The sequence below is a fragment of the Oncorhynchus mykiss genome, chromosome 17 (assembly GCF_057628025.1).
Source record: "Oncorhynchus mykiss isolate SJ-2025 chromosome 17, ASM5762802v1, whole genome shotgun sequence".
Taxonomy (NCBI): Eukaryota; Metazoa; Chordata; class Actinopteri; order Salmoniformes; family Salmonidae; genus Oncorhynchus; species Oncorhynchus mykiss.
Window position 1 is genome coordinate 13,768,594 of NC_143038.1, and position 118,699 is coordinate 13,887,292.

Sequence of the window (118,699 nt, forward strand, 5' to 3'; positions counted from 1 at the left end):
CTGAATACTTTCCGAATGCACTGTACTATTAGTTCAAGAAAAAATCATTTGGACGCTGCACATATCAAGTTTTAAAACCTGTTGGGGCAAGGCGTTCCCCTCAGGGAACTCCATCCCCCCGTTCAGCTGAAAAGGTGGCGCAGGGAATTCAAAAATATTCTTTAGAAATATTTAACTTTCACACATTAACAAGTCCAATACCTCAAATGAAAGATAAACATCTTGTTCATCTACCCATCATGTCAGATTTTTAAAATGTTTTACAGCGAAAACACAACATATATTTGTTAGACCACCACCAAACCAAAGAAAAAACGCAGCCATTTTTTCCAGCCAAAGATAAAATCACAAAAGCAGGATTAGAAATAAAATGAATCCCTAACCTCTTGAAAATCTTCATCAGATGACAGTCATATGACATGTTACACAGTACATTTATGTTTTGTTGGATAATATGCATTTTTATATCCACAAATCTCAGTTTACATTGATGCCATGTTCAGAAATTCCTCCAAAATATCCGGAGGAATTATAGAAAGCTACGCCAGATAACAGAAATACTCATCATAAACTTTGACTAAAGATACATGTTCTACATATAATTAAAGATACACTGGTTCTTAATGCAACCGCTGTGTCAGATTTTTTTTTAAACGTTACGGAAAAAGCCTAACATTGCAATAATCTGAGACGGCGCTCAGACGTAACCGCCATGTTGGAGTCAACAGAAATACGAAATTACAACATAAATATTCCCTTACCTTTGATGATCTTTCATCAGAATGTAGTGCAAGGAGTCCTAGTACCACAATAAATCGTTGTTTTGTTCCATAATGTCCAATACTAGTGTCCAAGTAGCTGCATTTGCTATCACTTTCAGCTCACGTGCCCAAAAACTGACTGCTGGTCCAAGATAAATCGCACGAAAACTTCCAAAATATATATTCCAGGTCGAATAAACTGGTCAAACTAAGTTCGAGAATCAATCTTCAGGATGTTATTATCATATATATCCAATAACGTTCCAACCGGATCATACGTTTTCATCTGGGGCCGACTGGAACAGCCGTAGCACCCACAGAGAAATGCGCCACAGCAAAATGGCATTCAGTCGGGACACTGACTATTTTCCCTCCCATTAGGTCAAAGTGCACAGCAAATGCTCCATTACACTTTCTACTGAATGAGGACATCTAGTGGAAGGCGTAGGAAGTGCTTCCAGATCCATATCTTGTTGGGAAAGGAGGGGGCGATGACGTCAAAGTTGCCCCAACTTTCAGAATTTCAAAACTTGTTTGGAAGATTGCCTGCCCTATGAGTTCTGTTATACTCACAGACATAATTCAAACAGTTTCAGAAACGTCAGAGTGTTTTCTATCCAATAGTAATAATAATATGCATATATTAGCAATCTAGGACAGAGTTTGATGCAGTTCACTATGGGCACGCAATTCATCCAAAGTGAAAATACTGCCCCCTATCCTCAACAAGTTTTAAGAAATAACACAACATTTTTACAATTCGGCACACAACATTGACAGACCGACAAGTAGTTAACTTCTGTGTAACCTCTGGTTGTTTTTTTTCTTCATATATTCCAACAGAAACAAGGGATTATTAATTGATACAACTGACAATCTTGAAATTGAACAAGATAATTTAAAAAATGAACACGATGGTAATGACCTTGCTGTAGAGCCCTAAATTCACGTGGTCAAACTCATGGCCTCATCTCGATGTCTTCAATAGTAGTTTCACCAATGGCTGCGGCTCTCCTTTTTGACCAATATATCAGAAAGAAGATAATCGTTGTCATTCACAAGAACTCCAAAACCATTGACTAAAGCAACACACACTATCCAATGGGCTATGCGAGGTTGTTGGTCTTCTATTTTCTACATGTATTTGTTCTGCTTTGTACATTTATATTGGTTCCACTCTGTGGTGGGGTAGGTTGGGACCTCTTTTGCAGATTTTTATATAACTCTTGGATCTGCCATTGGTTGCCAATTGCAGTAGTATGTGTACCAGTCTGGGGTTTTCACTCTAACTATAACCAATGCCTTTGTCTGTTGTTGAACCATGTTTGCCTGGATCAGAAATGTATTTGACGTAGACTTCATCTTGGTCGACATTCTCCTTGTTCATCTATTTCTTTGCTCCCCACCGGGTGATTCCAGCTCAGGGTAGCTGCATTCATCTCAGGCACTGTCTGCTTGATTATCTTTGTCATAAGGAACATGAATTAACAATGACTCCTAGATCTGAGGATACAACAATAGATGGTGGACAATTGTGTCGTTTACTCCAAATACTGAGCTCGTGATAACACCGCAGCTTAATACTTTCACGCACCACAAAGGTCAAAGAAAGACATTGCTTTTGAGCACATCAAAATGTACTTACCAGTATAGGCACTGCAGAAATACCCAAAGACGAGAAAGTGTATACAAATTAACATCTCTGCTCAGTAAATTGGCTGTGTAATGTCTGACTGACATGTTTCGGGGAGTAGCCGATTACAAGTAATCCGATTACAAAAAACGTGTTAACGGCTAAAATATTGATTACGGATACTTATGAAGAAATAAAACGAGATTGTTACTTCTTGGATTACTTTGAAATTCACAAAGGATGTTGTCGGAAAAATATATATTGACACCTTTCGGTTTTCTCAATGACATTCAATTCAGAGTTGAAAAAAGGTGCAAGTTTGTTTGTTCCACCTGAGTGAGTCTGGCCACAAGTCAGAGACCACCATGATGACACCATTTGAGTTTGAAAGATCCTTTGTCTTCTAATGCTTCAACAATCTAAAAAAGATTGGGGTCAAAATTATTGGCACCCATTTTCAGTACTCCAGCACCCTACTATTGCGAGGATAATGACACTGAGCCTTTTTCTAAAATGTTTAATGAGATTGGAGAACACATTGGGAGGGATCTTAGACCATTCCTCCATACAGAATCTTTCCAGATCCTTGATATCATTTCTCTGAGCTTAAACACTGCCCTCTTCAATTTAAACCACAGGTTTTCAATTGAGACTGAGATGGCCATTGTAAATGTTATTTGTGGATTTCGATGTGTGATTGGGGTTACTGTCTTGCTGGAAGATCCACTTGCGGCCAAGTGTCAGCCTCCTGGCAGAGGCAACCAGGTTTAGGGTAAAATGTCCTGGTACTTTGTATAGGTAATGAAGCCGTACACCTTAAACAAGGGCCTCAGGACCAGTGGAAGCATAATAGCACCATAACATCAGAGATGCACCACCATATTTGACCATTTTCAATGCCAAACCCACAACTCGTGTGCGTGGCCAAAGAGCTATATTTTCATGCCATCTGACCATAGCACCGGTTGCCATCAAATCAAATCTTATTTGTCACATGCGCTGAATAGCATGAAATGCTTACTTACAAGCCTTTAACCAACAATGCAGTTCAGAAAATACAGCTAAGAAAATATTTACTAAAGTAAAAAATGTAATAAAAAGTAACACAGAATAACAATAACGAGGCTATATACATACAGGGGGTACCGAGTCAATATGCAGGGGCACAGGTTAGTTGAGGTCATTTGTACATGTAGGCAGGGGGGGGGGGGTAAATGTAAATAGTCCGTGTGGCCATTTGATTAATTGTTCAGCAGTCTTATGGCTTGGGGGTAGAAGCTGTTAAGGAGCCTTTTGGACCTAGACTTGGCATTCCGGTACCATTTGCCCTGCGGTAGCAGAGAGAACAGTCTGACTTGGGTGACTGGAGTCTTTGACTATTTTTTGGGCCTTCCTCTGATACCGCCTAGTATATAGGTACTGGATGGCAGGAAGCTTGGTCCCAGTGATGTACTGGGCTGTCGCACTACCCTCTGTAGCACCTTACGGTAGGATGCCGAGCAGTTGCCATACCAGGTGGTGATGCAACCAGTGAGGATGCTCTTGATGGTCCAAATACCAATGCCGTTTATCAAACTACAGGCGGTGCTTATGGTCAGATGACATGAAAATAGAGCTCTTTCACCACATTTGGCATTTGAGTACAAATTTTTCCACTTCTGACATACAGTATTACCTTCAGATGTACACACTGTATAAACAGTACACATTACAATCCATCATCTGGCATAAAGTGGAGATTAAATATCATAGCATTTATTTTAAGAACATGAAGCATGGTAAGACAGGAACACAAGACACCAAATGATAAATGTAATGTAGAAATGTATGCATTTGCTATTAATTGGTGAGAAACAAATGATCTGTCATGCAGCATGTATATCAGTCACTGTTACAACACAGTGTTGTAGCCTTTCTCAATCACTGTCTGGCTTACACTGAATTTCTGTTGATAGTATTAGTAAAGTGATACACTGTAACTAAACGGTGACATCTGACTGATGTCACTGAGTGGACATCTCTTGGGAGACAGTCACCTATCTACTTTGGAACTTACCCTGCACTTTAATTTCATTGCTGTTTCATTTCCTTTATGCAACGGCTGCAGATGTTTCGTCTACGACTTGTCTTTAGTTGATGGCTGGCTGGACCTTCGAGGGGTCCCCAAAAGACACGTTCGCAGAGCCTCTTTTAGCTGGTTTCGCCTGCCAAAAACAAAAGAGCATTAAACATTGTATCTTTACCATTGACATATTTCCGCAAATATAATTTGTAAACATATGAGCGAAGATCACACACATGTGAGTCATGAGGCTTCCAACCAATCATGTAGAGGATCTCAAATGTTGCAGGAACAGACCCATTCTCACATCCCATACATCTCTGAGGGAAATCAATCAAATACAGTATCAGCATCTAAAACAACTGGTACCTGTAGAGCTGCTGGTTGTGCATGATTTTGTTCCAAGCCTGCGCAAACACACCCGATTCATCTGCTCATTAAGATTTGTTGAATCAGGTGTGTTTGTGCTGGGCTGGAACAAAACACTGCACACCCAGCAGCTCTCCAGGACCAAAGTTGGTGATTACTTCTCTAAAGCAGAAGTTTGAAATAAGAGTTACTTCTGCTTAGGGATTGATCAAAATGTACAGAATGGGTACCTAGAGGAAAATGGGGGGGGGGGTCATGCTTTTTCAATTTCAGTTAAAGGGATTTATTTATTATTATTTTTTAAATTACATGCACTACCGTTCAAAAGTTTGGGGTCACTTAGAAATGTCCTTGTTTTTGAAAGAAAAGCACATTTTTTTGTCCATTAAAATAACATCAAATTGATCAGAAATACAGTGTAGACATTGTTAATGTTGCAAAGGACTATTGTAGCTGGAAATTGAAGATTTTTTATGGAATATCTACATAGGCGTACAGAGGCCCATTATCAGAAACCATCACTCCTGTGTTCCAATGGCACGTTGTGTTAGCTAATCCAAGTTTATCATTTTAAAAGGCTAATTGATCATTAGAAAACCCTTTTGCAATTATGTTAGCACAGCTGAAAACTGTTGTTCTGATTAAAGAAGCAAAAATTGCTTTCTTTAGACTAGGGTATCTGGAGCATCAGCATTTGTGGGTTCGAATACAGGCTCAAAATGGCAGAACCAAATAACTTTCTTCTGAAACTTGTCAGTCTATTCTTGTTCTGTGAAATTAAGGCTATTCTATGCGAGAAATTGCAGAGAAATTGCCAAGAAACTGAAGATCTCATACTACGCTGTGTACTACTCCCTTCACAGAACAGTGCAAACTGGTCTAACCAGAATAGAAAGAGGAGTGGGAGGCCCCGGTGCACAACTGAGCAAGAGGACAAGTACATTAGTGTCTAGTTTGATAAACAGATGCCTCACAAGTCCTCAACTGGCAGCTTTATTAAATAGTACCCGCAAAACACCAGTCTCAACGTCAACAGTGAAGAGGCGACTCCGGGGTGCTGGCCTTGGACATGATTTGGAAAACAAAGCTGAAAGAATTGTCCATAGAGCTCCGAGACATGATTGTGTCGAGGCACAGATCTGGAGAAGGGTACCAAAACATTTCTGCAGCATTGAAGGTTCCCAAGAACACATTGGCCTCCATCATTCTTAAATGGGAGAAGTTTGGAACCACCAAGACTCTTCCTAGAGCTGGCTGGCCAGCTAAACTGAGAAATCTGGGGAGAAGGGCCTTGGTCATGGAGGAGACCAAGAACCCGATGGTCACTCTGACAGAGCTCCAGAGTTCCTCTGTGGAGATGGGAGAACCTTCCAGAAGGACAACCATCTCTGCAGCACCCCACCAATCAAGCCTTTATGGTAGAGTGGCCAGACAGAAGCCACTCCTCAGTAAAAGGCACATGGCAGCCCGCTTGGAGTTTGCCAAACCAAGATTGAACTCTTTGGCCTGAATACCAAGCATCACTTCTGGAGGAAACCTGGCACCATCCCTACGGTGAAGCATGGTAGTGGCAATCATCATGTGGGGATGTTTTCAGTGGCAGGGACTGGGAGACGAGTCCGGATCAAGGAAAAGATGAACAGAGCCCTCCCGAGTGGCGCAGCGGTCTAAGGCACAGCATTGCAGTGCTTGAAGCGTCCCTACAGACCCGGGTTCGATCCCAGGCTGTGTTACAACCGGCCATGATCGGGAGTCCCATAGGGCGGCACACAATTGGACCAGCGTTGTCTGGGTTAGGGGAGGGTTTGGCCGGGGGAGCTTTACTTGGCTTGTTGTGCTCTAGCGACTCCTTGCTGGGTGTCTGCAGGCTGACTTCGGTCGTCAGTTGAACAGTGGGCTGGCTTCCCGGGTTAAGCGGGCGGGTGTTAAGAAGCGTGGTTTGGTGGGTCATGTTTCAGAGGACGCATGACTCTGCGGAGCCCATTGGGGAGTTGCATCAATGAGAAAATATTGCAATTGGATATCACGAAAAAGGGGGTAAAAAAAATGTTTCTTTAATTAAGATGAACAAATTACAAAAAGAGCCAAAGTACATGCTCTAAGATGTACTTTGTTCATCTTAATCTTTTTTTTACCGTCAGTTAAGAACAAATTCTTATTTACAATGACGGCCTAGGAACAGTGGGTTAACTGCCTTATTCAGGGGCAGAGCGACAGATTTCTACCTTGTCAGCTCGGAGATTCGATCTAGCAAGCTTTCAGTTACTAGCCCAACGCTCTAACCACAAGGCTACCTGCCGCACTCAGAACCTCAGACGTGGGCAAAGGTTCACCTTCCAACAGGCCAATAACCCTAAGCACACAGCCAAGACAAAGCAGGAGTGGCTTTGGGACAAGTCTCTGAATGTCCTTGAGTGGCCCAGCCAGAGCACAGACTTGATTCCGATCAAACATCTCTGGAGACCTGAAATAGCTGTGCAGTGACGCTCCCCATCCAACCTTACAGAGCTTGAGAGGATCTGCAGAAAATAATGGGAGAATCCCCCCAAATACAGGTGTGCCAAGCTTGTAGTGTCATACCCAAGAAGGCTCAAGGCTGTAATCGCTGCCAAAGTACTGAGTAAAGGGTCTGAATACTTATGTAAATGTGATTTTTACTTTTTATATTGTAATAAATGTGCAAACACTTCTAAAGACCTGTTTTTGCTTTGTCATTATGGGGTATTGTGTGTGGATTGATGAGGGGGAAAAAAATATTTTATCAATTTTAGAATAAGGCTGTATGTAATGTAACAAAATGTGGAAAAAGTCAAGGGGTCTGAATACTTTCCGAATGCACTGTGTGGATGATAATAATAATAGTATAAGACGGTTTCATTTCAAGTACGTCTTTCTCCACTATGTAGCTCACCTTGGTAGATTGAAGCTGCAGCTAAAATGGTGTCTCTGTTCAACATGGACTTCTTGTTCCAAGTGCAGTTGCTCTCCCTAGAGAGTTGAAACAACGATGAAAACTCAGCATTTGGGCACTAAACATGATTTAATGGCCAAGGCACCAGGGAGATCATTGATCCAGTGTAGGCTAAACAGGAGAAACATACAGTCCTAGATAATTGCGTGCTGCAAGTAAGCCATACAAGCCATACAAAACCCTGGGAAATATGACATGGAGGGCTCAAATCGAATATTATGTCAGAAACATGTACAGGGCCAAATCACCTCTGAGATGATGAATAGAACAAAAATAGAATAGAAACAATTAAACTATAAAAACTCAGTATGAACAAAAAGCACAGATCTACAACAGTATAACTGTGGTATACAGTAAACCTACCTTGCAGGTCACTCATGACCTCAAGTATCCCAGGATAGTGCACTTGAATTTCATCAATGTCCTACAGAAAAATAAAATGCAATATGATCGCTTGCCACAAACATTATCATTTTGCGCTAATCGCTAGTATCACAGCTAGGACCACAGGATAAAATAGAACACTCATATTAGCCTATATTGTATATCTATGGCAAGGAAACCCAAGGCCTCACCACTGTCAACATACTGAAGCCTGCCTGCCTGCCTGGCCCAGCAGGATGCCCAGGTCTGTGACGGCCATGTAGGAGAACCCCCCTTCCCGCTCGAGCTCAGCCAGCTGCAGAGAGCAGCGCAGCTTGTACAGGGTCTCCGCGCCCACCATGGCCCCCATGAACACCACATCTGGCTTCAGGACCTGGTTGATCTTTGGTAAAGGAAAGGGATTAGAATGAGAGCACAGCGATACAGACTGAAAAACCTGGATTGTTGTAATCCTGAATCCTATGTGTAATTATGTTGTTATAAGAAGGAAACGTATTTGAAAAAACAGCCGGCAATAGACAATAAAGTACTGATGTAAAAAATCATATGAGGCTGTCAGTTATCTGTCCCAAGGCACCAGGGAGATCATTGATCCAGTGTAGGCTAAACAGGAGAAACACACAGTCCTAGATAAATGCATGCTGCAAGTAAGCCACACAAAACCCTGGGAAATAGGACATGGAGGGCTCAAATGGAATATTATGTCAGAAACATCTACAGGGCCAAATCACCTCAAGCTGCTGACCACCAGATGAAGCTGCTGACCACCAGATCAAATGTGTTTTCTTTAAAGGGCAGAAACTCTTCATCGGCCATGACACAGTGGGTAGGGATCTCACTTTCTCTTGTGTTTCTCTGAGGAGCGAGAAGAGCGTTAGATCATCCCCAAAAAAACAGAAGTCCCTCCATAACATGCCTCTGATTTTACAGACCATTCTATCAATCTATTGATCTATAATTAGTGGTCTCTGCTCAAAAACCCAATCATTCCACCTAGGCTATGGATGTTCTAACAGAAATACATATTAGAATTCCTATTAGTAATTTAAAGGGATATAAGGAGAAGATTTAACTCACCAAAGACTTTTCTGAGATGCCAATTAAGAAGAGCTGCTCAACTACTTCCTGAAAAGAAAAGCACAATTCAATATTCAGCCATACATAGTGAGTTAACATTTTCCCTAACAGGGGCGATTTGCAGTTGCTACATCCATTTTTGGACTTATAAATTAATATGTACCCATTGATTCTTGACAAATACAGCTAATAAATGCCTCATAAGCTTAGTTCAACTGTTGTACCCCATCAGAACCCAAAACATGTATAAGCTTATTTTACTCCAATGTTTGTCAACAAAGTAAAAGTAAACAAACACAATATAGCCTCAAAACATTGTTAAAACTATAATTGGAATATCATGGATATGTTGCAGCCATAGCTCTGTCTATGCACTTGAGAGTGGTTACATTTCTCCAGCCTCATCCCTCAACTTTCTACCGAAACAGGGGCGGGGAATGCTTTGTTATTGTTTAAAAAGCTGCCTGCCTGTTTATGAGCAACCATTGAAGGCTACTTTGTACAAATGCTCAGCAATGTGACTTTTCCCACAGCCAATGTCCAATGCCAAAGGAAATGTCCTGTGAAAATAACTCCAAAATGTCAGCAAAATACACACCCTCACAAGCACAGATATACACTTCAATTTCAACAACAGTGCCATGAATGTGACAATTTTCATAGACTATGTCCATGCATCACAACTTCTGTTGCCTTAACTTGCAATGTCATAGGCCCTGTTTGCAACTCTGCTTCCAACCTGCAAATGAATATGAACAGTACCAGAACACATATATTTTCTTGGATAAAAGAGAGCTAGGACGGGACAAACTATCCCATACAAATACAGCTACTGTATACCTCATCTCTTCAGATAGTCATATTTGTCACTGTCTTGTATTGATGCAGCCCATTTCTTCTGACTCCTCTTCATAGTCGTGTCAAATACATTAATTGTACCTCCAGCCCTGCCTGACAACTGCATCTGAATTCCAGTCCATTGAAAACGCCGAATTTTGGAAGAAGTCAACTCTTTCACCGGTGGAAACCTTGAATGAGCTGTCATGACATTTATTTGTGAATGAGCTGCATCATATTGCTGAAGGACCAGACATCTAAAGCCGCATATTTTCAAGACTCTCCGGCAGACACAACTACCATTGAGAAAACGACTACCTATTGCATTGTTCATTTTTACTAATTGTTTACAGACTAACGAACCATTTACAGTAATACGTAGCAAACCATTGCACAACAAATATATTTTTTGGAGCGTGTTCTTCCAGTCGTCCCCATTGACTGACCTCGTCACAGTGTTATTGTGTTATTGGCTTGTTTGTTTACTCCATGTGTAACTCTGTGTTGTTGTTTGTGTCACACTGCTTTTCTTTATCTTGGCCAGGTCGCAGTTGCAAATGAGAACTTGTTCTCAACTAGCCTACCTGGTTAAATAAAGGTGAAATAAATAAATAAATAAAAGTGGACAAACAGAAAATATGGAACTGTTTTTTAATTCATTTGATAGAAAATGTGGAACTGGATTTAAGTCTGTTCACTAGTTCTACCCCCTCTTCTTGTTGTAAAGGCTAATGCATATGGTGCTGATTTCATTTTAAATCTCGAACGATACATTTATATTGCTAAATGTATGTATTGAATTTGAATACATTATGTATTGAATATGGACTGAACTGTGGTTTTGTACTTCCTGGCTTGCCGTATTGCGAAAAGGGGTGGGACAAGAAAAAGGTCACGGAAGTGGTGCATGCTGGGAGAACACGTGGATATTGGTTCGATTTCACTGGAGAAGTTGTTTTGGTAAGTCTCTATTCACCAAAATACTTTTGCACTCTTTATCTCTGCCAAATATTTCTCAGTTTACACTTTGAATTGTGTTCCTTATGCTAACTGCAGGTCTTGGAATGGCCCTTATCAAGTGTTGTTTACATATCTGACTCGTGTGTCTGACTTATGTATCAAAAGTGTTAGCTTGCTTGTAAGCTATGCAATAAAACACTCACTCGTTAGAATAGTATTATGCACCCAGGGTATTGCATTGTGGTACAGTGTACCTATTAGGACTAATAGAGAGTGGGAATTAGCTTATGTCATTCTGAGCTTACCTAGCTAACTAACTAACTACCTAGCTCGGGTGCCCATAGAGAATGATAGAGGCCTCGAGTGGCCAAAAGGTCATTTTAGCATGGGAAGCGCTATTGAGGGCGTCCACCATTTTAATGTAGTCAACTGGATGGGACTTCCAACTTCATTGGCTGATCCCTCCTGATTATCCAGTTTGAGTCATGTCCAACCTGGTCATTAGAAGGGATCAGCCAACCGTGAAGAAGAAAATGGACTACTTTAAAGTTGAGATGGCCTCTGGCTCTGTCACATATGCTATAATGTAGTGTTCACTTGCTGCTGTACAATGTATAGAAAATGAGGCAATTCAAGAGAGTGCTATGAAATTAATGTCAAAATGTGGTTTTCTTTTGCCTTGGGTATTTTTTTTAGGTATTTTCTTAAAATGTAAGGTCTACTACACCTGTTGCATTCGGCACGTGACAAATATATCATTTGATGTAATAACTTCCATTGACAAACTGTCTGTCCTCTTTATAGATATTGCTCCGACGACTTAGCCATCATGGCTTCCAAAAAGGACCAAAGCGCCGATGTCCGCTTCCAAAAAGTGAAAAAGGACCCCCGCTTCTGGGAAATGCCAGAGAAAGAGCACAAAATCAAGATTGACAAGCGCTTCCAGTCCATGTTCCACGACGATCGCTTCAAGCTCAAGTACACGGTCGACAAGCGCGGCCGACCCGTCAACCACACCTCCTCTGAGGACCTGAAACGTTTCTACAATCTCTCTGACTCTGAGGGGGAAAGGGAGGATGGAAAGGATAAAGAGGAGGAGGAGAAGAAGAAAAAGAAGACCCAAGCGAAGTTGGGCTCTGTGGAGGGAGAGGATAAGGTAGTGGATGAGCCTAAAAAGCCTCTGAAGAAAGGAAAAGCTTCACAGTCCATAAAGAGTGGACCTAAAGGAGACCAGCCTATCAAAGGAGTCAGACTGTGTGAGGAGGGTAAGTAGAAGAGGGGACCTTATTGTATGACCTTCTGACTAGTGGTCGACCGATTTATGATTTTTCAACGCCGATACCGCTGATACTTATAACAATTATTTTTTATGTAATAATGACAATTACAACAATACTGAACACTTATTTTAACTTAATATAATACATCAATAAAATCAATTTAGCCTCAAGTAAATAATGAAACATGTTCAACTTGGTTTAAATAATGCAAAAACAAAGTGTTGGAGAAGAAAGTAAAAGTGCAAAATGTGCTATGTAAGAAAGCTAACGTTTCAGTTACTTGCTCAGAACATGAGAACATATGAAAGCTGGTAGTTCCTTTTAACATGAGTCTTCAATATTCCCAGGTAAGAAGTTTTAGGTTGTAGTTATTATAGGGATTATAGGACTATTTCCCTCTATACCATTTGTATTTCATTAACCTTTAACTATTGGATGTTCTTATAGGCACTTTAGTATTGCCAGTGTAACAGTATAGCTTCCGTCCCTGTAGTTAGCGCGCGCTAACTAGCTAGCCATTTTACTTTGGTTACACCAGCCTCATCTCGGGAGTTGATAGGCTTGAAGTCATAAACAGCGCAATGCTTGACGCACAACGAAGAGCTGCTGGCAAAACGCACGAAAGTGCTGTTTGAATGAATGTTTACACGCCTGCTTCTGCCTACCACCGCTCAGTCAGATGCTTGTATGCTCAGTCAGATTATATGCAACGTAGGACACGCTAGATAATATCTAGTAATATCATCAACCATGTGTAGTTAACTAGTGATTATGATTGAATGTTTTTTATAAGATAAGTTTAATGCTAGCTAGCCGCTTACCTTGGCTTACTGCATTCGCGTAACAGGCAGTCTAGAGATGATGACGGTTTTACTTTGACCTGCTTGCTCAGTCCTAGCAGAGCTGCTACTGCAGCCAAGTGGAGACTTTATACAGTGCAGTCGGAAAGTATTCACACCCCTTCCCTTTTTCCACATTTTGTTACATGGCAGCCTTATTCTAAAATGGATTGAATCAAACATTTTAAAATCCTCATCAATCTCCACACAATACCCCATAATAACAAAGTGGAAACAGGTTTTCAGAAATTGTTTCAGATATATACAGTTGATGTCGGAAGTTTACATACACTTAGGTTGGAGTCATTAAAACTTGTTTTTTAACCACTCCACACATTTCTTGTTAACAAGCTATAGTTTTGGCAAATTTTTCCAACAATTGTTTACAGACAGATTATTTCACTTATAATTCGTTGTATCACAATTTCTAGTGGGTCAGAAGTTTACATACACTAAGTTGACTGTGCCTTTAAACAACTTTAAACAACAAAATGATGTCATGGCTTTAGAAGCTTCTGATAGGCTAATTGACATAATTTGAGTCAGTTGGACGTGTACCTGTGGATGTATTTCAAGGCCTACCTTCAAACTCAGTGCCTCTTTGCTTGACATCATGGGGAAGAAAAAGAAAAACAGCCAAGACCCCAGAAAAACCATTGGAAACCTCCACAAGTATAGTACATCTTTGGGAGCAATTTCCAAACGCCTGAAAGTACCACGTTCATCTGTACAAACAATAGTACACAAGTATAAACACCATGGGACCACCCATCTATCATACTGCTCAGGAAGGAGACGCGTTCTGTCTCCTAGAGATTAACGTACTTTGGTGCGGAAAGTGCAAATCAATCCCAGAACAACAGCAAAAGACCTTGTGAAGATGCTGGAGGACACAGGTACAAAAGTTAAATCTTGGTCACAAATAGGTCTTCCAAATGGACAATGACCCCAAGCATTCTTTCAAGGTTGTGGCAAAATGGCTTAAGGACAACAAAGTCAAGGTATTGGAGTGGCCATCACAAAGCCCTGACCCCAATCCCATAGAAAATTTGTGTGCAGAACTGAAAAAGCATGCGCAAGCAAGGAGGCCTACAAACCTGACTTAGTTACAGCAGCTCTGTCAGGAGGAATGGGCCATAATTCACCCAACTTATTGTGGGAAGCTTGTGGAAGGCTACCCAACACGTTTGACCCAAATTAAACAATTTAAAGGCAATGGTACCAAATACTAATTGAGTGTATGTAAACTTCTGATCCACTGGGAATGTGATGAAAGAAATAAAAGCTGAAATAAATAGTTCTCTCTACTATTATTCTGACATTTCACATTCTTAAAATAAAGTGGTGATCCTAACTGACCTAAGACATGGATTTTTACTAGGATTACATTTTTACTGGGATTAAACTGAGTTTAAATGTATTTGGCTAAGGTATATGTAAACTTCCGACTTCAAGTGTGTGTGTGTGTGTGTGTGTGTGTGTGTATATATATATGTATATATATGTATACGTATATATATATGTGTATGTATATATATGTATGTGTGTATATATATATATATACTCATTGTTTTGAATCAATACATGCTGTTTTTACAGGTGAGGAAGATGACAAGGTGCCTCACGTTGAGGGGGACGATGTGGACCAGGCGGCCAGCATCTCAGACGGCAGTGAGGATGAGGAAGACGATGACGAGGATGAAGCAGATGTGGAGAGTGACGTGGAGAGCGGCTCCGAGGACGAGTCCGGTTCAGAGTCAGATGAGGACAGTAACAGCAGCGGGCCTGATCTGGCCAGGGGGAAAGGCAATGTGGAGACCAGCTCGGATGAGGACGACGATGACGATGATGATGTGGAAGCCATCTTGAAACGTGAGGAGGAGGAGATCCAGCACGACTGGGGCGAGCTGTGCAAGGACGCGCCGCGGAGTGAGGAGGTGAGGAGGTCTAAGGCTGTGTCTCAATTGTCCAGAGGGACTTCCTCTTCTCATTTCCTTTCGTCATCTTAAATGACATAAGAAATGGCATGTTCCAATGTTGTTTTTTACCACAACAGGTAACACAAAGGCTGGCCGTGTGTAACATGGATTGGGACCGGATGAAAGCCAAGGACCTGCTGGCTCTGTTTAACTCCTTCAAGCCTAAAGGAGGGGTTGTGCTCTCTGTGAAGGTAAGGCTAGATTAATTTGCCTGCTGGCTGTCACTCAAATATGATGGAAGTGACACTGCTTCACCAGACCAAGTCACAAATGTTGTGTATGTTTAACACTGTGTTTGTTTAGATCTACCCCTCAGAGTTTGGGAAGGAGCGGGTTCAGCAGGAACAGACCCAGGGTCCCCTGGAGCTGATGGCCCTGTCGGAGGATCCGGACAAAGACACAGAGGAGGAGATGTATGATCTAGCTACCCCATTCACACATCCCTATCCTCCCTGTATTGTTCAACCAGAAATTAACCAGAGATAAAATGTAGTGGTCCTAACAGATCAAAGGTAGGCAGTGAAATAGTTTCTATGAAAAGTGAATTGGTATTCATTTATGTGTTTGTGTATTGCAGGATTTACAGAGAGAAGATGCGGGACTACCAATTCAAGCGGCTAAAGTACTACTATGCGGTGGTGGAGTGCGACTCGCTTGACACAGCTGCTAAAATCTACCAGGAGTGTGACGGCTTTGAGTACGAGAGCAGCTGCTCCATCCTGGACCTGCGGTGAGGGAATAGACAGACACTCATTTATACTGAAGTGTACACTGGAGGAGAATGTGTTAAATAAAAGTGTAATAGAATGTTCTGTATAACTTGATAACGTAAAGCATGGTAAGGAAGCTGTCCTCAAAAGAGAGGTGGTACACAACATCTTATCAATACATAGAATAACATAATGGCACACATAGTGAGGAATCTTATCCTTGCTTAATATATTACCAGTATATCATCGTACATCAAGGTATTGCGTTTGTACATGCTAACTACTTATTAGCATGATACCATTATCGGTGCTGCTGGTTCATTCTAAACATTAGGATGTCGCTATTCTCCCATGCTAACTGTTGTGGTGGTCCCTCTTTTCTGTGGGAACAGGTTTATCCCTGATGATGTGACGTTTGACGAGGAGCCAAAGGACTTAGCCGCAGACGTGGACCTGTCTGCCTACACCCCCAAGCTCTTCACCTCCACAGCAGCAGCCACGTCAAAGGTTAGACACACTCTGTCTAATAATCTCTTATGGTCATAGCAATATTTCCTCCATGGTCGGTCCCAGGCTTACCACCTGTGGAGCGATGGTCCTGCAGTACACTGAACAAAAATATAAAAACAACATGCAACAATTTCAAAGATTTTACGGTGTTACACTTCATATAAGGAAATCAGTCAATTTAAATAAATTAGGCCCTCATCTATGGATTTCACATGACTGGGAATACAGATATGCATCTGTTGGTGACAGATACCTTACAAAATAAAAGTAGTAGCGTGGATCAGAAAACCAGTCAGTATCTGGTTTGACTGCCATTTGCCTCATGGAGCGTGACACATCTACTTCACATAGAGTTGATCAGGCTGTTGACTGTGGCCTGTGGAATGTTGTCCCACTCCTCTTCAATGGCTGTGCAAAGTTACTGGATATTGGCGGGAACTGGAACACACTGTCGTACACATTGATCCAGAGCATCCCAAACATGCTCAATAGGTGACATGTCTGGTGAGTATGCAGGCCATGGAAGAACTGGGAGATTTTCAGCTTCCAGGATTTGTGTACAGATCCTTGCGACATGGGGCTGTGCATTATCATGCTAAACATGAGGTCATGGAGGCGGATGAATGGCATGACAATGGGCCTCAGGATCTCATCATGATATCTCTGTGTATTCATATTACCTTCTATAAAATGCAATTGTGTTCATTGTCCGCAGCTTATGCCTGCCCATACCATAGCCCCACTGCCACCATGGGACACTCTGTTCACAACGTTGACATCCGTAAACTGTTCGCCCACACGACGCCATATACGCTGTCGGTCATCAGCCCGGTACAGTTGAAACCGGGATTAATCCGTGAACACACCCATAGTCTCATCAGCTGTGTCGAGTTGCTGGTCTTAGACAGTCCTGCAGGTGAAGAAGCCGGATGTCAGTTATCTGGCAACAGCTCTACAAGAAGACCAAGGCCACCCAATTGCACACTCCCTCAAAACTTGAGACCAAACTTGTCTGACAATTTTTTTTTTTGTGGCCTTTTATTGTCCCCAGCACAAGGCGCACCTGTGTAATGGTCATGCTGTTTATTCAGCTTCTTGATATGTCACACCTGTTAGGTGGATGGATTATCTTGGCAAAGTAGAAATGCTCACTAACAAGGATATAAACAAATTTGTGCCTAAAATTTTTGTGAATTTAGTTTTTTGTGCGTATGGAACATTTTGGGGAAATCTTTCATTTTAGCTCATGAAACGTGGGACACTTTACATGTTGCGTTTTTTAAAATGTTTTTAAAAACATTTTAAATGTTTTAAAATGAATAAATATTCATTGTTCAGGGTGACATTTTTTGCTGAATATTTGCATCTCGTACATTTTCCTCTAGTCCTATCATCTTCTTTAGTTGAGAAAGGACTCTGTAGTTATATTTCAGGTTGTTTACATTTATGACCTATTGTGTGTTTTCCACCCCAGGTGGAGTTGACCTGGGACGAGACAGACCATGAGCGTGTCACTGCCATGAACAGGAAGTTCAACAAGGACGAGCTGCTACAGATGGATTTCAACGCCTACCTGGCCTCCTCCAGCGATGATGAGGATGGAGTGGAGATGGAGAAGGAAGAGGAGCTTCCAGAGGGTAAGAAGAAAACAACACTTGAAGTGATTTTGATTAGCTTTTATAAAATACCTTTCAAACCTGTATACTCGAAGGACAACCTCACTTTAAGGGTATTATTCTTTGTGCTGGTAGATTATTGCCAACGGGGACAAATCACTATTACTGTAATTTAAAGGAGAGATGTTATTTTATGTATATTGCTTATGTTTGTTGCGTTGACTTTTATTTCCCCTTTTGGTCACCTAGTTAAACAGCCAGAAGAGGCCAGCAAGGAGGTGGAGAAGAAGGTCAGGAAAGGGAAGCAGAGCAGCGGTAAGCAGATAGAGAAATACAGAGAGATGCTGAAGAGCATCCAGGAGAAAGACCAGAAGAAGGAGGACAAGGGCATGGAGATGGAGATCACATGGGTGCCAGGTAGGGACAAATAAAAAATTCCCCTGTGTCAGACAGACTTTTTCATTGTCAGTAGTGCAACTTTTCATTATGTCAGTGCGACCTTTCCCCATATGTCAGACAGTGCAACTTTTTGTTGTCAGACTGTGACTTTGACTCGTCAATACAAATTGCATTTAGTTGGCACAACCAACCACTAAGCAGCCTCAATTACACTCCCATCTTCCTCACCTCAGGACTGAAGGAGACAACTGAACAGTTGGTGAAGGAGAAGCTAGAAGGAAAGGACAAGCTGACACCCTGGGAAGAGTTCATTGAGAAGAAGAAGGACAAGAAAAAGCAGAAAAAGACCAAAGGAAAGCAGGTGAGATCACTAGATTAAAGAAGGTTGTTAAATGTCTCACACACATTGTATTGGAGGGTGACAGACTTTTTTTTCTCCTTTCCTTCAGGAATCTGATGATTCAGACCTCAGTGGCGATGAGCTTCCTGCAGACGTGGACTTTGATGACCCGTTCTTTGCTGAAGAGCTTGGTTCTATGGGTGAGTCGCGTCGTGAATCATACTCAATCAGTTGCCACATTTACTCGAGTGCACTGGTAAAACGAATCACAATATGCTTTTATGCATGATTTGACCATTACTTGTTTTCTTCCTAAACTCCCAGATCTGAAAAAGAAAGCAAAGAGCAAGAAAAACAAAAAGGTGGAGGAGAGGACAGCTGAAGAGGAGGAGGAGTTGGAGAAACAAAAGGTAGGTGTCAGTGACGTGGAGTTGAAAGCACTCGTATACACTAATGCAATGGACTTAATACTGTTACTGGTATTCAGGACGTTGCACATTACGTTTTGTGAGCAGATGTCTTGACACGGTTCGTGAGTAAGCTAAACAAAAGTAACCTATTTTATTTCTCCATAAAACCACAGGCTGAGATGGCCCTGCTCATGGACGACGACGACAAGCACAAACACTTCAACTACGACAAGATCGTAGAGGAGCAGAACCTGAGCAAAAAGAAGAGGAAGAAGCTTCTGAAGAAGGACAACACCAGCCTGGAGGAGGACGACTTCCAGGTCGGAGCAGCCTTTTGGTTTCTTTTCATGGCAAAGAAATAGCTTGTACTCAACAGGCAGTATTTTGAAGTGGTTCTTTTTTCTTTTTTTTACCATCGTTTCCCATTGACATCAATTAATGATTTTGTAAAGTCTCAAATCAGAGGCTTCATGAATACACTTATTGATAGGGGAGTGTAGGTTACATTTCCTGGAATAAGGTGGAATTGGTTACACATACAATTTTGCCAAAGTTCATTAACATTAATTAAGGACCATTTTTCTGTTGCCTTAAGATGCATAATTTGTTTTACTGTCGAGGATTTTTTATAGACTTCAATGAAATCTCACCCCCCAATCTCTTCTCTCTGACAGGTGGATGTGAAGGACCCTCGTTTCCAGGCCATGTTCACCTCCCACCTCTACAACCTGGACCCGTCCGACCCGGGCTACAAGAAGACCAAGGCCACCCAGAGCATCCAGGTCGAGAAGCAGCGGCGAAGGGAGGAGCGCCAGCGCGACCAGGACGAGGCACTCAAGAGCTCACAGGCCCCGCCCGCACAGGAAGTGGGAGCAAAGAAACAGGAAACCGATGCCAGTGGCCAGGCGGTGGCTGAACCCACCAAGAAAATGGACCCCGGACTGTCCATGCTCATCAAGTCTATTAAGAACAAAACGGAGCAGTTTCAAGCACGAAAGAAACAGAAGACCATATAGATATTTTTAACTGGACTATTGAGGACTACGTTTCTGGGTGAAAAGCTATGGACTGCTCTTAACCAGCAGCTATGTGCAGCGGCCTTACGCTACACTATCTCTTTGATGAAGATACTGTTGGTGTGTGTGAGGCCTGAGACAAGCCTTGCCCACTTTTATTGTGAACTATCACTCTACAAAAGAGGCCTAATCAGGAACACAAAGTTGAAGATAGAATAGTTTGTGTATTTGAATGTGAAAATATGCTAATTAACATTGAGACACTTGTATAAACCATGTTCTGAGGGACTGCCAACAGTAAATGGTGGTTTGATACATCTCTGAATAGTATTTTTTTTACTCTTGATTTACATTATACAAACCTGCTCTATAGCCCCAGTCTGAGCCCTTTAAAATACTTATTTTATGTAAAAAGACACTTCACACAATTTTAGAGAACTGGTTAATTGTATTTTCTATATGCAACAACAGTACATTCATTGGTCCATTGATACCGTCAACCTCACAGCATGGCAACATTCTCATTGGAACCTCATTCTTCAACAATTCATACTGATTCATTCATTTTTTTTAAAAGCCCTAAATGAATGTACCGGTAAGCGAGATACAAAAAGGCTGTCCCGTTTGAAAAGAGGACCAATAGTAGTGCAAAAAAAAGTTAGCTATATACTGAGATGGCAACATACTCATGTATCTTAAACCTCAGCACAGGTTTACATTGCGTTTTTGTCTTGTTCTCAGTTTTATTCATCTCACAGAAAACCCAAGGGGATACTTGGATTGAGGTAACAATATTAACAATACAAAATCTTTAGAAATTGCACCATCAAAATGTTTAACAATTTATCAAGTTACAAAGTACAAAAATATTTGATTATACATTAAGTATCCTCTATATCAATGTCGAGTTTCTTGCACAGGTTGAAATATTTTGTTTTCAAGTTGTAGTGTTTTCTTTAAAAAAAAATAGGAATGTTTGAAGTTTTAAAAAAAAGTTGTTTTTTTTTAAGCTACCTGCAACACACTAATAATCTTGTTAAATGAGAACTGTGCTTCATAAACAGTAGAACAAAAATGTGTGAAAAGTGTTAAATGTGTTATGACCTATCCTTTATAAGAAAATATTTGGTCACTGCAACCCAGTCACACTAGGTCCGACATACTCATAAGGCAATTGTATAGTGAACTAAATAACCACCACAATAAATTGGATATGTTTGTTTTTTCCTAACCAGGTATACTTTTAAAGCCATAGCTAAGAGCTGATGCTTTCTGAACAGCCGGAGGGGTGCATTTACTGTGGCAGTAAAGATGGAGGGTTATGTTTCCCTCACATTCGACACCTCAAGCGTAAAAGATGAGCTCAGGTATTTGCCCCCCCTGCACACCTGTCCCGTTGGTGCTGTCCGAGGAGCACTGGAACTGGAAGGTGACCTTGCCACACTGTACCTCAGTCATCCCCTCCTGGCCAAAGTAGCTGAGCTCGTTGCCGTCCAGCACGACGCTGGCCGTGTAGAATGTGTCGGGCTCGATCTGCACAGGGTATTCAAACCACACTGGTAATGTGCTGCTGGAGCCGTCTGAAAAGTACTTGATGAGGCTCTGGCCCAGCGGCACGCCTTGCCTCTTGAGTTCAATCTTGGCGTTGTACTCTGCTGAACCACAGCTGGAGCCGTACAGGCCAAAGCCGGCGATGAACACTCGCTTGTCCACGGCGAACTGGATGCTGTCGCAGCGGCCCCGGTAGCGCCACTGGTTACTCCGGTAGGCGCACGACTGGAAACGGTGGCAGCGCTGCGGCGCCAGGCCCTTGCGCAGCTTGCTGGCAAACAGCAGCTCAGGCTTCTTGGCAGCCGTGTACCACAGGAAGATGTCATTGGTCTCGTTGAGCGTCAGCACGCCCGACTGTGCCGCACTGTTGGCGAAGTCATCCAGCGTCATGGTGGGAATGCGGATCAGGTAGATGGCCTTGCCCAGCGCCAGCCGTTTGTTCTCAATGGTGGGCGTCAGGTCCTGGCGCTGGCATTCGGCCTCAGCCCAGCTCAATGCCGCCTCGAACACCACCATCTCCTTGGCATTGAGCGTCTCGCGGCGCAGGATACTCTCCAGGGTCACCGAGTCGATGTCTGTGAAGCCCTCGGAGCGCAGCGCCAGCTCGGCTTGGGCGTCGATCACCTCCCAGCAGCGCAGCGTCAGGTCGGGCTCCTCAAACAGGCAGCTCTGGGAGAGCAGAACGCAAGCATTCTTGGCGCTCAGGCTCGTCTCCAGGAAGTTGACGCATGCCCGAGCCAGGTGGGGCACGATGTACTTCTTGGCGGCATAGAGCGTAGCCAGGACAGTGTCAGCACACAGGTCGATCTCGTCACAGTAGATGTACCTGCCAGACCAGAGTGGGGAGAGTCATATTAGAGCGCGACAAGTTCACTTCAACTTCTCATTTATGGGAAGGCTAACTATATCATTTCACATGCCATTGCATTGTCAGCTGAATATTCAAAGGAACACATTCTAACCTGAATACGGCCAAGTAAAACTTTTCATCTGGAAAAAAACTTGGTCCCATCATTCAGTCAGAGGCAATTTTCCTTTATAGCTTACTTGCAAAGACCACGAATCAGCCTACATTTCAAATGAACTAAGGTCGCCCTCATTCTGAAATGTACAATGAACACTGGGACTGCATCTAATGAGATGTCAGGAGGAACCGGCCACGTACTTCAGCATGGCTAGGAACGAGGGAGGCTCCACATCAGGGATACGGATCTCTTCCTTGTCCTCTGCCAGTTCACCGTAAAACATGGCGTGGAACACATTACTCCCCACAGCCAGCACATACTGAGGGACAACATGATAAAAGGAAGGGAAGCAAAGAGGGAGCAAGTTATGGTGGGAGGATGTATGAGGGATAGAAGGTGGAGAGAATATACATTTGCACATATATAAATGTAGATATTTGCAAAAGGATTTGGCATAAAGAGACTGGTGTGGAGACATCTAATTGCATTTTATTTAACATTTTGGTCATTTAGTAGACTCATCTGTCTGTACATGTGTTTTGTCTTGCTCAGTGAAGTACACACATATGTTGGACAGGTTTAAAGGGGATTGATTACCTTGTGCCCAGGTACTCGCTGAGTCCCTCCTGGGGGGCCAACAACAAAGTGAACATCTGCCATCAACTCATTGTTGAACATGACTGAATTCCTATGAAAGCACGAGTCATATGATTAATAAACCGTGTCCATGGCATCACATTCTGACTTCAGTATCTGCATGTAAGAACTGGTAGACCCAAGAAATGTGTTTTCTTTGTTCATTTTAAATCTATTAAAATGTACACATCGTCTCCCCTCAAAAGGCAGTTGAATCCCAGTTTAACTACTGCTTACTGGGCTCACCTACCTCTCTCGGATGGTAGGATAGAGCCCTTGCCAGTTGCAGCTGTGAATGGTGTTGTTATTCAGGTTCTGCTGCTGGTATTGCTGCACAGCTGTTTTGGTTGAGGATGCTGGGGCCAGCTTCTTGGTGGGAAAGAGCTCTGCAGCCATCTTTACCCCACTAGTTTTTGTTAGGGTGATCTCATAGCAGGCGCGAGGCTGCAATATTTTAAATTGCCTTTATTTGACGATCGTGGCTGACACTAGAAAGGACAAAAGAAATGCGAGCAACAAAAACAAAGTTCTAACGTTAGCTAACTACCGTAGCTGGCTAATGTTAGCTAGCGTAAAATAGTTCGCAATGTAGTCAAACAATACATGCAAAAATACACACGATAAACATCTAACGTTAGCTAGCAAGATTCTAGAGCGTTGTTTAAATCCTCGCTTAATTTGAGACGTATTAGCTAACGTTAGAAATCTACATGTAGCCAGTTTGCTAACTGCTAGACTGCGGCCAAGACTGGCCAGATGTGATACAGGAAGTGGCTAATGAACGCTTGTTTTTTTGAATTTGTCAAAACTAAGAAATGTAGCTATCCTCTTACCTGCCGCATTTGACGTCTAGTAGCTATCACCAATCGTAAAGTGGGCGCCCGACGATTGTATGAAACGTTTCCACATCCAAATAGCTTGCTACACAACTCGAGTGTACACAATACACATCTGCCAGGCACTATTGTTTAGGTGTCATACAAGTTCATACCACTACGAGTTAAGGAGGGCTGTACTCCTGTTTTTTGGGGGGGTAGAATGCTGAACAGGAATCCTTTCAAAACGCTTTTGTTCATTTTTGTGACATTGATAAAGAAGAAAAATATTAAAGCAGATTGTCACTGAGATATATTTTTGTAGGTATTGAAGTTATTTCAAAATAAATGTAACACAGTATGTGTGAGTGTTTCTGCTGCCTCTGCCCAGTGTTGTCACGTTAGTACTCTGTCTCGAGACCACGTATTGACCGTCTCGGTGTCATTGACATTTGTACTCGGTCTTGACTCGGTCTCCGACAGTGAGAACTCATAATTTCTTCCCGAGACAAGCGGAGTAAAAAAACGAATAATTACCGATTTCCATTCAGTCAGCGCATACAATCCCTTCGCCAGTCATAATCGATACACTCCTTTCTTGAAACCTGATTATGTTATTAAGAGCCTTTATATATATTATAGGCATGATTGCGCAGAGACGAACCTATAGGCCTTCATTGTGTGACAGGTTCGAGATTCTGGAAGGACAGCAACCGTAATACCAGCACAATCATATAGGAAAGTGCACTTTTTGTAAAACACGGCCAGTATACGCAACGTATGTATACGATTTTTTTTGTCAGTGGTCATTGCTCATATTAATTTCGTAGTCCCTATTGATGCGTATCAAAGTAGTGTAGTGGAGGTGTACAATGTATCAATTATGTAGTACAATAGAGAAATTATGCACAAAATAGCCTACACAATCGCAAAGTACATGAAATATATTCACATTCGCACCGCACCTCCTGAGCTCCTGAGTTGGAAAATCTTGTGCAATACACCGACCCATGTATTGTATTCAAGATCCTAAATGGCCTGGCTCCCCCGCTACACAGAAAACCCAAACATATGGTAGCTGATCCACAAGGTCTGCCATGAGAGGTGACTGTAGGAAAGCACCTTTAATCAATCTGCTTTCTCTGTGAGAGCTGCCCATGTTTGGAAGTCATTGCCATCAGACACACACAACTGCACTACCTATCACACTTTCACAAAAAACATGAATACATCGCTAAAGGCCAATCAGATTTGTGAATATAATCCATAGTTGTGTATTGCCGCTTTCAATGTTGTCTGTAGTTTGTGAGGTGTGGGAACACTATGTTGCTTTTGTGGATTTTGTCGTGTTGCTTTTTGTGCTATGTTGCTTTGTCTGCATACTACGTATTGCTTGTCCTATGTTGCTCTGCGTGTGTTCACTGCTGATTGATTGTCTGTATTGTTATTGTAATTGTTTTTAATAACCTGACCAGGGACTGTGGTTAAAAATTAGCCGGCTGGCTAAAACCGGCACTTTTACTGAAACCTTGATTAATGTGCACTGTCCCAATAAAAATAAACTCAACGCACACAGCCTAGTTTCAACGAGATATAATCTGCAGGCAGCAAGAGTGTGCAGCTCTCAACTGGTTTTAATATCGGTAGGGTAAGAAAGACGTTTCAATTTATGATCTCTACCAGTAAATGCTAACTAAGGAACAATGGGTAATGCAAACAAGGTATTGAAAAAGTTTAGTCCGAAGTGTTGGTTAGTCGGCTATTTGTGATGCGCAATTGTCATCATCCACTGTTTGCATCAGGGGCGTAGACATTGATAGGCCTTTGTGGACAGAGGCCCAATCACTGGGAAGCCAGGCCCTGACAGGCCCATGAAATCACATTGATGTGGTTTAAGCATTGTTGTAGATTTAGACCATCACGTTCTATAAAAAATAATGTGTGATTGTGGGAGTGAATATCTTAAAAATGTTTTGGAAAACAAAAAAAAACAACAGGAAAACATAGTATTTTTCACACATGGTGCTTTTCCTTCGCTGGGCGGGCCGTTTGGGAACGTTCTGGCAACATTTGAGTATACCCACTTCTCTAGGCACCACTACACCACCGCATAGGGCAGATGGAAAGACTGCAGTCACACACAGCATGATGTTAAAGGATAAGCAGTCCATAAACTCAGACATAATAAGCCAGTAGGTTCCAATCATAAGTTTACAAAAACACAGCCATTAAGCATTTCACAATCAAAATGTACAACTATTACTTCCCATTGCAAAAAAACATTTCACATTTAGCACACAGTAACCTGACCTAAAGTTTAAAGTGGAACATATAGCATTTGAACTACTTTGCAGAAACAAACAGACAATCATAATATCAGTCAAAAATATACAATTTCCAGGTTATTAAGCTACAAAACCAACTTTATAAGAGGTTTTACAAATAGGTTATATTTGACTCAACGTTCCATGACTCACACTAAGGCATTGTTGGCTGAATAGATGAATGCCGTTCAATGCAATGAATAATATAATTCACCAATACATTTCTTGGTAGTTCAAAAAATATTGCTATCAGGTTGTAAATCACAGCTGGCCTGGTACATTGTTTGCTGCCGGTACATTGTTTGGTGCCGGTACATTGTTTGCTGCCTCCATTCGGGATGTACTGTTTCAGTTTCAATGACTCAATATTCTGGACAAAAACAAATGAATGTAACTGAGGCTGGAAAGGTCAATACAATCAAACTAGCAAGGGCAATGATCACAAGTCAGTCAACGTGGCTAATAGGTTAGAGTATCCATTTATGTAGCAAGCTAAAAACACAGAGCCTAACGTTAGCTAGAGTTGCTAGGAAGATGTCCTCTCATGCCATTGGAGGAGTGGGTGAGTGTGACTTTTTCCCCTCATATCATATTTCGGTGGCTATACACAGCGAGAGATGCAGGTGTTATTTGGTTAGCTAGCCAGAACTATTATACTGTGATACAATTAGCATATTTCTTGCATTCGTAAATTCACACTGACTATATACTCTGACATAGCACTGAACAACTGATGAATTTACAAACGCGCAACACCTGCTGAATATGACCGTGTCAGTAAACATAGGCAAAAGAAACGCTCTACTGTAGATAACATGAAAACAGCCCAACCAGCTCTGCTACGGTGAGTAAAATTGTCAGAGTGAGGTGTTCTCTCATTTGTGTCTGGAAGTGGCTAGCTATCAATTTAGCCAACTCTAGACCGTTAGCTTGGGTGCTTTGTTGGGGCAAGCATGCACTGGCAGGCAAGCTGCAGATGGACGAGGAGGCTACAATTCTCCATCATTTATCAGTGCAATTTTGATGGCCAACTAGATTTTTTAAAAGTTTCAGAGGGTTTATCTAGTGTTCCTTCGTTAGATTTTAGCTCATCTTGTTCTGGCTTGCATTAGATGTTGACCTTGTTGTTGATGTGCATAATTGGGGGAGACAAGAGCCTACCTTGTCATGGTTGTTTGATCAATAGGACTGTAAAGTTCCCAAATGTAAGTGGACTCCCGTGGTGTTTACATTTTTGCAGAAATCCATTCATGTGTAATTTGTGGCTTTTGGCGAATGCATTCTAATGATCTAAAGTTGTGCTACTGCAACTGCCTGTAAAAACACATAGTCCAATTCAAAGTGAATGATGGCAGGCCCGTGTGGCAAATGGCTTGTTTGTATAAAGGTCTACTGTAGATCTGATTGGCTATAACGCACCGTCTGTGTAGATTCCATTCCTGGACAAGATAGATGTTTTTTCCCCCGGTTTTATTTACTGCCATGGTCTATTAATTGTCCAAATGTACGGCTGCTTTCCCACTCTATATTGCTATAGAATTTTCACATATGCCGTAATTCCCAAACATTCTAAGAATGTATGACAATGTGAAAATTACCACATCTAATTGGTTGCTTGTCAGATTATTGTTTTTTTTAAACTGTCCTTTTCTTCCTGGGGATGTATACAGCACATTCGGAAAGTATTCAGACCCCTTGACTTTGTCCACATTTTGTTACGTTACAGCCTTGTTCTAAATTTGATTAAGTCAAAAAATGTCCTCATCAATCTACACACATTAACCCATAACGACAAAGCGGAAAATGGGTTTTAGAAATGTTGGCAAATTTATTCAAAATAAAAAACAGAAATACATTATTTACATACGTATTCAGATCCTTTGGTATTGCTTGAAATTGAGCTCAGGTGCATCCTGTTTCAATTGATCATCTTTGAGATGTTTCTACAACTTGATTGGAGTCCACCTGTGGTAAATTCACTTGATTGAATATACCTATCTATATAAGGTCCCCCAGTTGACAGTGCATATCAGAGCAAAAACCATGCCTTGAGGTTGAAGGAATTGTCCGTAGAGCTCCAAAACAGGATTGTGTTGAGACACAGATCTGGGTAAGGGTACCAAATAAATTCTGCAGCATTGAAGGTCTCTAAGACCACAGTGGCCTCCATCATTCTTAAATGGAAGAAGTTTGGAACCCCCAAGACTCTCCCTAGAGGTGGCCGCCCGGCCAACCTGAGCAATCGGAGGGAGAAGGGTCTTGGTCAGGGAGGTGACCAAGAACCCGATGGTCACTCTGACAGAGCCCCAGAGTTCCCCTGTGGAGATGGGAGAACCTTCCAGAAGGACAACCATCTCAGCAGCAATCCACCAATCAGGTCTTTATGGTAGAGTGGCCAGACGGAAGCCACTCCTCAGTAAAAGGCACATGACAGCCCGCTTGCAGTTTGCTTCGCTATGGTGAAGCATGGTTGTGGCAGCATCATGCTGTGGGGATGTTTTTCAGCAGCAGGGATTGGAGACTAGTCAAGATCGAGAAAACGATGAACAGAGCAAAGAGTACAGAGAGATCCTTGATAAAAACCTGCTCCAGAGCAGCTTAGGACCTCAAACTGGGGCGAGGGTTCACCTTCCAACAGGACAACAACCCTAAGCACACAGCGAGGACAATGCAGGAGTGACTTCGGGACAAGTCTACGAATTTCCTTGAGTGGCCCAGAAAGAGCCCCGATTTGAACCCGATCGAACATCTCTGGAGAGACCTGAAAATACCTGTGCAGCGATGCTCCCTATCCAACCTGACAGAGCTTGAGAGGGTCTGCAGAGAAGACTGGGAGAAACTCCACCAAACACAGGTGTACCAAGCTTGTAGCGGCTGTAATCGCTGCTTCAACAATGTACTGAGTAAATGGTCTGAATACTTACAGTACCAGTCAAAAGTATGGACACACCTTCTCATTCAAGGGTTTTTATTTATTTTTACTATTTTCTACATTGTAGAATAATAGTGAAGACATGAAAACTATGAAATAACACATGGAATCATGTAGTAACCAAAAAAGTGTTAATAAAATCAAAATATATTTTATATTTGAGATTCTTCAAAGTTGCCACCCTTTGCCTTGATGACAGCGTTGCACACTCTTGGCATACCCTCAACCAGCTTCATGAGGTAGTCACCTGGAATGCATTTCAATTAATAACAGGTGTGCCATGTTAAAAGTGAATTTGTGGAATTTCTTTCCTTAATGCATTTGAGCCAATCAGTTGTGTTGTGACAAGGTATGGGTGGAATTGAGAAGACAGCCCTATTTGGTAAAAGACCAAGTCCATATTATGGCAAGAACAGCTCAAATAAGCAAAGAGAGAGTCCATCATTACTTTAAGACATGAAGGTCAGTCAATCAGGAAAATTTCAACAACTTTGAAAGTTTCTTCAAGTGCAAAAACCATCTAGCGTTATGATGAAACTGGCTCTCATGAGGACCGCCACAGGAAAGGAAGGCCCAGAGTTACCTGCGCTGCAGAGGATAAGTTCATTAGAGTTACCAGCCTCAGAAATTGCAGCCCAAATAAATGCTTCACAGAGTTCAAGTAACAGACACATCTCAACATCAACTGTTCAGAGGAGTCTGCGTGAATCAAATAAAAGCAAATGTTATGTCACATGCGCCGAATACACCATGTGTAGACCTTACAGTGCAATGTTTACTTACAAGCCCTTAACCAACAATGCAGTTTTAAGAAAAAAAGACCATTTGAAATATAACAAGTAATTAAGGAGCAACAATAAAATGACAGTAGCGAGGCTATATACAGGGGGTTTCCGGTACAGCGTTGATTTGCAGGGTCACCGGTTAGTCGAGGTAATTGAGGTAATATGTACATGTACAGTTGAAGTCGGAAGTTTACATACACCTTAGACAAATACATTTAAACTCAGTTTTTCACAATTCCTGACATTTAATCCTAGTAAAAATTCCCTGTCTTAGGTCAGTTAGGATCACCACTTTATTTTAAGAATGTGAAATGTCAGAATAATAGTAGAGAAGATTTATTTCAGCTTTTATTTCTTTCATCACATTCCCAGTGGGTCAGAAGTTTCCATACACTCAATTATTATTTGGTAGCGTTGCCTTGAAATTGTTTAACTTGGGTCAAACGTTTTGGGTAGCCTTCCACAAGCTTCCCACAATAAGTTGAATGAATTTTGGCCCATTCCTCCTGACAGAGCTGGTGTAACTGAGTCAGGTTTGTAGGCCTCCTTGCTCGCACACGCTTTTTCAGTTCTGCCCACAAATTTTCCATAGGATTGAGGTCAGGGCTTTGTGATGGCCACTCCAATACCTTGACTTTGTTGTCCTTAAACAATTTTGCCACAACTTTGGAAGTATGCTTGGGGTCATTGTCCATTTGGAAGACCTATTTGCGACCAAGCTTTAACTGATGTCTTGAGATGTTGCTTCAATATATCCTCAATTTTCCTTCTCATGATGCCATCTATTTTGTGAAGTGCACCAGCCACTCCTGCAGAAAAGCACCCCCACAACATGATGCTGCCACCCCCGTGTTTCACGTTTGGGATGGTGTTCTTCGGCTTGCAAGCCTCCCCCTTTTTCCTCCAAACATAATGATGGTCATTATGGCCAAACAGTTCTATTTTTGTTTCATCAGATCAGAGGACATTTCTCCAAAAAGTATGATCTTTGTCCCCATGTTCAGTTGCAAACCGTAGTCTGGCTTTTTCATGGTGGTTTTGGAGCAGTGGTTTCTTCCTTGCTGAGCAGCCTTTCAGGTTATGTCGATATAGGACTAGTTTTACTGTGGATATAGATACTTTTGTACCTGTTTCCTCCAGCATCTTCACAAGGTCCTTTGCTGTTGTTCTGGGATTGATTTGCACTTTTCGCATCAAAGTATGTTCATCCCTAGGAGACAGAATGCGTCTCCTTCATGAGCAGTATGATGGCTGCGTGGTCCCATGGTGTTTATACTTGCATACTATTGTTTGTACATGAATGTGGTACCTTCAGGCGTCTGTAAATTGCTCCCAAGGATGAACCAGGCTTGTGGAGGTCCACAATTTTGTTTCTGAGGTCTTGGCTGATTTATTTTGATTTTCCCATGATGTCAAGCAAAGAGGCACTGAGTTTGAAGGTAGGCCTTGAAATACATCCACAGGTACACCTCCAATTGACTCAAATTATGTCAAGTAGCCTATCAGAAGCTTCTAAAGCCATTACATTTTCTGGGATTTTCCAAGCTGTTTATTAAAGGCACAGTCAACTTCGTGTATGTAAACCTCTGACCCACTGGAATTGTGATACAGTGAATTATAAGTGAAATAATCTGTCTGTAAACAATTTTTGGAAAAACTACTTAGGACATCTACTTTGTGCATGACACAACTGAATTGCCAAAACTATAGTTTGTTGACAAGACATTTGTGGAGTGGTTGAAAAACAAGTTTTAATGACTCCAACCTAAGTGTGTGTAAACTTCCGATTTCAACGGTAGGTAGAGGTAAAGTGACTATGCATGGATAATAAACAGAGAGTGGCAGCAGCGTAAAAATGGGGGGTGTGGTGGGGACAATGCAAATAATCCGGGTAGCCATTTGATTAGCTGTTCAAGAGTCTTATGGCGTGGAGGTAGAAGCTGTTAAGAAACCTTTTTTGACCTAGACTTGGCGCTCCGGAACTTCTTGTGGTGCAGTAGCAGAGAGAACAGTCTATGACTAGGGTGGCTTGAGTCTTTGACAATTTTAGGTCCTTCCTCTGGCACCGCCTGGTATAGAGGTCCTGGATGGCAGGAAGCTTGGCCCCAGTGATGTACTGGGCCATACGCACTACCCTCTGTAGTGTCTTGCGGTCAGACGCTGAGCAGTTGCCATACCAGGCAGTGATGCAACCAGGCGGATGCTCTTGATGGTGCAGCTTATAATTTTTGGAGGATCTGAGGACCCATGCCAAATATTTTCAGTCTCCTGAGAGGGAATAGGCGTTTTCAGTCTTGGTGTGTTTGGACCATGTTAGTTTGTTGGTGATGTGGACACCAAGGAATTTGAAGCTCTCAACCTGCTCCCCTACAGCCCCGTCGATGAGAAAAGGTGTGTGCTTGGTCCTCCTTTTTCTGTAGTCCACAATCATCTTCTTTGCCTTGATCACGTTGAGGGAGAGGTTGTTATCCTGTCACCACACTGCCAGGTCTCTGACCTCCTCCCTATAGGCTCTCTCATCATTGTGAGGGATCAGGCATCACTGTTGTGTCATCGGCAAACTTAATGATGGTGTTGGAGTCGTGCTTGGCCATGCATTCATGTGTGAACAGTGAGTACAGGACGGGACTGAGCACGCACCCCTGAGGGGCCCGTGTTGAGAATCAGTGTGGCAGATGTGTTGTTACCTACCCTTACCACCTGGGGGCAGACCGTCAGGAAGTCCAGGATCCAGTTGCAGAGGGAGGTGTTTAGTCCCAGGGTCCTTAGCTTAGTGATGACCTTTGAGGGCACTATAGTGTTGAACACTGAACTGTAGTCAAATAATAGCATTCCCACATAGATGTTCCTTTTGTCCAGGTGTGAAAGGGCACTTTTTAAAATTATTATATGCAAGGCAAAATAGAATGCCATTTTATTTTATCTTGCAGAACAGTTCAAACAACTGCCAGTAGGGCATCCAGCAGCCTGTCCTGGTCCAGGTTCTCCACCCTGGGGGTCTGCTCTGAGGAAGATCTCGTCTTCTTCCTCAGGTAGTTGCGGAACCTCTTCCAGGCAGAGAACTTTAGCTTTGCAGTAGAGAAAGCCTCAGTTTCCTTGTCATCGGCATCATCATGGTCCTCCACTTCAGCCACTTCAAGCAGAGTGTCCTCTGTGACGAGCTGGTTGGACAGGGGGAGGCTGACCTGGACTGGCTTCTGCTCTACAGGAACTCATTCCTCCTTCAGAGTGAGGATCTCCTACTCACACTTTGGAAAATTGGCAAAGGACCAGGAAGAGTCTCCATTCTCTGAGGAGGGATCAGCATCTTCCTCCTATCACCAAACAGCCTTGCAGTCAATTCGCCTTTCCCCAAGAGGGTCTGATGCAGAGATCTCGATATTGTCTCTTTGGCCAACCTCTTCCAACAGTGCAAATCATCACTGACAATGTTTTAAAGCTTAGGGCCTAAGGAAAATCTAACTGGAGACTAGATATGAAAAAAATACATCAGCTAGTGCTGCAAAAATGACACTGCCACAAATTACAGTATATTTTTCATTAGGCTATTATAACTAGTCACCTGAATGCGTTTCACATGTATACACACAGGATGTAAAACACGCAGTAACATTTTATTCATTTTTACCGTACGTCCTTCACCTGTACCCCTTTGCTTTCCGTAGCTGATTTTTTTTTCAATCGTCTCGGGTCGACAACTGTTTTTTTAGATGGCAAAACTTGGGATTTTTGGATTTGTAAACATTATTTACAACGACTACTGGTGATACTAGACATTATCACAAGTTACTTCTGAAGATACAGTCGTACAGCTGTCAGCTTTGGTTGGAGACTTTCATTTATCATTACGACAAGCGAAGAAGATTTTCTCCGCTGTTAGGTAGTGCGCACTAGCAACAACAAACGACGTTAGCTAGTAGCACATCATCATTAGCTAGCCTGCCAACTATCCAGTTACATTTCAAAACTGTCCTTTGTTTTTGTCTTTCGTGGCACGTTGCATTTGCATCAGTGATGATAAAAAACACGATACAATCCGCAGGACTTCTGGTTTTGTTGTGGTTGTTATTTGGGGACTTTGTCTTTGTTCTGGGTTGGTTTCACAACAGAGTCAAAACGTACAACAACCAATATTCTTCCAAAGAAGATGCTCCAGACAGTCAAGACCAGAGCTGTTTTTGTCACGTAAGTTCATCCAACTTGCAATATTAATGTCCGTTTGGAAAGGCTAAATGACTAGCGTTTTCTACTGTCACGTTAATTTTACGTCATCATACCGAGATAGCTTGCTGGCGCCTTAACACTGACTTAACCAACTTTATGGACAACCGGGCATAACATCTAACCATATGGTTTATTTCGCCTTGCACATCGAAACACTACAATGGGTGGATAAAGATACTCTTAGCCAACTATTTGTTTTTTGTAATTGCTTGTAACTGCTGTACAGTGTAATTTGACACAACCAATATCTCGTGCTTGTGCGCATCTCAACTCAATAACGTTACCCCTGTCATAGTCGAACTTTCCCTTATCATGCGAATATCTGATTTTAATTCACCAAATCTGCCACTTCCAGTATCACGCGTGTTTTGTATGCCTATCTCGTGCAATGTTAAATTGCGGTGTATGTTTTCTTGATGTTTGTCATTCATGCCGACGTTCGAAATTAGTTAGGTACTAAGATGAGTGGTTGTGTATGTGATCGACGGCTGATTTGACCCACATACTGCAATCCATTTTTTTTATACTATGGAACGTGCCTTTTATTATTTCTAACAAATTGCACACACATGAGTAATATGAGAAGACCGAGACGTGGTGTCTTCTGATTGGCCATACTAAAGTTTCCTTCCAATGAGTTTGTGGGACATGTAGTCTTCTCTTCCGTGAGTAATACTTGTTTTAAATGTCCTTGAATCGAAGTAAAGACTACAAATGTCAGGTATAGAGGCGGGACTAAGTTTGACAGCTGCAGACACATCTTGTTTGGAGGCTAGGCCTGGGCAGGAGAATTATGCACGAGGAAAATAAGTGGTCTGAAATGACAGCTCATCCCCAGGTTAGGTCAGTCTTCCCATCAACTCTGGCAAACTCTCACCTGTCTGAAGTAGGATACAGCAGTCCCTAAGGCTGGTCTTATTTTTGTAATTTGAAACTATTGTTAAAGATAGCAGCTCCTCAGAGAAATAGCCAAATTAAACTAATATTTTTAATTAACAACAACCAGGGAAACCACTCAATGGTTTTGAATTCACCAGCATGATCAGAGGACTTTGTTACTTATGGACGGCTTCACTGCTTCCCATTACATTCTCTGGACAGCTACACTCAGAGGTCAGATATATGGTTATGTTTCCAGCTGTGGGCTATATGATGATGCTTGTGTCAATGTACAACTGTTAGTTACATTTCTGACATATTGTCACAATGACATAGAATAAAATGAAAGAGAAACGTCTTTCTGCTCTTTGTATAGTAGCCAGTTTGTGAAACTAGTTGTCAGTAACAGCTGGTCAGATAGGCTACCCGGTTTTCACCTCCTCATGACACACAACCACTGATGTGAAAGTGACTGAATAGTCTACACAGTGCTAAGAGAACTTAATTTCATAGAGTTCTTGCAACATGCAGTCTTGCGCAACTTGTTCTTATAAAATAGTGTATGTCTCTGCTTTGGTGACAGTGACCCACATACCTTTCATACGACTGTAGTTAGAATATACTCCTGAAATGAGTTTTTAACAAATATTTTCTGTAACACCATTTGCATTGATTGGCTCTAGACCTGAATACTTTATGATGAGAGAGAGAGAGAGAGAGAGAGAGAGAGTGGGAAGACTTAGGTATCTTCTGGACCAGATCTATTTCATTATGCATGGGGGAGTTAAGCCGGTTGTCCGCAGGTATCAAATGTATGAAAAGGTGGAGGGAGAATGGTACATGTTTTGGTAACCAAATTTTGGCCAACAACCTCAACCAGGCAGCTAGGGACAAATGTCGTCATGCTGCTTAAGTGTTTTGTCGTGTTTGAGAGTATGGGGCAGTTTTAAAGTAGGCTAAATGTGTGTAAGAGGAAGTTAACATTTGCAAGCCAGCTTTTGCCCTCGTTCTGTCCTTCTATCTCTGCCCCCCCCCCCTTTTGGGAATATTATGGAGGGTTTAGGGTCTAATTAGACCCTCCGATAGCCACTTTGACAAGTCAACGCTGCTTCAGAGCGGAGTGTTATCCCATAATGCACTGCGTTATTTTATTTTGTGCAATTTCACCCCAACAAGATGTAGTGGTGTGCTTTATGAATGTAAAATGCGGCCCGCCAATGCACGATTGAACATAGCGCGGCTATTATGGATAATTTATTTTGAGCGGTAATGGCTAGAAACAAGCTAGACTAGTTTTACTATTAAACTTAATGCTGCTATTGTTTTTAATTTCGTAAAGCAGCATGTGTTTCTTAACCAGGCAAAGGGTGACTGGTTAGCTACAGAGAAACAAAAGAGTCACCTGTGCGATGTGTTTAATTGGCAGTGGTGCTTGAGCAGAACCTGTCTGCCTAACCTGCCCACACTCATCGTTTTTTCCCCTGCAGCTCACCAGCTGATGTAGGCTAGGCTGTGTGTGGCGGGTTCTTCGCACTGCTGAACAGAGCCATGCTGTGCTTCTAATACTGTTAGTATTAATTGTGCTTATCACTGAAAAGCTCTCAATCTCTCCAAAAACGCTTGTCCAGACCACCTAGTAGTCTGATTTTACCTACAGAGATAATTTAGTCTTGTCTCGTTTTAGTCAACTGAAATGAACAATCTTTTTTGTTTAGTTATTGTTTTTCCTGGGTCTATTTAGTCAGTTATGGTGTAGTCAATTGCCACTGAAAAATCGTTGTTTGACTAATATTTTAGTCACTATTTGTGTGACTAAAATTAACACTGGTGTACAACCTTAATTCTTAAGGCGTTCTCTGTGTGGTTTCCCTCAGTTGACAGGCGTCTTGGATGACTGCTTCTGTGACATCGAGAGCATCGATGTCTTCAACAACTTCAAGATCTACCCCCGCATTCAGAAGCTGACCGAGAGAGACTACTTCAGGTACTACAGGGTAAGTACTAAATAGACTTGCAGAGGTGACTAAACATCCCCCTCTGCATCTTGATCCTGGACTTACTGACGGGCCGCCCCCAGGTGGTAAAGGTAGATAACAACACATCCGCCATGTGCCCTCTTCACGATTGTCTTGGTGTGCTTGGACCATGTTAGTTTGTTTGTGATGTGGACACCAAGGAGCTTGAAGCTCTCAACCTGCTCCACTACAGCCCTGTCGATGAGAATGGGGGCGTGCTCGGTCCTCCTTTTCATGTAGTCCACAATCATCTCCTTTGTCTTGATCATGTTGAAGGAGAGGTTGTTGTCCTGGAACCACACGGCCAGGTCTCTGTCTCATCGTTGTCAATGATCAGGCCTATTAATCCTGTTGTGTCATCGGGAAACTTAATGATGGTGTTAGTCTTGCAGAGGATGTCTCCGCTTGGGACTAATGTTCTTGTTGGAATTGTGCTACTCTTGTTTACATTATAATGTCCAGGGGTGTATTCACTAGGAACCAAACAAATGCAAATGGGCTGAAATATGATGGGACTAACCTGAACTTGTCCCATAGGGTTGGTTGTTTAGCAACAAAACCATTGTGTGCGCAACAATGGCGCAAAACAGACGGGGTTAGCTTAGATTGTTGACATGTTGGAAAAAATATATAAATGAGCACTTATGGTCTCAAATAAATTGTTAGTTGTTGGTTATAGCTAGCTAGCTAATTTTAGCCATATTAGCATAGGCATAACATAAGTCAAAACAACATCGCACCGAGCTAAAACGAGCCACCTACGATTCCCAACATGGCATCTTCTTGTTATTGTTGCTAGCTATCTGACTGTTCAGAATCATAAACCCACACGGCCTTCTGCCTCATTGATGATTACGCATCATTTTTGTGACGTTGTAAGCCAACCCTTCTATAAGAAAGGCTTGTTTTTGTTGCAAAACATTTTCCGTTGCAAAACAGTGTGCTCTAATGAATACAGGAAAAAGGAAAAACATGCTTGGGCCCTTGTTACAGCAAAAACGAATTGACCGTGCGTTCCAATCATGGTATGTGATACTTGTCAGGTACAATAAGTGTGAAAATTAGATGCTCCTCATACTGAAACCTAGGTATTAGAAAGAATGCACGAGGATGACATCACCGTGTGGATGTAACTGAATCTTAAAGGAAAATGCAGTAGGTCAAGTCCAGTGCTGACAAACCTTGTCATCCCTCTTTCCCAATCATCCTCTTTTGCTTCTCTAGACAGTCTTACGAGTTGCCCATATGTAGAACCTGATGCAAATATATCATTCTCTCTGATAACAGGGGACAGAGTGCTGGTACATTTGTATAACTGCTCGAACGCTTTCCCAACACCTAGCATCCATAAGGAAACATTGAGGCCCATCGAGTCACTTAATCTTTTCACAAAGACAGTAAAAAAGAACAATCGCTGTGTGAGTCCAGCTGTTGCGTTCATACACCATTCATACACACCAAGCCACCTCATTCTAAAGGCAGAGTGTATTGCCCTTTTCTCACTGTGAACATCCCATCAGGAACTCTGAAAAGGAAGAATGGACTCATAGGAACATCCATTAATATTTTCAGAATACTCATCTGGCCCCTAGTGTGATAATCCGAATAATTTTCTGTCTGCCGCTGGTTAGTAATCTGCTCTACTAGTCACCATCCCATTGACCGAGCGATGCTTTTGAACCCGCAGACAGCGTGTCACCTTTTTCTAATTATGAAGTATTCTCCTCACACTGTCGCCTTCGTATGAGGTTGACGTCTCCAATGACGAGCACAACTGGGGGAAAAAGGTCACCAGCAGCGACTATTCCCTGTGGCGTTTACGACGGAGCTCGTCTCTGGAACGTGTCAACGGAAAGAGAATCTGAGTCATTTGTTAACATCATTATTTGAGACGCTTATGCTCATACATATAAGTCTAAATTGGGAAAACAGTGAATTTAGTCTAGCTGTTCTGTCTTGCCTGTCTCCAACACATCACATCTCTGTGTGACGCAGTCACTTTCATAGCATATACCATGCCATCCCAACTCTTCTCTTCTCCACAGGTCAACCTGAATAGGCCCTGTCCCTTCTGGGCCGACGATGGCCACTGCTCCATCAAGGACTGCCAAGTGGAGCCCTGTCCAGAGGTCAGTTCAACTGACCCACAATTATCTACGTTGGTCCCCAAATCGACTTCTAGTATTCATTACCCACAGGCACCTCCTGTAGGTCTGAAATGGTTAAATAAGTATTGGCAATGTGGTGAAAATTCCACGTAGGCTACAACAAGGTGGAGCTATTATTAGTATATTGCTAATCACTCTAATTCTTTTAGTTCTAGGCCTACAAGAAGAGACCGGGGCAAGGGCCCCTAACCCTTAGTGGGTTAATTTACAATTGTTAATATACTGTTTCCCGAGTCTTTGTATTCTAATCTGTGTTTTCTGTTAGTTATAGCTTAGCCTCTGCGACCTGCGTTCTGCGTTGTTGACAGTGATCTTCACCAGTCCCATCGGTTTTCTTTGTGTGTGTTTGTTTACAGAGCAAGATTCCAGTGGGAATTAAGTCTGGAAACTACAATAGGGTAAGGCGGTCACTCCCCAGACAGACAGGCAACGTTCACTCAGCCATTCAACTCTAATGAATACAAACACACTCTACACACACGTTAAAATGAAAGGGAAAGAGAATGTACCATATGCACTCTCTATTTTCATGCAATATGGCAAAGAAACAGGAGTGTGCTTAACTATGTTTTAAAGGGAATTAGGGCGAAGGAGTACGTTAAACAGATAATACTGTGTAAATTGATGGCTAGAAGGATTTCTAATAGTTGGATATGTTCTATTTTATATCTGATTTTACCTGAGGGTCTCTGGAGTGTTATGTACATGTAGGCTAGGCTACCTCTAGAGAGCAGACAGAAATAGGAAAGAGAAGCAAGCGTTTGTTTGCCTTGTCACAGTGTGGCCAGGTAAATAGTGTGTGTGCTTGTTCCAGCACTTTCTGACTAGGTTATGTCCAAAATGGCACTCTATTCCTTATATAATACTCGACTTTTGACCAGAACCCTTTGGGCCTAGGTTGTTATTTGGGACGCAGTCTCTGTCTGTCTTGGCTGCTGATTCCGTACTTGGTGGCCACTGAAATCGCTCATTACTCTCTGCTTGTTTTTGTTCTCTTCTGCAAAGTTATTTTTTTTGCGTGCCCTAATGAACACGACTCTGGCGTAGGGCCTTCTGTTTATCTTGTATTGACCCACCAGTGTTTGTTGGACATCTGGACTGATTGCCAGTCAAGGTCAAATCCGGCCACATCTTTAGTTAGTGGGAAAAGTTGATGTTTGGACACATCGGTTGAGCTTTTCAATGGGCGCCTTGTTTGGTGTATTTAGTCCCATGGCTTTTTCACACTTTCCACTCCAGCAGGGGCTATACACATGATAGGGGTAGTAACATGGCTATAGGCTACATTATGTAGCAGTTTTAATGAAATCGACCCCGTCTCATAGATTTTCAACCAACAGCGTTAAGCCAGACAGCTCTTCAAAACTGTACAGTAGTTTATTAGCCACATCTAGTTTGACCTCCCGAGGTCTCTGGTCCCTTATTGTGTGGTCTGTTGTATGACGATTTCTGCCACATCACCCCCAGTGTTAGGGGTTAGCGTTAAGTGTGCTACTGGAGACGTGTGAGGAAAAAGGCTGATTAAATTCACAGTTAGAGCTGTGGTGGTGATCTCCCACAGCTGAAGGCACAGAGGGAGAACTGTCTAGCATATTCTAGGCAGCGTTGGCTAGAGACGCTATGTGGCCGGCGACGTGGCCATGCCGCAGGAAAAAGCACAGCAGGTGTGTGAGGTCGTGACGAAACATTAGCTGACTGTGCACATTAGAGTTGTTTATTTAGCTTTTAATGCTTCGTTGCTAGTGGCATTAGCTTAACTTATTTGTTTAGCCCCTCAGGCATTTATTGTCTTGATTGACTTTCTATTTGAAAAGTTTAGTCCTATTGCAGACAGTGTGTGAAGAACTCAAGTTGAAGTCTGCAGAGTAGGGAGCCCTATATGAAGGATTTAGCCCAATTGATATGAAAGACGGGTCGTTCCATTTGATTTCAATCACCGTTTGACTGCACCCCTTTTGATTTGAACGAAATGTTTAAAACATATTTATGGTAGTGGTCAGAAAGTAGCTTTTTGGGCTTGAATGCTAAAACATTTAGGAGATCAAGGTGCTCAAAGATGACCCATTTTGCATACCCTTCCTTACCATGAGACATCCACGTCTTCATCACTGGAAAAGATAGGTTGAGTTTGATATAAGCTTTTAAATTACGCAAACATTTACTACTAGGACAGACAACCCAGCTCAAAGTTATGCAAGCATGGCAAAACACCGTTTGTAGCACACACAAAACAAATATTAGGCAGCAGCGATCTTAATACAAGAGGTGATGTTCTCTGCTGCTCCAAGAAGCTTGATCTTGCAAGCTAGTATTAGCAAGTTATCAAAATGAACAAGTTAGTAAAAACCCAGCTGGAGAGAATTTATTTATAGATAACTTAATAGTTATAGGATATATAGCTGGCAAACAGTAGTGAATTTCATACAAGTGTAACTTGATCACCTCACTTAAGTTGTGCTGCAGGAGTGACTCACCCATGTTGCTCGTTGTGCTTCTTTGTAAATAAACATGATTGGCTCAAACTGCTGTTTTTGGGGAACTAGTACCGATAAGCTTCATAATGAAAAAAACATTTTTAACGGCCGAAATGATGAACGCAATCTGGCTTATCTATTACCTAGTGGACAAGTTGACTGCAGGTATTTTTCTGTCTGTCTGTCTGTCTGTCTGTCTGTCTGTCTGTCTGTCTGTCTGTCTGTCTGTCTGTCTGTCTGTCTGTCTGTCTGTCTGTCTGTCTGTCTGTCTGTCTGTCTGTCTGTCTGTCTGTCTGTCTGTCTGTCTGTCTGTCTGTCTGTCTGTCTGTCTGTCTGTCTGTCTGTCTGTCTGTCTGTCTGTCTGTCTGTCTGTCTGTCTGTCTGTCTGTCTGTCTGTCTGTCTGTCTGTCTGTCTGTCTGTCTGTCTGTCTGTCTGTCTGTCTGTCTGTCTGTCTGTCTGTCTGTCTGTCTGTCTGTCTGTCTGTCTGTCTGTCTGTCTGTCTGTCTGTCTGTCTGTCTGTCTGTCTGTCTGTCTGTCTGTCTGTCTGTCTGTCTGTCTGTCTGTCTGTCTGTCTGTCTGTCTGTCTGTCTGTCTGTCTGTCTGTCTGTCTGTCTGTCTGTCTGTCTGTCTGTCTGTCTGTCTGTCTGTCTGTCTGTCTGTCTGTCTGTCTGTCTGTCTGTCTGTCTGTCTGTCTGTCTGTCTGTCTGTCTGTCTGTCTGTCTGTCTGTCTGTCTGTCTGTCTGTCTGTCTGTCTGTCTGTCTGTCTGTCTGTCTGTCTGTCTGTCTGTCTGTCTGTCTGTCTGTCTGTCTGTCTGTCTGTCTGTCTGTCTGTCTGTCTGTCTGTCTGTCTGTCTGTCTGTCTGTCTGTCTGTCTGTCTGTCTGTCTGTCTGTCTGTCTGTCTGTCTGTCTGTCTGTCTGTCTGTCTGTCTGTCTGTCTGTCTGTCTGTCTGTCTGTCTGTCTGTCTGTCTGTCTGTCTGTCTGTCTGTCTGTCTGTCTGTCTGTCTGTCTGTCTGTCTGTCTGTCTGTCTGTCTGTCTGTCTGTCTGTCTGTCTGTCTGTCTGTCTGTCTGTCTGTCTGTCTGTCTGTCTGTCTGTCTGTCTGTCTGTCTGTCTGTCTGTCTGTCTGTCTGTCTGTCTGTCTGTCTGTCTGTCTGTCTGTCTGTCTGTCTGTCTGTCTGTCTGTCTGTCTGTCTGTCTGTCTGTCTGTCTGTCTGTCTGTCTGTCTGTCTGTCTGTCTGTCTGTCTGTCTGTCTGTCTGTCTGTCTGTCTGTCTGTCTGTCTGTCTGTCTGTCTGTCTGTCTGTCTGTCTGTCTGTCTGTCTGTCTGTCTGTCTGTCTGTCTGTCTGTCTGTCTGTCTGTCTGTCTGTCTGTCTGTCTGTCTGTCTGTCTGTCCGTCCGTCCGTCCGTCCGTCCGTCCGTCCGTCCGTCCGTCCGTCCGTCCGTCCGTCCGTCCGTCCGTCCGTCCGTCCGTCCGTCCGTCCGTCCGTCCGTCCGTCCGTCCGTCCGTCCGTCCGTCCGTCCGTCCGTCCGTCCGTCCGTCCGTCCGTCCGTCCGTCCGTCCGTCCGTCCGTCCGTCCGTCCGTCCGTCCGTCCGTCCGTCCGTCCGTCCGTCCGTCCGTCCGTCCGTCCGTCCGTCCGTCCGTCCGTCCGTCCGTCCGTCCGTCCGTCCGTCCGTCCGTCCGTCCGTCCGTCCGTCCGTCCGTCCGTCCGTCCGTCCGTCCGTCCGTCCGTCCGTCCGTCCTCGTATGCTAACAAGTACTAAGGGATCAAACCAAATGTATTTATATAGCCCTTCGTACATCAGCTGAGATCTCAAAATGCTGTACAGAAACCCAGCCTAAAACCCCAAACAGCAAGCAATGCCTCCCTAGAAAGGCCAAAACCTAAGAAGAAACCTAGAGAGGAACCAGGCTATGAGGGGTGGCCGGGTGGAGATTATAACAGAACATGGCCAAGATGTTCAAATGTTCATAAATGACCAGCATGGTCAAATAATAGGTCTGGGACAGGTAGCACGTCCAGTGAACAGGTCAGGATTCCATAGCCGCAGGCAGAACAGTTGAAACTGGAGCAGCAGCACGGCCAGGTGGACTGGGGACAGCAAGGAGTAATCATGCCAGGTAGTCCTGAGTCATGGTCCTAGGGCTCAGGTCCTCCGAGAGAGAGAATTAGAGAGAGCATACTTAAATTCACACAGGACACCGGATAAGACAGGAGAAGTACTCCAGATATAACAAACTGACCCTAGCCCCCCGACACAAACTACTGCAGCATAAATACTGGAGGCTGATAAAAGAATGTTATAAAGAATGCTCATAAAGAATGCTAACGAGCATATTTTGTACAGTTTCTTACCTAAACTATACAAGTAACTCGAAAGCTACTCAGTTTGTTGCATGCAGGGCCACCACTTTAGTTTTAGAAGTGGGGGGGGGCATAACCTGGTGAATTTGTTTGGGGCATCTAAAGCTAATTGCCTGCATTTTTACACAATTCAATATGTCATTTCCATTTAGAACAAAAAGTCAGCATAAATGCCCACAGTCGTCAAGCTAGGTAGGAGATCATAATTACATTTAAGTGAATAATAAGACTGAGCTAGATCGACGGTAATTCAATAATAAATATTATGTTGCACCTAACAAACTCTTAATTCAAAAGTCTTTTTTTTTTTTTTTTTTGGTCTTCATTAAGAAATCCTCTATATCAAATTTCAGCCAGAACGACCACCCAGCCTGAGCCACCTGCATGCCTGACCCCCACCAGTCTCCACCAATTTCCTTTTAATTTTCTTAATTCCAAGGGAAAGTTTTGGAAACAAAAAAAATAAACAAATAAAACGCACCTTAAATATACATTAACACACAGAAACCGCAAATCTTACATATAATTAATCTCATGGGACTAAAAGTGTAGAGCTCTTTTTACTTGCACACAATATAGCTAGGTCGCCCTGTCTTGTCCCTAGGGGTCCAACACCCTGCAGTCCCCAAACCCAACCAACACACCCCACTCAGCTTTAGGATCTTAGTGAAACAATAAATTCTTAGTTTCGGTTGTGTTAGGCCAAGATCAGAGTGACAACCCACAGGACGGCACACCCTCAGGGCCAGGACTGAGCAGCCCAGCAGCTAGGGATTGCCTAAATGGGTATCTCCCTTGACGTGGGCATGTTTTCAATACAGACTCCTTTAGTCGTACTGTAATCCTTATAAAACAGGTATTCCCAAACTGCGGTACGCCAAATAAAAACGTGATTCTCATTTCAAAACAGAAAAAAAAAAAAAATGTTCACAGTCCATTTATATTTTCTAACGTTTGGGTGAGGTTTTTTTCTCGCCTGAGTAGCCTCGTTTTACTGCCAAAAATAAAATTAGACCATCTAGTGTGGAGCGAAATAACAGCACAATGTCAAATACAGGTAGCCTAGTCAAATCATTTACATCCAATCACGTTACTCTCTCGGGGGAATTCCACATACGGACGTATGTAGCCAAAAGTAGCTGCTGCTCATGTTGGTATCTGTACTGATGGCGCAAAAGCCATGACAGGGAGACCTAGTGGAGTGGTAACGCGCATGCAAGCAGTTGCTCCCGATGCCACTTGGGTACACTGCAGCATCCACCGAGAGGCTCTTGCTTCCAAGGGAATGCCTGAAAGCTTGAAAGACGTTTTGGACACTATAGTGAAAGAGGTTAAAGCAAGGCCCCTGAACTTTCGTGTATTTTCTGCACTATGCAATGATCTGGGCAGCGACCATGTAACGCATTTACAACATACATAAGTGCGCTGGTTATCAAGGGCAAAGTATTGACAAATTTTTTTTAAATTAAGTGACGAGGTTAAAGTTTCCTTTACTGACCATCATTTCCACTTGTCTGACCGCTTGCCTGATGACGAGTTTCTCACATGACTGGCCTATCTGGGTGATGCTTTTTCTCGCCTGAATGATCTGAATCCAGGATTACAAGGACTCTCCGCAACTATATTCAATGTGCGGGACAAAATTGAGGCCATGATTAAGATGTTGGAGCTCTTCTCTGCATTAACAAGGACGACACACAGGTCTTTCCATCATTGTATGATTTCTTTGTGTGCAAATTAACTCAAGCTTACGGACAATGTCAAATGTGATATAGTGAAGTTCCAAAAACTCCTGTGGCCTTCTTTTCAAATTGTCATGTTTCGTTTCTAAATGTCTGCGCAAGAGTGGTTTCCCGTGAGAGAGTAATGGTTAATGTGATTGGATGTACATTGTTTGACTAGGCTACCTGTATTTGACATCTTGTTGTTATTTCGCTGAACACTAGATGGTTTGATTTTATTTTTCGGCAGTGAAACGAGACAACTCGGGTGAGGGGGGGGGAAAAACTTCACCCAAATGTATAGCCGCGTTGGAAAATATAAATGTACTGTTTGAAAATGTGAAGATTTTTTAAAATTAAATGTGAATCACATTTTTATTTGGTGTACCCTTGCCGGCATTGTGCATACCCCAGTTTGGGAATACCTGTCCTAACGTATTGCACAAGTTGACGACAGGTATTTACTTAAAAAGTAGCCAAAGTCTACGGAGGAGTGGGGTGATATGGGAGAACTTGGGAAGGTTGAACACCAGACAGGCTGCAGTGTTCTGGATAAGTTGCAGGGGTTTGATGGCATAAGCTGGGATCCCAACAGACAATTGCAGTAGTCCAGACGGGATAGGACGATGGCCTGGATTAGGACTTGCGCTGCTTCCTGTGTGAGGAAGGGTTGTACTCTACAGATGTTGTAGAGCATGAACCTGCAGGAGCGAGTCACTATTTTGATGTTTGCAGAGAACGACAGGGTGTTGTCCAGGGTAATGCCAAAGTTCTGTGCACTCTAGGAGGGGGACACCATGGAGTTGTCGACCATGATTGAGTCGTCTTGGAGCGGGCAGGTTTTCCCCGAAAGTAAGAGCAGCCCTGTCTTGTCAAAGTTGAGCTTGAGGCGGTGTGCTAACATCCAAACTGAGATATCTGCCAAGCAGGCAGAGATGCGTGTTGCCACCTGGGTGTCAGAAGGGAGGAATGAGAAAAGTAGTTGAGTGTTATCTGCATAGCAATGATAGAAGAGACCATAAGAGGATATGATGTAGCCGAGTGACTTGGTGTATGGAGAGAGAAGAGGATGGGGCCCGAGCCCTGGGTGACACCAGTAGTGAGAGCATGCGAAGTGGTTCAACATTGAGGTCCAAAAAGTAACCATGGGCAAATATGTATGGAAGGTTTGGTTCAAATCAGAAGGGGTGCCATCAAAAAGTGATTTAAATCCAATTGAACGACCCAGCTGGAGCATTTTTCTTAGGCTACAGATTTTTTTCTTTAAAGTTATCTTATTTCTTCTAGCTAATGCTATTTTCTCTTTCTATCCTTGTGGCCAGTACTCCCAGGTGGCCAACGCCAACACAGACATAGTAGATTGTGAACAAGCCCAAGACCTGGGGGCCATTAACAGCACCCTGAGGTAAGAGCACACGCATGCTACTTCCCTAAAAGGCCTCATACATACATGGGCATCTGTTTTGATAAGAAATTACTAAACCAACACTGCAAAACATGGTGGTTATTTCCGATGAATGAAAGCATTGTCCGAGAGTGGTTTTCTGTACTACTTTTCTTCCTCCTATAGTAATTATAGTAAAGAGGCCTTTGAGGACTGGGCCCGGCACGATGACGCACAGGACCACTTCTGTGAGCTAGATGGTAAGGCCCACTCTTCTTCCACTTCAATTCTCCACCTAAGAGACTTATTGACTTTTTAGACGGTGCCTATCTTTTATATTTTATAAGGTGTATCTCAATAGTGAAAGTGATTCATCTATCCATCCATCCCAATGTTCTCTCATTCTTCATACCTTTCTTCTGTCAGATGAGACGTCACCAGATGCAGACTATGTGGACCTGCTCCTAAACCCAGAGCGCTACACTGGCTACAAGGGCCCCTCAGCCTGGAGAGTGTGGAACAGCATCTACGAGGAAAACTGCTTCAAGTGAGAGACACACACACACACAAAAATAAACTTGTGCACATGCCTCCTAATGCAGCTTTACACACACATTAATAACATCCTGTTGCGACTCTAGGGGGCAGTATTTTCATTTTTGGAAAAAAAAAACATTCCCGTTTTAAACGGGATATTTTGTCAGGGCAAGATGCTAGAATATGCATATAATTGACAGCTTAGGATAGAAAACACTCTAACGTTTCCAAAACTGTAAAGATATTGTCTGTGAGTATAACAGAACTGATGTTGCAGGCGAAAACCTGAGAAAAATCCAATCCGGAAGTGCCCCATATTTTGAAAGCGCTGCGTTCCAATGAGTCCCCATTGAGCTGTGAATGTGCTATCAATCAGCTTACACTTTCTACGTATTCCCCAAGGTGTCCACAGCATTGTGACGTAGTTTTACGCATTTATGTCGAAGAATAGCCGTAGGCGGCTACATTGCGCCTAATTACCTGATGCCCCCAGAGAAATTCTTGCGTAAAATACAGAGGTAGCCATTACTCCAATCGGTCCTACTGAAAAACGAATTGTCCCGATGGATATATTATCGAATAGATATTTGAAAAACACCTTGAGGATTGATTATAAACAACGTTTGCCATGTTTCTGTCGATATTATGGAGCTAATTTGGAATATTTTGACTGCAATTTCCGGGCGATTTCTCAGCCAAACGTGAAGAACAAACGGAGCTATTTCGCCTACAAAAATGATATTTTTGGAAAAAAGGAAGATTTGCTATCTAAGATTTGCTATCTCAAAGGTAAACGATTTAATTTTCTTTTCTGATTTCCGTGACCAAGTTACCTGCTGCTAGCTGGACAAAATGCTATGCTAGGCTATCGATAAACTTACACAAATGCTTGTCTAGCTTTGGCTGTAAAGCATATTTGAAAATATATGAAAATCTGAGATGACAGGGTGATTAACAAAAGGCTAAGCTGTGTCTCAATATATTTCATTTGTGATTTTCATGAATAGGAATATTTTCTAGGGATATTTATGTCCGTTGCGTTATGCTAATTAGTGTCAGGCGATGATTACTCTCCCGTATGCGGGATGGGGAGTCAGTAGAGGTTTTAACTCAATGTCTCACATGCCTACTTGCGCACGGTCCACTCACACACACCACGAGGGACATGTTCCCTAATCTGTAGCTAGCTGAAATATTTCAGCTTCCCTCTCTTCGATGGGCTGATGTACAGTCAGGTCCATAATTATTTGCATGTGTGCATCAAAGATCCACCACCATATTTTACTGCAGTTCTGTTTTCATGTCATCTGACCATAGCACAGGTTCCTATCAAACTCTAGGGGGCGCTATGGTCAGATGACATGAAAATAGAGTTCTTTGGCCACGCACACCAGTGCTGGGTTTGTCATCAAAAAAGGGAAGCATATGCAATAAAGTACCTCATACCTATGGTAAAATATGGTGGTGCATCTTTGATGTTATGGGGCTGTTTTGCTTCCACTGGTCCTAAGGCCCTTGTTAAGGTCAACGGCATCATGAACTTTACCAAGTACCAGGACATTTTTGCCTAAAAACCTGTTTGCCTCTGCCTTGGCTTCAAGTGGACTTTCCAGCAAGACAATAACCCGAAGCACTAATCAAAATCCGCAAGGTAATGGTTAGCCACAGAATCAACATATTGCAATGGTCATCGGTCTCCAGACTTGAACCCCATTGAAAACCTGGGGTTTGAATTGAAGAGGGCAAGTCCATAAGCGCAGGAGAATGATATGGAACGGTCTAATATCCCTGCTACTGTGTTATCTAATCTCAAAGAATTTTAGAAGGGGAGGGTGCTATAGTATTAAAAACAGGGGTGCCAATCATCAATTGTATTAGTGTAAAATAATATAATTTCCCAATTACTTTGAAGATACAATATAGCTCACTATTTGTATAATTTATTTATTTTTATTTTATAGTATTGTTTCCTATTTTTTTGCTCGTCTTTGTCAAGTGTGCCAATAATCATGGACCTGACTGTATGTCTTGTGATTAATCCAGTATAGGGTCTGATTGCGCATTGTTTGTGGTTTGCAGGCCCAGATCAGTGTACCGGCCCCTTAACCCACTGGTTCCGCCCAGAGGTAAGGGATGCTCTTCTTGGACTGTCTTGTCTCCATTGTCCTTGTCAGGGTGGCCTGTATTTTACACACTTAAACCGACAGCTATTTTTGATTTACATTTGCCCTGTGTATTCACATGCTTTCACTTCGCTATTAGGTTATAATAATAGTTTTTATATTGTTTCCAGAATAATTTCTAGAAATGTGTGTGTGCATATTCAGCTTCTGTGTAATAGATAATGACCTCTCTCTATCAGCTTACCTGATGGTAATAGATTGTTGATGGTGGTAATTAAAGCAGGGATTTTGTTCGTTTGCCTTGCAGTGTTACTTGAGTTATTTATAAGTAAATACTGTAGAGTTTTCTCCTCCAGATGTCTGTGTGTGATTGTGTGAATGCGTGTCCTCATGCATGTGTAATATTAATAGCCCACAGTATGTGTGTAACATGCCTTTGTCCTCCCCTCTCTTTTGTATTTTTTCATTCCCATAGGAGGAGATGATGACGGTAAGTTGGAATTTATGCATGTTAATCTATGTATATTGAATTGTGCTGTTTATAATATGCTTTCATGAATGCAAACTGACACGAGGCCTATTGTCGTCTTGTATCCGTGCAGGCGAAGGTTTCTACAACTGGCTGGAAGGTAACTTTAAAAATGTATTTTTATCTCATCAAATTATTTAAATTTGCTAAATTAGCATTATTTTCACTTCAAACACACAATATATTTTGGAATGAAGCATCTTTTATCAGCACTGTTACAACCTACAGTAATTTCCCTGTATGAGACACCACAGGACAGGTAGAAACTTCTAAATGAATTCCACTAGAATGGGGTTATTTGTAATTTAGTCCGTTTCAGAATCAATTGAATGTTACGTGTCATCGTCGAATGCCCCTTAACCACACCACTCAGAACAGCCACTCACATCCAAACTAATTCAGCCGAGACTCTCTCTCTCTTCAACATTTTCTCTTGATAATGGGTTTTCAACATCTCTCAGGTTGCATCCCAAATGTCATATTTTCCCTATATCATGCTGCACTACATTTTGGGGGCGCTGGTCAAAAGTAGTGCACAATATAGGGAAAAGGGTGCCCAAAAAAAAGTTCCCACTTTGTATGCCTTCATTAAGTTTTTTTTCCCAGGCAGACAGTAGTGATGGAAACCTATTGGGGTGGGCTACAAAGAATCCAAACACAGTTCTATTCCTTGGCTCTAGTATAGCGAAGACTATGAAATAAGCCTTTGTTGTGAATGTCCTGTGACGTGCAGACACACTTACTAGACCAAGTGAGGGGACTCTAGTGACTCAAATGCGATGAGTCGACAACACACATACACCGTGATGGCAGAATTTTTCCAAACTAGGGGTGTGTGTGCATGTCTCAAGCTTTCTTTTTTTTTCTCCTCTTTCTCCCACCCCTCCCCCCTCTCTCTTCCCATCACCCCTCTATACACTCTCTCTCTCTCTTTCACCCCATCCTCCCTTCTAGGTCTGTGTTTGGAGAAGAGGGTGTTCTACCGGCTCATCTCTGGTCTCCACAGCAGCATCAACATCCACCTGTGTGCAGAGTACCTATTGGACGGTAGGAAAAACAGACTACTTCCTCTCCATAGATGTCAAAACAGTCACCAGAGTTATATGGTCATAGAATTATAATTCTTAGACTCGAGGTGCTTCTTCTATTCTATGGCAATTTTGATGATGAACCGTGGCAATTTGGGTGGCGGATTCTATCTCTGGTTGTAGTAATGTATGTGGTGTATTGGTGTTTGTGTGACACCAATTGAGCATTTTCTGTATATTTACTCTACTTTTGTAAGTGTTCTTGTATTGGGATACCTTCATATGGGTCTGTTTTATCCTTGTATAACTGATTCACTGTGTTTACTTCTTCGTAACGTCAATGCATAAAGGTTGAAAATCAGTGGTCCCAATTGTTCACCCTAACGTCATAACGTTGTGCCAACGGCAATGTAACCCTCACTATTCACTCACTCCTGCTCTCGTCAGAGGGCTGGGGCAAGTCCCTGTGGGGCCCCAATGTGCAGGAGTTCCGCCAGCGCTTCGACCCGGCCGAGACCAAGGGCGAGGGTACGCGGCGCCTCAAGAACCTCTACTTTCTCTACCTGATCGAGCTACGCGCCCTCTCCAAGGTGGCTCCCTACTTTGATCGAGCCTTCGTCAACCTGTACACAGGTGACCGTCAAGAGGACCGAGCTACCAAAGAGTTACTGCTGCAGTTCTTCAACGAGACCAAGTTAGTTTTTTGTTATTTATTTATTATTTATTTATTTATACGCTACTGTTCAAAAGTTTGGGGTCACTTTGAAATGTCCTTGTTTTTGAGAGAAAAGCAATTTTTTTAACATAACATCAAATTATCAGAAATACAGTGTAGACATTGTTCATGTTGTAAATGACTATTGTAGCTGGAAACAGCAGCAGAAGGCCAGCATCCCGGAGTCGCCTCTTCACTGTTGACGTTGAGACTGGTGTTTTGCGGGTACTATTTAATGAGGCTGCCAGTTGAGGACTTGTGAGGCGTCTTTCTCAAACTAGACACTCTAATGTACTTGTCCTCTTGCTCAGTTGTGCACCGGGGCCTCCCACTCCTCTTTCTATTCTGGTTAGAGCCAGTTTGTGCTGTTCTGTGAAGGGAGTAGTACACAGCGTTGTATGAGATCTTCAGTTTCTTGGCAATTTCTGGAATGGAATAGCCTTCATTTCTCAGAACAAGAATAGACTGACGAGTTTCAGAAGAAAGTTATTTGTTTCTGGCCATTTGGAGCCTGTATTCAAACCCACAAATGCTGATGCTCCAGATACTCAACTGGTCTAGAGGCCAGTTTTATTGCTTCTTTAATCAGATCAACAGTTTTCAGCTGTGCTAACATAATTGCAAAAGGATTTTCTAATCATCAATTAAATTAGCCTTTTAAAATGATAAACTTGGATTAGCTAGCACAACGTGCCATTGAAACACAGGAGTGATTGTTGCTGATAATGGGCCTCTGTACGCCTATGTAGATATTCCATTAAATATCTGGCATTTCCAGCTACAACAGTCATTTACAACATTAACAATGTCTACAACTGTATTTCTGATCAATTTGATGATATTTTAATGGACAAAAAAATTTGCTTTTCTTTCAAAAACAAGGACATTTCTAAGTGACCCCAAACTTTTGAACAGTAGTGTATATTTTATAAAGGAATTAAAAATATATATTTATAGAAGAGATAGTGAGAGAGGAGGGTGACAGTGAAGAGAGATCGAGAAATGGTGGATAAATTTGCAGTAGGCTGGATTCAAACCCATGCCAACACTGTAGACATGTGCCAGAGGCTGCAGCATTACAGCTAGACCAACCAGGCCACAAGACCAATTGAGTCTTAAGGATCTTTCGCCCTACTGAACTCCAGGGCTTCAATGAGACCACGAGTTTCAGTTCAAGTGGTCGGTTTTGACTGTGATTTAGAGCGGATATTGTCTTGGCTTTGAAATAACCGTCTATTCTCGTCTCCCAGAGCTTTCCCAATGCACTTTGACGAGAAGTCCATGTTTGCTGGGCAGAAGATCGAAGCAAAAACGTTGAAGGTGAGTCCACGCATCTCACTTTCATTTCACTATTAGTACCACATAGCAATGCTAACTAACATGCTTATATTTGCCATAAGCAAATCGTAGAATAGTTTTGACCCCATATCTCAATGGTTTGGTCCCTACCATAGTTTTGTACAGTGGGACTTAATTTGGACTGTGGAGAGCAGATGTGTCTATACAGACGTTTGTGCTAGCTCACTGCGCGAGCAGCTAACTGTGTGTGTGTGTGTGTGTGTGTGTGTTTAATTCCTCAGCCTCACTGATTATGACTAAATCTGTTCAAATTACACTGAATTAATGCAGGTGTTTGCAGGCTATTTATCCACATTGAGCCTAGCTCATACCCCCACAGGATGCAAAGCCTGAAACATTCCCGTCTCTCTCCCCCCGCTTTTACCAGGAGGAATTCCGGCTACATTTTAAAAACATCTCCCGGATCATGGACTGTGTGGGCTGCAGTAAATGTCGACTGTGGGGGAAGCTACAGGTACGCCATTTTGTCACCTGTGGACCCATGGTTATTTGTTAGCGGTAGTTACCTATTATCCATTGTGCTGTGCTGTGCTGTGCTGTAGTTAGCTGTTATGCAATGAGTGCTATTTGTAGATTTTTTCCTTTATTTCTCTTCATATCAGGGTTATTTAGTTACTTTGCAAATTACAGTGCAACTTGCTTCAGTTTAAAATACATCAATTTAAAATACATCTTAAATTGTTGATGTATGAAGACTTAATTAAAAGGATACTTTTCTGATTTCAAACTGATCCCGGCACATAACACAGGCACAAATTATAAGCAGTAACAATACCCTTAGGACAATAACTAAAACCAATGGATTTTGAGTAAAGTCCAGAGGAAGAAGCCATATGGAATTGTACCCTATATCGTGGGACAGTGCTAGATCTGATGATGTATAGGAATATATTACACACCAGTATCCACATTCAACGTTTCTGAGCAATTTACTGGATATCAAATATGTTCATAAGGTAAAAAGAGACTCTGAACATTGAAATCTACGCTCCCATTGTGGTTCACGGGCGACAACGTTTCAACCCTTTTGGCAGTGTCTCAATCCGGGTCCTGGAGGGCCAGGGCACATTTTAGTTTTTGCCTTAATAAGAAGACTTCCACTAATCATAGACTTGATGATTAGTTGAATTAAAAGTGTGCAGGACCAGGATTGAGAAACCTTAAAATAATTATACGCTCATGAAACCTTATCACCAGTAAACCACGTGGGATCATGGATTGGCGTGTACGAGATCTCAGGCTTTCTCACATGATAAACCTATTGCTCCCCAACACCCAATTGCAGACCCAAGGGCTGGGCACAGCGTTGAAGATCCTTTTCTCTGAGAAGGAGATCAAGAACCTGCCGGAACACAGCCCCTCTAAGGGCTTCCAGCTGACACGCCAGGAGATAGTGGCCTTGCTCAACGGCTTTGGGAGGTTGATACCACTTTTATACACGTTGTGTCTTTATGGCTGGTACTACTGCCTTGGAAACTGGGTGGTGTTCATTAGGGCACACAATGGAAAATGTTTTAAAATGGAAAACAAAAATGATAATTTCATGCTGGAAAAATACAGATAGTCCTTTGGTTTCAGTCTGTTTTGTTCCCTTTGGTGCGTAATGAACACAGTTGGCCTCATGACAGGGGATTCATATTATTTTCCACTAATCCTACCACCCCTCCCCTAATTGGATTAAACTAAAACAATAACACTTAGGCTTCTACTTCCAGCTTATACACACTATATACATTTTACGGACACAATCCATTTTACAATAGTTATATTTAGTTTGTTTTTAGTCCTGTCCTGTCCTTTACCCTCAACCTCTCCCATCTATTTTTGATTTCTATTTGCCATATTTTTAAGTGTGCTGTTTCACAAAAGTTCTGAACCTATATACATTTTACAGACACAGAATATTTAGCATTTGTTGTGTTATTATTAGTCCCACCCTTCTGCTCCATCTATCTCTCAACACCATCCATATTGGATTTCTATTTGTCATATATTTTTCAACTGTGCTGTGATGCTTCACAAAAGTTCTGAACCTTTCTATTCTTATAGTTTCTAAAGATTGTAAATTAAAGATAAACATTTTTGCTAAAAGTATAATACCATTTTTTTGCTAAAAGTATTATATATTTTAATTATTATTATTATTGATTGATTGACTATGACTTTTCAAATCACTAAGTATTGCTATCTGCAGTGTTAGCGCCAGGTAAATGTTGCAATTCTTCAACCATTACTGGACCTGTGACCAAAAACAAGCTACATATGGACAGTCCCCCATATATATTACATTCTGTTGGTTGCAAGAATTTAAAAATTAGAAGTTTTGAATCCGATATCGTTTTGTGTATCAGTTTATAAACCATGTGCTGTGGAATTGGTACATTCAAGTAGTGTTAGCATCTCTCTCTCTCTTGCGCTTTCTCTGTCTTGCCATTTCAAATTACTATTAGCATGACATACATTTAGTAAATATTGCCAAATATTGCATACATTGTCATAAATAGTTTCTTAATCTATTTCTCTCCCCATCTCCTCCCCCCTTCTGTTTTCTCGCTAGGCTCTCCACAAGCATCCACCAGCTCCATAGTTTCCGTGCCTTGCTGAAGGAGAAGAGGTAACACCCTTCAACAGCACTACCACCTCCTAGCCACCAGGTGGAGCAAGCCCAGAGGGAACTGCAATAGTCTTAATCCTCCCCAGAATAAGATCAAGTTCAGGGACTTCAGGATAGACACTGAACCCCCATCCCCTCCTCCCTCTATGTATAACTCTCCTTCTCTCCCCTTCCTTCTAAATCTAGGTCTCGTCTTTCCATAAAGCATAGCGCTCAATGTGAGAAATCTGTACCTCCATTTCGTTGTTTTTAAATGTTTGTTTTTACTATTGTGGGTGAAAGTGTTCACCATTTCAGGCATACTAGTTGTGAGCTAGACCCATCAGTGTGTGTGTTTTTGGTGTGTGTTTGTGAGGGAGTACTTGTTTGTTGGTGATCGCCAGTTGCAGCTAAATGATACCGAAAATTAGGATTCATTCCATACTTTTACGACCACAAACTTGATAAGCATACTGCGTTTTGCTATCCTAGAGGTGTAACCTTTTTTTTCTGTGAGCGAGTGCCTGTATTGAACGAACGTCTATGGAAGCGACTGTGTCTGCTGTTGCTTTTGTCTGTGCATTTAGCTGTTTAGGGGTGTTTTTAACATCTCCACGTGGCAATCCAGTCTTTCTGCGCATCACAAATGTATTATATAAAGCCTCGTTTAAATGTGAAAAAGGAACAATTTGCGGATTGTGCATCTGTTGACAACGATAAGCTTGCGTCACTTCTCTCATACCTGTTCTATTTGGTGGCAGAACGGTTCCTGGTGTTTTATTCTTATCCTATTGTTTTATTGGTTTTATGAAAGACAAGACTTTGCCAGGGTGACGGCAATCCCAAATGTGTAAGAGGTGTTTTCATGGCAATGTAAAAGCAAAACCAGTATTTGTTTCATAGTTCACTTAAATAAGCTGTCATCCTGTGAAACTGCCATGTTGGAGAAGAGTACTGTTAAAGTATAATGGAGAATGCTGCCAATGGTGTGAAAAGAAGCTAATCGAAACGAGCGGTGGGATTTGTTCTCCCATGATGGTCAAGTTCACTGTGGTGTCTTGGTGAGCTTGCCGTGTAAATCAATTCAAAATGCATACGCGTAATGGCATTTAACGTCGCGCAACCTTTTTAAACCGTCATACCCTTTAGGGCTGGGACGATACTTTAACTTCTTTAGGAAAACAGCCCTAATGTTCCCCACACTATACGTGTTTTATTTCTGTCTGAAGTAGGTATTTCACCATGTGGACCAAAGATTTTACGTTGCCTTTTTTTCTTTTCTATCATGTCAAAGCACCTTTTGAGTTTTTCCACCATATACGTTTTTAGTTTGTGCATCCTCGCCCCCTTGAGTAACATTAGTTAGAAAATGTCACAAGCAAAGATTGCCTTATGTGCAAAGATCAAACAATCGGTAGCCAGACAATACCTGTGTAATACTTTGTAACACGTGTTTTGTAAAAGAAAAATCTCTATCCAATCAAACAAAGGTAGACATGGGGTCCAGTAAGTAGGAATTGAGTCAGTGGTAGCTGTCGGATGCTTATGCTAACGTAAATAGCAACGCTAATGTCGCCTTGAATGTGAACGCTATGGAGATTGAACAAGCTGTTCCTTCTTGGCTTAAATTGAAGGATAAATAGACAAGATAAAATATTATCTTCGAGGAAAAGCGTGTGTGTCTGTCTGAGCCTTGCATGCTTTCAAAAACACCAGAACGTCCTGTGCAATCCACTTGTCTGCCTTAAGTTCCAAAAAAGTGTTTTAAAAATAATAATGATTAAAAAAAGCTTGAGCCTGCTTTCTTGGATGAAATCCACCATTTCGTCTCCAATGATCTCTACGCTCTTCTGCTAGCTCTGCCTTTGTAACATATTCAGATGACCCAGGAAGTTGTACTATTTGTAAAAGGAAAATTGCTGAACATTTTTCAAATCTATATGAATATATATATATATATATATATATATATATAGTTGCACCTGTATTGATGTGTATTCTTATTTGATTATATTTATTTGAACAGAGGAATAAAAATGTCTGGTTGTCACTCAAACTTTTTGTGCATCTTTTCAGATTTGTACCATGTACAAGCACTTTCGGAACAATACTATTTGACCTCACCGTAACAGAAAGGTATACTTTATACCCCTCAAAGCAAGTTCCACTGTGTTGTTTTGTCATTGTTCCCCTTTAATCAGGGACTTATTTAGACCTTGGACACTAGGTGGGTGCAATTTAATTATCAGGTAGAACAAAAACCAGCCGGCTCCGGACCTCGTACCCCTGCTCTATACGCTTAAAAATATTAAATTAAGTCATTTTTAGCAATAAACCCTGAAAAGGGTTCTGTTGTGTTATTTGGACTTGTTCTGACCTCAAATGAAATTGTAGACAATGTTGCGGTCAATTCTGTTTCAGCTAGTGACTAAATCAAGAACTGTAAGTAAGCTGTCAACACAAATGTCCTTTTATTCATGTTTGTGTCAATACCGACCACGATACAGACAGAAAAGCGGACACAAAATAGAGCGTCTGATCAGTGAAACTTTCTTCATTACAAATTACATTAAAAAAAACAACTTCCTGTTAGAAATATAGAATCCAATTCTTTTCACCATTCCATCACCAATAAATTAATGTATGTTCATAGTCATATTTACTGCAGATCTAGATATGACATGATTCTGTTTCTGTATTTGTATCATTGTTATATACAGGCTTTAGGATATTGATATTGTCTAAGGTCAACTACCTTGATGTATATGTTTGTGCATGACTTAGTGCTAGCTTATAGTATGGGTTTATTTCACAGGTTTTCTAGATTACTTTCTAAAATGTCTATCAGTGGTTCCCAAACTGTGGGGCGGTCAATCGGGGGGGGACGCAGAGTTTTTTTGTTTGTTGAGGAACTCAGTCAGGCTTACAACTTACTCTTGAAATTTGTAATAGTAGAATGCACAAGGCACAATTTTGGGTAGTGTATCATCCATTTTCCTCTTGTCATTAATTGCATAACTTCGAGAGCTATTTATAACTTGTCAGAAATGTCCAGATCAACGAGCCCATGTCAGCTAACAGGAGGTTCCCCAATGATGGAACGGGGCCCCAAGTGAAATAGTTTTGGAACCACTGGTCTACATTATCACTAAGTGACTAATGCAGTACGTTGGCTGATGGACAAAATACAGATGCTGTCGAGAAGTGTCAAAGTGCATTGCAGTGCTGTACAGTGCAGTGTGGACTGGTTCAGAGTTGTGGTCAATTCCATTATTTTGCTTTTCAATTAGGAGAATTTGAATTTTTGCTTCCTGATTTGAATGAATTGAAATGGAATTGACCCCGACCCTGGACTCATGTCTCAGTATGGACGAAGCTCTCCCATCACCGGTGCCAACCGTTGTTCGTCCGTCCCTGTTTGGCCAGTGAAACTGCTGTTGTGGCTGCCCCAGTCGTAGCAGTCTGTAATTAGGCTATAGAAACCAAAATATAAACAAATACTTTAGTTTAAAAATAAAAACCAAACAATTTCATTGATTTTACTGAGTTACAGTTCATATGAGGAAATCAGTCAATTTAAATAAATTCATTAGGCCCTAATCTAACGACATCATATGACTGAGAATACAGATATGCATCTGTTGGTCACTGATAACTTTAAAAAAAAATGGGCCTCACAATGGACCTCAGGATCTGTTTTTGTTGTGCATTCAAATTTCCATCTATAAAATGCAATTGTGTTCGTTATCCGTAGCTTATGCCTGCCCATACCATAACCCCACTGCCATCATGGGGCACTGTTTACAATGTTGACATCAGCAAACCGCTCACCCACACAACGCCATACGGTTGTGAGGCCTGTTGGACATACTGACAAATTTTCTAAAATTACATTGGGGGTGGCTTATGGTAGAGAAATGAACATTCATTCTCTGGCAACAGCTCTGGTGGATGTTCCTGCAGTCAGCATGCCAATTGCATGCTCCCTCAACTTGAGACATCTGGCATTGTGTTGTGAGTAAACGCCACATTTTAGAGTGGCATTTTATTGTCCCCAGCAAAAGGTCCACCTATGTAATGATCATGCTGTTTAGTCATATTCTTGACATGCCACACCTGTCAGTTGGATGGATTATCTTGGCAATGGGGAAATGCTCACTAACAGGCATGTAAACACATTTGTGCACAACATTTGAAATAAGTATGGAACATTTCTGGGATATTTTAGTTCAGCTCATGAAACATGGGACCAACACTTTACCTGTGGTGTTTATATTTTTGTTCAATGTAGTTTCAATGTAGTTATTTCAATATGTCTTTTAAATCTATAACATACTGAAAAGTAACCTATCCCTGTCTTAACTGTACTGTACCTTGTGGAGTTGTTCTGAGGAGGGATGCTCCACGCCAGGTCATCGTCGCTATCGTACCGACGGGGGTTGTCAAAGAAGTAACCTCTGGACGAGAGCACGTGGTTTGGGATCCCTGATCCACTCTGCAAAGACAGAGCATACTGAATAAGCTAAAGAAATCGGGAACGCTTTATTTAAGAGTCCAGTTTAAGCTGGTACTCCCCTCAGAATTTAACACAACTAGTAACTACCTGGCATCAAATGGTATTGGCTTACATAGTGACATTAGCGTCAATAAATCCCAGTGAAACCGATGTGTAGAAGGTCCCTGGTTTGGGGCGGCAGGTATCCTAGTGGTTAGAGCATTGGGCCAGTAACCCAAAGGTTGCTGGATTGAATCCCTGAGCTGACAAGGTTAAAAAAAAATCTTGCCGTTCTGCCCCTGAACAAGGCAGTTAACCCGCTGTTCCCCGGTAGGCCGCCATTGTATCCTGGAAGGATATTGACCTCATCCCGTCGGTCGAGGATGCCTGGTCATTCTTTAAAAGTAATATCCTCACCATATTAGATAAGCATGCCCCGTTCAAAAAATGCAGAACTAAGAACAGATATAGTCCTTGGTTCACTCCAGACCTGACTGCCCTTGACCAGCACAAAAGCATCCTGTGGCGGACTGCAATAGCATCGAATAGTCCCCACGATATGCAACTGTTCAGGGAAGTCATGAACCAACACACGCAGTCAGTCAGGAAAGCAAAGGCTAGCTTTTTCAAGCAGAAATTCGCATCCTGTAGCTCTAACTCCAAAAAGTTTTGGGACACTGTAAAGTCCATGGAGAACAAAAGCACCTCCTCCCAGCAGCCCACTGCACTGAGGCTAGGTAACATGGTCACCACTGATAAATCCGTGATTATCGAAAATTTCAATAAGCATTTCTCAACGGCTGGCCATGCCTTCTTCCTGGCTACTCCAACCCCGGCCAACAGCTCCCCCCCGCAGCTTCTCGCCGAAGCCTCCCCAGCTTCTCCTTCACCCATATCCAGACAGCAGATGTTCTGAAAGAGCTGCAAAACCTGGACCAGTACAAATCAGCTGGGCTAGACAATCTGGACCCTCTCTTTCTAAAACTATCCGCCGCCATTGTTGCAACCCCTATTACCAGCCTTTTCAACCTCTCTTTTGTATCGTCCGAGATCCCTAAAGATTGGAAAGCTGCCGCAGTCATCCCCCGCTTCAAAGGGGGTGACACCCTAGACCCAAACTGTTACAGACCTATATCCATCCTGCCCTGCCTATCTAAAGTCTTCAAAAGCCAAATTAATAAACAGATCACTGACCATTTCGAATCCCACTTCCGAGCTGGTCACGGGTGCACCTCAGCCACGCTCAAGGTACCAAACGATATCATAACCGCCATCGATAAAAGACTGCAGCCGTCTTCATCGACCTAACCAAGGCTTTCGACTCTGCCAATCACCGTATTCTTATCGGCAGACTCAATAGCCTTGGTTTTTCTGACGACTGCCTCGCCTGGTTCACCAACTACTTTGCAGACAGTTCAGTGTGTCAAATCGGAGGGCATGTTGTCCGGACCTCTGGCAGTCTCTATGGGGGTACCACAGGGTTCAATTCTCAGGCCGACTCTTTTCTCTGTATATATCAATGATGTCGCTCTTGCTGCGGGCGATTCCCTGATCCACCTCTACGCAGACGACACCATTCTGAATACTTCTGGCCCTTCCTTGGACATTGTGCTCACTAACCTCCACACGAGCTTCAATGCCATACAACACTCCTTCCGTGGCCTCCAACTGCTCTTAAACGCTAGTAAAACCAAATGCATGCTTTCAACCATTCGCTGCCCGCACCCGCCCGCCCAACTAGCATCACCACCCTGGACGGTTCCGAACCTAGAATATGTGGACTACTATAAATACCTAGGTGTCTGGCCAGACTGTAAACTCTCCTTCCAGACTCATATTAAACATCTCCAATCCAAAATCAAATCTAGAATTGGCGTTCTATTTCGCAACAAAGCCTCCTTCACTCACGCCGCCAAACTTACCCTAGTAAAACTGACTATCCTACCGATCCTCGACTTCGGCAATGTCATCTACAAAATAGCTTCCAACACTCTACTCCGCAAACTGGATGCAGTCTATCACAGTGCCATCCGTTTTGTTACCAAATCACCTTATACCACCCACCACTGCGACCTGTATGCTCTAGTCGGCTGGCCCTCGCTACATATTCGTTGCCAGACCCACTGGCTCCAGGTCATCTATAAATCAAGGCGGAGCTTTACCTAGCATAATCTCAGTTCACTGGTCACGATAACAACACCCACCCGTAGCACACGTTCCAGCAGGTATATCTCACTGATCCTCCCCAAAGCCAACACCTCATTTGGCCGCCTTTCCTTCCAGTTCTCTGCTGCCAGTGACTGGAATGAATTGCAAAAATCGCTGAAGTTGGAGACTCTTATTTCCCTCACCAACTTTAAACATCAACTATCTGAGCAGCTAACCGATCACTGCAGCTGTACATAGTCCATCTGTAAATAGCCCACCCAATCTACCTACCTCATCCCCATACTGTTTTTATTTTATTTACTTTTCTGCTCTTTTACATCAGTATCTCTACTTGCACATCATCATCTGCTCATTTATCACTCGTGTTAATCTGCTAAATTGTAATTATTCGCTCCTATGGCCTATTTATTGCCTACCTCATGCCTTTTGCACACACTGTATATAGACTTTCTTTTCTCTACTGTGTCATTGACTTGTTTGTGTTATTGGCTTGTTTATTGTTTACTCCATGTGTAACTCTGTGTTGTTGTCTGTGTGACACTGCTTTGCTTTATCTTGGCCAGGTCGCAGTTGCAAATGAGAACTTGTTCTCAACTAGCCTACCTTATTAAATAAAGGTGAAAAGAAATTGTAAATAAGAATGTTCTTAACTGACTTGCCTAGCTAAATAAAGGTTAAAATAAAAAGTGCAAAGCAATTATTCGGTATTTACCGTTTATACAACTAACTAGCTGGTTAAATTAAAGAGTTTTACAAATCAGACATTTCCAAGCTTCTCTTTCCTTGTCATCTGAATTCTGGACACACACTCACCCTGTCCTGTGGCAGCCTGCGGACCCTGAAGAAGAAGACCACCAGGGAGGTTGGCAGCAGTTCCCAGACAAAAAGGATCACCCCGAACACGATGTAACCAGCGTCTCCCAGAGTGGACCTCAAGTCAGCCTGCACAGAGAGAGTGCATTTGTGTTTATCCCTCCAGAGGGTCTTCATTTGTGGCTTGTTGGTGTTAGGCTGTGTTTGAGTGTGTCTGGCGAAATGTATTTGACTTGTCCCACATATACTGTGTTTGTATCTGCCTGTCTCGGTGTGTCTGTCACATTCTTTTTTCTCTGTCGCTCTCTTCTCCCTCATTCTGTGTCTGGGATAGCGTGTCATCCTTACCTGGTCGGACACGTTGTACCAGTCGTAGTCGAAAGAGTTGATGGTCTCGATGTCGGTCAGAGCAAGCACCACCAGGTTGTAGCAGGCCCGTGATGCATACAGCAGAACCACCAGGACGCCAATCAAAGTCACCTGACACACCGACGTTCCCTGCAACCAATGTTGAGGGAGGTCATGAACTACCAATCAGCATTAGTATTTCCGAGGGTTCACAATTTCCCACCTCCAAAATAAATAAAGACGTTCAATTAAATTGAATTTAACTGCTTTTTAAGTTGACCTTAAATCTTATACGTCCTGTCCTACTTTCCGAAAACCATGGAGCAGACCCAGACAATCTTAAGTGTGTAGCTGTATGTATCAAGTGTCTCAGAAGGAGTGCCGATTTACGATCGCATGGACAGGCAAGACCTGATCCTGGATCAGCAATGCTACTCTGAGATGCTTGATACAGCCCTGTATCTACAAGTTCTGAAGGTCCTACCTTGGACTCGAGGTATATGCTGGCCAGGGACATCTTAGCCACCTTGTAAAGGCAGATGGACAGTGAGACGGCGCAGAGCACGAAGAGCGTATCGTTGATGGTGACTCTGACCAGGACAATGGTCTTGACATCGGTGGCGGTCATCTTAACCAGCAGGGCACAGGCCAGGTTGACCACCAGGAAGAGAAGACTGACCGCCAAGAAGACCAGGTAGAGAGGGAGTCTGCAAAAGGAAAGATATGGAAGGGGGAGGGGGGTCTAAAACCCTGCAATACATACCACATGAAATTTATAAAGGCTGTCACTAGGGCCCATACATTTTGAGCTATGTGAGGGTCCTGTATGTGGACAGGAAGAGAGGGGAAAACTCAGCCTACTTACTTGTATTTAAGGAGCTCTGGGGTATACTTGGACTTTGCCTTGAAGTAAACCTGTTTTGGGTGACATCAGAAAACAAGTTATACTTTGGATATTTTCCCAATGTTCTTTTAAGAATTTGCTCCCAAGAAAACAACAAACAATCAACAATGTGGCCTCTCAGCTGAAGAACCAGGTAATGAACTGATTCTGTCTCCAGATCAGATATATTTCAAAGAAATCCAAATAAATTGGACCCCTGTAGACTGAGCTCTTATCAGTTACTGTAAATAGCACCAAAAGAAACCCATGACGTGATGTCAACAGCAGACAAACGAGGCCCTACTGTATTATATTTAATAGTCATGTGTGAAGGGAAACAAATGCTGCGAATAGATGTAGCATTGTGTCTCTAACTAGCTATACAGAACAGTGGGTATGAGAATGTCAAGCAAGTGTGTGATTGCTGGTGTCTGCAGACTGGGCTGACAGGGCTGTGTAAGTCTCTATTGTGGGCCACCCCTCTGAGCCGGGTTCCTTTTTAGGTTTCCTTCCTCCTAGGGAGTGTTTTGTGCCCTGTGCTTTCGCTTCTGCTTTGCTTGCTCTTTGGGGTTTAAGCCAAGTAAATGGAAAGCACTTTGTGATAACTGCTGATGTGAAGAATCTATATGAAATTATTTATCCTCTATTTAAGTCTATTACAATTTAATTACGTGCTTCTGATAATGATTAATCATCTACACTGAACATGTAAAGTGTTGGTCCCATGTTTCATCAGCTGAAATAAAATATCCCAGAAATGTTTAGCACATAATGCATATTTGTTTTAGATTTTGTGCACAAATTCGTTTACTTTCATGTTAGTGAGAATTTCTCCTTTGCCAAGATAATCCATCCACCTGACAGGTGTGGCATATCAAGAAGCTGATTAAACAGCATCATCATTACACAGGTGCACCTTGTGCTGGGGGGCAATAAAAAGGTAGCTCTAAAATGTGCAGTTTTGTCAAACACCACAATGCCATAGATGTCTCAAGTTGAGAGTGTGCAATTGGCATGCTGACTGCAGTAATGTCCACCAGAGCTGTAGCCAGAGAATTCAATGATAATTTCTCTACCATAAGCCACCTCCAATGTCGTTTTCGAGAATTTGGCCATACGTCCAAACTGCCTCACAACTGCAGACCACATGTAATCACGCCAGCCCAGGACCTCCACATCTGGCTTCTTCAGCTGCGGGATGGTCTCAAAAGAGCCACCCGGACAGCTGATGAAACTGTGGGTTTGCATAACCGAAGAATTTCTGCACAAACTGTCAGAAACCGTCTCAGGGAAGCTCATCTGCGTGCTCATCGTCAACACTGGGGTCTTGACCTGACTGCAGTTCGAAGTCGTAACCGACTCCAGTGGGAAAGCGCTCACCTTCGATGGCCACTGGCACACTGGGTAAGTGTGCTCTTCACGGATGAATCCTGGTTTCAACTGTGGGCGAGCGTCTTGTGGGCGAGCGGTTTGCTGTTGTCAACGTTGTGAACAGAGTGCCCCATGGTGGCAGTGGGGTTATTATATGGGCAGGCAAAAACAATGAACACAATCAAATTTTATCGATGGCAATTTGAATGCACAGAGATAACGTGACGAGATCCTGAGGCCCATTGTTGTACCATTCATCCGCTGCCATCACCTCCTGTTTCAGCATGATAATGCTCAGATAGCCCCATGTCGCAATGATCCATGCACAATTCCTGGAAGCTGAAAATGTCCCAGTTCTTCCATGGCCTGCATACTCAACAGACATGCCACCCACTGAGCATGTTCAGGATGCTTTGGATCGACGTGTACAACAGCGTTTCCAGTTCCCACCAATATCCAGCATCTTCGCACAGCCATTGAAGAGGAGTGGGACATAATCCACAGGCCACAATCAACAGCCTGATCAACTCTGTGCAAAGGGTTACACCAGACACTGACTGGTTCTCTCATCCACGCCCCTACCTTTTTTTTTAAAGGAATTTGTGACCAGTGTATCTAAAAGCAGCATGCCCACACCTTACCACAACACCCGCTATGATATATTGTAAATAACTAGCTGTATGACTATATAATTGCCAAATGCTGTGTGCACATTGCACAATGAGGTGGCTGTGCTAAGCTACTAAATAAGGAAAATGTTGCTAATCTTCCTTTGCGGGGGCTTCATACCTTTACACTCCTGTCTTTCTTGAGCCGCCCCCTCCTTCCCATTGCCTTCGCGACCATCCCACCACTTACCTCTTCTAAGGGGAGCGTTCCCCATAGGATTGTATATCCCAGCTATTGGGGATGCCACCATTTCAACAATATCGGAAATAACAGTCCACAGCTATTCTGTATACACAACACTCACACCTCAATGTATAATTATATTAATACTCTGAACTACTTCCTAGACACTGAGGCTGAAAAAAAGGACAGATTGGTATTTACAACATATAGCATCCAACCGTAATCCACATTTTGGATCCCAATGGACCCTCACAATGGCCCAAATATGGCTCTTGTGGCATCCTGAGACCCCCCATTCCCTAAATGTGGCCCCTGGGAGCGCATCCTCACCTGGGCGCAGTAGAGGTTCATGAGGCTCAGCGTGAAGAACTGCAGGCAGACGGGGAAGCAGTAGAGCAGCCAGAAGGCGAAGGGCCCCAGCGTGTTGGCCGTGACGCAGTCGCGGAAGTAGAAGGAGAAGAGGAGGGCGCGCAGCGCGGCCCACAGCAGACACAGGAAGAGGAAGGCCGTCTGGTAGCTGAAGCGCTTGTGTCGGTATCGGAGCACCAGCCACAGCTGGGCATAGATGAAGGCAAAGAGGAGAGAGTAGAAGACGGTGTAGGCCACAGTGAGGCCAAGCTTGACGTAGGGTGGGATGGCCGGGGCCATGGTGGGCGGGGGAGGCAGGGAGCCGTTACCGGCTGCTGCCGTCGTGAATGCCGGCTCTGGTGCCGCTGAAATCCCCACGACGGTGCTTTTCTCCACCACCTGGGATGATGACTCCAGGGACATGTCCATCGCTTCTCCATTCATCCTCTGTTCCTCAACGAGGGAGAGAAAGAAGGGAATCCTTCTTTTTTCTTCTCTCTCAGGCAATGTGTGTCTGGTAGAGACGATATCTCCTCTCCATGGAGCCTTTGCTTCAGACTCACAGCTCTGCTGTCTGACTCAGAGAGAGGGAGGGAGACAAAGGAGGGAGGAGAGGGGGAAAAGAGACACCCCACTCTTTTTGCCGGTGCTCCTCGGAGAGTGGTTGGAGGTAATGTCACATGACCATGGCTCGGGGCGTTTCATTGGCCGGGGGCTCGGCAGGAGGCTGTGATGCATTTGAAGAGGATGGAGGGAGGCTACAGATGGATCGAGAAAAAGAGAGCGAGAGCGAGAGAGGGAGGGAGTAAGCGAGAGGTGCACTGACTGTACCTTAGACCACGTGCTGGAGGGACCTGTCATCTGCTCCCGCCCCCCTCTTCTGTCATAGACAGCATCATCATGCAGCCTGTGCCAACTGTTTATCACCCCTCCCCCATTTGTTTCTCCTCATTTCTTATTTCATCCATCCATACTGAAGGTTGTGTAATGGATGTATCACAGTGATGGTGGGTGCTTTAGCATACAGTGGGGAGAACAAGTATTTGATACACTGCAGATTTTGCAGGTTTTCCTACTTACAAAGCATGTAGAGGTCTGTAATTTTTATCATAGGTACACTTCAACTGTGAGAGACGTAATCTAAAACAAAAATCCAGAAAATCACATTGTATGATTTTTAAGTAATTAATTTGCATTTTATTGCATGACATAAGTATTTGATACATCAGAAAAGCAGAACTTAATATTTGGTACAGAAACCTTTGTTTGCAATTATAGAGATCATAAGTTTCCTGTAGTTCTTGACCAGATTTGCACACACTGCAGCAGAGATTTTGGCCCACTCCTCCATACAGACGTTCCCCAGATCCTTCAGGTTTCAGGGCTGTCGCTGGGCAATACGGACCTACAAAGATTTTCTATTGGGTTCAGGTCTGGAGACTGGCTAGGCCACTCCAGGACCTTGAGATGCTTTTTACAGAGCCACTCCTTAGTTGCCCTGGCTGTGTGTTTCGGGTCGTTGTCATGCTGGAAGACCCAGCCACGACCCATCTTCAATGCTCTTACTGAGGGAAGGAGGTTGTTGGCCAAGATCTCGCAATCAATGGCCCCATCCATCCTCCCCTCAATACGGTGCAGTCGTCCTGATCTTGCATGGAGCCCCAGACCGAGGGTGATTGACTGTCATCTTGAACTTCTTCCATTTTCTAATAATTGCGCCAACAGTTGTTGCCTTCTCACCAAGCTGCTTGCCCATTGTCCTGTAGCCCACTCCAGCCTTTTGCAGGTCTACAATTTTATCCCTGATGTCCTTACACAGCTCTCTGGTCTTGGCTATTGTGGAGAGATTGGAGTCTGTTTGATTGAGTGTGTGGACAGGTGTCTTTTATACAGGTAACAAGTTCAAACAGGTGCAGTTAATACAGGTAATGAGTGGAGAACAGGAGGGCTTCTTAAAGAAAAACTAACAGGTATGTGAGAGCCGGAATTCTTACTGGTTGGGTAGGTGATCAAATACTTATGTCATGCAATAAAATGCTTAAAAATCATACAATGTGATTTTCTGGATTTTTTAGATTCCGTCTCCCACAGTTGAAGTGTACCTATGATACAAATTACAGACCTCTACATGCTTTGTAAGTAGGAAAACCTGCAAAATCGGCAGTGTATCAGTGTACCACTGTATGTCAGTTAACCACTTGGCTGAGTAAACATTTTGTCCACAAATGTACCAACAATTCTATTATACGCTGGGTGTACAGAACATGGACAGACTGACCAGGTGAATCCAGGTGAAAGCTATGATCCCTTATTGATATCACCTGTTAAATCCACTTCAATCAGTATAGATGAAGGGGAGGAGACAGGTTAAAGAAGGATTTTTAAGCCTTGAGACAATTGAAACTTGGATTGTGTATGTGCGCCATTCAGAGGGTAAATGAGCAAGACAAAATTTTAAGTGCATTTGAACGGGGTATGGTAGTAGGTGCCAGGTGCACCGGTTTAAGTGTGTCAAGAACTGAAACGCTGCTGGGTTTTTCACACTTCCCAATTTCCCACCCAAAGAACATCCAGCCAACTTGACACAACTGTGGAAAGCATTGGAGTCAACATGGGCCAGCATCCCTGTGAAATGCTTTTGACACTTTGTAGAGTCCATGCCCTGACGAATTGAGGCTGTTCTGAGGGCAAAACAGAGTGTAACGCAATATTTTGTACACTCAGTATATATCCTGCCTTGTGGCACTATTGAGCATTGGCCTGCATGATGATTATACAATGGGGCAAAAAAATATTTGGTCAGCTACCAATTGTGCAAGTTCTCCCACTTAAAAAGATGAGAGAGGCCTGTAATTTTCATCATAGGTACACTTCAACTATGACAGACAAAATGAGAAAAGAAAATCCAGAAAATCACATTGTAGGATTTTTTATGAATTTATTTGCAAATTATGGTGGAAAATAAGTATTTGGTCAATAACAAAAGTTTCTCAATACTTTGTTATATACCCTTTGTTGGCAATGACAGAGGTCAAACGTTTTCTGTAAGTCTTCACAAGGTTTTCACACACTGTTGCTGATATTTTGTCCCATTCCTCCATGCAGATCTCCTCTACAGCAGTGATGTTTTGGGGCTGTTGCTGGGCAACACGGACTTTCAACTCCCTCCAAAGATTTTCTATGGGGTTGGGATCTGGAGACTGGCTAGGCCACTCCAGGACCTTGAAATGCTTCTTACAAAGCCACTCCTTTGTTGCCCGGGCAGTGTGTTTGGGATCATTGTCATGCTGAAAGACCCAGCCACGTTTCATCTTCAATGCCCTTGCTGATGGAAGGAGGTTTTCACTCAAAATTTCACGATACATGGCCCCATTCATTCTTTCCTTTACACGGATCAGTCATCCTGGTGTTTTTGCATAAAAACAGCCCCAAAGCATGATGTTTCCACCCCCATGCTTCACAGTAGGTATGATGTTCTTTGGATGCAACTCAGCATTCTTTGTCCTCCAAACACGACGAGTTGAGTTTTTACCAAAAAGTTATATTTTGGTTTCATCTGACCATATGACATTCTCCCAATCTTCTTCTGGATCATCCAAATGCTCTCTAGCAAACTTCAGATGGGCCTGGACATGTACTGGCTTAAGCAGGGGGACACGTCTGGCACTGCAGGATTTGAGTCCCTGGCGGCGTAGTGTGTTACTGATGGTAGGCTTTGTTACTTTGGTCCCAGCTCTCTGCAGGTCATTCACTAGGTCCCCCCGTGTGGTTCTGGGATTTTTGCTCACCGTTCTTGTGATCATTTAGGCTAGCTAGGTCCTAGCGCCTGAGAAGGGAGATATGGAGAATTAAAAGAAGGAAGAAGTGGGAGTTTTGTTTGTTTTGGAAATGTACTATTTTTATTAGGGAGGATTAAGTTAGTTTCACGATTACGTATGGATTTATTTCTTGGGGGGTTTCAACTTTCCAGTTTGTGGCGGCAATACACCTTTTTGGGTTGTAGCCCGCTATAAACAGCAAAGAAGAAGAAGCTCACATGTAAAAAGCATGAAAGCCAGTGAGGAACATTTGTATATGGTTAAGTAATTAAACAGTGCACCAGCGGTACTTGCTACTGTGGTTCCGGAAATTCAGAGCCTGTTGGGAGTATTTTGTTCCATAGGTTGCTGGCTGAGCTGGTTAGCTAGCGCAGTCACATTAACCATCATAAAATGTTGCTAACGCTAGCTAACTAGCAACTAAATACAACTTAAACAAGTCTCTAAATGTATGTTAGCTAAGTTATCCATGTTATTAATACAACTCCCATCTGCTGTCGACATCAGGATATGATGAGAGCACTAGTTTGTTCCAAAAGTGGTTATAGCTTTAACTGCATGCTCTGTGTGAATTCAGAGACATTTGGTGTCTAGCCAAACTGCAAACATAATTTTACCAGGTCACCGTGAAGCAATTTTAATGAGTTTTACTGAGCACCGTGTCACCAACTCGCCTTCCTAACGCTCTATTCCCAGACCATTGTTCTACGTCACAAAGCCTGTATTCCCAGCCCATTGTCCTACGTCACAAAGCCTGTATTCCCAGCCAATTGTTCTACGTCACAAAGCCTGCATTCCAGCCCATTGTTCTAAGTCATTAAGCCTGCTTCGCTATCGCTGGCACTGAGACCTGCCCACATTGAACTCGAAGTCTTACCTCATGTGATGATGATGATTATTATTATCAAGGTTACGGCTACCTTGTGCACAAGCTCACTGTTCGCCTGGCTACACGTTTTTGTGTCCCACAGCGTTTACGATGACATGGTTAACCATCTTTTTTTTCCAGAAATAGGTGTAAACCTGAACAAAATGCATGTCCCTGTCCTCTTTTTCAAGATGTGGTCGATTTAAACAGCCAGACTACATTTTTAAATTAAGAAATAACCTTTTTTGTATATATTTTTTTAAACTATTTGTTGCTTCTAAATGGCTGCTGGGTAATTTGATATGCGTCGAAATATGTTTGTTCATACGCATCAAATTGAACGAATACTGCGCAGGTTCACTGAATTGCAAACAAAATGGATAGGTCTAGCTCATTGATTGGTAGATCACGCAGTTGCTACTTCCAGATTATGAACCTATCAGTGTCACGAATGAGTTATGTAGTACCCACAGAAGGCCACATGGAGGCGCAAGAGAGCTATAAACCTATACTGTTTTTTTTGCCTTAAAAACCCTAACCCTAGTAGGTATAACCTATTTTTAGGTATAACCTATTTTAACCCTAACCCTAAACCCTAACCCTGACTTGTAACACTATGCACCTATAGCTGTAATGGTCACCATTTTTCTAACCCTAAACCTAACCCTGATTTACATAAAATAGCATGCAACAAAAGACTATATGTCCCATGATTTTCTAAAATGGTTAATCATTACCTATACTTATATATATTAGCGATTATTTGTATCAGTACCTGCTATGTTTTTTTTCTCTCTCCCAAAACCAACACAGGCCTAATATATATATATATTCTAAAATGGTTCATCATTATATATATATATATATATATATATATATATATATATATAATGATGAACCATTTTAGAATATATATATATATTAGGCCTGTGTTGGTTTTGGGAGAGAGAAAAAAAACATAGCAGGTACTGATACAAATAATCGCTAGTCAGATGCGCTAACCTCAACTCTAGTATACATGCATTATGTAATCATCTTAATATCTCATATAACAGTAATATAAAACACAAAAGACTGCCTCTTCAACAGCCCGCGAAAAAAAATGACATAATGCAACCCTCGCAATTAACACATATACCTCAACATGCCCTTTGCTTGCGCGAGAAGGCAGTGATCGCTGCCGCTGACAGTACGAGCTTTTGGCAGGTATTAGATCATGCTGGTTGATGAATTTGACAATGAATGTTATAGGAAAATACGTTTCTCGACTAGAGGTGACTGAATTATGTCCAGGATTAATTGATCAAAGTTATTGAAATAGTAATCAAGTATAATTTCAAGTTTCAAGTTCAAGTTTAACAAGGAGTTACCTTGTTGGCCCCCTGTCTCATACCACTTTCCTGCCAGTCCTTAAGCAGCTACGTTGTATTGCAACATAGTTATATATTAGAACAACACAATTCTATGAAAGAAGTCTAACCTAATTTTCATAATAATCGAATAGAAGTGGATATTCTGATACAGAACTACTCACTTCTTCATCTTCCTCTTCTTCATAGTCTATTACAAATGTGTCTCCTTTAGAACTAATTACATTACCCAGCCACCAGCACACACTTCCATCCTAGCTGCTAATAAACATGTGTTCAATTTTTTCCCCCAACACCAGATCCTTTGCACAAACAAGGATTAGCTGTGTACGGTTTTCTTGATATTCCTGACAATAAGGGAAACCAGGTCATATTACTAGTTTTGTCATATTGTATTCTAAACACATACATGTCATCTGATTTTCTAATGTCTACCACTGTTGCATCATATTCTGTATCTAAAACGTTTCCACTAAACGTATGCTGAACACATTTTCCAAGTAACTGCAGTGGCATTTTAATACATTTTAATACTTTAATACTTGGTAATCTAACCACATCTAAATGTCCTCTCGTACGCCCCAGATCTTGTGCTTTAAGGTGCTGTTTGCTAGCATCTCTCATCTCATCTCTCTACCTCGTTCCTTTGTGCAACAAGATCAGTTTGTCACACCCTGACCATAGTTTACTTTGTATATTTCTATGTTGTGGTTGGTCAGGGTGTGATCTGAGTGGGCATTCTATGTTTCATGTCTAGTTTGTCTAGTTCTATGTTCGGCCTGATATGGTTCTCAATCAGAGGCAGGTGTTCGTCATTGTCTCTGATTGGGAACCATATTTAGGTAGCCTGGGTTTCACTGTGTGTTTGTGGGTGATTGTTCCTGTCACTGTGTTTGTTGTCACAGGATAGGCTGTATAGGTTTTCACGTTCCGTTTGTTGTTTTGTAGATTTGAGTTATTTCATGTATCGTTCAGTTTTCCATTAAAGAACATGAATAACCACCACGCTGCGCTTTGGTCCGCCTCTACTTCACAAGAAGAGAATCGTTACAGAATCACCCACCACAACAGGACCAAGCGGTGTGGTAATGGGCAAAGGAAAAAGCAGCAGCAGGAGCAGCGCGAGGAGGTATGGACATGGGAGGACGAATTAGACGGTAAAGGACCTTGGGCTCAGCCAGGAGAATATCGCCGTCCCAAAGAAGAACTGGAGGCGGCGAAAGCGGAGAGGCGCTGGTATGAGGAGGCAGCGCGGCGTCGTGGATGGAAGCCCGGGAGTCAGCCCCAAAAATTTCTTGGGGGGGGGGCTAACAGGGAGTATGGCTACGCCAGGTAGGAGACCTGAGGCAACTTCCTGTGGTTACCGGGGGGCTAGAGAGACCGGGCAGGCACCGTGTTATGCTGTGGAGCGCACGGTGTCCCCAGTGCGGGTGCACAGCCCGGTGCGGTACATTCCAGCTCCGCGTATCGGCCGGGCTAGAGTGGGCATCGAGCCAAGTGCCATGAAGCCGGCTCTACGCATCTGGTCTCCAGTGCGTCTCCTTGGGCCGGCTTACATGGCACCAGCCTTGCGCACGGTGTCCCCGGTTCGCCTGCATAGCCCAGTGCGGGCTATTCCACCTCGCCGCACTGGCAGGGCGACCGGGACCATTCAACCGGGTAAGGTTGGGCAGGCTCGGTGCTCAAGAGCTCCAGTGCGCCTGCACGGCCCGGTCTATCCGTCACCACCTCCACACCCCAGCCCTCCGGTGGCAGCTCCCCGTACCAGGCTGTCTCTCCGGCCCATCCGTCCAGAGCCTTCCTCCTCTCCAGCGCTGCCGGAGTCTCCCGCCTCTCCGGCGCTACCAGAGCCTTCCTCCTCTCCAGCGCTGCCGGAGTCTCCCGCCTGTCCGGCGCCTCTGCCGGAGTCTCCCGCCTGTCCGGCGCCTCTGCCGGAGTCTCCCGCCTGTCCGGCGCCTCTGCCGGAGCCTCCCGCCTGTCCGGCGCCTCTGCCGGAGCCTCCCGCCTGTCCGGCGCCTCTGCCGGAGCCTCCCGCCTGTCCGGCGCCTCTGCCGGAGCCTCCCGCCTGTCCGGCGCCTCTGCCGGAGCCTCCCGCCTGTCCGGCGCCTCTGCCGGAGCCTCCCGCCTGTCCGGCGCCTCTGCCGGAGCCTCCCGCCTGTCCGGCGCCTCTGCCGGAGCCTCCCGCCTGTCCGGCGCCTCTGCCGGAGCCTCCCGCCTGTCCGGCGCCTCTGCCGGAGCCTCCCGCCTGTCCGGCGCCATCGGAGCTTCCCGTCTGCCCAACGCCGCCAGCGCCGCCCGTCTGCCCAGCGCCGCCAGCGCCGCCCGTCTGCCCAGCGCCGCCAGCGCCGCCCGTCTGCCCAGCGCCGCCAGCGCCGCCCGTCCATCGGAGCTTCCCGTCTGCCCAACGCCGCCAGCGCCGCCCGTCTGCCCAGCGCCGCCAGCGCCGCCCGTCTGCCCAGCGCCGCCAGCGCCGCCCGTCTGCCCAGCGCCGCCCGTCTGCCCAGCGCCGCCAGCGCCGCCCGTCTGCCCAGCGCCGCCAGCGCCGCCCGTCTGCCAAGCGCCGCCCTTCTGCCCAGCGCCGCCAGCGCCGCCCGTCTGCCCAGCGCCGCCAGCGCCGCCCGTCTGCCCAGCGCCGCCCGTCTGCCAGGAGCCGCCAGCGCCGCCCGTCTGCCAGGAGCCGCCAGCGCCGCCCGTCTGCCAGGGGCCGCCAGCGCCGCCAGTCAGCCAGGGGCCGCCAGCGCCGCCAGTCAACCAGGGGCCGCCAGTGCCGCCAGTCAGCCAGGGGCCGCCAGTCAGCCAGGGGCCGCCAGTGCCGCCAGTCAGCCAGGGGCCGCTAGAGCCCCTCCGCCCGGAGCAGCTGTCCCTCTGTCCCGAGCAGCTGTCCCTCTGTCCCGAGCAGCTGTCCCTCTGTCCCGAGCAGCTGTCCCTCTGTCCCGAGCAGCTGTCCCTCTGTCCCGAGCAGCTGTCCCTCTGTCCCGAGCAGCTGTCCCTCTGTCCCGAGCAGCTGTCCCTCTGTCCCGAGCTGTCTCTTAGGAGGGTCACCTATCTAGGGACGCTAAGGAGGTGGACAAAGACTATTATGGAGTGGGGTCCAGCGCCAGAGCCGCCTCCGCGGACAGATGCCCACCCAGACCCTCCCCTATAGGTTCAGGTTTTGCGGCCGGAGTCCGCACCTTGGGGGGGGGGGGTACTGTCACACCCTGACCATAGTTTACTTTGTATATTTCTATGTTGTGGTTGGTCAGGGTGTGATCTGAGTGGGCATTCTATGTTTCATGTCTAGTTTGTCTAGTTCTATGTTCGGCCTGATATGGTTCTCAATCAGAGGCAGGTGTTCGTCATTGTCTCTGATTGGGAACCATATTTAAGTAGCCTGGGTTTCACTGTGTGTTTGTGGGTGATTGTTCCTGTCACTGTGTTTGTTGTCACAGGATAGGCTGTATAGGTTTTCACGTTCCGTTTGTTGTTTTGTAGATTTGAGTTATTTCATGTATCGTTCAGTTTTCCATTAAAGAACATGAATAACCACCACGCTGCTTTTTGGTCCGCTTCTCCTCCTACAGACGAACGTCGTTACACAGTTGGCGCAGTCATGCGTGCTTCGTCTAAACTACAGTGCCTTGCGAAAGTATTCGGCCCACTTGAACTTTGCGACCTTTTGCCACATTTCAGGCTTCAAATATAAAGATATAAAACTTTATTTTTTTGTGAAGAATCAACAACAAGTGGGACACAATCATGAAGTGGAATGACATTTATTGGATATTTCAAACTTTTTTAACAAATCAAAAACTGAAAAATTGGGTGTGCAAAATTATTCAGCCCCTTTACTTTCAGTGCAGCAAATTCTCTCCAGAAGTTCAGTGAGGATCTCTGAATGATCCAATGTTGACCTAAATGACTAATGATGATAAATACAATCCACCTGTGTGCAATCAAGTCTCCGTATAAATGCACCTGCACTGTGATAGTCTCAGAGGTCCGTTAAAAGCGCAGAGAGCATCATGAAGAACAAGGAACACACCAGGCAGGTCCGAGATACTGTTGTGAAGAAGTTTAAAGCCGGATTTGGATACAAAAAGATTTCCCAAGCTTTAAACATCCCAAGGAGCACTGTGCAAGCGATAATATTGAAATGGAAGGAGTATCAGACCACTGCAAATCTACCAAGACCTGGCCGTCCCTCTAAACTTTCAGCTCATACAAGGAGAAGACTGATCAGAGATGCAGCCAAGAGGCCCATGATCACTCTGGATGAACTGCAGAGATCTACAGCTGAGGTGGGAGACTCTGTCCATAGGACAACAATCAGTCGTATATTGCACAAATCTGGCCTTTATGGAAGAGTGGCAAGAAGAAAGCCATTTCTTAAAGATATCCATAAAAAGTGTTGTTTAAAGTTTGCCACAAGCCACCTGGGAGACACACCAAACATGTGGAAGAAGGTGCTCTGGTCAGATGAAACCAAAATTGAACTTTTTGGCAACAATGCAAAACTTTATGTTTGGCGTAAAAGCAACACAGCTCATCACCCTGAACACACCATCCCCACTGTCAAACATGGTGGTGGCAGCATCATGGTTTGGGCCTGATTTTCTTCAGCAGGGACAGGGAAGATGGTTAAAATTGATGGGAAGATGGATGGAGCCAAATACAGGACCATTCTGGAAGAACCTGATTCTGGAAGAACCTGATGGAGTCTGCAAAAGACCTGAGACTGGGACGGAGATTTGTCTTCCAACAAGACAATGATCCAAAACATAAAGCAAAATCTACAATGGAATGGTTCAAAAATAAACATATCCAGGTGTTAGAATGGCCAAGTCAAAGTCCAGACCTGAATCCAATCGAGAATCTGTGGAAAGAACTAAAAACTGCTGTTCACAAATGCTCTCCATCCAACCTCACTGAGCTCGAGCTGTTTTGCAAGGAGGAATGGGAAAAAATGTCAGTCTCTCGATGTGCAAAACTGATAGAGACATACCCCAAGCGACTTACAGCTGCAATCGCAGCAAAAGGTGGCGCTACAAAGTATTAACTTAAGGGGGCTGAATAATTTTACACGCCCAATTTTTCAGTTTTTGATTTGTTAAAAAAGTTTGAAATATCCAATAAATGTCGTTCCACTTCATGATTGTGTCCCACTTGTTGTTGATTCTTCACAAAAAAATACAGTTTTATATCTTTATGTTTGAAGCCTGAAATGTGGCAAAAGGTCGCAAAGTTCAAGGGGGCCGAATACTTTCGCAAGGCACTGTAGTGTCACTCATAACAACTACTACACTCTTCAGGTTACTGAAGAGCTGATCCAATGACAGCCGTTTCCCATATTTTGATTAAAGTTAAATATTGAATTCTCATTTTTCTGGCCTAATAACAAAGCGTCTAAATTTTAACTGCGCTGTCACGGCTGGTATTTTGTCCACATCACTTAAATTAGCTATCTGCTCATCCACTTCCTCTACACTGGTCCAGAACCCACCGTATTTGCCCATGTCTACAGTCATCTGTTGTTTTTACTGACTCCCTGGAGGTAGTTTTGCTTTTGTCTACATTGTTTATCTTTAAGTGCCTGCAGTCTCTCTTATTTTGACATGCGCTCACAATATATGGCTCTCTGTCCTTTAACTGATGCCCTAGATGTTTCAAGGACCTCAGCTTTCCTCTCAGGACCTAAACTAGCCAACCATTCCCAAGACCTATTCTGTTTAAACATGATCATGCCTTCTAATGCTACCTTGCTTGCCCTAGTCTTTAATCTTATTAACTGATTAAAAATCCCAAGATCCCTGTCACACACAACCTTTGTTTTTGGAGCAGATTCTAATGCTTTATACTGCTCGTCAGATACGTTGTCCTACCGTTCATGCTTTCACTAGACTAGCAAAAAATTTGCTCTAGAGCTTGTTTTGTCATGCCATCAAACTCTTCTGATTCTTGTGCTATAAGTTTGTCGAAGATGGGTCCCCTGTGGACGTCTACGCCATCAAACAAAGTGACCTCACCACTAATGAAAGTGTTGCTGTCTGCCTGCCACTCTGGGAGCTTTCTAACAAGCATACTATACCTGTTGATTAATGCAAGGAAGTGTTCTTTCGTTCCAAGGACTCTCCAGAATGGTTCTGTAACCTGTTTGGATATAAGGCCTAATGCCCTACGTCCCGCAATGAACTGAATAACATTCAGATCAGCATGGACGGCTTGAATGAACCTGTTTTTATTTTGTCTGAGCCTCGTGAAGTCCAACAAGTCAGTGTAGAGATAGTAAACACCTGCTGCATTGTGGAACATCACATTTATGCGGTTTCCTGTGAAAGAAACTAAAGGAACGTCGTTCCTTGTTAAGCAAGAATGTTCTGAATTCGACTGGCTTGCCACTCTTCTCACATGCACGTTCCTGTACCGCTTTAGATACAGTTTGGATAAGACTAACTGTACCACTCTCACCTCCTGATGTGTGTGGGATCTACTTTAGCACTACCTACCTTGTCCTGTTGGAAAAGAAGGGATTCCCACATAGGTAATGTTGTAACCGCCTGATGTGCCAGCCCATCAATAACGTGCATACCGCAAAATAGCTCATTGACAAGAGAAAGTCTAGCCTTTTCTGTGTCATCTAAGTCATTGAACCCATCTACAATATCTGGTAATATGTTTGACCTGAACTGGGATAGAATCTCATGAAATGTTTTCTCTACGCTCGCTCTGACACCCATTAAGTTTGTTATTTTTGTAGACATGTCTTTGAAGTGGTGATCGCATACACATGGTGAGCAGATGTTAATGCGAGTGTAGCGAAATGCTTGTGCTTCTAGTTCCGACAGTGAAGTAATATCTAACAAGTAATCTAACAATTTCACAACAACTACCTTATACACACAAGTGTTAAGGGATGAATAAGAATATGTACATATAAATATATGGATGAGCGATGGCTGTATGGCATAGGCAAGATGCAGTAGATGGTACAAAGTACAGTATATACAGTGCCTTGCGAAAGTATTCGGCCCCCTTGAACTTTGTGACCTTTTGCCACATTTCAGGCTTCAAACATAAAGATATAAAACTGTATTTTTTTGTGAAGAATCAACAACAAGTGGGACACAATCATGAAGTGGAACGACATTTATTGGTTATTTCAAACTTTTTTAACAAATCAAAAACTGAAAAATTGGGCGTGCAAAATTATTCAGCCCCCTTAAGTTAATACTTTGTAGCGCCACCTTTTGCTGCGATTACAGCTGTAAGTCGCTTGGGGTATGTCTCTATCAGTTTTGCACATCGAGAGACTGACATTTTTTCCCATTCCTCCTTGCAAAACAGCTCAGTGAGGTTGGATGGAGAGCATTTGTGAACAGCAGTTTTCAGTTCTTTCCACAGATTCTCGATTGGATTCAGGTCTGGACTTTGACTTGGCCATTCTAACACCTGGATATGTTTATTTTTGAACCATTCCATTGTAGATTTTGCTTTATGTTTTGGATCATTGTCTTGTTGGAAGACAAATCTCCGTCCCAGTCTCAGGTCTTTTGCAGACTCCATCAGGTTTTCTTCCAGAATGGTCCTGTATTTGGCTCCATCCATCTTCCCATCAATTTTAACCATCTTCCCTGTCCCTGCTGAAGAAAAGCAGACCCAAACCATGATGCTGCCACCACCATGTTTGACAGTGGGGATGGTGTGTTCAGGCTGATGAGCTGTGTTGCTTTTACGCCAAACATAACGTTTTGTATTGTTGCCAAAAAGTTCAATTTTGGTTTCATCTGACCAGAGCACCTTCTTCCACATGTTTGGTGTGTCTCCCAGGTGGCTTGTGGCAAACTTTAAACAACACTTTTTATGGATATCTTTAAGAAATGGCTTTCTTCTTGCCACTCTTCCATAAAGGCCAGATTTGTGCAATATACGACTGATTGTTGTCCTATGGACAGAGTCTCCCACCTCAGCTGTAGATCTCTGCAGTTCATCCAGAGTGATCATGGGCCTCTTGGCTGCATCTCTGATCAGTCTTCTCCTTGTATGAGCTGAAAGTTTAGAGGGACGGCCAGGTCTTGGTAGATTTGCAGTGGTCTGATACTCCTTCCATTTCAATATTATCGCTTGCACAGTGCTCCTTGGGATGTTTAAAGCTTGGGAAATCTTTTTGTATCCAAATCCGGCTTTAAACTTCTTCACAACAGTATCTCGGACCTGCCTGGTGTGTTCCTTGTTCTTCATGATGCTCTCTGCGCTTTTAACGGACCTCTGAGACTATCACAGTGCAGGTGCATTTATACGGAGACTTGATTACACACAGGTGGATTGTATTTATCATCATTAGTCATTTAGGTCAACATTAGATCATTCAGAGATCCTCACTGACCTTCTGGAGAGAGTTTGCTGCACTGAAAGTAAAGGGGCTGAATAATTTTGCACGCCCAATTTTTCAGTTTTTGATTTGTTAAAAAAGTTTGAAATATCCAATAAATGTCGTTCCACTTCATGATTGTGTCCCACTTGTTGTTGATTCTTCACAAAAAAATACAGTTTAATATCTTTATGTTTGAAGCCTGAAATGTGGCAAAAGGTCGCAAAGTTCAAGGGGGCCGAATACTTTCGCAAGGCACTGTACATATGAGATGAGTAATGTAGGGTATGTAAACATTATATAAAGTGGCATTGTTTAAAGTGACTATACATTTATTACATCCAATTATTAATTATTAAACGGACTAGAGATTTGAGTCTGTATGTTGCCAACAGCCACTCAATGTTACTGATGACTGTTTAACAGTCTGATGGCCTTGAGATAGAAGCTGTTTTTCAGTCTCTCAGTCCCAGCTTCGATGCACCTGTACTGACTGACCTTGCCTTCTGGATGATAGCGGGGCGAACAGGCAGTGGCTCAGGTGGTTGTTGTCCTTGGTGATCTTTTTGGCCGTCCTGTGACATCGGGTGATGTAGATGTCCTGGAGGGCAGGTAGTTTGCCCCCGGTGATGCGTTGTGCAGACCGCACTACCCTCTGGAGAGCCTTACGGTTGTGGACGAAGCAGTTGCTGTACCAGGCTGTGATACAGCCCGACAGGATGCTCTCGATTGTGCATCTGTAAAAGTTTGTGAGTGTTTTCGGGGACAAGCCAAATGTATTCAGTCTGCTGTGGTTGAAGAGGCACTGTTGCGCCTTCTTCACCACGCTGTCTGTGTGGGTGGACCATTTCAGTTATGTGTAACGCCTAGGAACTTAAAACTTTCCACCTTCTCCACTTTTCCTGACACCACACTCCGAGGGCCCTTACCTCCTCCCTGTAGGCCGTCTCGTCATTGTTGGTATTCAAGCCTACCACTGTAGTGTTGTCTGCAAACTTGATGATTGAGTTGAAGGCGTGCATGGCCACGGAGTAAAGGGTGAACAGGGAGTACAGGAGAGGGTTGAGAACACACCATTGTGGGGACCCAGTGTTGAGGATCAGCGGGGTGGAGATGTTGTTTCCTACCCTCATCACCTGGGGGCGGCCCGTCAGAATGTCCAGGACCCAGTTGCACAGGGCGGGGTTGAGACCTAGGGTCTCAAGCTTAATGAGGGGTTTGAAGGGTACTATGGTGTTAAATGCTGAGCTGTAATCGATGAACAGCATTCTTACATAGGTATTCCTCCTGCCCAGATGGGTTAGGGCAGTGTGCAGTGTGATTGCGTCGTCTGTGGACATATTGGGGTGGTATGCAAATTGGAGTGTGTCTAGGGTATCAGGTAGGGTGGAGGTGATATGATCCTTGACTAGTCTCTCAAAGCACTTCATGATGACAGAAGTGAGTGCTACAGGGCAATAGTTGTTTAGCTCAGTTACCATGTGGACACAGCAGACTGGGATAGGGATTGATTGAATATGTCTGTAAACACACCAGCCAGCTGGTCTGCGCATGCTCTGAAGACGAGGCTAGGGATGCCATCTGGGCCGGCAGCCTTGCGAGGGTTAATACGTTTAAATGTTTTACTCGCGTTTGCCACGGTGAAGGAGAGCCCACAGGTTTTGGTAGCGGGCCGTGTCAGTGGCACTGTATTGTCCTCAAAGTGAGCAAAGAAGTTGTTTAATTTGTCTGGGAGGAAGATGCCGGTGTCCAAAACGGGGCTGGTTTTCTTTTTGTAATCCGTGATTGACTGTAGACCCTGCCGCATACGTCTCGTGTTTGAGCTGTTTAATTGCGACTCTACTTTGTCTCTATTCTGATGATTATCTTGTTTGATTGCCTTGTGGAGGGAATAGCTATACTGTTTGTATTCAGTCATGTTGCCGGTCACCTTGCCATGATTAAAAGCAATTGTTCACGCTTTCAGTTTTGCGCGAATGCTGCCATCAATCCACGGTTTCTGGTTGGGGAAGGTTTTAATAGTCACCATGGGTACAACATCACTGATGCACTTGCTAATAAAGTCGCTCACCGAGTCAAAGTAAACATCAACGTTGTTGTCTGAGGCTATCCGGAACATATCCCAGTCCATGTGATCGAAGAAATCTTGAAGTTTGGCATCTGATTGGTCGGACCAGCGTTGAACAGATCTGAGCATGGGCGTTTCCTGTTTAAGTTTCTGTCTATAGGCAGAGAGCGGGGGAGGGAGGGGGAGGGCTTTGTATGCGTCGCGGAAGTTAGAGTAGCAATGATCCAGAATGCTGCCAGCTCGAGTTGCGCATTCGATATGCTGATAAAATTTAGGGAGCCTTGTTTTCAGATTAGCTTTGTTAAAATCCCCAGCTACAATAAATGCAGCCTCTGGATATATGGTTTCCAGTTTACATAGAGTCCAGTGAAGTTCTTTCCGTTCTTTCAGGGCCGTCGAGGTGTCTGCTTGGGGGCGGGGGGGATTTACACGGCTGTGATTATAATCGAAGAGAATTCTCTTGGTAGATAATGTGGTCAGTGTTTGATTGTAATGAATTCTAGGTCAGGTGAACAAAAGGACCGGAGTTTCTGTATGTTGTTATGATTACACCATAAATCGTTAATCATAAGGTATACACCCCCGCCCTTCTTCTTACCATAGAGATGTTTGTTTCTGTCAGCGCGATGCGTGAAGAAACCGGGTGGCTGTACCGACTCTGATAACATATCCTGAGTGAGCCATGTTTCCATGAAACAGAGAATGTTACAATCTCTGATGTCTCTCTGGAAAGCAACCCTTGCTCGAATTTCGTCTACCTTGTTGTCAAGAGACTGGACATTGGCGAGTAGTATTCTCGGAAGCGGGGAGCGTTGTGCATGCCTACGGAGCCTGACCAGGAGGCCGCTTCGTCTGCCCCTTCTGCGGTGCCGTAGTTCTGGGTCGGCTACTGGGGTTAAATCCATTGTCCTGGGTGGTGGGCCAAACAGAGGATCTGCTTTGGGAAAGTCGTATTCCTGGTCGTAATGTTGGTAACGGGTGGCAGGTAGCCTAGTGGTTAGAGTGTTGGACTAGTAACCAGAAAGTTGCAAGAGCGAATCCCCGAGCTGACAAGGTAAAAACCTGTCGTTCTGCCCCTGAAAAAGGCAGTTAACCCACTGTTCCTAGGCTGTCATTGAAAATAAGAATTTGTTCTAAACTGACTTGCCTAGTTAAATAAAAAATAAGTTGACGTTGCTCTTATATCCAATAGTTCCTCCCGGCTGTATGTAATAAGACTTAAGATTTCCTGGGTAACAATGTAAGAAACAATACTGCATACTTTCCTAAGAACGCAAAGCGTGCCTTGCGAAGAACCAGATGCCTGTTGTCTTAAACCTAAATGAGGCCTAGAACTGTCGTGGGGGAGTTGTGTATGCAGGGAGGAAACTGATCTTCTGAAACGTCAGTCTATTGGACTGATTTAGAAACTGCAGTTCATTCATTTTTTTAAACAATCTGATCATACTATCAAAAAATGGCGATACCTAAGGTCACGGGATAAAGTGTATATCCTTACTGAAATAGTAATTACTCAGAAATGCTTAATATAAGATATTTGCTAGTTCATTTAATCAATTACAATCATAAAATAAAACATTTACAGCATAACAATTAAACTGATGGTCCATACGCATATACAAAAAACACCATAGATTGAGTTAATTCTTTATAAAACACTTTCTTTACATAGGTAACATTATTTGAGCCCCCCATATTAGTAAGGATAATCTCTTCTTTCTAATTATTTAAGGCTGGGTAGTGTATCTCGTTGTCATCGATCGCTTGCCCCAAAATACTTTTCTCTTGGAACGCTGAACTCCCCCCATTGTTTTCCTATGAAGGGTCATGCTATTATATTTAGCCAAATATCTCTCATTGCTGCACATCTGAAGTTCGCAAAAGAGCACCTGGATGTTCCACAGCACTACTGGCAAAATATTCTGTGGACAGATGAAACTAAAGATGAAACTCCCATGTTTATCAAGACATTTTGCAGGAGAATGTAAGGCTATCTGTCCGCCAGTTGAAGCTCAACAGAAGTTGGGTGATGCAACAGGACAACGACCCAAAACACAGAAGTAAATCAACAACAGAATGGCTTCAACAGAAGAAAATACGCTTTCTGGAGTAGCCCAGTCAGAGTAGCCCAGTCACCTCAACCCGATTGAGATGCTGTGGCATGACCTCAAGAGCTGAGAGTATTGCTGAACTGAAACAGTTTTGTAAAGAGGAATGGTCCAAAATTCCTCCTGACTGTTGTGCAGGTCTGATATGCAACTACAGAAAACGTTTGGTTGAGGTTATTGCTGCCAAAAGAGGGTCAACCAGTTATTAAATCCAAGGGTTCCCATACGTTTTCCACCCTGCACTGGGAATGTTTACACAGTGTGTTCAATAAAGACATGAAAACGTATAATTGTTTGTGTGTTATTAGTTTAAGCAGACTCTATTTGTCTATTGTTGTGACTTAGATGAAGATCTGAATTTTTTGACCAATTTCTGCAGAAATGCAGGTACTTCCAAAGGGTTCACAAACTTTTCTTGCCACTGTATGCCTCTAACTTTCTCACTCACCATTATTCATTATTTTTTAAATGTATGTTTGTTTAACCTTTATTTAAGTAGGCATGTCAGATAAAAACAAATCCTTATTTACAATGACGGCCTACCCCAGCCAAATCCTAACGACGCTGGGCCAATTGTGTGCCTATCTATGGGTCTCCGATCACAGCCGGTTGTGATATAGCCCGGGATCGAACCAGGGTCTGTAGTGACACCTCTAGCACTGAGATGCAGCACCTTAGACCTCTTTACCACTCGGGAGGCTATGATTATCCATTATCATGGTATCCACATTAATGTAGAAGTGTTCAAAACTATATGAACATGAATGCCGTAAAAGTCAGCAGGTGGTAGTCTATGCTTTAATTAGAAAGGAGAACATTGAACACTGGATGAAAGCTGTATTTGCCTTAACCTGCTTATTAACTAAACCCCCAATGTTCTCCTCCTCCTCTTTGTATTTCAGGAGGTCCTCCAGCTATTTTTGAAATTGTACTGTTGAAACACAATATCCCAAGTATACATATAGTAAAGTGGGCACACTAAAGTGTAAAAAAAACAAAAAAAATTTGAGCAAAATAGTGTTTTTTTTAGACACAACTTCAATGGAGTAGGGCACAGGTGTCAAACTCATTCCCGGAGAGCCAAGTGCCTGCGGGTTATTCGCTTTTCCCTTATACTTGACTGATGAATTAAGGTCACAAATTAGTAACTCCCCACACCTGTTTGTCTAGGCCTTAATTCAAAGGAAAAAACAAAAACCTGCAGACACTATGCCCTCCACTGAAGGAAAATAACCTCACACTCAACATCAACAAAACTAAGGAGATGATTGTGGACTTCAGGAAACAGCAGAGGGAACACCCCCCTATCCACATCGATGGAACAGTAGTGGAGAGGGTAGCAAGTTTTAAGTTCCTCGGCATACACATCACAGACAAACTGAATTGGTCCACTCACACAGACAGCATTGTGAAGAAGGCGCAGCAGCGCCTCTTCAACCTCAGGAGGCTGAAGAAATTTGGCTTGTCACCAAAAGCACTCACAAACTTCTACAGATGCACAATCGAGAGCATCCTGGCGGGCTGTATCACCGCCTGGTACGGCAAATGCTCCGCCCACAACCGTAAGGCTCTCCAGAGGGTGGTGAGGTCTGCACAACGCATCACCGGGGGCAAACTACCTGCCCTCCAGGACACCTACACCACCCGATGTCACAGGAAGGCCATAAAGATCATCAAGGACATCAACCACCCGAGCCACTGCCTGTTCACCCCGCTATCATCCAGAAGGCGAGGTCAGTACAGGTGCATCAAAGCTGGGACCGAGAGACTGAAAAACAGCTTCTATCTCAAGGCCATCAGACTGTTAAACAGCCACCACTAACATTGAGTGGCTGCTGCCAACACACTGACACTGACTCAACTCCAGCCACTTTAATAATGGGAATTGATGGGAAATTATGTAAATATATCACTAGCCACTTTAAACAATGCTACCTTATATAATGTTACTTACCCTACATTATTCATCTCATATGCATACGTATATACTGTACTCTATATCATCGACTGTATCCTTATGTAATACATGTATCACTAGCCACTTTAAACTATGCCACTTTGTTTACATACTCATCTCATTTGTACATACTGTACTCGATACCATCTACTGTATCTTGCCTATGCTGCTCTGTACCATCACTCATTCATATATCCTTAGGTACATATTCTTTATCCCCTTACACTGTGTACAAGACAGTAGTTTTGGAATTGTTAGTTAGATTACTTGTTGGTTATTACTGCATTGTCGGAACTAGAAGCACAAGCATTTCGCTACACTCGCATTAACATCTGCTAACCATGTGTATGTGACAAATAAAAAATTGATTTGATTTGATTTGAATTTGAAACCTCTAGAGTAGGGCATTCAATGAGTTGGTCCTGTTGGGAATCCTCTGACGTCATCGGCCTCCCTCCTACCTTGAGGAACAATAAATCAAATCAAATTTGATTTGTCACATACACATGGTTAGCAGATGTTAACGTGAGTGTAGCGAAATGCTTGTGCTTCTAGTTCTGACAATGCAGCAATATCCAATGAATAATCTAACCTAACAAATTCATAACAACTACCTTATACACACAAGTGTAAAGGAATGAATAAGAATATGTACATTAAAAAAATTGAGGATCAATAGAGAACAAAATAGCAAAGCCCCCCCCACACACACAAACACACACACACACACACACACACACACACACACACACACACGCATACCTGGACCATCTATTGAGATGTGCCTTTTGTTAAGTAAACCAGGTCTTAAACTGGTGTGCCTCTTGACATTCAGCTCCATTGTTTGACTGAGTTTAACCTCTTGGTCCTCCCCTGTGAATGCCACACCCTCTCTCAATGTGGTGTACATGTGAACACATTTCTAACAATGGCTTCATTATGTTCTGTGGTGCTTGAAAATAAAAGAAACACTTGTGGTAGACTGGTGCCATCAGAGTTAAGTTCACAGCTCTTTCATACTGAGCATTTAGGTGATAATGTCTTACCCTGAAAAGGACCATTGATAAACAGCAGAGCTGTAAAAGATCTACATGTATTTGCACAATCAACTGGTTCAGTGATTTCAATGCAGTCTCACACTCAATTTGCACAAATAACATGCACATGTGTTGCAGCAGATTTCAAAGCTGTTCAGGTGTCCTCAAATGCACAAAAAGGCACCAAATCAACGTTTTGCATGTTATCGCACGAATTGCGTGTGAGACTGTGTTGATGGGTAACAGGGTTGACAGTGCCATGAGTCATGTGCTTTGTTTTCCACTGCAAAACACCAGAGCAGAACCAGTTCACCTGCTTTTACAATATGATTTGACTAGATGTTCAAAGAATTGCAGAAATAATAGTTTTTCCATATTTAAACGAGAGTTCAGCTCCCATCACAGGGTTGACCTTAAACCGGATGGACAAATGTCAATTTATCATTAATCACATTAACCCTTTTCTCAACCAACTGCAGAACACGTTTTGACAGTGGATTTAGAAGTGTATACGAACAAATTATTCACTTGAGCTTGATTGGTCAACTCCCCCAGCACTCCTGCATTAATTTACACTAGCGGCACCCTGCCCTTAAGGGCGGTATAGATAATTGGAAATGAGTCATTTGATTCGATTCAATTCCCAGTTTCTGTAAATAAAAAATATGTTTATCTGTTTAGATTTTTGTTCTCTGGATGTACCAATATTCGTAAGCATTATACAATCTCCATAGGCCTATTTCCTGTGGGATGGCACATGCTTTCTCTTTCAAAATTCAATGTTGTGACAGGCCTACCATAAACATGTTATCTATTTAAATACAGTATAAAAGTGCTCCAGACAAACTTTTCCCATGGTGCCACGAAGGTTTGCAGTGGTTGGCACCAACCCAAGATTTGGTCCCACCAAAATGAGGTCATTGGCTTCACACAATAGACGCATGAGGAGTAATGTTATACAGTCATTCACAGTGCTATTGAGATGGTTTGATTCAATAAATACATTTCAGAATGGCCAACACTTAATCTAAAATGGCCAAGCAGGAATTATGACAAATATATTTTTTATGTCCAACACTTAAACCAATGCTTGGCATACTTTTTGGTTCGACCATTAGGCATTGTTGCTATGATTTTACTGTACAAATAAGGCTCCAGAATTGCAGAATGGAATTTGTTTACATATTTTTGTTGTGTACAAATATCTATAGGCTAATGAATTTGTGAGTAAGTTCACCATTTGAGGAAGAAGAAACTCAAAACCTATTAGCTAGATCGCTAAATATAATTTCCATCTAGTTAGTTGTGTTATTGGTAAGAGGTTATCTTGTCTTGGGGTCATTATCTTTGTGCATCTGGAACTTTCTCACTCAGGTATATGGAACAAAATACAAAACCTTTGACAAAATGTAAAACACTGAAGAAAATTTGTCCTAGTTGCCTGCTAGACACATTGAAATGGGGGGACTAGATACAGTGCCTTGCGAAAGTATTTGGCCCCCTTGAACTTTGCGAACTTTTGCCACATTTCAGGCTTCAAACATAAAGATATAAAACTGTATTTTTTTGTGAAGAATCAACAACAAGTGGGACACAATCATGAAGTGGAACGACATTTATTGGATATTTCAAACTTTTTTAACAAATCAAAAACTTTGAAAAAAAAATTGGGCGTGCAAAATTATTCAGCCCCTTTACTTTCAGTGCAGCAAACTCTCTCCAGAAGTTCAGTGAGGATCTCTGAATGATCCAATGTTGACCTAAATGACTAATGATGATAAATACAATCCACCTGTGTGTAATCAAGTCTCCGTATAAATGCACCTGCACTGTGATAGTCTCAGAGGTCCGTTAAAAGCGCAGAGAGCATCATGAAGAACAAGGAACACACCAGGCAGGTCCGAGATACTGTTGTGAAGAAGTTTAAAGCCGGATTTGGATACAAAAAGATTTCCCAAGCTTTAAACATCCCAAGGAGTACTGTGCAAGCGATAATATTGAAATGGAAGGAGTATCAGACCACTGCAAATCTACCAAGACCTGGTCGTCCCTCTAAACTTTCAGCTCATACAAGGAGAAGACTGATCAGAGATGCAGCCAAGAGGCCCATGATCACTCTGGATGAACTGCAGAGATCTACAGCTGAGGTGGGAGACTCTGTCCATAGGACAACAATCAGTCGTATATTGCACAAATCTGGCCTTTATGGAAGAGTGGCAAGAAGAAAGCCATTTCTTAAAGATATCCATAAAAAGTGTTGTTTAAAGTTTGCCACAAGCCACCTGGGAGACACACCAAACATGTAGAAGAAGGTGCTCTGGTCAGATGAAACCAAAATTGAACTTTTTGGCAACAATACAAAACGTTATGTTTGGCGTAAAAGCAACACAGCTGAACACACCATCCCCACTGTCAAACATGGTGGTGGCAGCATCATGGTTTGGGCCTGCTTTTCTTCAGCAGGGACAGGGAAGATGGTTAAAATTGATGGGAAGATGGATGGAGCCAAATACAGGACCATTCTGGAAGAAAACCTGATGGAGTCTGCAAAAGACCTGAGACTGGGACGGAGATTTGTCTTCCAACAAGACAATGATCCAAAACATAAAGCAAAATCTACAATGGAATGGTTCAAAAATAAACATATCCAGGTGTTAGAATGGCCAAGTCAAAGTCCAGACCTGAATCCAATCGAGAATCTGTGGAAAGAACTGAAAACTGCTGTTCACAAATGCTCTCCATCCAACCTTACTGAGCTCAAGCTGTTTTGCAAGGAGGAATGGGAAAAAATGTCAGTCTCTCGATGTGCAAAACTGATAGAGACATACCCCAAGCGACTTACAGCTGTAATCGCAGCAAAAGGTGGCGCTACAAAGTATTAACTTAAGGGGGCTGAATAATTTTGCACGCCCAATTTTTCAGTTTTTGATTTGTTAAAAAAGTTTGAAATATCCAATAAATGTTGTTCCACTTCATGATTGTGTCTCACTTGTTGTTGATTCTTCACAAAAAAATACAGTTTTATATCTTTATGTTTGAAGCCTGAAATGTGGCAAAAGGTTGCAAAGTTCAAGGGGGCCGAATACTTTCGCAAGGCACTGTAAATAAAGTGCATAAAGTCTAAATTGCATTCATGTAGCCTTTTATATATATATATATATATATATATATAAAAAAAATTATATCAAATGCAACATGCTGGAGTATATAGCCAAATTAAACGTTTTAGCTTCACTGTCCAAATGAATATGTAGGGGGGTGTATGTCTCAGACTTAAGCCATATGCTGGTCATTAGCATGTCCATACCGGAAAATTCTGTGTTGATGTGATGTTTCGTGTGGTGGAGATAAGGGAAGGGAGGAAGAAGAGAGTGCTGGGGGAGTTGACCAAATCAAGTTCAAGTGAATAATTGTTTCATATCCACTTCTAAATTTACTGTCAAAACATGTTCTGCAGTTGGTTGAGAAAAGGGTTAATGTGATTAATAATGAATTGACATTTGTCCATCCGGTTTAAGGTCAACCCTGTTATATGAGCTGAACTCTCGTTTTAATATGGAAATACAATTATATTTGGAATTATTTCCCCCCCGAAAGAAACACTGAACATCTTGTCAAATCATATTGTAAAAGCAGGTGAACTGGTTCTGCTCTGGTGTTTTCCAGTGTTTTACACATTTGTATGTTATTTGTGCATATTGAGTGTGAGACAGCACTGAAATCACTGACCCAGTTGATTGTGCAAATACATGTAGATCTTTTACAGCTCTGCTGTTTATCAATGGTCCTTTTCAGGGTAAGAAATTATCACCTAAATGCTCAGTATGAAAGAGCTGTGAACTTAACTCTGATGGCTCCAGTCTACCACAAGTGTTTCTTTTATTTTCAAGCACCACAGAACATAATGCAGCCATTGTTAGAAATGCGTTCACATGTACACCACATTGAGAGAGGGTGTGGCATTCACAGGGGAGGACCAAGAGGTTAAACTCAGTCAAACAATGGAGCTGAATGTCAAGTGGCACTCCAGTCTCCTATTCACGTCATCTAACACCTGGTTTACTTAACAAAAGGTACATCTCAGTATATGGTCCAGGTGTGTGTGTGGTGGGGAGAAGGGGGAGGGGGGAGGGGTTGCTATTTTGTTCTCTATTGCTCCTCTATGGTTCCTCAAGATAGGAGGGAGGCCGATGACATCAGAGGATTCCCAACAGGACCATCTCATTGAATGCCCTACTCTAGAGGTTTCAAATTCATTCAATGGAGGACATAGTGTCTGCAGGTTTTTGGCTTTTCCTTTGAATTAAGGCCTAGACAAACAGGTGTGGGGAGTTACTAATTTGTCACCTTAATTCATCAGTCAAGTATAAGGGACAAGCGAAAACCCACAGGCACTTGGCTCTCCGGGAATGAGTTTGACACCTGTGCCCTACTTCATTGAAGTTGTGTCTTGATCCTGGGTTATATCACAACCGGCTGTGATCGGAGTCCCATAAGTATGTACACAATTGGCCCAGCGTCATTAGGGTTTGGCTGGGGTTTGCCGTCATTGAAAATAGGAATTTGTTTTTAACTGACTTGCCTACTGAAATAAAGGTTAAATAAACATAAATAAAAAAATGAATGAATAATGGTGAGTGAGAAAGTTAAACAGGCGTAAATATTATACCCCCACCAAAATGCTAACCTCCCGTGTTACTCCCATGGTAATGGTGAGAGGTTATCTTGTCTTGGGTTCATGATCTTTGTGGATCTGTAACTTTCTCACTCAGGTATGTGGAACAAAATACTAAACTTTTGACAAAATGTAATACACTCTAAGTAAATTTGTCCTAGTTGCATACTAGACACATTTAAATGGGGGGACTGGATAGATAAAGTGCATTAATTTCTAAATTGCATTCATGTAACATTTGATATCAAATCCAAAATGCTGGAGTATAGAGGCAAATGAAACTTTTAGCTTCACTGTCCAAATGAATATGTAGGGGTGTGTCTATCTCAGACTTAAGCCATATGCTGGTCATTAGCATGTCCATACCAGAATATTCTGTGTCGATGTGATGTTTCCTGTGGTGGAGATAAGGGAAGGGAGGAAGAAGAGAGGAAGAAGAGGGCAGGTGAGAAGGGGTGGTGATTAAAACTATAATGGCTCAGTAGGCTGATTGCCTTTCATTCATTCATTCATTAATTCATTCAAACCCACTGTAGTCCATTAAAAAGCCATTGGAGACTCTTTCAGCTGCCCATACATGGCTTGAATGGATAGAATTTGGTTAGTGATAAGAGAACTAGATTTGTTTAGTTGGTTTAAGTAAAGGACAGTGCACTCTTAGAAACTAGTTTTACCTCGTGAGGTTTGCAGAATCATATTTTCGGGGAAAATAAATACTTTAATTAGAATACCATCAGTCATCTTTATAATGGGGGGTGGAGGGGTACAGTATTAACTCTGAATGTAGCAAAAGTCAGCAGGTGGTAGTCTATGCTTTAATTAGAAAGCAGAACATTGAACCCTCTGGATGAAAGCTGCATTTGCCTTAACCTGCTAATTAACTAAATCCCCAATGTTCTCCTCTTCCTCTTTGTATTTAAAGGGGTCCTCCAGCTATTTCTAAATGTTTCCTGTTGAAACGCAAATTTAAGTATATTAAAGTGAGCACACTAAAGTGTAAAAAACAACAATATTTTGAGCAAAATAGTTTTTTTTTAGACACAACTGCAAACTTTAATGGAGTAGGGCACAGCTGCCAAAGTACTAATTTCAGGCAAAGATGGAAGGGTTATTTAAGACCAACCAAAAGCTGTAACTTGGTTGGTTGTGGCAGACATTTTGCAAGGGTTAACACGTTTGTCAGCATGCAGCCCTCATTGTCCTCTGGGGCTCTCCTTAGCAGCTCAGAGTCGTCGTTGTCCTCGAAACGTGAGAAAAAACACGTAGGGCGGTGTTGTTGTCCGCAAAGTGGCTGGCTCTCTTTTTGTAATCTGTGATCATTAGGAGCCCCTGCCACATAGGCCTCGTGTCCGACCCGTTGAATTGCTCATCTACTTTGTGCCTATACTTGTGTTTCGCTAAATTGATTGATCTGCGTAGGTCATAATTGTACTGTTTAACCATGCTATTGCCCCCAGTCACCTCGTCGTGTTTATTAGCAGTATCTCTCTCCTTCAGTTTCCCTACAAGGCTGATTCGGGTAAATTCTGAAAGTCACTGTCGGTATCACATCTATGCATTTTTTTTATGAAACTGGTGACTGAATCGGCTTATTCACTGATGTTATCCGCAGAGGCGACCCAGAGCATATTCCAGTCCACATGATCAAAACCGTCTTGGAGTGTGGATTCTGAATGGTCAAACCAACGCTGTGCAGACCTGACCACTGGAACTTTCCTTTTGAGTCTTTGTTTGCAGGCGGCGATAAGCAAAATGGCGTCGTTGTCAGATTTACTGAAAGGAGGACGAGAGACGGCCTTACCTGTTTCTAAAAGACATGTAGCAGTAGTCAAGCCTGCAATTTACACAGGCAGGACAGTCAATGTGTTGGTAATAATTCTGGAGCACGGACCTCAAATTACCTTTTATAATTTTCAAGATATAGGATTTTCATAAGCAAAGTGTCATGTGGCAAGTGACACTTTACTTCTTGAAAGTCCAATATCTGAAAAACGTGACTGCTGACGTGCAAAACATTTTGTGACTGTATCAACAGTGGTATAATGATAAAAAATACCAAAAGATAGTTTTTTCATGGAGTTTTCCTTTAATGTTCAGTTAGGCTATATGTTTTAGTAGGCATACAGACAATATCATTGCGATACAATCTATTTCAATATCTGCCCAAATACAAAAAAAAGATCAGTGGACAAATGGAAAAATACCAAAATATAGTTTTTTTTGTGGATTTTTCCTTGAATAAAGAACAAGTGTAGAACTGACATAAAATGACAGTAAATGGCATCTTCCCGTCTTTATGACGCTGACGTTTTAGAGAATTTCAATTCGTTTCACAAACGAAAATATATCTTATTATTCGGCTGCTTTTACTCCTTAGTATTGCCACGGGCGTCGTCGTGGAAATGACCGGACCAAGGTGCAGCGTGGTGAGCGTACATTTTCCTTTATTTATGTAAACGTCGCCAACGAAACAAAGCCACGACCGTGAAGCTTACTAGGGCTATAGTGCCACTAACAAAGATAACTACCTACAAAATACAAAGGAAAAAGGCTGCCTAAGTATGATTCCCAATCAGAGACAACGACAGACAGCTGTCCCTGATTGAGAACCATCACCGGCCAAAACATAGATATAGAAAACATAGAAATATAGAAACTAGAATGCCCACCCTAGTCACACCCTGGCCTACCCAAAATAGAGAATAAAAGCCTCTCTATGGCCAGGGCGTGACAAGTATGGTGACAATGACCATTTTCTAGCATAGTATCGGCCTTTCTCCCCACACCTAATAATATCACATTGAGGGGTGCTGGCCACTGTCTGATGGCTATAGGTGAGAGTCATTAACAATATGAACAATCCATTACTAATTATCCATCTTTAATGTCAATGAAGACGTGGGAGGGGCAATCAATTGTGGGGGCAGTAGTCTAATTATAATATCTAAACCGAAGTGGGTCTGGGTATGGTGTATAAAGTCCCCTCTGGTGGGATCGAATTCAGACGAGTCTTTCTGCAGGAGAAGAGCCGTGCGTGACCTGTAAAAAAGAAGCGTGCGTAATTTACAATGGCGAAATGGGAAATGCGAATGGACGTTCTAAAATGTTTGGCGGTGCTTGAGCTGGATGACATGGATTCAGACGCAAGGGGGGAACTTGATGAGATGTATCAAGAGATCTACGATGATAAATATGGTATTTTTTCAGTAGATTCCGATTCTGACAGTGAGACGTATGAGATCCCTCCCAGGGTGCCAGCGGCACCACAACGCAATCAGCAAAACTCCCGCAGTTGCTACAGTCAACATGGGCGCAAAAAAGCCCCTACGTTGCCCACCGTGGAGCCGTCATCAACTGAGATAGAGAGAGATAATACGGGGGTGGACGGCACAGTTTGGGTGAAACAGCCTGTTGGTAACGCCACGGGTCGATTATTAACACAGAACGACACCAGAGTGGAATCAGGCCCTACACCATTTGCAAAAGACAGAATCGACGGTGCCTACGCCAGCTTTCATTGTTTGTGTGACATGGAGATGTTGCAGCGCATCAGGGACTGTACTGTGGCTGAGGCGCACCGGGTGCAAGGAAAGAATAAAACATGGGACTTGTCTGTGGAGGAATTGGAAGCATTCATTGCGGTCCTTTATGTCCGTGGGCTACACGGCAATAGACGAGCGTCTTTGGATGACTACTGGTCATGTTTAAAATTAGATTTTTTTCGAGACACCATGCAAATGGACCGCTTCACAGAAATCTTGCGGTACCTGCGTTTTGACACCAGAGAGATCAGAAGCCCCCGGACATATTCGAACAAATTCGCCGTGGTCTCAGAAGTTTGGAACGCGTTTGTACGGAACTGTATTGCATGTTACAAGCCAGGGTTGAACATCACTGTTGAGGAGCAACGGTTCCTTTCAAGTGGAGAGGTCATCAAGTTTTCGTTGATCGCTGACGTAGACAGCAAGTACGTGCTAAATGTCATTCCTTATATCGTTCCTTATTCGGGGGAAGATGAATCTCAGAAGCCTGAAAATGTGGCATTGAAGCTTGTGGAACCTTACCTCGGTGCGGGGAGAACGGTCACTACGGACAAGTTCTGCACATCCCTGCCATTAGCAAATAAGTTGATTGCCAACAAAACCAACTTGGTCGGGGCAGTGAGTCATTGCGGACGAGAGCTGCCTCCCGTGATGCGTAATCAGACACAGACAAAGCTATACTCCACTACCGTGCTAAAGCATGACAAAGCAACCCTTACGGTTTACAGAAGTAACCCAAGAAAGAACGTCTGTATTCTGAGCACTATGCACCCGACTGTCGCCATCGGGAACGACCGAACGAGAGAACCGGAGACCGTGACGTTCTATAATAGCAACAGGGTGGGTTTCACATTACGATATTTTAAACATCATGCCATACACGTGTCATGCACTTGCAGACTACCAAATGGGTTGTTTTTCATTTGGGGATGTAATGCTAATCAATTGTATTCTACCCATAGGTTGATGTAGATACGATGACAAGAGAGCGTACGGTGGAGGTTGTGACAGGGTTGGAGAAAGGAGGTTCACACCGCTGGCCCCTTGCGGTATTCTTCAACCTTCTTGACCTGGCTGCAATCAACGCATATGTTTTGTTCACGCAATGCACCGCTAAGACAGTGCCAACGAGGGATTTCATCATGGATCTGGCATTCGAGCTTCGCGAGAAGCACATGAGGGCCAATGCCGCACCGCCTCCTCCCCTCCCACCCATCCAGGACACAGTCTGTGAAACGAAGACACACAGCAGGGTGCGCAGATCGACACGGAACAAGGCTCGTGGCTCTTGCGCACGCAAATATCCAGAACAACAGAAGACGAGAGATTAATTCATGCGTTAGGCTAAAGGCGCATATCCCAAAGGAGACTCGGTTGTTAATTAACTGGAGTCTTTGTTATAGCATGGATATATTGCCACTAATTCTCCTGTATGCATGTAAAGTTTCAACATTGTGTTTTCACCCTATCAATTGTGTTACAAATAAAATACAGAAACGTGATAACATTGTGTTTTTTTATTCAAAGGAACAAAACAGGTTTTACACGAGTTGTCTATTATCAATTTATAACCACGTATTATGCCAACACGTGTAACCGCTGAAAAGTTGGGTGTTTTAGTGTACTGTAATTCCTCTTCAACGTTTAGTAAATGATTACACCCTATATTATTATACATTAATTGATAAATTTATCGACTAGGCCATGACAAGAGTGCATGTGCAACAGCTATACCAGAGATTCTATGTATTTTTTTGGTATAAAAACGTGTGGTAAAAGGCATATCGTTTTCTATTACTAAACTAGATGTGCTGTTTACCTCAAGCATATAATAATATGATAGTAAAACTAGAAAGGTACTATCTCGTTTGTCTTTAATGAAAGCTAATTGGAATTTACACAGTCACTACATTCAGAAGTAATGTGCCATCCCATTCCTATCAGGGCCTGGCCAATTTGCTGTATGGTGCTTCCGACTTATTGTATGTCAATATAAAAAATATACAGTGTGTTTTAAATGGTATGATGCAATAATCTTCTTTCTTCTTAACATACCTGCTTGCCCCTCCAAATTAAATATTTCAATATTTATACAGAAAGAAGCACCAATCCCCGTTGTAGGGCTGCAGGTAGCCTTGTGGTTAGAGTGTTGGACTAGTAGGCGAAAGGTTGTAAGATCGACTCCCTGAGCAGACTAAGGCTCAAATCTGTCATTCTGCCCCAGTTAATAACCCACTCTTTTTAGGCCGTAATTGAAAATCAGAATTTGTTCTTACTGACTTGGCTAGTTCAGAAAAAGAAAGCATCTGAGTGAGAGCTGAACATTGCCCCTTTGTCTCTGTATGTGTAGCCCATGTTTCTGATGTTGTCTGGTCCAAAAACAGTACAAAGCACCTTCCTGATATTGAGTTGCCCCCCCCCCCCCCCCCCCAACATTTGCCATCAAATCAGCCTCAATTTGTCAGGGCATGGACACTTCAAGTCTTGAAAAGCATTCCATAGGGATGCTGACCCATGTTGACTCCAAGCTTCCCACAGTTGTGTAAAGTTGTCTGGATGTCTTTGAGTGGTGGACCATTCTTGATACCCACAGAAAACTGTTGAGTGTGAAATACCCAGTAGTTGCGTTGCTTGTTTTGTTTATTTTTAGGCTGGGTTACTGTATAGCACTTTGTGACATCTGCGGATGTTAAAAGGTCTTTATAAATATATTTGATTTATTGATTTATTGACACAAACCATTGTGCCTGGCACGTACTACCATATCCCGGTCAAAGGCACTTAAATATTTTGTCTTGCCCATTCACCCTCTGATGTCACTTTAATAACTTTACCTACATGTACATATTACCTCAATTAACTCGACACCCGTGTCCTCGCACATTGACTCTGTACCGATAATGCCTGTATATAACCCCGCTATTTTTATTTACTGCTGCTCTTGACTTATTTGTTATTCTTATCTCTTATCACACATACACAATCCATGTCTCAATTGTCTCACGGCTAAAAATCCTTCTTTAACATGTCGCCTCCCATTCATCTACACTGATTGGATTTAACATGTGACAACAATAATGGATCAGAACTTTCACCTGGATTCACCTGATTAGTCAATGTCATGGAACGAGGTGGTGTAATATTTTGTACACTCAGTGTATATCGGCATATAGTGAGTTCAGTCGTGGCCAAAAGTTTTGAGAATGACACAAATATTAATTTCCACAAAGTTTGCTGTTTCAGTGGCTTTAGATATTTTTGTCAGATGTTAATATGGAATACTGAAGTATAATTACAAGCGTTTCATAAGTGTCAAAGGCTTTTATTGACAATTACATGAAGTTGATGCAAAGAGTCAATATTTACAGTGTTGAGCCTTCTTTTTCAAGGCCTCTGTAATCTGCCCTGGCATGCTGTCAATTCATTTCTGGGCCACATCCTGACTGATGGCAGCCCATTCTTGCATAATCAATGCTTGGAGTTTGTCAGAATGTGTGAGTTTTTGTTTGTCCATCTGCCTCTTGAGGATTGACCACAAGTTCTCAATGGGATTAAGGTCTGGGGAGTTTCCTGGCCATGGAGCCAAAATATCAATGTTTTGTTCTCCGAGCCACATAGTTATCACTTTTGCCTTATGGCAAGGTGCTCCATCATGCTGGAAAAGGCATTGTTTGCCACCAAACTGTTCCTGGATGGTTGGGAGAAGTTGCTCTCAGAGGATGTGTTGGTACCATTCTTTATTCATGGCTGTGTTCTTAGGCAAAATTGTGAGTGAGCCCATTCCCTTGGCTGAGAAGCAACCTCACACATGAATGGTCTCAGGATGCTTTACTGTTGGCATGACACAGGACTGATGGTAGCGCTCACCTTGCCTTCTCCGAAAAAGAAAACAATAAAAACCAAATATGTTCAAAACCTATTAAATATGCTTCTTTAGAGGTTTCTACACAATGTACACTACCGTTCAAATGTTTGGGGTCACTTAGAAATGTCCTTGTTTTTGAAAGAAATGTACATTTTTTGTCCGTTAAATAAATAATATATCTACATTGTTTATCTTTAAGTGCCTGCAGTCCCTCTTATTTTGACATGCGCTCACAATATATGGCTCTCTGTCCTTTAACTGATGCCCTAGATGTTTCAAGGACCTCAGCTTTCCTGTACCGCTTTAGATACAGTTTGGATAAGACTAACTGTCCCACTCTCATTCCTGATGTGTGTGGATCTACTTTAGCACTACCTACCTTGTCCTGTTGGAAAAGAAGGGATTCCCACATAGGTAATGTTGTAACCGCCTGATGTGCCAGCCCATCAATAACGTGCATACCGCAAAATAGCTCATTGACAAGAGAAAGTCTAGCCTTTTCTGTGTCATCTAAGTCATTGAACCCATCTACAATATCTGGTAATATGTTTGACCTGAACTGGGATAGAATCTCATGAAATGTTTTCTCTACGCTCGCTCTGACACCCATTAAGTTTGTTATTTTTGTAGACATGTCTTTGAAGTGGTGATCGCATACACATGGTGAGCAGATGTTAATGCGAGTGTAGCGAAATGCTTGTGCTTCTAGTTCCGACAGTGAAGTAATATCTAACAAGTAATCTAACAATTTCACAACAACTACCTTATACACACACAAGTGTTAAGGGATGAATAAGAATATGTACGTATAAATATATGGATGAGCGATGGCTGTATGGCATAGGCAAGATGCAGTAGATGGTACAAAGTACAGTATATACATATGAGATGAGTAATGTAGGGTATGTAAACATTATATAAAGTGGCATTGTTTAAAGTGACTATACATTTATTACATCCAATTATTAATTATTAAACGGACTAGAGATTTGAGTCTGTATGTTGGCAACAGCCACTCAATGTTACTGATGACTGTTTAACAGTCTGATGGCCTTGAGATAGAAGCTGTTTTTCAGTCTCTCAGTCCCAGCTTCGATGCACCTGTACTGACCTTGCCTTCTGGATGATAGCGGGGCGAACAGGCAGTGGCTCAGGTGGTTGTTGTCCTTGGTGATCTTTTTGGCCGTCCTGTGACATTGGGTGATGTAGATGTCCTGGAGGGCAGGTAGTTTGCCCCCGGTGATGCGTTGTGCAGACCGCACTACCCTCTGGAGAGCCTTACGGTTGTGGACGAAGCAGTTGCTGTACCAGGCTGTGATACAGCCCGACAGGATGCTCTCGATTGTGCATCTGTAAAAGTTTGTGAGTGTTTTCGGGGACAAGCCAAATTTATTCAGTCTGCTATGGTTGAAGAGGCACTGTTGCGCCTTCTTCACCACGCTGTCTGTGTGGGTGGACCATTTCAGTTATGTGTAACGCCTAGGAACTTAAAACTTTCCACCTTCTCCACTTTTCCTGACACCACACTCCGGGGGCCCTTACCTCCTCCCTGTAGGCCGTCTCGTCATTGTTGGTATTCAAGCCTACCACTGTAGTGTTGTCTGCAAACTTGATGATTGAGTTGAAGGCGTGCATGGCCACGGAGTCAAGGGTGAACAGGGAGTACAGGAGAGGGTTGAGAACACACCATTGTGGGGACCCAGTGTTGAGGATCAGCGGGGTGGAGATGTTGTTTCCTACCCTCATCACCTGGGGGCGGCCCGTCAGAATGTCCAGGACCCAGTTGCACAGGGCGGGGTCGAGACCTAGGGTCTCAAGCTTAATGAGGGGTTTGAAGGGTACTATGGTGTTAAATGCTGAGCTGTAATCGATGAACAGCATTCTTACATAGGTATTCCTCTTGCCCAGATGGGTTAGGGCAGTGTGCAGTGTGATTGCGTCGTCTGTGGACATATTGGGGTGGTATGCAAATTGGAGTGTGTCTAGGGTATCAGGTAGGGTGGAGGTGATATGATCCTTGACTAGTCTCTCAAAGCACTTCATGATGACAGAAGTGAGTGCTACAGGGCAATAGTTGTTTAGCTCAGTTACCATGTGGGCACAGCAGACTGGGATAGGGATTGATTGAATATGTCTGTAAACACACCAGCCAGCTGGTCTGCGCATGCTCTGAGGACGAGGCTAGGGATGCCATCTGGGCCGGCAGCCTTGCGAGGGTTAATACGTTTAAATGTTTTACTCGCGTTTGCCACGGTGAAGGAGAGCCCACAGGTTTTGGTAGCGGGCCGTGTCAGTGGCACTGTATTGTCCTCAAAGTGAGCAAAGAAGTTGTTTAATTTGTCTGGGAGGAAGATGCCGGTGTCCAAAACGGGGCTGGTTTTCTTTTTGTAATCCGTGATTGACTGTAGACCCTGCCGCATACGTCTCGTGTTTGAGCTGTTTAATTGCGACTCTACTTTGTCTCTATTCTGATGATTATCTTGTTTGATTGCCTTGTGGAGGGAATAGCTATACTGTTTGTATTCAGTCATGTTGCCGGTCACCTTGCCATGATTAAAAGCAATTGTTCACGCTTTCAGTTTTGCGCGAATGCTGCCATCAATCCACGGTTTCTGGTTGGGGAAGGTTTTAATAGTCACCATGGGTACAACATCACTGATGCACTTGCTAATAAAGTCGCTCACCGAGTCAAAGTAAACATCAACGTTGTTGTCTGAAGCTATCCGGAACATATCCCAGTCCATGTGATCGAAGAAATCTTGAAGCTTGGCATCTGATTGGTCGGACCAGCGTTGAACAGATCTGAGCATGGGCGTTTCCTGTTTAAGTTTCTGTCTATAGGCAGAGAGCGGGAGGGGGAGGGCTTTGTATGCGTCGCGGAAGTTAGAGTAGCAATGATCCAGAATGCTGCCAGCTCGAGTTGCGCATTCGATATGCTGATAAAATTTAGGGAGCCTTGTTTTCAGATTAGCTTTGTTAAAATCCCCAGCTACAATAAATGCAGCCTCTGGATATATGGTTTCCAGTTTACATAGAGTCCAGTGAAGTTCTTTCCGTTCTTTCAGGGCCGTCGAGGTGTCTGCTTGGGGGCGGGGGGGATATACACGGCTGTGATTATAATCAAAGAGAATTCTCTTGGTAGATAATGTGGTCAGTGTTTGATTGTAATGAATTCTAGGTCAGGTGAACAAAAGGACCGGAGTTTCTGTATGTTGTTATGATTACACCATAAATCGTTAATCATAAGGTATACACCCCCGCCCTTCTTCTTACCATAGAGATGTTTGTTTCTGTCAGCGCGATGCGTGAAGAAACCGGGTGGCTGTACCGACTCTGATAACATATCCTGAGTGAGCCATGTTTCCATGAAACAGAGAATGTTACAATCTCTGATGTCTCTCTGGAAAGCAACCCTTGCTCGAATTTCGTCTACCTTGTTGTCAAGAGACTGGACATTGGCGAGTAGTATTCTCGGAAGCGGGGAGTGTTGTGCATGCCTACGGAGCCTGACCAGGAGGCCGCTTCGTCTGCCCCTTCTGCGGTGCCGTAGTTCTGGGTCGGCTACTGGGGTTAAATCCATTGTCCTGGGTGGTGGGCCAAACAGAGGATCTGCTTTGGGAAAGTCGTATTCCTGGTCGTAATGTTGGTAACGGGTGGCAGGTAGCCTAGTGGTTAGAGTGTTGGACTAGTAACCAGAAAGTTGCAAGAGCGAATCCCCGAGCTGACAAGGTAAAAACCTGTCGTTCTGCCCCTGAAAAAGGCAGTTAACCCACTGTTCCTAGGCTGTCATTGAAAATAAGAATTTGTTCTAAACTGACTTGCCTAGTTAAATAAAAAATAAGTTGACGTTGCTCTTATATCTAATAGTTCGTCCTGGCTGTATGTAATAAGACTTAAGATTTCCTGGGTAACAATGTAAGAAACAATACTGCATACTTTCCTATGAACGCAAAGCGTGCCTTGCGAAGAACCAGATGCCTGTTGTCTTAAACCTAAATGAGGCCTAGAACTGTCGTGGGGGAGTTGTGTATGCAGGGAGGAAACTGATCTTCTGAAACGTCAGTCTATTGGACTGATTTAGAAACTGCAGTTCATTCATTTTTTTAAACAATCTGATCATACTATCAAAAAATGGCAATACCTAAGGTCACGGGATAAAGTGTATATCCTTACTGAAATAGTAATTACTCAGAAATGCTCAATATAAGATATTTGCTAGTTCATTTAATCAATTACAATCATAAAATAAAACATTTACAGCATAACAATTAAACTGATGGTCCATACGCATATACAAAAAACACCATAGATTGAGTTAATTCTTTATAAAACACTTTCTTTACATAGGTAACATTATTTGAGCCCCCCATATTAGTAAGGATAATCTCTTCTTTCTAATTATTTAAGGCTGGGTAGTGTATCTCGTTGTCATCGATCGCTTGCCCCAAAATACTTTTCTCTTGGAACACTGAACTCCCCCCATTGTTTTCCTATGAAGGGTCATGCTATTATATTTAGCCAAATATCTCTCATTGCTGCACATCTGAAGTTCGCAAAAGAGCACCTGGATGTTCCACAGCACTACTGGCAAAATATTCTGTGGACAGATGAAACTAAAGATGAAACTCCCATGTTTATCAAGACATTTTGCAGGAGAATGTAAGGCTATCTGTCCGCCAGTTGAAGCTCAACAGAAGTTGGGTGATGCAACAGGACAACGACCCAAAACACAGAAGTAAATCAACAACAGAATGGCTTCAACAGAAGAAAATACGCTTTCTGGAGTAGCCCAGTCAGAGTAGCCCAGTCACCTCAACCCGATTGAGATGCTGTGGCATGACCTCGAGAGCTGCTGTGGCATGACCTCGAGAGCGGAGAGCCGAGAGTATTGCTGAACTGAAACAGTTTTGTAAAATAAACACTTGTGGTAGACTGGAGCCATCAGAGTTAAGTTCACAGCTCTTTCATACTGAGCATTTAGGTGATAATGTCTTACCCTGAAAAGGACCATTGATAAACAGCAGAGCTGTAAAAGATCTACATGTATTTGCACAATCAACTGGTTCAGTGATTTCAATGCAGTCTCACACTCAATTTGCACAAATAACATGCAAATGTGTTGCAGCAGATTTCAAAGCTGTTCAGGTGTCCTCAAATGCACAAAAAGGCACCAAATCAACGCATGTTATCGCACGAATTGCGTGTGAGACTGTGTTGATGGGTAACAGGGTTGACAGTGTCATGAGCCATGTGCTTTGTTTTCCACTGCAAAACACCAGAGCAGAACCAGTTCACCTGCTTTTACAATATGATTTGACAAGATGTTCAAAGAATTACAGAAATAATAGTTTTTCCATATTTAAACGAGAGTTCAGCTCACATCACAGGGTTGACCTTAAACCGGATGGACAAATGTCAATTTATCATTAATCACATTAACCCTTTTCTCAACCAACTGCAGAACATGTTTTGACAGTGGATTTAGAAGTGTATACGAAAAAATTATTCACTTGAGCTTGATTGGTCAACTCCCCCAGCACTCCTGCATTAATTTACACTAGCGGCACCCTGCCCTTAAGGGCGGTATAGATAATTGGAAATGAGTCATTTGATTCGATTCAATTCCCAGTTTCTGTAAATAAAAAATATGTTTATCTGTTTAGATTTTTGTTCTCTGGATGTACCAATATTCGTAAGCATTATACAATCTCCATAGGCCTATTTCCTGTGGGATGGCACATGCTTTCTCTTTCAAAATTCAATGTTGTGACAGGCCTACCATAAACATGTTATCTATTTAAATACAGTATAAAAGTGCTCCAGACAAACTTTTCCCATGGTGCCACGAAGGTTTGCAGTGGTTGGCACCAACCCAAGATTTGGTCCCACCAAAATGAGGTCATTGGCTTCACACAATAGACGCATGAGGAGTAATGTTATACAGTCATTCACAGTGCTATTGAGATGGTTTGATTCAATAAATACATTTCAGAATGGCCAACACTTAATCTAAAATGGCCAAGCAGGAATTATGACAAATATATTTTTTATGTCCAACACTTAAACCAATGCTTGGCATACTTTTTGGTTCGACCATTAGGCATTGTTGCTATGATTTTACTGTACAAATAAGGCTCCAGAATTGCAGAATGGAATTTGTTTACATATTTTTGTTGTGTACAAATATCTATAGGCTAATGAATTTGTGAGTAAGTTCACCATTTGAGGAAGAAGAAACTCAAAACCTATTAGCTAGATCGCTAAATATAATTTCCATCTAGTTAGTTGTGTTATTGGTAAGAGGTTATCTTGTCTTGGGGTCATTATCTTTGTGCATCTGGAACTTTCTCACTCAGGTATATGGAACAAAATACAAAACCTTTGACAAAATGTAAAACACTGAAGAAAATTTGTCCTAGTTGCCTGCTAGACACATTGAAATGGGGGGACTAGATACAGTGCCTTGCGAAAGTATTTGGCCCCCTTGAACTTTGCGAACTTTTGCCACATTTCAGGCTTCAAACATAAAGATATAAAACTGTATTTTTTTGTGAAGAATCAACAACAAGTGGGACACAATCATGAAGTGGAACGACATTTATTGGATATTTCAAACTTTTTTAACAAATCAAAAACTTTGAAAAAAAAATTGGGCGTGCAAAATTATTCAGCCCCTTTACTTTCAGTGCAGCAAACTCTCTCCAGAAGTTCAGTGAGGATCTCTGAATGATCCAATGTTGACCTAAATGACTAATGATGATAAATACAATCCACCTGTGTGTAATCAAGTCTCCGTATAAATGCACCTGCACTGTGATAGTCTCAGAGGTCCGTTAAAAGCGCAGAGAGCATCATGAAGAACAAGGAACACACCAGGCAGGTCCGAGATACTATTGTGAAGAAGTTTAAAGCCGGATTTGGATACAAAAAGATTTCCCAAGCTTTAAACATCCCAAGGAGTACTGTGCAAGCGATAATATTGAAATGGAAGGAGTATCAGACCACTGCAAATCTACCAAGACCTGGTCGTCCCTCTAAACTTTCAGCTCATACAAGGAGAAGACTGATCAGAGATGCAGCCAAGAGGCCCATGATCACTCTGGATGAACTGCAGAGATCTACAGCTGAGGTGGGAGACTCTGTCCATAGGACAACAATCAGTTGTATATTGCACAAATCTGGCCTTTATGGAAGAGTGGCAAGAAGAAAGCCATTTCTTAAAGATATCCATAAAAAGTGTTGTTTAAAGTTTGCCACAAGCCACCTGGGAGACACACCAAACATGTAGAAGAAGGTGCTCTGGTCAGATGAATCCAAAATTGAACGACTTACAGCTGTAATCGCAGCAAAAGGTGGCGCTACAAAGTATTAACTTAAGGGGGCTGAATAATTTTGCACGCCCAATTTTTCAGTTTTTGATTTGTTAAAAAACTTTGAAATATCCAATAAATGTTGTTCCACTTCATGATTGTGTCTCACTTGTTGTTGATTCTTCACAAAAAAATACAGTTTAATATCTTTATGTTTGAAGCCTGAAATGTGGCAAAAGGTTGCAAAGTTCAAGGGGGCCGAATACTTTCGCAAGGCACTGTAAATAAAGTGCATAAAGTCTAAATTGCATTCATGTAGCCTTTTATATATATATATATATATAAAAGTATATCAAATGCAACATGCTGGAGTATATAGCCAAATTAAACGTTTTAGCTTCACTGTCCAAATGAATATGTAGGGGGGTGTATGTCTCAGACTTAAGCCATATGCTGGTCATTAGCATGTCCATACCAGAAAATTCTGTGTCGATGTGATGTTTCGTGTGGTGGAGATAAGGGAAGGGAGGAAGAAGAGAGTGCTGGGGGAGTTGACCAAATCAAGTTCAAGTGAATAATTGTTTCATATCCACTTCTAAATTTACTGTCAAAACATGTTCTGCAGTTGGTTGAGAAAAGGGTTAATGTGATTAATAATGAATTGACATTTGTCCATCCGGTTTAAGGTCAACCCTGTGATGTGAGCTGAACTCTCGTTTTAATATGGAAATACAATTATATTTGGAATTATTTCCCCCCCGAAAGAAACACTGAACATCTTGTCAAATCATATTGTAAAAGCAGGTGAACTGGTTCTGCTCTGGTGTTTTCCAGTGTTTTACACATTTGTATGTTATTTGTGCATATTGAGTGTGAGACAGCACTGAAATCACTGACCCAGTTGATTGTGCAAATACATGTAGATATTTTACAGCTCTGCTGTTTATCAATGGTCCTTTTCAGGGTAAGACATTATCACCTAAATGCTCAGTATGAAAGAGCTGTGAACTTAACTCTGATGGCACCAGTCTACCACAAGTGTTCCTTTTATTTTCAAGCACCACAGAACATAATGCAGCCATTGTTAGAAATGTGTTCACTTGTACACCACATTGAGAGAGGGTGTGGCATTCACAGGGGAGGACCAAGAGGTTAAACTCAGTCAAACAATGGAGCTGAATGTCAAGTGGCACTCCAGTCTCCTATTCACGTCATCTAACACCTGGTTTACTTAACAAAAGGTACATCTCAGTACATGGTCCAGGTGTGTGTGTGTGGTGGGGAGAAGGGGGGGGGGGGTTGCTATTTTGTTCTCTATTGCTCCTCTATGGTTCCTCAAGATAGGAGGGAGGCCGATGACATCAGAGGATTCCCAACAGGACCATCTCATTGAATGCCCTACTCTAGAGGTTTCAAATTAATTCAATGGAGGACATAGTGTCTGCAGGTTTTTGGCTTTTCCTTTGAATTAAGGCCTAGACAAACAGGTGTGGGGAGTTACTAATTTGTCACCTTAATTCATCAGTCAAGTATAAGGGACAAGCGAAAACCCACAGGCACTTGGCTCTCCGGGAATGAGTTTGACACCTGTACCCTACTTCATTGAAGTTGTGTCTAAAAAAAACACTATTTTGCTCAATTTTTTTTGTTTTTTTACACTTTAGTGTGCCCTCTTTACTATATGTATACTTGGGATATTGTGTTTCAACAGTACAATTTCAAAAATAGCTGGAGAACCTCTTGAAATACAAAGAGGAGGAGGAGAACATTGGGGGTTTAGTTAATAAGCAGGTTATGGAAAATACAGCTTTCATCCAGAGTGTTCAATGTTCTCCTTTCTAATTAAAGCATAGACTACCACCTGCTGACTTTTACTACATCCAGAGTTAATATATTTTTGAACACTTCTACATTAATGTGGATGCTACCATGATAACAGGAAATCATAGCCTCCTGAGTGGCTGCATCTCAGTGCTAGAGGTGTCACTACAGACCCTGGTTTGATCCTGGGTTATATCACAACCGGCTGTGATCGGAGTCCCATAAGTATGTACACAATTGGCCCAGCGTCATTAGGGTTTGGCTGGGGTATGCCGTCATTGAAAATAGGAATTTGTTTTTAACTGACTTGCCTACTGAAATAAAGGTTAAATAAACATAAATAAAAAAATGAATGAATAATGGTGAGTGAGAAAGTTAAACAGGCGTAAATATTATACCCCCACCAAAATGCTAACCTCCCGTGTTACTCCCATGGTAATGGTGAGAGGTTATCTTGTCTTGGGTTCATGATCTTTGTGGATCTGTAACTTTCTCACTCAGGTATGTGGAACAAAATACTAAACTTTTGACAAAATTTAATACACTCTAAGTAAATTTGTCCTAGTTGCATACTAGACACATTTAAATGGGGGGACTGGATAGATAAAGTGCATTAATTTCTAAATTGCATTCATGTAACATTTGATATCAAATCCAAAATGCTGGAGTATAGAGGCAAATGAAACTTTTAGCTTCACTGTCCAAATGAATATGTAGGGGTGTGTCTATCTCAGACTTAAGCCATATGCTGGTCATTAGCATGTCCATACCAGAATATTCTGTGTCGATGTGATGTTTCCTGTGGTGGAGATAAGGGAAGGGAGGAAGAAGAGAGGAAGAAGAGGGCAGGTGAGAAGGGGTGGTGATTAAAACTATAATGGCTCAGTAGGCTGATTGCCTTTCATTCATTCATTCATTCATTCATTCAAACCCACTGTAGTCCATTAAAAAGCCATTGGAGACTCTTTCAGCTGCCCATACATGGCTTGAATGGATAGAATTTGGTTAGTGATAAGAGAACTAGATTTGTTTAGTTGGTTTAAGTAAAGGACAGTGCACTCTTAGAAACTAGTTTTACCTCGTGAGGTTTGCAGAATCATATTTTCGGGGAAAATAAATACTTTAATTAGAATACCATCAGTCATCTTTATAATGGGGGGTGGAGGGGTACAGTATTAACTCTGAATGTAGCAAAAGTCAGCAGGTGGTAGTCTATGCTTTAATTAGAAAGCAGAACATTGAACCCTCTGGATGAAAGCTGCATTTGCCTTAACCTGCTAATTAACTAAATCCCCAATGTTCTCCTCTTCTTCTTTGTATTTAAAGGGGTCCTCCAGCTATTTCTAAATGTTTCCTGTTGAAATGCAAATTTAAGTATATTAAAGTGAGCACACTAAAGTGTAAAAAACAACAATATTTTGAGCAAAATAGTTTTTTTTTTAGACACAACTGCAAACTTTAATGGAGTATGGCACAGCTGCCAAAGTACTAATTTCAGGCAAAGATGGAAGGGTTATTTAAGACCAACCAAAAGCTGTAACTTGGTTGGTTGTGGCAGACATTTTGCAAGGGTTAACACGTTTGTCAGCATGCAGCCCTCATTGTCCTCTGGGGCTCTCCTTAGCAGCTCAGAGTCGTCGTTGTCCTCGAAACGTGAGAAAAAACACGTAGGGCGGTGTTGTTGTCCGCAAAGTGGCTGGCTCTCTTTTTGTAATCTGTGATCATTAGGAGCCCCTGCCACATAGGCCTCGTGTCCGACCCGTTGAATTGCTCATCTACTTTGTGCCTATACTTGTGTTTCGCTAAATTGATTGATCTGCGTAGGTCATAATTGTACTGTTTAACCATGCTATTGCCCCCAGTCACCTCGTCGTGTTTATTAGCAGTATCTCTCTCCTTCAGTTTCCCTACAAGGCTGATTCGGGTAAATTCTGAAAGTCACTGTCGGTATCACATCTATGCATTTTTTTTATGAAACTGGTGACTGAATCGGCTTATTCACTGATGTTATCCGCAGAGGCGACCCAGAGCATATTCCAGTCCACATGATCAAAACCGTCTTGGAGTGTGGATTCTGAATGGTCAAACCAACGCTGTGCAGACCTGACCACTGGAACTTTCCTTTTGAGTCTTTGTTTGCAGGCGGCGATAAGCAAAATGGCGTCGTTGTCAGATTTACTGAAAGGAGGACGAGAGACGGCCTTACCTGTTTCTCAAAGACATGTAGCAGTAGTCAAGCCTGCAATTTACACAGGCAGGACAGTCAATGTGTTGGTAATAATTCTGGAGCACGGACCTCAAATTACCTTTTATAATTTTCAAGATATAGGATTTTCATAAGCAAAGTGTCATGTGGCAAGTGACACTTTACTTCTTGAAAGTCCAATATCTGAAAAACGTGACTGCTGACGTGCAAAACATTTTGTGACTGTATCAACAGTGGTATAATGATAAAAAATACCAAAAGATAGTTTTTTCATGGAGTTTTCCTTTAATGTTCAGTTAGGCTATATGTTTTAGTAGGCATACAGACAATATCATTGCGATACAATCTATTTCAATATCTGCTCAAATACAAAAAAAAGATCAGTGGACAAATGGAAAAATACCAAAATATAGTTTTTTTTGTGGATTTTTCCTTGAATAAAGAACAAGTGTAGAACTGACATAAAATGACAGTAAATGGCATCTTCCTGTCTTTATGACGCTGACGTTTTAGAGCACATATGTCAGAGTCAAGGCCCGCGGGCCACATCCGGCCCGCAAGAAGGTTTTTTACGGCCCCTGGGATGATCTTGATTTATTATTAGAACCGGCCCGCAGCAAGCCGGCAGCCCGCAGATCTTTTACACGCACCAATACTACATTTCCCACAATGCAAAGGTGACGCACCGAGCAGTAGGCTGCTTCATTTCAATATTTATTGGCACAGCAGTCGTCAGCATCACAGTAAAATTAACTTTCAGATACCCATCAAAAATGGCAAAACGGAAGGTGGATACTGAGAACCGGGGGTTTCAAACAAGGTGGGAGTCGGAGTATATGTTCACGAAGGTAGCTGGAAAACCTGTGTGTCTTCTGTGTGGAGAAAGTGTGGCGGTACTGAAAGAGTATAATCTGAGACGACATTATGAAACGAAACACGCGGACAAAAACAAGAATATGGACATGGAACAAAGGCTACAAAAGGCCAGTTTTATTTTGGCAGAAGAGATCGCTAAATCAGCCCGGCCATTTACGGAGGGGGATTTCATCAAAAACTGCATGATTAAAGTTTGTGACGAAGTTTGCCCAGAAAAAAGGCAACTCTTTTTAAATGTGAGTCTGAGCAGAAACACCATTGCCGAGAGAGTAGACCAGTTGTCCATCAATCTAAAAGAGCAGCTTGTGAAAAAGGGAAAAGATTTTATTGCATATTCCTTGGCTGTGGATGAGAGCACCGACATTTCTGACATTGCCCAGTTGTCAATTTTCATCCGCGGAGTGGACTCCAACCTAAGCGTGACAGAGGAGTTTTTGGCTTTACGTCCTATGCATGGCACAACTACGGGGCATGATTTGTATGAAGAGGTGTCAAGATGTGTAAATGAGATGGAGCTGCCTTGGGAAAAACTCGTGGGTTTGACAACCGACGGAGCACCTGCGATGTGTGGACACAGGAGCGGACTGGTGGCGAAGATACGGGAAAAGATGCAAGAGGAAAACGCGACAGGTGAGCTGACAGCTTATCATTGTATCATACACCAGGAAGCGTTGTGCGGTAAAGCCTTGAAAATGGAGCATGTAATGAGCATCATCACGCGCACAGTTAACTTTATCAGAGCCAAAGGTTTGAATCACCGCCAGTTCAAGGCATTTCTGACGGAGTTAGAAACGGAGCATGGTGATTTGCCTTATCACACAGAGGTGCGATGGCTAAGCCAGGGAAAGGTGCTTCAAAGATGTTTCGAGCTTCGTGAGGAGATTTGTCTGTTCTTGGACAGCAAAGGGAAAGACACAACACAACTCCGAGACGAAATGTTTCTGTGTGAAATGGCTTTTCTGTGTGACATTACGAGTCATCTGAATGCAATAAACTTGCAGCTGCAGGGTCGGGATCGTGTCATCTCTGATATGTACAGTACAGTGAAGGCATTTAAAACCAAACTGACTCTGTGGGAGACGCAGATGCGGAAAGAAAATTTGAGCCACTTTCCCAGCTGCCAGACCATGAAAGAGAAGCTCTCTACCAGTGCGTTCCCGAGCACACAGTTGGCTGATAAAATAGGTATGCTTGCCGCTGACTTTCGACGCCGATTTGCTGACTTTGAAGCACAAAAAAGCAGGTTGGAACTGCTCGGTAACCCATTTGCTGTTGACGTGGAAAGCTCACCACCAAACCTCCAAATGGAGTTGATTGACCTCCAATGCAATGATGCACTGAGGGCAAAATATGCGGCAGTGGGTGCTGCGGAGTTCGCCCGTTTCCTCCCCGGCACAATGCCCCAGCTGCGCATCCAGGCTGCTCAAACGTTGTCTATGTTTGGCAGCACATACCTGTGTGAACAACTGTTTTCTTTGATGAACCTGAACAAAACATCACACAGAAGTCGACTTACTGCTGAACACCTCCACTCAATTCTGAGGATTTCTTCAGCTCAGAGCCTTACCCCGAACATTGATGAACTTGTGGAAAAGATGGGACACCACCAAGTATCACCCTCAACCTCAAACAAGTGAACATTACTGTGCAATCACATATTTAGAGTTTTTACTCAGTTCAAGTTTAAAAGTTAAAATTTAATATTTGTTTTCACTGCATGTTACTTCTCCTTAAACAAAGTGTTGTTTTTGATTAATAGATTTTTGCACTTTATTTTTTTGTATTTCAATCCAATTATATTTTAAAAATATTTCAGTTGAGTGGATGATAGAAAATTGCTATTATTGTTTTTTCTTTGAAGTAAATTTAGCCCACTTTTGCTAAAATAGAAAATATAGTCTACTGATGGTGCCTTGAATACCGGTTTCTTTCATTTAATGTTCATGTTATGGGGATATTTATATAAAGGAAATTTGTCTTTTGTGTCTGTTGAAAATTAAAGATTACTGACAGAGCCATAAGAAAATATTGCTTTATTTATCTGATCATATTGTAATATATTTGTTAGGTTTTCAGTAGGTTCAATTAGGTTCACTAGACTATATGCGTCATTTAAAAATTTTTCAATGAACATTCGAACAGTCCGGCCCTCGTCTTGTAGCTGATTTTTTTATTTGGCCCTCCGTCCATTTGACTTTGACACCCCTGTTTTAGAGAATTTCAATTCGTTTCACAAACGAAAATATATCTTATTATTCGGCTGCTTTTACTCCTTAGTATTGTCACGGGCGTCGTCGTGGAAATGACCGGACCAAGGTGCAGCGTGGTGAGCGTACATTTTCCTTTATTTATGTAAACGTCGCCAACGAAACAAAGCCACGACCGTGAAGCTTACTAGGGCTATAGTGCCACTAACAAAGATAACTACCTACAAAATACAAAGGAAAAAGGCTGCCTAAGTATGATTCCCAATCAGAGACAACGACAGACAGCTGTCCCTGATTGAGAACCATCACCGGCCAAAACATAGATATAGAAAACATAGAAATATAGAAACTAGAATGCCCACCCTAGTCACACCCTGGCCTACCCAAAATAGAGAATAAAAGCCTCTCTATGGCCAGGGCGTGACAAGTATGGTGACAATGACCATTTTCTAGCATAGTATCGGCCTTTCTCCCCACACCTAATAATATCACATTGAGGGGTGCTGGCCACTGTCTGATGGCTATAGGTGAGAGTCATTAACAATATGAACAATCCATTACTAATTATCCATCTTTAATGTCAATGAAGACGTGGGAGGGGCAATCAATTGTGGGGGCAGTAGTCTAATTATAATATCTAAACCGAAGTGGGTCTGGGTATGGTGTATAAAGTCCCCTCTGGTGGGATCGAATTCAGACGAGTCTTTCTGCAGGAGAAGAGCCGTGCGTGACCTGTAAAAAAGAAGCGTGCGTAATTTACAATGGCGAAATGGGAAATGCGAATGGACGTTCTAAAATGTTTGGCGGTGCTTGAGCTGGATGACATGGATTCAGACGCAAGGGGGGAACTTGATGAGATGTATCAAGAGATCTACGATGATAAATATGGTATTTTTTCAGTAGATTCCGATTCTGACAGTGAGACGTATGAGATCCCTCCCAGGGTGCCAGCGGCACCACAACGCAATCAGCAAAACTCCCGCAGTTGCTACAGTCAACATGGGCGCAAAAAAGCCCCTACGTTGCCCACCGTGGAGCCGTCATCAACTGAGATAGAGAGAGATAATACGGGGGTGGACGGCACAGTTTGGGTGAAACAGCCTGTTGGTAACGCCACGGGTCGATTATTAACACAGAACGACACCAGAGTGGAATCAGGCCCTACACCATTTGCAAAAGACAGAATCGACGGTGCCTACGCCAGCTTTCATTGTTTGTGTGACATGGAGATGTTGCAGCGCATCAGGGACTGTACTGTGGCTGAGGCGCACCGGGTGCAAGGAAAGAATAAAACATGGGACTTGTCTGTGGAGGAATTGGAAGCATTCATTGCGGTCCTTTATGTCCGTGGGCTACACGGCAATAGACGAGCGTCTTTGGATGACTACTGGTCATGTTTAAAATTAGATTTTTTTCGAGACACCATGCAAATGGACCGCTTCACAGAAATCTTGCGGTACCTGCGTTTTGACACCAGAGAGATCAGAAGCCCCCGGACATATTCGAACAAATTCGCCGTGGTCTCAGAAGTTTGGAACGCGTTTGTACGGAACTGTATTGCATGTTACAAGCCAGGGTTGAACATCACTGTTGAGGAGCAACGGTTCCTTTCAAGTGGAGAGGTCATCAAGTTTTCGTTGATCGCTGACGTAGACAGCAAGTACGTGCTAAATGTCATTCCTTATATCGTTCCTTATTCGGGGGAAGATGAATCTCAGAAGCCTGAAAATGTGGCATTGAAGCTTGTGGAACCTTACCTCGGTGCGGGGAGAACGGTCACTACGGACAAGTTCTGCACATCCCTGCCATTAGCAAATAAGTTGATTGCCAACAAAACCAACTTGGTCGGGGCAGTGAGTCATTGCGGACGAGAGCTGCCTCCCGTGATGCGTAATCAGACACAGACAAAGCTATACTCCACTACCGTGCTAAAGCATGACAAAGCAACCCTTACGGTTTACAGAAGTAACCCAAGAAAGAACGTCTGTATTCTGAGCACTATGCACCCGACTGTCGCCATCGGGAACGACCGAACGAGAGAACCGGAGACCGTGACGTTCTATAATAGCAACAGGGTGGGTTTCACATTACGATATTTTAAACATCATGCCATACACGTGTCATGCACTTGCAGACTACCAAATGGGTTGTTTTTCATTTGGGGATGTAATGCTAATCAATTGTATTCTACCCATAGGTTGATGTAGATACGATGACAAGAGAGCGTACGGTGGAGGTTGTGACAGGGTTGGAGAAAGGAGGTTCACACCGCTGGCCCCTTGCGGTATTCTTCAACCTTCTTGACCTGGCTGCAATCAACGCATATGTTTTGTTCACGCAATGCACCGCTAAGACAGTGCCAACGAGGGATTTCATCATGGATCTGGCATTCGAGCTTCGCGAGAAGCACATGAGGGCCAATGCCGCACCGCCTCCTCCCCTCCCACCCATCCAGGACACAGTCTGTGAAACGAAGACACACAGCAGGGTGCGCAGATCGACACGGAACAAGGCTCGTGGCTCTTGCGCACGCAAATATCCAGAACAACAGAAGACGAGAGATTAATTCATGCGTTAGGCTAAAGGCGCATATCCCAAAGGAGACTCGGTTGTTAATTAACTGGAGTCTTTGTTATAGCATGGATATATTGCCACTAATTCTCCTGTATGCATGTAAAGTTTCAACATTGTGTTTTCACCCTATCAATTGTGTTACAAATAAAATACAGAAACGTGATAACATTGTGTTTTTTTATTCAAAGGAACAAAACAGGTTTTACACGAGTTGTCTATTATCAATTTATAACCACGTATTATGCCAACACGTGTAACCGCTGAAAAGTTGGGTGTTTTAGTGTACTGTAATTCCTCTTCAACGTTTAGTAAATGATTACACCCTATATTATTATACATTAATTGATAAATTTATCGACTAGGCCATGACAAGAGTGCATGTGCAACAGCTATACCAGAGATTCTATGTATTTTTTTGGTATAAAAACGTGTGGTAAAAGGCATATCGTTTTCTATTACTAAACTAGATGTGCTGTTTACCTCAAGCATATAATA

The 118,699-nt window shown here is 42.8% G+C and overlaps 6 protein-coding genes across 12 annotated transcripts; 4 read left to right on the forward strand and 2 right to left on the reverse strand.

The window, feature by feature from the left end:
- The first annotated feature begins 10,954 nt into the window (after window positions 1-10,954).
- On the forward strand, window positions 10,955-21,228 carry LOC110493741 (ESF1 homolog). The gene is made up of 14 exons (XM_021568192.3): window positions 10,955-11,054; window positions 11,859-12,319; window positions 14,773-15,110; window positions 15,230-15,343; window positions 15,456-15,565; window positions 15,730-15,882; window positions 16,255-16,369; window positions 17,847-18,009; window positions 18,238-18,405; window positions 18,621-18,748; window positions 18,837-18,927; window positions 19,052-19,137; window positions 19,311-19,457; window positions 19,812-21,228. The coding sequence occupies exons 2-14, from the start codon at window positions 11,884-11,886 to the stop codon at window positions 20,151-20,153; spliced, it is 2,391 nt and encodes a 796-aa protein (XP_021423867.2). The 5' UTR covers window positions 10,955-11,054; window positions 11,859-11,883; the 3' UTR covers window positions 20,154-21,228.
- Window positions 20,582-24,820, reverse strand: LOC110493742 (BTB/POZ domain-containing protein 3). Of its 4 annotated transcripts, none has more exons than XM_090204871.1 (5): window positions 24,139-24,820; window positions 23,556-23,749; window positions 23,267-23,357; window positions 22,870-22,988; window positions 20,582-22,530 (listed from the first exon to the last, which is right to left on the reverse strand). In XM_090204871.1, exons 1-5 carry the CDS (start codon window positions 24,145-24,147, stop codon window positions 21,498-21,500), a joined length of 1,446 nt encoding a protein of 481 aa, XP_090060997.1. In that variant the 5' UTR covers window positions 24,148-24,820; the 3' UTR covers window positions 20,582-21,497. The 4 variants fall into 4 exon arrangements, with proteins under 4 accessions (XP_090060997.1, XP_021423868.1, XP_090060999.1 ...); XM_021568193.3 differs by having other exon boundaries at window positions 23,556-23,793; window positions 24,139-24,547; XM_090204873.1 differs by having other exon boundaries at window positions 22,667-22,988; window positions 23,556-23,793; window positions 24,139-24,290.
- Window positions 24,821-33,822: 9,002 nt separating this feature from the next.
- ero1b (endoplasmic reticulum oxidoreductase 1 beta) lies at window positions 33,823-58,332 on the forward strand. 2 transcript variants are annotated; one of them, XM_021568194.3, is made up of 16 exons: window positions 33,823-34,346; window positions 37,139-37,258; window positions 39,325-39,408; window positions 39,804-39,845; window positions 47,331-47,413; window positions 47,579-47,652; window positions 47,819-47,939; window positions 50,009-50,055; window positions 50,528-50,542; window positions 50,655-50,681; window positions 51,536-51,628; window positions 52,057-52,303; window positions 53,575-53,644; window positions 54,051-54,137; window positions 54,969-55,102; window positions 56,241-58,332. In XM_021568194.3, exons 1-16 carry the CDS (start codon window positions 34,176-34,178, stop codon window positions 56,299-56,301), a joined length of 1,476 nt encoding a protein of 491 aa, XP_021423869.3. In that variant the 5' UTR covers window positions 33,823-34,175; the 3' UTR covers window positions 56,302-58,332. The 2 variants fall into 2 exon arrangements, with proteins under 2 accessions (XP_021423869.3, XP_021423870.3); XM_021568195.3 differs by lacking the exon at window positions 33,823-34,346 and adding an exon at window positions 34,435-35,498.
- Window positions 58,333-58,723: 391 nt separating this feature from the next.
- gpr137bb (G protein-coupled receptor 137Bb) lies at window positions 58,724-72,574 on the reverse strand. 3 transcript variants are annotated; one of them, XR_016487759.1, is made up of 7 exons: window positions 67,538-69,595; window positions 64,967-65,016; window positions 64,586-64,851; window positions 64,102-64,251; window positions 63,754-63,882; window positions 60,650-60,771; window positions 58,724-59,749 (listed from the first exon to the last, which is right to left on the reverse strand). XR_016487759.1 is itself a non-coding variant. In XM_090204875.1 (7 exons), exons 3-7 carry the CDS (start codon window positions 64,727-64,729, stop codon window positions 59,638-59,640), a joined length of 657 nt encoding a protein of 218 aa, XP_090061001.1. In that variant the 5' UTR covers window positions 64,730-64,808; window positions 64,967-65,016; window positions 72,251-72,574; the 3' UTR covers window positions 58,724-59,637. The 3 variants fall into 3 exon arrangements, 2 of the variants coding, with proteins under 2 accessions (XP_090061001.1, XP_021423871.3); XM_090204875.1 differs by lacking the exon at window positions 67,538-69,595 and adding an exon at window positions 72,251-72,574 and having other exon boundaries at window positions 64,586-64,808; XM_021568196.3 differs by having other exon boundaries at window positions 64,586-64,808.
- Window positions 72,575-96,749: 24,175 nt separating this feature from the next.
- LOC110495166 (uncharacterized) lies at window positions 96,750-98,847 on the forward strand. Its single transcript, XM_036949743.2, has 2 exons — window positions 96,750-98,185; window positions 98,308-98,847. The coding sequence occupies exons 1-2, from the start codon at window positions 96,872-96,874 to the stop codon at window positions 98,674-98,676; spliced, it is 1,683 nt and encodes a 560-aa protein (XP_036805638.2). The 5' UTR covers window positions 96,750-96,871; the 3' UTR covers window positions 98,677-98,847.
- A 17,422-nt stretch (window positions 98,848-116,269) lies between these two features.
- Window positions 116,270-118,367, forward strand: LOC110493168 (uncharacterized). Its single transcript, XM_021567457.3, has 2 exons — window positions 116,270-117,705; window positions 117,828-118,367. Exons 1-2 carry the CDS (start codon window positions 116,392-116,394, stop codon window positions 118,194-118,196), a joined length of 1,683 nt encoding a protein of 560 aa, XP_021423132.3. The 5' UTR covers window positions 116,270-116,391; the 3' UTR covers window positions 118,197-118,367.
- The last annotated feature ends 332 nt before the right edge of the window (window positions 118,368-118,699 follow it).

Excerpts from the sequence above, each read along its gene's own strand:
- LOC110493741 (XM_021568192.3), top strand. The coding sequence starts at position 11,884 with ATGGCTTCCAAAAAGGACCAAAGCGCCGATGTCCGCTTCCAAAAAGTG. Across the intron at positions 12,320-14,772 it reads AGTCAGACTGTGTGAGGAGG|GTGAGGAAGATGACAAGGTG; the intron begins GTAAGTAGAAGA and ends CTGTTTTTACAG. Across the intron at positions 18,406-18,620 it reads GGAGATCACATGGGTGCCAG|GACTGAAGGAGACAACTGAA; the intron begins GTAGGGACAAAT and ends TCCTCACCTCAG.
- LOC110493742 (XM_090204871.1), bottom strand. Across the intron at positions 22,989-23,266 it reads AGCGAGTACCTGGGCACAAG|TATGTGCTGGCTGTGGGGAG; the intron begins GTAATCAATCCC and ends GTTGTCCCTCAG. Across the intron at positions 22,531-22,869 it reads TCGTTCCTAGCCATGCTGAA|GTACATCTACTGTGACGAGA; the intron begins GTACGTGGCCGG and ends CTGGTCTGGCAG.
- ero1b (XM_021568194.3), top strand. The coding sequence starts at position 34,176 with ATGATAAAAAACACGATACAATCCGCAGGACTTCTGGTTTTGTTGTGG. Across the intron at positions 47,653-47,818 it reads CCACTTCTGTGAGCTAGATG|ATGAGACGTCACCAGATGCA; the intron begins GTAAGGCCCACT and ends TTCTTCTGTCAG. Across the intron at positions 54,138-54,968 it reads GACTGTGGGGGAAGCTACAG|ACCCAAGGGCTGGGCACAGC; the intron begins GTACGCCATTTT and ends ACCCAATTGCAG.
- gpr137bb (XM_021568196.3), bottom strand. The coding sequence starts at position 67,999 with ATGAATGGAGAAGCGATGGACATGTCCCTGGAGTCATCATCCCAGGTG. Across the intron at positions 64,252-64,585 it reads GCATATACCTCGAGTCCAAG|GGAACGTCGGTGTGTCAGGT; the intron begins GTAGGACCTTCA and ends CATTGGTTGCAG. Across the intron at positions 63,883-64,101 it reads GGTACAACGTGTCCGACCAG|GCTGACTTGAGGTCCACTCT; the intron begins GTAAGGATGACA and ends CTCTCTGTGCAG.
- LOC110495166 (XM_036949743.2), top strand. The coding sequence starts at position 96,872 with ATGGCGAAATGGGAAATGCGAATGGACGTTCTAAAATGTTTGGCGGTG. Across the intron at positions 98,186-98,307 it reads CGTTCTATAATAGCAACAGG|GTTGATGTAGATACGATGAC; the intron begins GTGGGTTTCACA and ends TTCTACCCATAG.
- LOC110493168 (XM_021567457.3), top strand. The coding sequence starts at position 116,392 with ATGGCGAAATGGGAAATGCGAATGGACGTTCTAAAATGTTTGGCGGTG. Across the intron at positions 117,706-117,827 it reads CGTTCTATAATAGCAACAGG|GTTGATGTAGATACGATGAC; the intron begins GTGGGTTTCACA and ends TTCTACCCATAG.